This window comes from Dendrobates tinctorius, unplaced genomic scaffold (genome assembly GCF_039654945.1).
Source record: "Dendrobates tinctorius isolate UK_male_01 unplaced genomic scaffold, ASM3965494v1 ptg000251l, whole genome shotgun sequence".
Lineage (NCBI taxonomy): Eukaryota > Metazoa > Chordata > Amphibia > Anura > Dendrobatidae > Dendrobates > Dendrobates tinctorius.
Window position 1 is genome coordinate 10,109,734 of NW_027361918.1, and position 136,561 is coordinate 10,246,294.

The window sequence follows — 136,561 nt, forward strand, 5'->3', positions numbered from 1 at the left end:
TGTTACACGGTGTGTGACAGTGGAGGGCAGCAGTGATGTGTGTGATACACGGTGTATGCGATCATGGACGGTGTGTGTGACAGGAGGGCAGCAGTGATGTGTGTGATACACGGTGTATGCGATCATGGACGGTGTGTGTGACAGGAGGGCAGCAGTGATGTGTGTGATACACGGTGTGTGTGACAGGAGGGCAGCAGTGATGTGTGTTACACGGTGTGTGACAGCGGAGGGCGGCAGTGATGTGTGTGATACACGGTGTATGCGATCATGGACGGTGTGTGTGACATGCCTTGATAATCTCCTCAGAACCACAAGCCGCTGTGTACAGACATCAGTTCACCTGGAATCACAGACCACCAATGGTTAAAGCAGGGGGCTAAAGAGAAGACGGCGGGACGCTGGTGGAGATGACTCCTAACCTCCTGGATCAGGTGAGTACCGCAGTGTCCATAAAAGAGGCATACAAGAGGACGGCTCTGCTTTTATGTGTAGCATTCAGAGGTGACACGAGATTATGGCCACCATCACGGAGGCAGAACAGTCACTGATCGCGGAGGCGTCATACCAGCTGCCTGCACAAGGCCTCTGTAGTGTCCTACGTACATTCGTGGCACAGACAGGATGACGCCTCCATAGAGCGCCCCTCCCCCGCACAAATCAAAATCATTTCAGAAAATCCAGACACGGGTACGTGAAGGGTGGACAGTCCCGTGGCCGGCCGGATCTACCTGGATCCTGGCCACAGTGATCGCTTTTCTTCCAATACTCCCGAGTGTCGGCTGAGTCGCCACCACAGACGTGTGGAGGTAATAACAAATTATAACACAACGCGAAAACAAGCCTGAAATAAATAGGAAAAGGCGACATTCACATTTACAGATCCCGTCCTGGAATTACAAAGCCTGGAGGGGCCATTGGACCTGAGAAAGTTGGGTGACGAGCAGTGAGGCCGAGAGTCATCATCCCACTTTCCTGAACATATTGGACTTGATATGTATCAATACATTCAGGGGTCTGAGAAAGTGGCAGACATACTGAGTGTCCCCCAGCTTTCTCAATGACACATTTCACTTCAAATACAGCAGGACGCCCCTCCATCACCAAACAGGATCCTGGGAAAGATAAAGATGATCATTAGAGAACTTCTATTAGCAGCAGCCATGTTATTTCCTTAGCTCCAGATCACTGTATACATGGCTTTCAGGGGTCTGGGAAAGTAAGGCGACAGTAGCCACATTCCTAAGCCATGAGCTCTGGGAAGTCAGCTTTGCTGACTGGAGGGACAGGTGAGTTCTTCCCCAGTTTCTCGCTCCCCAGGGCTGAGTGCCTCCTTCCAGGAGATGTTCTGTGAGACCTCGACCTCATATAGTTTCCTCCAGAATGAGTCCAGCTTTCCGGCGTGGACCCTCTGGTGTCGCACCAGGGTAGAGTGCTGGGTAAAGCTTTTTCCGCACTGGGAGCAGATGTAGGGCCGGAAGCCAGTATGGATCTGCTGGTGGGCCTTCAGGTTGGAGATCTTGCTGAATCCCTTGTGGCATACGTCGCAGGTGTACGGTTTCTCCCCCGTGTGAATTTTCTGGTGGCCCGTTAGGTGGGAATGTTCGCTGAAGGACTTCCCGCACTCTGAGCACTTGTAGGGGCGCTCGCCCGTGTGCGTGCGGATGTGGTTGCTGAGGTGACCTTTCTGGCTGAATGTCTTTTCGCAGTGCGCACAATGGTAGGGTCGTGCCCCCGAGTGCTTGCGCCGGTGCCGCACCAGGCTGGAGTGCTGGCTGAAGCACAGGTCGCACTCCGGGCACTTGTAGGGTTTCTCCCCTGTGTGGATCCTCTGGTGGACGATGAGGTTGGAGTTCTCACTGAAGCTCTTCTCACACATGCCGCACTTGTAACGCTTCTCGCCAGAGTGAACGCGAAGGTGAACGGTGAGGTGGGAGTTCTCGCTGAAGCTTTTGCTGCACTCTGAGCACTTAAAGGGGCGCTCCCCGGTGTGGATCCGGCGATGCGCCTTTAAGTGGGAGTTCCTGGTGAAGCCCTTGCCACACTCAGTGCAGCGGTAACGCTTCTCCCCCATCAGCATCAGTCGCTGCTTGCTGTGGATGCTGTAGTTCTCGTAGAAGCCACGGTCGAACTCGCTGCGCGCCGGCCGCTCCCTCATCAGGAGGGCAGGGTGCGTCAGGCTGCTCAGATACTTCTCAAACTCCAGGGCTTTCTCTAGAGAGTATTCCTGGGGCCTGTTCAGAGTCGTGGCGGAGAAGAGAAAGGCGTCGTCACCATTGGGGCTGATCGAAGGGGTGGAGCAGAGCAGCTTTGTGGGGTCTCTGGGGGTCTGATCCTCAGTCAACCTGTCCCGGGTCAACCCTGGAGGCAAAAAAGGCAAAGGGGTATTACAAAAGGTAAAGCCTCTGACATCTTCATACTAAAAGCCCCTGCAGCTCTAAAGTATATACAGAACTGTGGCACTATTGTTCTGCTGCAGGCACATCCAGAGCTTCGCTCCTAATTACACACCAAGCAGCTTTTCCAGTCATACTCTAGTTACATCCAGAGCTGCAATCAAAATTCTGTTTTCTTTATGCAAACTGAAATTTCCCTTCCGTCCCTGCTGGTTGGAAAAAGTGTTGTGTGATGTCAGCTGCCACGAGTCACATGATTCTCCACCCCCCCCCCCCCCCCGACAAAGCTGATGTGTTACTGATGACGTCACTCACGCGGGGCAGGATCAGGAAGCTCCGTGTCATCTTGGGACAGGCGCCCGGTCTCTGGGTTCTGCGCTGCTGCGTCTATGTGCTGCTCATCCTCTACGTCCTCCTGTTTCACGACAGCCACGAGATCGTCAGGAGCCGGTGATGTGGCTGATAACAGAAAGCAGAAGACGGTTCATGCAAAGGACAAGTAAAGCGCTCAGGCACAAGCTACACACAGAGCAACTAGACCACAGTCCCGCACTACACACAGAGAGCAACTAGACCACAGTCCCGCACTACACACAGAGCAACTGGACCACAGTCCCGCACTACACACAGAGCAACTGGACCACAGTCCCGCACTACACACAGAGCAACTGGACCACAGTCCCGCACTACACACAGAGCAACTGGACCACAGTCCCGCACTACACACAGAGCAACTGGACCACAGTCCCGCACTACACACAGAGCAACTGGACCACAGTCCCGCACTACACACAGAGCAACTGGACCACAGTCCCGCACTACACACAGAGCAACTGGACCACAGTCCCGCACTACACACAGAGCAACTGGACCACAGTCCCGCACTACACACAGAGCAACTGGACCACAGTCCCGCACTACACACAGAGCAACTGGACCACAGTCCCGCACTACACACAGAGAGCAACTGGACCACAGTCCCGCACTACACACAGAGAGCAACTAGACCACAGTCCCGCACTACACACAGAGAGCAACTAGACCACAGTCCCGCACTACACACAGAGAGCAACTAGACCACAGTCCCGCACTACACACAGAGCAACTGGACCACAGTCCCGCACTACACACAGAGCAACTGGACCACAGTCCCGCACTACACACAGAGCAACTGGACCACAGTCCCGCACTACACACAGAGCAACTGGACCACAGTCCCGCACTACACACAGAGCAACTGGACCACAGTCCCGCACTACACACAGAGCAACTGGACCACAGTCCCGCACTACACACAGAGCAACTGGACCACAGTCCCGCACTACACACAGAGCAACTGGACCACAGTCCCGCACTACACACAGAGCAACTGGACCACAGTCCCGCACTACACACAGAGCAACTGGACCACAGTCCCGCACTACACACAGAGCAACTGGACCACAGTCCCGCACTACACAGAGAGCAACTGGACCACAGTCCCGCACTACACAGAGCAACTGGACCACAGTCCCGCACTACACACAGAGAGCAACTGGACCACAGTCCCGCACTACACACAGCAACTAGACCACAGTCCCGCACTACACACAGAGAGCAACTAGACCACAGTACCGCACTACACACAGAGAGCAACTAGACCACAGTCCCGCACTACACACAGAGAGCAACTAGACCACAGTCCCGCACTACACAAGAGAGCAACTGGACCACAGTCCCGCACTACACAGAGAGCAACTGGACCACAGTCCCGCACTACACAGAGAGCAACTGGACCACAGTCCCGCACTACACAGAGAGCAACTAGACCACAGTCCCGCACGCACACCGTAATAGTGTAAGGCATCATCAAACAACTCTGGGTCTGCCCTTGTGGAACTGCAATCAAGGAGTGATCGTTTGTGGGTGACCGCTGCTATGTAAGAATGTGGGGAAAGGGACCACCAACATATAGGGAGGGAATGGGTCACAAGAGACAGTATTGACAGCGACAGGAGAATCATGTAGGGAACTCATTCCCTGCGTGCTTCCATCAGGACAATGCAATGCGATCGAGTTCTGATGGTCTCTATGGAGACACCCGGCCGCAAGATGGTTGCGAGGTCCTTTGGGGTCATGCAGGTAAGGTGGTTTGTGAGAGCCTGCTGAGGAGCAGCATCTGATGCCTCCTTCCCTGCCTGTCCGATGCTTCTCGGATACTCCGCAGTGCAGCATCAGATCAGCGATCTGACACTATACAGTCATGTCCCAGCCTGGGACAATGTAAAAATCGTACGGAAATCAAGAAATAAGCTGCCTTACCAATTTTACCACACATGGAACGGTAAGAAAGAAAGAAAAAAAAAAAAAAAAAAAAAAAAGCAATTCCTGAATTGCTGGTTTTTGTTCATTCTGTCTCCCAAAATTGGAATAGAAGGCGATCAAAAAGCGGCATGTGCCCGAAAATGGTACTAATAAAAACGTCAGCTCGTCCCGCAAAAAAATAAGACCTCACATGACTGTTAGCCGAAATATGGAAAAATTATAGCTCTCAAAATGTGGTGATGCAAAAACTATTTTTTGCAATAAAAAGAGTCTTTTAGTGTGTGACAGCTGCCAAACATAAAAACCCGATATAAATCTGGTATCGCTGTAAACCCACCGACCAGAAAAATAAAGTCACCTAATCACTTATACCGCACAAGGAACACGTAAAACAAACAAACAATACAAATTCTTCACATGCTGTTGATTTTTTCATTCTGCCTCCCAAAGATCGCAGTGATGCTCAGCGTATATTTATCCTGCGCTCTATGCTGAGCACTTAGGCTAGTTTCACACAAGGGTTCGGCAAGGCTGCGTAGTTCCTCCGTGAAGCTCCGCCCACTGTCACACCTCTGTATGCAGCCTGCGTACTTATCTTTAACATCTTCTTGTGACGCCGTCCTCCTGCTTGCATTGTCACTGCCCGCTCCTGCGCAGGAATACTTCTCTGCCCTGTTGAGGGCAGAGCAAAGTACTGCAGTGCGCAGGTGCCAGGAAAGGGCAGAGAAGCCCAGCGCCTGCGCACTGCTGTACTTTGCTCTGCCCTCAACAGGGCAGGAAAGTATTCCTGCGCAGGAGCGGGGAGTGACAATGCAAGCAGGAGGACAGCGTCACAAGAAGATGGGAGGTGCCGGACCAGGACCTGCGACACCCATCGGACCGCCCCCGGGTGAGTATAATAAAACACTTCTCATCTTGCAGGTCGGATTGGGGGTTTATCTACAGCATTTTAGAATGTAAGATAAGCCCTGAAAGGCAGCGGCGCATCTTATTATAACAGCCAAAACAGGTGCACTAACTTCTGTTTAGCACTTGGGGGTTCAAGGTGCTCAATACACTTTTAGAAGTTCCATGGGGGTCTAGTTTCCAAAATAGGGTCACTTGTGGGGGTTTTCCACTGTTTAGGCACATCAGGGGCTTTGCAAACGCGACATGGTGTCCGCTATTTATGCCAGCAAATTTTACATTCAAAAAGTGAAATGACGCTCCGTCCCTTCCGAGCCCTGCCGTTCTCTCAAACAGTAGTATTCCCCGACATATTGGGTATCAGCGTACTCAGGAGAAGTTACAAAACAAAACGTATGGTCCATTTTCTCCTGCTACTATTTTGTGAAAGAAAAGTAAATTTTTTTTTTGTGCGTGTTTTCACATTCCAAAAATTCCTGTGAAGCCCCTGAAGGGTTAATAAACTTCTTGAATCTGGTTTTGAGCACCTTGAGGGGTGCAGTTTTTAGAATGGTGTCATCTTTGGGTATTTTCTGTCATATAGATTTCGAGTATCCGGGCATGTACACTTCAAAATAGCAGACCGTCAATCCAAAGAAACGTTTCAGGGTCCATCTAGTCCGCCCGGGAACCGCTAAAATTTTCACGGATTCGTGAAAAAAAACGGATCCAACGGACGACCGTCAGTCAACATCCACCACTAATGCAAGTCTATGAGGGAAAAAAGCGGATCCGCCAAAAAAAGGGGTGGATCCGTTTTTTTTTTCCACAAACTGGCGGATTTTGACTGACGTAAAAAAACGGAAGTGTGAAACACACCTTACCACTAACATATAAGTACAATATGTCATGAGAAAACAAATCTCAGAATCAATGGAATCCATGAAACCGTTCCAGAGTTATGATCTCGAAGTGAAAAGTGGTCAAAATTGTAAAAATTGGCCCGGTCAGGAAGGTGAACACAGACTTCAGGGTGAAGGGGTTAAAAGACTAATAGGACAATTATAGAGGACAAAGAAAAGGCTAAGATGTTATACAGGCATATCATCCGTGTTCACCAATGACCTGACCTCACCACCTGATAGAACTAGTTCTAACAGAAGAAAAAGTACGCCCGCCTCTGAGCAAAGTAAACAATGACAAATCCCCCGGCCCAGATGGCATTCATCACGGATACTCAGGGAGCTGAGATCAGTAATTGACAGACCGCTGTATCTCACATTCTTAGATTCTCTTGTAACAGGGGTGGTGCTATAGGACTGGAGGATGGCTCACGTGGTACTGCTATTTAAGAAAGGCAAGAAGGTGGGTCCAGGCAACTAATGTCCGGTAAGCCTGACATCAGTAGTGTGACATATATGAGGGCAGTATAAGAAATGACATGCAGAGATATATACAGAGGACAACTGACAACCAGCACGGATTCATGAAGGATAAGTCATGTCTGACAACGTGTTGTGTTTCTATGAGGTCAGCGGAGATCTGGATGCTGGTAATGCAGCTGATGTGATTTATCTTGACTTTATAAAGGCATCTGATCCTGTACCACATAACAGCCTTATAGTGAAGCTCCAGAAGCAAGAACTGGGAGAAACTATATGTAGATGGGTAAGGATCTGGCAAAATGACAGGAAACAAAGTCGTTATAAATGGTACGTTCTGTAAATGGGATATAGTCTGCAGTGGGAACCGCAGGGAATCTGTACCGGGAACAGTGGGGACCGCAGGGATCTCGTCATGACTGTTGTCAGGTATTCCGGGACCAAGGGCTCCATTCCCTGTTCCTACCGCTAGGGGCACCCCAGCTCACCCTGTTCCCCAGATTACTTCTGATGGTGAAGATGCTGGGGCCACGTACCTTGTCTTCATTCCTGAACCCACCCTCAGTCTGTTCCCTTCCCTCACCAAGGGAAGTGGGGAATACCAACCAGACTAACAAGGTAATATGAGCAGGGATAAAGGAAAATACCAATCATACAAATATACACACACACACACACAACAGAGGTAAATGCTGGGGAGTGGTGGATTGGGAAAAACCAGAAGTAGGAGGAGAAGGATGGGGATCAGCACACAAAACCGTGCAACAGTCTCAGATAAATCCAAACGCCTTCTCAAAACAACCATCACAAACCACCATCTCCTAAACCTTGCAGCATAATCTATCTCTGACAATGAGTGTAGGCAGGGCCCAGATTATATAGGAGATGGTAGTGGCTAACAGTGCACAGCTGAGAACCTTAATGAAGGAAAGCTTCCAGGAGTTCAAAACTGAGCAGATTAACCCCTGCACTGCTAGAAGAAACCAGCACCATTTAATATGAAGGTGAAGTGCTTCTAATCAGTGCAAGAGTAGGAGAAATAAGACGCTGTGGTCTTCTGACATCTCTGTAGTGGTAAACCCGTGACTAATCTGAATCGAGAGCAGTGGGGACGGCAAGGATCTGTACTGGGAGCAGTGGGGACGGCAAGGATCTGTACTGGGAGCAGTGGGGACGGCAAGGATCTGTACTGGGAGCAGTGGGGACCACAGGTATCGGTACAGGGACTGATTCTTTTTAATCTCTTTATTAATGACTGTGTGGATGGGTTTGAGAGTAAAGCGTCAGTCCTATTCTTTGCTAACGACACCAAACTATGTAGGATACTAAAATCTGACCCCAACATTACAATATGATCCAGATAAGATGCCTGTATGGGTGAACCCTGGCAAATGAGATTAATGTAGATAAGTGTAGAGTAATGCACCGAGAACGGAGTAATCCAACAGCTGCATATACATTAGACGGGAGAATACTCAGGACTACAGAACAGGAGAAGGACGAGGGATTCTCATTACAAGTAAGCTGAGCAGCAGTGCTCAATGTCAGGCAGCAGCCGCAAAAGCAAACAAGATTTTAGGGTGTATAAGAGATAAAATCCTGCGATCCCAATGTATTGTTACCCCTTCATAAATCACTGGTGAGGCCACATCTAGAATATGGGATCCAGTTTTTGGCTCCCTGTTTTAATAAGGATATTCAGAAGTTAGAGACAGTTCAAAGGCGGCAACTAGATTATTACACGGGACGGAGGCCTCACCTATATTACACAGGATGGAAGGCCTCTCCTATATTACAAGGGACGGAGGGCCTCTCCTATATTACACAGGATGGAGGCCTCTCCTATATTACACAGGATGGAAGGCCTCTCCTATATTACACAGGATGGAAGGCCTCTCCTATATTACACGGGACGGAGGGCCTCTCCTATATTACACGGGACGGAGGGCCTCTCATATATTACACGGGACGGAGGGCCTCTCCTATATTACACGGGACGGAGGGCCTCTCCTATATTACACGGGACGGAGGGCCTCTCCTATATTACACGGGACGGAGGGCCTCTCCTATATTACACGGGACGGAGGGCCTCTCCTATATTACAAGGGACGGAGGGCCTCTCCTATATTACACAGGATGGAGGCCTCGCCTATATTACACGGGATGGAAGGCATCTTCTATGATGAGATGTGGGAAAAGTTGGGCTTGTTTAGTTTAGAAATGAGATCTCTTCTGAGACTTTTTTTTAATGTATAACTATGTGTGGTCAGCACAATGGACGGCACAGGACGACTTCCTTCCAAAGACCATGCAGTCAGACTGTGAAGGCCGACCACAGGAGGTAGTAATGGCCGACACTATAACAGCCTTTATACGAGCACTAGAGGATTTCCACAGAACATTGTGGGTTATGAATAATTTAGAGACAACATGTATAATTGGTGTAGAAAGGTTGAACTCGATGGACCACCACGATGCAGGGAGGGAATGGGTCAGGTGACCACCATGAAGTAGGGAGAGAAGTAATAGGGGCAGAAGACCAGTTAGACACCAAAGGACTGGAGACCAGGGACACTGCTCACCTTGATCCCTGGAGTCCGTCTCGGAGTGATACACGTCATTCTCCTGTTTGACTTTCATCGGACGTTCCAGTTTTCGTGCTCGACTTCCTGCAAGATACCGTCGGGTCAGACGACACAACAGAACAGTCGCTGTGCCATCCTAAAGCTAGCTCCTCAAGCCCACATCACCCGCTGAGCCCGATTATGAGAAAACGGTCACACGAGCCGCACATATGGACCTGACCTCGGATAGGTTGTCCCCTTGACGCCTCTTTTCCCGGGACGATTTCCTCAAGGTCATGGCGTTGTATTTTTAACAGTATGTCCGGGATGAGGACGCCAGCACCTGTGAGTGCGACACGAGACATGAAGAGGTCACACAGCCGCGGCAGCCACGATGTCCACAATGTCTCCACCACCGAGCACTATACACTGACCGTGCGCCGATACGGCTCGCACTCACTTGTTGACGACTTGCCGCGCTCACGATCTCCGGACTTCTCGATCTTCACCAGCAGATTTGGGTTCAGGATCCTGTAACCTGGAAGCAGGAAGGAACATGAGGCTGCGGACGGAGCTCTGGATGTAACTAGAGTATAAGACGTGAGAATTCCATGCAGCCTTGGATGTGAATAATGACTGGACGCAGATCGGGATGTCACTAGAGTCTAAGCCACAATGCAGTCATCGATGGGACGGCAGAATAAGTCGTGAACGCAGCTGTGGGTGTAACCAGTGGGATCTACTTGCTACTCTAGATGGGACTTCTTCTCTCGTCACCTACAGAATGTCAGAAAAAGCTGGGACCATAGCTAGAACTGTCACTGGTGGAAACAACAGTCTGCAGCTCTGGATGTGACTGGAGTTCCAAAGTGGTAAATTCAACTTAACATGTGACAATAGGAAAAAAGCCGCGACCCTTCTACATGGAAGAGGCAGAACATGAGGCATGGACACAACCGGACTGAGAACCAATCGTCCATGAAAAGCATCACAGCAGCTTCAGATCACCGTGGGTTTTCCAAAAACTGATTGTGCTGTGTGAACTGGAGGCTAAAGTCATAAAAGATTAAATGCTCCTGTATATGCAGGGAATACGAAGGCGGACACGATCCGTGCAGGGCAAGAGACTGCGGACAACACGGACACCGCCGACACGTCTCATCTGTGCGCAGAATGCTCAGCGGTGAGGAATGTGTGTGGAAGTAACACGGGCATCACATATATATATATATATATATATATATATATATATATATATATATACACACCCCCCCTACTACAGTCATGGCCAAGTGTCTTACTGCTCTGTAACTATTTCAGTGATGCTATCACAATTCCCCGTTTTTTTTTTTTATACACCGGTTTATTTTCTTTTTACCTATTGGAAAAACACAAAAAAAGGCAAATTGGACATAATTTCACACAAAACCCCAAAAATTGGTGGGACAGAATTGTTGGCACCCTCCTTAATACTTGGTCGCCCCCTTTTGAATAAATAACTACAATCCATCGCTTCCCATTACCATCCACAAGCTTCTTGCTCCTCTCAGCCGGGATCTTGGACGTCTCTTCTTACAATCTGCTCCTGGCCTCGTATTTCGCCTTCTCACAACACCAATTTTAAGATCTCTCCACAGGTGATCACTGGGATTTAGAACCTGACTCAGTGCTGCCACTTCAGAGCTCTCCAGCGATTGTTTCCATCCATTTCTGGGGGCTTCTTGAAGTGTGTTTGGGGTCATTGTCCTGCTTGAAGACCCATGATCTGGGACACACTCAGCTTTCTGACACTGGTCACTACATTGTGATCCAAAATCCTTTGGTAATCTTCAGATTTCATGACGCCTTGCACATAGTGAAGGCACACAGTGCCAGAGACAGGAAAAAAAAAAAAAAAAACCCATTATATCTGTGTCACTCCATCATACCTGACCGTAGGTACTGTGTTCTTTTCTTTGTAGTACTCAGTCCATTTTCTCTAATCAGTAGAATGATGTGCTTCACCAAAAGGCTCCATCTTGGTCTCATCTGTCCACAAGACGCATTCCCTGAAGGATTTGGTCTTACCCACGTACATTTTGGCATATTGCAGTCAAGCTGTTTTTATCTCTGTGTCAGCAATGGGGTCCTCCGGGGTCTCCTGCCACAGAGTTTCATCTCATTCACATGTGGAGGGATAATTCGTGCAGACACTGAGGCACCCCGAGCTTGGATTTATCTGCACCTTGATTGGGGCTTAGCTACCGTCCTGCGTTACAGCCCATCATCAATTATGGACTGCAAACTTCTTGATTATGTTGCTCACTATGGACAAAGGAACATCAAGATCTCAGGAGATGGACTTGTAACCTTGAGATTGTTGATATTGTTCCAAGAATTGTGGTTCTCCAGTCCTCTTCTCCTCTTTCTGTTCTCCATGCCTAGTGTGGCACACACAGACACACAATACAAAGAGTGAGTCAAATTCTTGCTTTTTTTTTTTTTTTTATCTGGTTTCAGGTGTGATTTTCATATTGCTCACACCTGTTACTTGCCACAGGTGAGTGTGAATGAGCATCAAAGGCTGGAAACAAAGTTGTTTACCCAAAATTTTGGAAGGGTGCCAACAATTTTTTGTCCGGCTCATTTTTGGGGTTTTGTGTGAAATTTTGTCTAATTTGCCCTTTTTTTTCCCCTGTTTATTTTGCATTGTTCCAAAATACACAAAGGAAATAAACGCGAGCATAACAAAACACGGGGAATTGTGATAATGTTCTGGGAGAAATGCTGCATTTTCTGGAACAATTTCAAGGGTGACATCACTTTCAGCCAAGTGGGTGTGTGTATTTATAGGTGTATGTATATATATTATACACACAGTCGCTATTGGTCTAGGATCAGTTTTGTGGGTTTTTCCTCATTAGGATTTTACCAACATTTTTCTACTTTGACTGAGATCAGGAGGCTCAGACATAGGTATAAGGGGGGAGGGGGAAGGCATTCTTGGTTACACCATGGTGAAAGAGTATCCCAGACACTCAGTAGGTGACAGTCCATCACGCCTGTGAACTCCTTGTTGGATCCCTGCCTCAATCGCCGGAGGCCCTGAATCCTCCGTGCTCAGATCTTCAGGCAGTTGCCCGCGACACAGGGCAGAGCCGACTACTGCACCTTCCTTCTGGAGCTACTAAGAAATGAACTTAACCTGCAGCTGTTTACGTGACTGAAGAACAGACACTGTGTGTGCAGCTCTGGGTGTGACTAGAGGATAACACTTGAAGAAACAGGAGTAAAACAACAGGGACAGCAGGAGCTGTGCGGTCAAGGGGGTGCAGTGTGAAGGGTTAATACTAAAATCAGAGCTGAAGTTTCACTTCTCCATTTTTCCTGAAGGTTTCGTTTCTCTGTTTTTGTTGCTGTAAGATAAATTTTGTAATTGGGTAAAAGTTCAAACTGTCATGAAACCAGACTGTTCCCATCAGGTGCAAGATAAGGGAACCGGGGGTGTAGAACTCTGAAGAATATGAAGAATATGCCATTATACTACTTTCCATGCTGTTCGGATAGAGACATATATGAAGTTTCCGGTTTTCTTGCAATATTATTGGCTTATAAAGTGAAATGATGCTATTGGTAGTTGAGAACTTTGCATAATTAAGCAAAAGATTATAAAAGTAGTGACTAAAATAAAGGGGACTGGTGATCTGTCTCGATCCTCCCGTACAGAGACCCCAGTCTCCGTGTGGTCATTGGAGTTGCTAGCAACACTCTGTGGATTAATTAGGACATCACTGGCTCAACCATGAAGGGTTAATTTAGCCCTCCCTCAATAGCTCCCCCGACAGCAGTGCTCGGTAGCCTCCAAAGAGGGAGCTGTCGGCCTCACCCAGATCCTGCAGGACGCGGTGGATCTCCTTCATGGCGTTCCTGTACAGTTCTCGCTGCCACTCCTCCATCACGTCCCAATCCTCCTCCTCAAAGCAAGCGGCCACGTCGTGAAATGTCACAGTCACCTGAAGAGACCAGAAAAGATGAAACGCAGGTAGACGAGGAACCACAAGTCACAGAATACTCATCCTCCATTACCACCATGGCAGAGAGCGAGTCACATGTCCTCTTCTCCGGAAACGTCTCCATCATCGTCCGGAGTCATCTGTGAATAGATTAGAATGTCACCTCCTATAAGAAGCCGCCCCCCTCCCCCTGCAAAGGGCCGCCCCCCGGGGTCTCCCCCCTCCCCCTGCAAAGGGCCGCCCCCCGGGGTCTCCCCCCTCCCCCTGCAAAGGGCCGCCCCCCGGGGTCTCCCCCCTCCCCCTGCAAAGGGCTGCCCCCCGGGGTCTCCCCCCTGCAAAGGGCCACCCCCCGGGGTCTCCCCCCTGCAAAGGGCCACCCCCCGGGGTCTCCCCCCTGCAAAGGGCCACCCCCCGGGGTCTCCCCCCTACAAAGGGCCAACCCCCGGGGTCTCCCCCCTCCCCCTGCAAAGGGCCACCCCCTGGGGTCTCCCCTCTCCCCCTACAAAGGGCCACCCCCCGGGGTCTCCCCCCTCCCCCTGCAAAGGGCCGCCCCCCGGGGTCTCCCCCCTACAAAGGGCCACCCCCCGGGGTCTCCCCTCTCCCCCTACAAAGGGCCACCCCCCGGGGTCTCCCCTCTCCCCCTACAAAGGGCCACCCCCCGGGGTCTCCCCCCTACAAAGGGCCACCCCCCGGGGTCTCCCCTCTCCCCCTACAAAGGGCCACCCCCCGGGGTCTCCCCTCTCCCCCTACAAAGGGCCACCCCCCGGGGTCTCCCCCCTACAAAGGGCCACCCCCCGGGGTCTCCCCCCTCCCCCTGCAAAGGGCCACCCCCCGGGGTCTCCCCTCTCCCCCTACAAAGGGCCACCCCCCGGGGTCTCCCCTCTCCCCCTACAAAGGGCCACCCCCCGGGGTCTCCCCTCTCCCCCTACAAAGGGCCACCCCCCGGGGTCTCCCCCTGCAAAGGGCCACCCCCCGGGGTCTCCCCCCTCCCCCTGCAAAGGGCCACCCCCCGGGGTCTCCCCCTGCAAAGGGCCACCCCCCGGGGTCTCCCCCCTCCCCCTGCAAAGGGCCACCCCCCGGGGTCTCCCCCCTCCTCCTGCAAAGGGCCACCCCCCGGGGTCTCCTCTCTCTATACCGGGCCGCCCCCCGGGGTCTCCTCTCCCCATACCGGGCCGTCCCCCGGGGTCTCCTCTCTCTATACCGGGCCGCCCCCCGGGGTCTCCTCTCCCCATACCGGGCCGTCCCCCGGGGTCTCCTCTCTCTATACCGGGCCGCCCCCCGGGGTCTCCTCTCCCCATACCGGGCCGTCCCCCGGGTCTCCTCTCCCCTCCTCCGGTCTCCCCTCTGAGCTCTCATCCGGCCGCTTGGGCTCCAGCTCTTGTTCTCGTTCACATAAACTCGGAAGCGGAAATGCCAGATCACTCGGCGCCTGCGCACTGATGATAAGAAGCTGTTCGTAGATCACGTGACTGCCCTCAATGTCTGCAGGGTGTGGGGCGTGGTCTGTGTAAACCCCGCCCATACCTTATCCTGCCGGCAGCGGTTCAGTCCCCCGGGCGGCCGCCGCGTGTTGTCGGTGCAGTCTGTAGGGCAGTGTGTGCGCAGCCCGGCGCGCTGTCAGCAGGAGGGTGTATGAGGACAGCGCCCTCCTCAGGCCGTCACGGTGGATGGTTGTGTCAGGTGTGCAGTGTGAACAGCGCCTTATGCTGTCGAGACTTTCACACTTCGGTTATTCCGATATTTCGCCCTGTTTAACCCTTTCCCTGCAGCTTGTCACGATTCGTCCTGTCCTCGAGGCTCTGGCTCTACGCCGTGATCGTCGTCCGGACGGCGCCTCAGGTTCGCGCCTCACGTTTATGAGATTCCTCCGCAGCGTCGGCGCGCACGGATGACGCCTACGAGATTCCTCCGCAGCGTCGGCGCGCACGGATGACGCCTACGAGATTCCTCCGCAGCGTCGGCGCGCACGGATGACGCCTACGAGATTCCTCCGCAGCGTCGGCGCACACGGATGACGCCTACGAGATTCCTCCGCAGCGTCGGCGCGCACGGATGACGCCTACGAGATTCCTCCGCAGCGTCGGCGCGCACGGATGACGCCTACGAGATTCCTCCGCAGCGTCGGCGCGCACGGATGACGCCTACGAGATTCCTCCGCAGCGTCGGCGCGCACGGATGACGCCTACGAGATTCCTCCGCAGCGTCGGCGCGCACGGATGACGCCTACGAGATTCCTCCGCAGCGTCAGCGCGCACGGATGACGCCTACGAGATTCCTCCGCAGCGTTGGCGCGCATGGATGACACCTACGAGATTCCTCCGCATCAGCGCGCACGGATGACGCCTACGAGATTCCTCCGCAGCGTTGGCGCGCATGGATGACACCTACGAGATTCCTCCGCATCAGCGCGCACGGATGACGCCTACGAGATTCCTCCGCAGCGTTGGCGCGCACGGATGACACCTACGAGATTCCTCCGCATCAGCGCGCACGGATGACGCCTACGAGATTCCTCCGCAGCGTTGGCGCGCACGGATGACGCCAAGGTGCAGGAGCTCTAGGGGGAGGGAAGGCGCTCTCCCGGTGTACAGTGGCTCTAGGGGGAAGGGAGGGCGCTCTCCCGGTGTACAGTGGCTCTAGGGGGAAGGGAGGGCGCTCTCCCGGTGTACAGTGGCTCTAGGGGGAAGGGAGGGCGCTCTCCCGGTGTACAGTGGCTCTAGGGGGAGGGAAGGCGCTCTCCCGGTGTACAGTGGCTCTAGGGGAAGGGAGGGCGCTCTTCCGGTGTACAGTGGCTCTAGGGGAAGGGAGGGCGCTCTCCCGGTGTACAGTGGCTCTAGGGGGAAGGGAGGGCGCTCTCCCGGTGTACAGTGGCTCTAGGGGAAGGGAGGGCGCTCTCCCGGTGTACAGTGGCTCTAGAGGAAGGGAGGGCGCTCTCCCGGTGTACAGTGGCTCTAGGGGGAAGGGAGGGCGCTCTCCCGGTGTACAGTGGCTCTAGGGGAAGGGAGGGCGCTCTCCCGGTGTACAGTGGCTCTAGGGGAAGGGAGGGCGCTCTCCCGGTGTACAGTGGCTCTAGGGGAAGGGAGGGCGCTCTCCCGGTGTACAGTGGCTCTAGGGGAAGGGAGGGCGCTCTCCCGGTGTACAGTGGCTCTAGAGGAAGGGAGGGCGCTCTCCCGGTGTACAGTGGCTCTAGGGGAAGGGAGGGCGCTCTCCCGGTGTACAGTGGCTCTAGGGGAAGGGAGGGCGCTCTCCCGGTGTACAGTGGCTCTAGAGGAAGGGAGGGCGCTCTCCCGGTGTACAGTGGCTCTAGGGGAAGGGAGGGCGCTCTCCCGGTGTACAGTGGCTCTAGGGGAAGGGAGGGCGCTCTCCCGGTGTACAGTGGCTCTAGAGGAAGGGAGGGCGCTCTCCCGGTGTACAGTGGCTCTAGGGGCAGGGAGGGCGCTCTCCCGGTGTACAGTGGCTCTAGGGGAAGGGAGGGCGCTCTCCCGGTGTACAGTGGCTCTAGGGGGAAGGGAGGGCGCTCTCCCGGTGTACAGTGGCTCTAGGGGAAGGGAGGGCGCTCTTCCGGTGTATAGTGGCTCTAGGGGGAAGGGAGGGCGCTCTCCCGGTGTACAGTGGCTCTAGGGGGAAGGGAGGGCGCTCTCCCAGAGGGCCGCACTGTTCTCCTGCAGCCGGGGTCTAATCCCTCTAGGGACAGCGATGTCTGCACAACGCTGCAGAATATGATGGCGCTATAGAAGATGTACTATGTCATGTGTGACATCGGGCCTCAGAATTTCCTGTATATGACTGCAGAGTGTCACACAGGACACAGTGCAGTGTGCACAGACCCCAGGGGTTACTTTATTTACAGTGCCTTGCGAAAGTATTCAGCCCCCCTGGAACTTTTCATCCTTTTCCCACATATCGTGCTTCAAACATAAAGATACCAAATGTAAATTTTTGGTGAAGAATCAACAACAAGTGGGACACAATTGTGAAGTTGAATGAAATTTATTGGTTATTTTACATTTTTGTGGAAATTGAAAAACTGAAAAGTGGGGCGTGCAATATTATTCAGCCCCTATAACTTAATACTTTGTTGCGCCACCTTTTTGCTGTGATTACAGCTGCAGTCGCTTGGGGTTTGTCTCTATCAGTTTTGTACATCGAGAGACTGAAATTCTCGCCCACTCTTCCTTGGCAAACAGCTCGAGCTCAGTGAGGTTGGATGGAGATCGTTTGTGAACAGCAGTTTTCAGCTCTTTCCACAGATTCTCGGTTGGATTCAGGTCTGGACTGTGACTTGGCCATTGTAACACCTGGATACGTTTATTTGTGAACCATTCCATTGTAGATTTTGCTTTATGTTTGGGATCATTGTCTTGTTGGAAGACAAATCTCCGTCCCAGTCTCAGGTCTTTTGCAGACTCCAACAGGTTTTCTTCAAGAATGGTCCTGTATTTGGCTCCATCCATCTTCCCATCAATTTTAACCCTCTTCCCTGTTCCTGCTGAAGAAAAGCAGGTCCAAACCATGATGCTGCCGCCACCATGTTTGACAGTGGGGATGGTGTGTTCAGGGTGATGAGCTCTGTTGCCTTTACGCCAAACATATCGTTTGGCATTGTTGCCAAAAAGTTCGATTTTGGTTTCATCTGACCAGAGCACCTTCTTCCACATGTTTGGTGTCTCCCAGGTGGCTTGTTGCAAACTTTAAATTTCACATTTTTTCATGGATATGTTTGAGAAATGGCTTTCTTCTTGCCACTCTTCCATAAAGGCCAGATTTGTGCAGTGTACGACTGATTGTTGTCCTATGGACAGACTGTCCCACCTCAGCTGTAGATCTCTGCAGGTCATCCAGAGTGATCATGGGCCTATTGGCCTCATCTCTGATCAGTCTTCTCCTTGTTTGAGATGAAAGTTTAGAGGGACGGCCGGGTCTTGGTAGATTTGCAGTGGTATGATACTCCTTCCATTTCAATATGATCGCTTGCACAGTGCTCCTTGGGATGCTTAAAGTTTTGGAAATCATTTTGTATCCAAATCCGGCTTTAAACTTCTCCACAACAGTATCACGGACCTGCCTGTTGTGTTCCTTGGTCTTCATGATTCTCTCTGTGCTTCAGACAGAACCCTGAGACTATCACAGAGCAGGTGCATTTATACGGAGACTTGATTACACACAGGTGGATTATATTTATCATCATTAGTCATTTAGGACGACATTGGATCATTCAGAGATCCACAATGAACTTCTGGAGTGAGTTTGCTGCACTGAAAGTAAAGGGGCTGAATAATATTGCACGCCCCACTTTTCAGTTTTTGAATTTCCACAAAAATTTAAAATAACCAATAAATTTCATTCATCTTCACAATTGTGTTCCACTCGTTGTTGATTCTTCACCAAAAAATTACATTTGGTATCTTTATATTTGAAGCATGATATGTGGGAAAAGGCTGAAAAGTTCCAGGGGGCCGAATACTTTTGCAAGGCACTGTAATTTGAGCTTGAGACTTGATGGATGAACGTTTACAAGCCTAGATGGGTCCACCAGGGTCGGCTCCGCCGTTATTCTTGACACGTGGTAAAACAGGACCTCGGACAGCGTGACTGGCTCTCTGACCTGTCGGAAAGGCCGGTGGCCATGTGCAGCACGTGCGCTCCCTCACTGCTCGTGTTGGTGATGACGTGACCACAGCGTCTAAGGGAAAACGCCTGTGATCACTTTGTATTAGAAAAAAATCCTTTTTGCAAAAAAATAAATAATTTTAATATTTTTAGGCAAAAAAGATTAAGTCATTAAAAAATATAAACAATCATCAGCTTCACCAGAGGGGGTCAAACACCCCCACAATCATCTGGCTGCTAACATTAGGAGTCCGAGCAGCACAGCGCCACACACCGAGCAGTGGCCGTTCTCAGTACTGCAGCTCAGGAGATGTTCAGCTCACTAGGAGCAGCACTGACCGCAGCGTGTACATCCGGGGGGGGGGGGGGGGGGGGTCAGACGCTCACCGATTGTTGGGGGGGGGTCACCAATGTCGAACTTCTTCACGACTCGAAAGGCAGAATTGATGAACCCAATCTTTTGTGAGGCTGAGAAAGCCCGAAGTACCATCATCAGCTGGTGAGAAGAGGGCAGGGCTCAGCTGTGTCGGTGGTGCGTCCGCTCGTGGACCCGGTGGTTGGACCTCTGGTGGAAGCTCTTGTCGCAGTACTGGCACTTGTACGGCCTCTCCCCCGTGTGTGTCCTCTGATGATCTTTCATGTTGGACTTTTTCCGGAAAGCCTTCCCGCAGGTGGAGCACTGATGAGGTTTCACCCCTGTGTGGATTTTCTGGTGCCGGGCGAAGCTGGAGTTGTCCCGGAAGCTCTTGTCGCACTGGGGGCACTTGTACGGCCTCTCCCCCGTGTGCGTCCGCAGGTGGATCTTGAGGTGGAAGCCGCGGATGAAGCTCTTATCGCAGTGGGGGCACTTGTAGGGCCTCTCCCCCGTGTGTGACCTCATGTGCAGCTGGAAATTAGAGTTGGTGCAGTTCTTGCCACAAATGCCGCAGATAATGATCGCCTGACCACACTGCTGCAAACTGATGGGACTGTCCTCCACCACCAGGAGGGGGCGCTTGGGCTCACACACTGGGAAGAGTAGGGAATGAGGTGGCGCCTCGATCTCTTTGGGGTCAGGCTGCTCGTTTTGGAGAGATTTGTGTAACGTGGCCACAGATTTAATCTGCCGGGCGATCGCCTTCCTCGGAGTCCAATCCCCCCAGGTCTGCAAGGGTGTCAGGTCTCCGGTGCTCGTAGACGGTGGTCTGGAATTCGGCACGGTCCACTCACAGCCGGCTTCTGAAATGAAAAGAGAGAATCCTCAGCGGAAGGTCAGAAAGCGGCGGAATGCTCCACTCACATCCAAAGCTCCAATCACTCACTGCACGGCCAGAGGTGTCATCACTGCGACCCTGAACCAGCAGGGGGCGCAGTAAGAGGAGCTCAGGTGATGTCACCACTGGTTATTACATGATTAGACTCAGCATCAACACTGTCACACCAACAGCCCTCGCTGCCGCCATCTTACCGGACATCTGGAAAGCACAACCTCCGTCATCGGCCTCCTCCTTTACAATCCCGGAGAGGAGAGAGTCACGTACGAGACCTGGGGGCAGAGAGAGTGCAAACATGTGGACGGGGCAAGAAGGGACAATATGGATGTGTGAGGACTGGAGGCAGCTACCTGGGGAGCAGTCCTGCCGGGACGTGGCGAGCTCTCCGATGTCGTCTACAGCCTCGTCTTTCATAGGCAGTAAATCTGCACAACACAAAAAGGATGTGATACCCGCGCCAGAGGGCAAAGAGGCAGCAGCCGCCGCACGCCCAACTCACCAGGCTCAGCCTTTATGTCCCTCTGGTCAAGTTCCGCAGCCTCAGCCGCACAACCCAGGTAATTTATCCGCAGCACGATATCCGGCCCAAACCCTGCAACGTCCAAGAGAAGAAAACTGATGACCTCTGAGAGGAATGGCGTGTGCTCCAGCAAACAGAAATCCGGACAAAGACCCCATTACACAGAATGCAGTACACTCAGCGACCACATGGGGGCAGTACAGAGACTCCCTACTACACAGGGTGCAGTGCACACAGCGACCACATGGTGTCAGTACAGAGACTCCCTACTATACAGGGTGCAGTGCAAACAGTAACCACATGGTGTCAGTATAGAGACTCCCTACTATACAGGGTGCAGTGCAAACAGTAACCACATGGTGTCAGTACAGAGACCCCTTGTTACACGGGGTGCAGTGCACACAGCGACCACATGGTGTCAGTACAGAGACCCCTTATTACATGGGGTGCAGTGCACACAGCGACCAGATGGTGTCAGTACAGAGACCCCTTATTACACAGGGAGCAGTGCACACAGCGACCACATGGTGTCAGTATAGAGACTCCGTACTACACGGTGCAGACGCTCTATTATTACGAGTGCAATACACACAGTAACCACATGGTGTCAGTACAGAGACCCCATGTTACACAGGGTGCAGGACACCCAGCGACCACATGATGTCAGTAGGGTCTGGGAGTCTCCCTTCCCACAGGCAGTGATAGAAGCTGCCCCCTCATTTAGGATTTTGCAGCAGCTACCTTCCTGGGAGTGACCGCGCCTCTTGGATTCCTCTTCGCTGGTGATTCGGATCAGGACCCCCGAATTCTCAATACGATACCCTGTGAAGGGAAATGGCGCGATGAAAGGAAAATCTTGCAAAGTGCGTCCTCCAGCAGCTCACGTCAGCACTGGGAGAGAGGTGGTCTATGTGCGGCTCCATTTCAGTGCAGCTTATTAGGGGCACATTACAAATACATCAGAAATGTCCCAGAAGTGACCTGACGGGAAGAGCTACAACCGCACACTCACTGCACCAGCCTCTTTACTGTCCCACAAGCACGGTCACCATGCTCACATTGCATCAGGCGCCGGTTTGGGGGCTTTCAGCGCATGCGCCAACAGGGCTGTAGACTATAAGAGTGCCGGCAGAGCAAACGGGCCATGCATCATGTCTGGGCGCGTATGCCTACTGGAGGAGAAACCCAGACATAGTAGATGGGGCCACCAAGCCTGCAACTAAACGCAATGTGACAGCGCCCGTACAGCTACTGCTCCACGAACCCAGAGTCTCCTCCACTGTCCCAAACTTCTCATCTCCCTCTTACACCCCCGACCTCATCAGCAGACCAGCTCCGCAACCTCACGTGCCTCCTAACACACCGGACAGTCTCATTCTTCCTCCTTCTCCCACCACCTCTCTGTCTCCATCCTCCTCCGTCCCTCTCTCTCTCCTTCTCACTCTCACCTCCTCACTGCTGGCGATATATCTCCCAATTCGGAGCCTACAGCTGATACCCCCCAATATTTCTCGCACCTACTGGAAACTATCGGAATCTCTCCAACATAAAGCCCCTTCCCTTGACCCCGACTCTGCTGCTCCCTTTCTCCGGAGCGTTTCTGGGACGCCTGTTCCATCTGCAATAAGCGCCACATCATTAACGACTTCTTTATCGCTCGTAGCCTTCCTGGTCTCATCGAAACCTGGCTGACACCCCTGCTGCGCTGTGCTACAGGCCGGTGGCTTCCACTTCACCCACACTCCTTGCCCTGGTAACAGACACGGTGGAGGAGTGGGTCTTCTCCATTCTAACAACTGCACCTCCAACCCAATCCCTCCTCAACCCTATTTTTATGGACACTACCTGCTCTCCGTCCAAGCTCAGCGTGGCCATCATATTCTGGCCTCATCACTGTCCTCCTCACCTGCCCTCCATGTCCAGCAAGTAAGGCACTCCGGCACAAACCTCGCACACGGAGGCATCCACACGTTCTCTTCCATTCCACCGCTGTCCTCCACATCTTCACTCCATAACAAAGTGCCCCCGTTTTCTACAATGCAACACTGGCATTGGCTATTGTCTCAGTGGCCCCTCGCGTGCATGGCAGAGTGTGACGAGTCAACAGACAACCCTGGCACAACGGCCACACAAAAGCTCCGGCAAGTGTCCAGGGTTACAGTCTTACAGAGCAAAGGTGGAAGAAAACACATTCACAGAAGACTTCACTGCATTCATACACGCAACACTCGCATTCACGTCGTCCCTCACCTCCGCAGGCCTCCTTCACAAGCCTCGGGTATCTACTTTAGCCCACAACACAAAATAGGGATGAGCGGATGCCCCAACCCCATTAACAACAATGAAGACCCGAACGCTGGAACTGGGTGAGAGGAAAAAAATCTCTCTCCAAAGGACATCCGGGAAAAGTCTGTGTTCGGCTTCTAGCACCAGACACTAACTGTCCTGTATGAACACCAAATGTTTAAAGTGCCCCTGTCAGCAGGATGGAGCTGAGTAACTACAGACAGTGTCAGGTCAGCGCCGTTATACTGATTACACTGATACCTGTCAGCAGGATGGAGCTGAGTAACTACAGTGTCAGGTCAGCGCCGTTATACTGATTACACTGATACCTGTCAGCAGGATGGAGCTGAGTAACTACAGACAGTGTCAGGTCAGCGCCGTTATACTGATTACACTGATACCTGTCAGCAGGATGGAGCTGAGTAACTACAGACAGTGTCAGGTCAGCGCCGTTATACTGATTACACTGATACCTGTCAGCAGGATGGAGCTGAGTAACTACAGACAGTGTCAGGTCAGCGCCGTTATACTAATTACACTGATACCTGTCAGCAGGATTGTACTCAGTGACTACAGACAGTGTCAGGTCAACACCGTTATACTGATTACACTGATACCTGTCAGCAGGATGGTGCTGAATAACTATAGACAGTGTCAGGTCAGCGCCATTATACTGATAACTGTCAGCAGGATTGTGCTCAGTGACTACAGACAGTGTCAGGTCAGCACCGTTTTACTGATTACACTGATACCTGTCAGCAGGATTGTGCTCAGTGACTACAGACAGTGTCAGGTCAGCGCCATTATACTGATTACACTGATACCTGTCAGCAGGATGTTGCTCAGTGACTACAGACAGTGTCAGGTCAGCACCGTTATACTGATTACACTGATACCTGTCAGCAGGATTGTGCTCAGTGACTACAGACAGTGTCAGGTCAGCACCGTTATACTAATTACACTGATACCTGTCAGCAGGATTGTGCTCAGTGACTACAGACAGTGTCAGGTCAGTGCTGTTATACTGATTACACTGATACCTGTCAGCAGGATTGTGCTCAGTAACTACAGACAGTGTCAGGTTAGCGCCGTTATACTGATTACACTGATACCTGTCAGCAGGATTGTGCTCAGTGACTACAGACAGTGTCAGGTCAGCGCCGTTATACTGATTACACTGATACCTGTCAGCAGGATTGTGCTCAGTGACTACAGTGTCAGGTCAGCACCGTTATACTAATTACACTGATACCTGTCAGCAGGATTGTGCTCAGTGACTACAGACAGTGTCAGGTCAGCACCGTTATACTGATTACACTGAGTAAACTGATTAAATTTGCTGATGACACAAAGCTAGGAGGGATAGCTAATACTAGAGAAGAGAGAGAGGATTCAAAAAGATATAAATAAACTGGAGCAGTGGGCAGCAACTAACAGAATGGTTTTTAACAGGGAGAAATGCAAAGTACTACATCTGGGCAATAAAAATGAAAAAAGCATATACAGAATGGGAGGAATAGGGCTAAGTGACAGCACATGTGAAAAAGACTTGGGTATACTAATAGATCACAGACTGAATATGAGTCAACAGTGTGATGCAGCAGCAAAAAAGGCAAATGCAATTCTAGGATGTATTAACAGAAGCATACAGTCTAGATCACGTGAAGTCATTATTTCCCTCTACTCCTCTTTGGTCAGACCTCATCTGGAATATTGTGTCCAGTTTTGGGCACCACATTTTAAAAAAGACATCAACAAACTGGAGCAAGTTCAGAAAAGAGCGACCAGAATGGTGACCGGTCTGCAAACCCTGTCTTATGAGGAAAGGTTGCAGGATTTGGGAATGTTTAGTTTGCAAAAGAGAAGACTGAGAGGAGACTTAATAGCTGTCTACAAATATCTAAAGGGCTGTCACATTGTAGAAGGATCAACTTTATTCTCATTTGCACAAGGAAAGACTAGAAGCAATGGGATGAAACTGAATGGGAGGAGACACAGATTAGATATTAGAAAAAACTTTTTGACAGTTAGAGTGATCAACAAGTGGAACAGGCTGCCACGAGAAGTGGTGAGTTCTCCTTTAATGGAAGTCTTCAAACAGAGGCTGGACAGACATCTGACTGGGATGATTTAGCGAATCCTGCTTTGAGCAGGGGGTTGGACCAGATGGCCCAGGAGGTCCCTTCCAACTCTACGATTCTATGATACCTGTCAGCAGGATTGTGCTCAGTGACTACAGACAGTGTCAGGTCGGTGCCGTTACACTGATTACACTGATACCTGTCAGCAGGATGGTGCTGAGTAACTATAGACAGTGTCGGGTCAGCGCCGTTATACTGATTACACTGATACCTGTCAGCAGGATGGTGCTCAGTGACTACAGGCAGTGTCAGGTTGGTGCCGTTATACTGATTACACTGATACCTGTCAGCAGGATGGTGCTCAGTGACTACAGACAGTGTCAGGTCAGCGCCGTTATATTGATTACACTGATACCTGTCAGCAGGATTGTGCTCAGTGACTACAGACAGTGTCAGGTCAGCGCCATTATACTGATTACACTGATACCTGTCAGATACACTGTCTGTAGTCACTGAGCACAATCCTGATCACAAGGGCACTTTAAACAGTTATTCAACACCTCAGCTCATCAACCTTTCACTAACTTCTGGTACCATTCCTTCTGCCACAATCACATCTATCCTGAAGGAACCATCACTCGACCCGACCTCTACATCCAGACGTCATCCCATATCGACGCTCCCATTCGCCTTCAAAAACCTCGAACAACATGTCCATGCTGAACTTTCCTCCCACCTCTCATCTAACTGCCTCTTTGGCCTACAATCTGGCTTCCGTCCCCATCACTCCATCGAAACTGCCCTGACCAAAATTACTAAGGACTTACTTACCAAAGCTAACAGGCATTTCTCTATACTCCTCTTCCTTGACCTGTCCTCTCCCTTTGACACAGTTGACCAATGCCTCCAACTACAGATTCGCTCTCCCCTTTTCATCAAAGACCTCACCCTATCTTGGATCTCCTCATACCTCTCCATCTGCACATTCAGCGTCTCCCACTCCCACACTACCTCCTCAACCCACCCTCTCTCTGCTGGTGTGTCTCAAGGCTCTGTCCTTGGAGCCCTTCTCTTCTCAATCTATACCCTTGGCCAGGGACAACTCAAAGGCCCATGGCTTTCAGTATCATCTATATGCTGATGACACTCAGATCTACCTCTTTGGCCCAGAATCCCGGAGTGTCTAGCAGCCATATCCTCCTTCTCCTCCTCTCGCTTCCTCAAGCTCAATGTGGACAAATCTGAACTCATCATCTTTCCTCCATCTTACAAATCTTCCTTACCTGATCTATCACAGTAAATGATGCCATGTTTCCCATGTACCGGAAATACGCCGTCTCGAAGAAACCCTTGACTCTGCCCTGTCCTTCATATCACACATCCAAGCCCTTGCAATCTCCAACCCAAAAATATTTCCAGAATCCGTCCTTTCCTCAACCCTCAATCCACTAAAATGTTTTTTTGCACACCCTCATCATCTCCTGCCTCGCTACTGCAACATCCTCCTCTGTGGCCTCCCGGCTTACACTCTCGCACCTCTCCAGTCCATCCTTAACTCTGCTGCCCGACTAATCCACCTCTCTCCTCGCTACTCCTCCGCTTCTCCCTTCTGCAACGATCTTCACTAGCTCCCAATTCCCTCATCGTATCCAGGTCAAACTACTAACGCTGACCTACAAAGCCGTCCACAATCTGGCTCCCCGTCGGGAGCAGGGATGATGCTGCGATGTTGGGCTGTTTTATATGGGCTTTGAGGATAGGCGCAGTCAGGCGGCACTCACCGAGGTGGAGGAGCACATTGTGGATCTCGTGCATGGCGCTTCCATAAAGACGGCGCTGCCAGTCTGCCAGGATGTCCCACTGCTCCTCTGAGAACAAGGCGACCACTTCTGTGAATGAGATGGAGGACTGAGGAGGAAGAGTTAGCAATCAGTAACATATGGCGGTCACAACGAGCGTCCCCGGGCACCTTCATGTGCGTGAAGTAGGGGCGACTTACCCGCTGAGCTGCCTCCATTGTCTGCAGCTCTCTGTTGAGCAAAATGAGGTGTGCAGCACAAGACCAGAAAAGCTCCACCTGCTGGACACGGCCCGGACAGCTCCGCCCGCTGGACACGGCCTGTGAAGGTAGTAGACAGTGGTGCACACAGGTCCAGGATCCAAGTACAGAGACCACAAGCTCAGGAGCTTCTAAACAAAGAAGAAGCGTTTAGCGGAAAAATACTGTATTCATTGGTAAAGTCGCCATGGTCCAGTCACAAACCAGCAATTAGAATATTAACATGAGAGGCTGGCCTAGAAATCTGACCTCCAGGTTAAATCTATAAATTAGGCCTTTACCCATAGAAAGCTGTTCACAGACTGAGGGGCAGCCAAGCTGATGTGCTCCTTTTCATACTTCTCCCTCCCTCAGGGAGCAGAATACCAGACTGCAAAGTTATATATTTCTGTAAGTTTCTCCATTTTATTTTATCACTGTTTTGCATATTTGTAGGTCACTTTTTATTTCCATATTTTTATATCCCTTTTATTGTAAGCACTGTACCTTTTCTATTAAAGCTTAAAACTGTAATAAGTTTGAACCTTGTTGCTCTAAAGATCCCATAGCCTCAGCGTATGATCATGCTGATTGGCAGACAGTAGTAGTAGTATTTCCGGGACTCATTGCCCGTGTGTTCGGTGAGTGGCGGCAGTGTGGATGAGTGGGGTGTGTGGTCTGTGTCGGGGTGAGATTTATGTTTCCATTGCAGCATAGGACAGAGGTTGGGTGCTGGACTGAGTGAGAGGAGATAGATTAACCCTTGTAGGCACAACCCCAAGTCATGTGATGAGAGGCGAGTGCTTGACTCCCCCATACTACTTTCTTTCTTCCCATCTCCCTAGTAAGGAACTAGTCATCTCCCCCTCCATCCTCCCCAGCCATCTCACCTCCTCCTCAGAACTGTTCCTCCACATACAATCCTTTATCTCCAGGTACATGTGACCGCATCATGTCCTATCCTGCTCCCACCTGCTAACGCTCTGTCTGCCACTCCTCATTGCTGGCGACGTATCCCCAAATCCCGGCCCTTGTCAACACATCCCCACACTCATTTCTAACACCCTGCCACGATCCTCTACAAGTTTTCACAACCTTGATAACCTCATACCCATTCATCCAGCCCCCACTCCCCCGGTCCCCCTACCTGGAGCTCTATGGAACGCACGCTCTGTCTGCAACAAACTGTCCTATATCCATGACGTCTTTATCACCAACAAACTCTCCTTCTTTGGCATCACTGAAACCTGGCTCAGTCCCTCTGACACAGCGTCTCCAGCTGCGCTCTCCTATGTCGGATTCCATCTCTCTCGCACCCATCAGACCATCCTCATGCAGTCGGTTCCTAACCGTTTGGGCAGACACGTGCACATTTCTGGCCTGCTGGAGGTCATTTTGCAGAGCTCTGGCAGTGTTCCTCCTTGCACAAAGGCTGAGGTAGCGGTCCTGCTGCTGGGTTGTTGCCCTCCTACGACCCCCTCCACGTCTCCTGGTGTACTGGCCTGTCTCCTGGTAGCGCCTCCAGCCTCTGGACACTATGATGACAGACACAGCAAGCCTTCTTGCCACAGCTCGCATTGATGTGCCATCCTGGATGAGCTGCACTGCCTGAGCCACTTGTGTGGGTTGTAGAGTCCGTCTCATGCTACAAGTGTGAAACCACAACCAACATCCAAAAGTGACCAAAACAAAAGCCAGAAAGCATTGGTACTGGGATGTGGTCTGTGGTCCCCACCTGCAGAACCACTCCTTTATTGAGGGGGTCTTGATAATTGGCAATAATTTCCATCTGTCGTCTATTCCATCTGTACAGCAGCCGGTGACATTGATTGTCAGTCAGTGCGGCTTCCTACGTGGACAGTTTCATTTCACAGAAGTTTCATTTCCTTGGAGTTATATCCTCTTAAGTGTCCCCTTAGTTTTTTGAGCAGTGAAGAAATCGCCATGCATGTCGGCAACAAGGAGGGGCATAGGTATGGAAGCAGAAAGGTACGGCAAAGGAGACGAGCAAGGACGGGAAGGTCTCCGGGGTGACACACATCAGTAATCATAGAAAACCATCACATCACCAGAACACAGCGATCCCTCCCGCTCCCCCATTATGTCTGACACATCCCACATCACCACAGACGGCGCACTCACCCGATCCGCCCGCGCAGCTGCCGCCTCTCCCGCTTCTCTCCACAGTCGCCTCTAATTCGTTCTTAAGATCCAGATCCGGGACAGTAGCAGTGCGCAGGCGCAGTAGGCTCGGTCATCACGCGGTGCAGGTTGTCCTGGGAGCAGGCGGCGGCCATGTTACTGTAGCCTGAATCCCTTGTTTCTCCTCAGCCATGTCCAATGACGTCACATCCGGCCGGAGCTCCGCGCTGTAGACAGCAGTCAGCTCACCGTCCTCAGAAGTCCGCAATGACGTCACGCTACGTCATTACTGAGCCATGACGTCATGAGGCACCTGATAAAAACAAGGTGAGCAATGGTGACGACATACAGCAGCCGAGAATCCTCAATGCTGCAGAGCACAACTCTCATCATCCTCTATATGTGACTACTCCCCCATCATCCTCTATATGTGACTACTCCCCCATCATCCTCTATATGTGACTACTCCCCCATCATCCTCTATATGTGACTACTCCCCCATCATCCTCTATATGTGACTACTCCCCCATCATCCTCTATATGTGACTACTCCCCCATCATCCTCTATATGTGACTACTCCCCCATCATCCTGTATATGTGACTACTCCCCCATCATCCTCTATATGTGACTACTCCCCCATCATCCTCTATATGTGACTACTCCCCCATCATCCTCTATATGTGACTACTCCCCCATCATCCTCTATATGTGACTACTCCCCCATCATCCTGTATATGTGACTACTCCTCCATCATCCTCTATATGTGACTACTCCCCCATCATCCTCTATATGTGACTACTCCCCCATCATCCTGTATATGTGACTACTCCCCCATCATCCTCTATATGTGACTACTCCTCCATCATCCTCTATATGTGATTACTCCCCCATCATCCTCTATATGTGACTACTCCCCATCATCCTGTATATGTGACTACTCCCCCATCATCCTCTATATGTGACTACTCCCCCATCATCCTGTATATGTGACTATTCCCCCATCATCCTCTATATGTGACTACTCCCCCATCATCCTCTATATGTGACTACTCCCCCATCATCCTCTATATGTGACTACTCCCCCATCATCCTCTATATGTGACTACTCCTCCATCATCCTCTATATGTGACTACTCCCCATCATCCTCTATATGTGACTACTCCCCCATCATCCTGTATATGTGACTACTCCTCCATCATCCTCTATATGTGACTACTCCCCCATCATCCTGTATATGTGACTACTCCCCCATCATCCTCTATATGTGACTACTCCCCCATCATCCTGTATATGTGACTACTCCCCCATCATCCTCTATATGTGACTACTCCCCCATCATCCTCTATATGTGACTACTCCCCATCATCCTCTATATGTGACTACTCCCCCATCATCCTCTATATGTGACTACTCCTCCATCATCCTGTATATGTGACTACTACTCCATCATCCTCTATATGTGACTACTCCCCCATCATCCTGTATATGTGACTACTCCCCCATCATCCTCTATATGTGACTACTCCCCCATCATCCTGTATATGTGACTACTCCCCCATCATCCTCTATATGTGACTACTCCCCCATCATCCTCTATATGTGACTACTCCCCCATCATCCTCTATATGTGACTACTCCCCCATCATCCTCTATATGTGACTACTCCCCCATCATCCTGTATATGTGACTACTCCTCCATCATCCTCTATATGTGACTACTCCCCCATCATCCTGTATATGTGACTACTCCCCCATCATCCTCTATATGTGACTACTCCCCCATCATCCTGTATATGTGACTACTCCCCCATCATCCTCTATATGTGACTACTCCCCCATCATCCTCTATATGTGACTACTCCCCCATCATCCTGTATATGTGACTACTCCCCCATCATCCTCTATATGTGACTACTCCCCCATCATCCTCTATATGTGACTACTCCTCCATCATCCTCTATATGTGACTACTCCCCCATCATCCTGTATATGTGACTACTCCCCCATCATCCTCTATATGTGACTACTCCCCCATCATCCTGTATATGTGACTACTCCCCCATCATCCTCTATATGTGACTACTCCCCCATCATCCTCTATATGTGACTACTCCCCCATCATCCTCTATATGTGACTACTCCCCCATCATCCTCTATATGTGACTACTCCCCCATCATCCTCTATATGTGACTACTCCTCCATCATCCTCTATATGTGACTACTCCTCCATCATCCTCTATATGTGACTACTCCCCATCATCCTGTATATGTGACTACTCCCCCATCATCCTCTATATGTGACTACTCCCCCATCATCCTCTATATGTGACTACTCCCCCATCATCCTCTATATGTGACTACTCCCCCATCATCCTCTATATGTGACTACTCCCCCATCATCCTCTATATGTGACTACTCCTCCATCATCCTCTATATGTGACTACTCCCCCATCATCCTCTATATGTGACTACTCCCCCATCATCCTCTATATGTGACTACTCCTCCATCATCCTGTATATGTGACTACTCCCCCATCATCCTCTATATGTGACTACTCCCCCATCATCCTCTATATGTGACTACTCCTCCATCATCCTGTATATGTGACTACTCCCCCATCATCCTGTATATGTGACTACTCCCCCATCATCCTCTATATGTGACTACTCCCCCATCATCCTGTATATGTGACTACTCCCCCATCATCCTCTATATGTGACTACTCCCCCATCATCCTCTATATGTGACTACTCCTCCATCATCCTGTATATGTGACTACTCCCCCATCATCCTGTATATGTGACTACTCCCCCATCATCCTCTATATGTGACTACTCCTCCATCATCCTGTATATGTGACTACTCCCCCATCATCCTCTATATGTGACTACTCCCCCATCATCCTGTATATGTGACTACTCCCCCATCATCCTCTATATGTGACTACTCCTCCATCATCCTGTATATGTGACTACTCCCCCATCATCCTGTATATGTGACTACTCCCCCATCATCCCCTATATGTGACTACTCCTCCATCATCCTCTATATGTGACTACTCCCCATCATCCTCTATATGTGACTACTCCCCCATCATCCTGTATATGTGACTACTCCCCCATCATCCTGTATATGTGACTACTCCCCCATCATCCCCTATATGTGACTACTCCTCCATCATCCTCTATATGTGACTACTCCCCCATCATCCCCTATATGTGACTACTCCCCCATCATCCTCTATATGTGACTACTCCCCATCATCCTCTATATGTGACTACTCCCCCATCATCCTCTATATGTGACTACTCCCCCATCATCCTCTATATGTGACTACTCCCCATCATCCTGTATATGTGACTACTCCCCCATCATCCTCTATATGTGACTACTCCCCCATCATCCTCTATATGTGACTACTCCCTCATCATCCTCTATATGTGACTACTCCCCATCATCCTCTATATGTGACTACTCCCCCATCATCCTCTATATGTGACTACTCCCCCATCATCCTCTATATGTGACTACTCCCCATCATCCTCTATATGTGACTACTCCCCCATCATCCTCTATATGTGACTACTCCCCCATCATCCTCTATATGTGACTACTCCTCCATCATCCTCTATATGTGACTACTCCCCCATCATCCTCTATATGTGACTACTCCCCCATCATCCTCTATATGTGACTACTCCTCCATCATCCTCTATATGTGACTACTCCCCCATCATCCTCTATATGTGACTACTCCCCCATCATCCTCTATATGTGACTACTCCTCCATCATCCTCTATATGTGACTACTCCCCCATCATCCTCTATATGTGACTACTCCCCCATCATCCTCTATATGTGACTACTCCCCCATCATCCTCTATATGTGACTACTCCCCCATCATCCTCTATATGTGACTACTCCCCCATCATCCTCTATATGTGACTACTCCCCCATCATCCTCTATATGTGACTACTCCCCCATCATCCTCTATATGTGACTACTCCCCCATCATCCTCTATATGTGACTACTCCTCCATCATCCTCTATATGTGACTACTCCCCCATCATCCTCTATATGTGACTACTCCCCCATCATCCTCTATATGTGACTACTCCCCCATCACCCTCTATATGTGACTACTCCCCCCATCATCCTCTATATGTGACTACTCCCCCATCATCCTCTATATGTGACTACTCCCCCATCATCCTCTATATGTGACTACTCCCCCATCATCCTCTATATGTGACTACTCCCCCATCATCCTCTATATGTGACTACTCCCCCATCATCCTCTATATGTGACTACTCCCCCATCATCCTCTATATGTGACTACTCCCCCCATCATCCTCTATATGTGACTACTCCCCCATCATCCTGTATATGTGACTACTCCCCCATCATCCTCTATATGTGACTACTCCCCCCATCATCCTCTATATGTGACTACTCCCCCATCATCCTGTATATGTGACTACTCCCCCATCATCCTCTATATGTGACTACTCCCCCATCATCCTCTATATGTGACTACTCCCCCATCATCCTCTATATGTGACTACTCCCCCATCATCCTCTATATGTGACTACTCCCCCATCATCCTGTATATGTGACTACTCCCCCATCATCCCCTATATGTGACTACTCCTCCATCATCCTCTATATGTGACTACTCCCCCATCATCCTCTATATGTGACTACTCCCCCATCATCCTCTATATGTGACTACTCCCCCATCATCCTCTATATGTGACTACTCCCCCATCATCCTCTATATGTGACTACTCCACCATCATCCCCTATATGTGACTACTCCTCCATCATCCTATATATGTGACTACTCCCCCATCATCCCCTATATGTGACTACTCCTCCATCATCCTCTATATGTGACTACTCCCCCATCATCCCCTATATGTGACTACTCCTCCATCATCCTCTATATGTGACTACTCCCCCATCATCCTCTATATGTGACTACTCCCCCATCATCCTCTATATGTGACTACTCCCCCATCATCCTCTATATGTGACTACTCCCCCATCATCCTCTATATGTGACTACTCCCCCATCATCCCCTATATGTGACTACTCCTCCATCATCCTCTATATGTGACTACTCCTCCATCATTCTCTATATGTGACTACTCCCCCATCATCCCCTATATGTGACTACTCCTCCATCATCCTCTATATGTGACTACTCCCCCATCATCCTCTATATGTGACTACTCCTCCATCATCCTCTATATGTGACTACTCCCCCATCATCCTGTATATGTGACTACTCCCCCATCATCCTCTATATGTGACTACTCCCCCATCATCCTCTATATGTGACTACTCCCCCATCATCCTGTATATGTGACTACTCCCCCATCATCCCCTATATGTGACTACTCCTCCATCATCCTCTATATGTGACTACTCCCCCATCATCCTCTATATGTGACTACTCCCCCATCATCCTCTATATGTGACTACTCCCCCATCATCCTGTATATGTGACTACTCCCCCATCATCCCCTATATGTGACTACTCCCCCATCATCCTCTATATGTGACTACTCCCCCATCATCCTCTATATGTGACTACTCCCCCATCATCCTCTATATGTGACTACTCCCCCATCATCCTCTATATGTGACTACTCCCCCATCATCCTCTATGTGACTACTCCCCCATCATCCCCTATATGTGACTACTCCTCCATCATCCTCTATATGTGACTACTCCCCCATCATCCTCTATATGTGACTACTCCCCCATCATCCTCTATATGTGACTACTCCCCCATCATCCCCTATATGTGACTACTCCCCCATCATCCTCTATATGTGACTACTCCCCCTTCATCCTGTATATGTGACTACTCCCCCATCATCCTCTATATGTGACTACTCCCCCATCATCCTCTATATGTGACTACTCCCCCATCATCCTCTATATGTGACTACTCCCCCATCATCCTCTATATGTGACTACTCCTCCATCATCCTCTATATGTGACTACTCCCCCCATCATCCTGTATATGTGACTACTCCCCCATCATCCTCTATATGTGACTACTCCCCCATCATCCTCTATATGTGACTACTCCCCCATCATCCTCTATATGTGACTACTCCCCCATCATCCTCTATATGTGACTACTCCCCCATCATCCTATATATGTGACTACTCCCCCATCATCCTGTATATGTGACTACTCCCCCATCATCCTCTATATGTGACTACTCCTCCATCATCCTCTATATGTGACTACTCCCCCATCATCCTCTATATGTGACTACTCCTCCATCATCCCATATATGTGACTACTCCCCCATCATCCTCTATATGTGACTACTCCCCCATCATCCTGTATATGTGACTACTCCTCCATCATCCTCTATATGTGACTACTCCCCCATCATCCCCTATATGTGACTACTCCCCCATCATCCTATATATGTGACTACTCCCCCATCATCCTGTATATGTGACTACTCCCCCATCATCCTGTATATGTGACTACTCCCCCATCATCCTGTATATGTGACTACTCCCCCATCATCCTCTATATGTGACTACTCCCCCATCATCCTCTATATGTGACTACTCCTCCATCATCCTGTATATGTGACTACTCCCCCATCATCCTCTATATGTGACTACTCCCCCATCATCCTCTATATGTGACTACTCCCCCCATCATCCTCTATATGTGACTACTCCCCCATCATCCTGTATATGTGACTACTCCTCCATCATCCTCTGTATGTGACTACTCCCCATCATCCTCTATATGTGACTACTCCCCCCATCATCCTCTATATGTGACTACTCCCACATCATCCTCTATATGTGACTACTCCTCCATCAACCTCTATATGTGACTACTCCCCAATCATCCTCTATATGTGACTACTCCCCATCATCCTCTGTATGTGACTACTCCCCCATCATCCTGTATATGTGACTACTCCCCCATCATCCTCTATATGTGACTACTCCTCCATCATCCTCTATATGTGACTACTCCCCCATCATCCTCTATATGTGACTACTCCCCCATCATCCTCTATATGTGACTACTCCATCATCATCCTCTATATGTGACTACTCCCCCATCATCCTGTATATGTGACTACTCCCCCATCATCCTCTATATGTGACTACTCCTCCATCATCCTCTATATGTGACTACTCCCCCATCTTCCTCTATATGTGACTACTCCCCCATCAACCTGTATATGTGACTACTCCCCCATCATCCTCTATATGTGACTACTCCTCCATCATCCTCTGTATGTGACTACTCCCCATCATCCTCTGTATGTGACTACTCCCCCATCATCCTGTATATGTGACTACTCCCCCATCATCCTGTATATGTGACTACTCCTCCATCATCCTCTATATGTGACTACTCCCCCATCATCCTCTATATGTGACTACTCCTCCATCATCCTCTATATGTGACTACTCCCCCATCATCCTCTATATGTGACTACTCCCCCATCATCCTCTATATGTGACTACTCCATCATCATCCTCTATATGTGACTACTCCCCCATCATCCTGTATATGTGACTACTCCCCCATCATCCTCTATATGTGACTACTCCCCCATCATCCTCTATATGTGACTACTCCCCCATCATCCCGTATATGTGACTACTCCCCCATCATCCCCTATATGTGACTACTCCTCCATCATCCTCTATATGTGACTACTCCCCCATCATCCTCTATATGTGACTACTCCCCCATCATCCTCTATATGTGACTACTCCCCCATCATCCCCTATATGTGACTACTCCCCCATCATCCTCTATATGTGACTACTCCCCCATCATCCCCTATATGTGACTACTCCTCCATCATCCTCTATATGTGACTACTCCCCCATCATCCTCTATATGTGACTACTCCATCATCCTCTATATGTGACTACTCCCCCATCATCCTCTATATGTGACTACTCCATCATCATCCTCTATATGTGACTACTCCCCATCATCCTCTATATGTGACTACTCCCCCATCATCCCCTATATGTGACTACTCCTCCATCATCCTCTATATGTGACTACTCCCCCATCATCCTCTATATGTGACTACTCCTCCATCATCCTCTATATGTGACTACTCCCCCATCATCCTGTATATGTGACTACTCCCCCATCATCATCTATATGTGACTACTCCCCCATCATCCTCTATATGTGACTACTCCCCCATCATCCTGTATATGTGACTACTCCCCCATCATCCCCTATATGTGACTACTCCTCCATCATCCTCTATATGTGACTACTCCCCCATCATCCTCTATATGTGACTACTCCCCCATCATCCTCTATATGTGACTACTCCCCATCATCCTCTATATGTGACTACTCCCCCATCATCCTCTATATGTGACTACTCCCCCATCATCCCCTATATGTGACTACTCCTCCATCATCCTCTATATGTGACTACTCCCCCATCATACCCTATATGTGACTACTCCTCCATCATCCTCTATATGTGACTACTCCCCCATCATCCTCTATATGTGACTACTCCTCCATCATCCTCTATATGTGACTACTCCCCCATCATCCTCTATATGTGACTACTCCATCATCATCCTCTATATGTGACTACTCCCCATCATCCTCTATATGTGACTACTCCCCCATCATCCCCTATATGTGACTACTCCTCCATCATCCTCTATATGTGACTACTCCCCCATCATCCTCTATATGTGACTACTCCTCCATCATCCTCTATATGTGACTACTCCCCCATCATCCTGTATATGTGACTACTCCCCCATCATCCTCTATATGTGACTACTCCCCCATCATCCTCTATATGTGACTACTCCCCCATCATCCTGTATATGTGACTACTCCCCCATCATCCCCTATATGTGACTACTCCTCCATCATCCTCTATATGTGACTACTCCCCCATCATCCTCTATATGTGACTACTCCCCCATCATCCTCTATATGTGACTACTCCCCCATCATCCTCTATATGTGACTACTCCCCCATCATCCTCTATATGTGACTACTCCCCCATCATCCCCTATATGTGACTACTCCCCCATCATCCCCTATATGTGACTACTCCTCCATCATCCTCTATATGTGACTACTCCCCCATCATCCTCTATATGTGACTACTCCCCCATCATCCTGTATATGTGACTACTCCCCCATCATCCCCTATATGTGACTACTCCCCCATCATCCTCTATATGTGACTACTCCCCCATCATCCTGTATATGTGACTACTCCCCCATCATCCTCTATATGTGACTACTCCCCCATCATCCTCTATATGTGACTACTCCCCCATCATCCTCTATATGTGACTACTCCCCCATCATCCTCTATATGTGACTTCTCCTCCATCATCCTCTATATGTGACTACTCCCCCCATCATCCTGTATATGTGACTACTCCTCCATCATCCTCTATATGTGACTACTCCCCCATCATCCTGTATATGTGACTACTCCTCCATCATCCCCTATAAGTGACTACTCCCCCATCATCCTGTATATGTGACTACTCCCCCATCATCCTGTATATGTGACTACTCCCCCATCATCCTGTATATGTGACTACTCCCCCATCATCCTGTATATGTGACTACTCCCCCATCATCCTCTATATGTGACTACTCCCCCATCATCCTCTATATGTGACTACTCCTCCATCATCCTGTATATGTGACTACTCCCCCATCATCCTCTATATGTGACTACTCCCCCATCATCCTCTATATGTGACTACTCCCCCCATCATCCTCTATATGTGACTACTCCCCCATCATCCTGTATATGTGACTACTCCTCCATCATCCTCTGTATGTGACTACTCCCCATCATCCTCTATATGTGACTACTCCCCCCATCATCCTCTATATGTGACTACTCCCCCATCATCCTCTATATGTGACTACTCCTCCATCATCCTCTATATGTGACTACTCCCCAATCATCCTCTATATGTGACTACTCCCCATCATCCTCTGTATGTGACTACTCCCCCATCATCCTCTATATGTGACTACTCCTCCATCATCCTCTATATGTGACTACTCCCCCATCATCCTCTATATGTGACTACTCCTCCATCATCCTCTATATGTGACTACTCCCCCATCATCCTCTATATGTGACTACTCCTCCATCATCCTCTATATGTGACTACTCCCCCATCATCCTGTATATGTGACTACTCCCCAATCATCCTCTATATGTGACTACTCCCCATCATCCTCTATATGTGACTACTCCCCCATCATCCTCTATATGTGACTACTCCTCCATCATCCTCTATATGTGACTACTCCCCCATCATCCTGTATATGTGACTACTCCCCCATCATCCTCTATATGTGACTACTCCTCCATCATCCTCTATATGTGACTACTCCCCCATCATCCTCTATATGTGACTACTCCCCCATCATCCTCTATATGTGACTACTCCATCATCATCCTCTATATGTGACTAATCCCCCATCATCCTGTATATGTGACTACTCCCCCATCAGCCTCTATATGTGACTACTCCTCCATCATGCTCTATATGTGACTACTCCCCCATCATCCTCTATATGTGACTACTCCCCCATCATCCTGTATATGTGACTACTCCCCCATCATCCTCTGTATGTGACTACTCCTCCATCATCCTCTATATGTGACTACTCCCCCATCATCCTCTATATGTGACTACTCCCCCATCATCCTCTATATGTGACTACTCCCCCATCATCCCCTATATGTGACTACTCCTCCATCATCCTCTATATGTGACTACTCCTCCATCATCCCGTATATGTGACTACTCCCCCATCATCCTGTATATGTGACTACTCCCCCATCATCCTCTATATGTGACTACTCCCCCATCATCCTGTATATGTGACCACTCCCCCATCATCCTCTATATGTGACTACTCCCCCATCATCCTCTATATGTGACTACTCCCCCATCATCCTCTATATGTGACTACTCCCCCATCATCCTCTATATGTGACTACTCCCCCATCATCCTCTATATGTGCCTACTCCACCATCATCCTCTATATGTCACTACTCTCCCATCATCCTCTATATGTGACTACTCCCCCATCATCCTCTATATGTGACTACTCCCCATCATCCTGTATATGTGACTACTCCCCCATCATCCTGTATATGTGACTACTCCCCCATCATCCTCTATATGTGACTACTCCCCCATCATCCTCTATATGTGACTACTCCCCCATCATCCTCTATATGTGACTACTCCCCCATCATCCTCTATACGTGACTACTCCCCCATAATCCTCTATATGTGACTACTCCTCCATCATCCTGTATATGTGACTACTCCCCCATCATCCTCTATATGTGACTACTCCCCCATCATCCTCTATATGTGACTACTCCATCATCCTCTATATGTGACTACTCCCCCATCATCCTCTACATGTGACTAGTCCTCCATCATCCTCTATATGTGACTACTCCCCCATCATCCTCTACATGTGACTACTCCCCCATCATCCTCTATATGTGACTACTCCCCCATCATCCTCTACATTTGACTACTCCCCCATCATCCTCTATATGTGACTACTCCCCCATCATCCTCTATATGTGACTACTCCCCCATCATCCTCTATATGTGACTACTCCCCCATCATCCTCTATATGTGACTACTCCCCCATCATCCTCTATATGTGACTACTCCCCCATCATCCTCTATATGTGACTACTCCCCCATCATCCTCTACATGTGACTACTCCCCCATCATCCTCTACATGTGACTACTCCCCCATCATCCTCTACATGTGACTACTCCCCCATCATCCTCTACATGTGACCACTCCCCCATCATCCTCTACATGTGACCACTCCTCCATCATCCTGTATATGTGACTACTCCCCCATCATCCTCTATATGTGACTACTCCCCCATCATCCTCTATATGTGACTACTCCCCCATCATCCTGTATATGTGACTACTCCCCCATCATCCTGTATATGTGACTACTCCCCCATCATCCTCTATATGTGACTACTCCCCCATCATCCTCTATATGTGACTACTCCCCCATCATCCTCTATATGTGACTACTCCCCATCATCCTGTATATGTGACTACTCCCCAATCATCCTCTGTATGTGACTACTCCCCATCATCCTGTATATGTGACTACTCCCCCATCATCCTGTATATGTGACTACTCCCCCATCATCCTCTATGTGACTACTCCCCATCATCCTGTATATGTGACTACTCCCCCATCATCCTCTATATGTGACTACTCCCCCATCATCCTGTATATGTGACTACTCCCCCATCATCCTGTATATGTGACTACTCCCCGATCATCCTCTATATGTGACTACTCCCCCATCATCCTCTATATGTGACTACTCCCCCATCATCCTGTATATGTGACTACTCCCCCATCATCCTCTATATGTGACTACTCCCCCATCATCCTCTATATGTGACTACTCCCCCATCATCCTCTATATGTGACTAATACCCCATCATCCTCTATATGTGACTACTCCCCCATCATCCTCTATATGTGACTACTCCTCCATCATCCTCTATATGTGACTACTCCCCCATCATCCTCTATATGTCACTACTCCCCCATCATCCTCTATATGTGACTACTCCCCCATCATCCTCTATATGTGACTAATCCCCCATCATCCTCTATATGTGACTACTCCCCCATCATCCTCTATATGTGACTACTCCTCCATCATCCTCTATATGTGACTACTCCCCCATCATCCTCTATATGTGACTACTCCCCCATCATCCTCTATATGTGACTAATCCCCCATCATCCTCTATATGTGACTACTCCCCCATCATCCTCTATATGTGACTACTCCCCCATCATCCTCTATATGTCACTACTCCCCCATCATCCTCTATATGTGACTACTCCGCCATCATCCTCTATATGTGACTACTCCCCATCATCCTCTATATGTGACTACTCCCCCATCATCCTCTATGTGACTACTCCCTCATCATCCTCTATATGTGACTACTCCCCCATCATCCTGTATATGTGACCACTCCCCCATCATCCTGTATATGTGACTACTCCCCCATCATCCCCTATATGTGACTACTCCCCCATCATCCTGTATATGTGACTACTCCCCCATCATCCCCTATATGTGACTACTCCTCCATCATCCTCTATATGTGACTACTCCCCCATCATCCTGTATATGTGACTACTCCCCCATCATCCTCTATATGTGACTACTCCATCATCCTCTATATGTGACTACTCCTCCATCATCCTGTATATGTGACTACTCCCCCATCATCCTCTATATGTGACTACTCCCCCATCATCCTCTATATGTGACTACTCCCCCATCATCCTCTATATGTGACTACTCCCCCATCATCCTCTATATGTGACTACTCCCCCATCATCCTCTATATGTGACTACTCCCCATCATCCTCTATATGTGACTACTCCCCCATCATCCTCTATATGTGACTACTCCCCATCATCCTGTATATGTGACTACTCCCCCATCGTCCTCTATATGTGACTACTCCCCCATCGTCCTCTATATGTGACTCTTTCCCCATCATGCTGTATATGTGACTACTCCCCCATCGTCCTCTATATGTGACTCTTTCCCCATCATCCTCTATATGTGACTACTCCCCATCATCCTCTATTTGTGACTACTCCCCCATCATCCTCTATATGTGACTACTCCCCCATCGTCCTCTATATGTGACTAATCCCTCATCATCCTCTATATGTGACTATTCCCCCATCATCCTGTATATGTGACTACTCCCCCATCATCCTGTATATGTGACTACTCCCCCATCATCCTCTATATGTGACTACTCCCCATCATCCTGTATATGTGACTACTCCCCCAACATCCTGTATATGTGACTACTCCCCCATCATCCTCTATATGTGACTACTCCCCATCATCCTGTATATGTGACTACTCCCCATCATCCTGTATATGTGACTACTCCCCCATCATCCTCTATATGTGACTACTCCCCCATCATCCTCTATATGTGACTCCTCCCCATCATCCTGTATATGTGACTCCTCCCCATCATCCTGTATATGTGACTACTCCCCCATCATCCTCTATATGTGACTACTCCCCATCATCCTGTATATGTGACTACTCCCCCATCATCCTCTATATGTGACTACTCCCCCATCATCCTCTATATGTGACTACTCCCCATCATCCTGTATATGTGACTACTCCCCCATCATCCTGTATATGTGACTACTCCCCCATCATCCTCTATATGTGACTACTCCCCATCATCCTCTATATGTGACTACTCCCCATCATCCTGTATATGTGACTACTCCCCCATCGTCCTCTATATGTGACTACTCCCCCATCGTCCTCTATATGTGACTCTTTCCCCATCATACTGTATATGTGACTACTCCCCCATCGTCTTGTATATGTGACTACTCCCCCATCATCCTCTATATGTGACTACTCCCCATCATCCTGTATATGTGACTACTCCCCCATCATCCTCTATATGTGACTACTCCCCCATCATCCTCTATATGTGACTACCCCCCTATCGTCCTCTATATGTCACTACTCCCCCATCATCCTCTATATGTGACTATTCCCCCATCATCCTGTATATGTGACTACTCCCCCATCATCCTCTATATGTAACTGCTCCCCCATCATCCTCTATATGTGACTACTCCCCCATCAACCTCTATATGTGACTACTCCCCCATCATCCTCTATGTGACTACTCCCCCATCATCCTCTATATGTGACTGCTCCCCCATCATCCTCTATATGTGACTGCTCCCCCATCATCCTGTATATGTGACTACTCCCCCATCATCCTCTATATGTGACTGCTCCCCCATCATCCTGTATATGTGACTACTCCCCCATCAACCTCTATATGTGACTACCCCCCATCATCCTCTATATGTGACTACTCCCCCATCATCCTCTATATGTGACTACTCCCCCATCATACTCTATATGTGACTACTCCCCCATCATCCTGTATATGTGACTACTCCCCCATCATCCTCTATATGTGACTACTCCCCCATCATCCTCTATATGTGACTACTCCCCCATCATCCTCTATATGTCACTACTCCCCCATCATCCTCTATATGTCACTACTCCCCCATCATCCTCTATATGTGACTACTCCATCATCATCCTCTATATGTGACTACTCCCCCATCATCCTGTATATGTGACTACTCCCCCATCATCCTCTATATGTGACTACTCCTCCATCATGCTCTATATGTTACTACTCCCCCATCATCCTCTATATGTGACTACTCCCCCATCATCCTGTATATGTGACTACTCCCCCATCATCCTCTGTATGTGACTACTCCTCCATCATCCTCTGTATGTGACTACTCCCCCATCATCCTCTATATGTGACTACTCCCCCATCATCCTCTATATGTGACTACTCCCCCATCATCCCCTATATGTGACTACTCCTCCATCATCCTCTATATGTGACTACTCCTCCATCATCCTCTATATGTGACTACTCCCCCATCATCCTGTATATGTGACTACTCCCCCATCATCCTCTATATGTGACTACTCCCCCATCATCCTGTATATGTGACTACTCCCCCATCATCCTCTATATGTGACTACTCCCCCATCATCCTCTATATGTGACTACTCCCCCATCATCCTCTATATGTGACTACTCCCCCATCATCCTCTATATGTGACTACTCCCCCATCATCCTCTATATGTGACTACTCCCCCATCATCCTCTATATGTGCCTACTCCACCATCATCCTCTATATGTCACTACTCTCCCATCATCCTCTATATGTGACTACTCCCCCATCATCCTCTATATGTGACTACTCCCCATCATCCTGTATATATGACTACTCCCCCATCATCCTGTATATGTGACTACTCCCCCATCATCCTCTATATGTGACTACTCCCCCATCATCCTCTATATGTGACTACTCCCCCATCATCCTCTATATGTGACTACTCCCCCATCATCCTCTATATGTGACTACTCCTCCATCATCCTCTATATGTGACTACTCCCCCATCATCCTCTATATGTGACTACTCCCCATCATCCTGTATATGTGACTACTCCCCCATCATCCTCTATATGTGACTACTCCCCCATCATCCTCTATATGTGACTACTCCCCATCATCCCGTATATGTGACTACTCTCCCATCATCCTGTATATGTGACTACTCCCCCATCATCCTCTACATGTGACTACTCCCCCATCATCCTCTACATGTGACTACTCCCCCATCATCCTCTACATGTGACTACTCCCCCATCATCCTCTACATGTGACCACTCCCCCATCATCCTCTACATGTGACCACTCCTCCATCATCCTGTATATGTGACTACTCCCCCATCATCCTCTATATGTGACTACTCCCCCATCATCCTCTATATGTGACTACTCCCCCATCATCCTGTATATGTGACTACTCCCCCATCATCCTGTATATGTGACTACTCCCCCATCATCCTCTATATGTGACTACTCCCCCATCATCCTCTATATGTGACTACTCCCCCATCATCCTCTATATGTGACTACTCCCCCATCATCCTCTATATGTGACTACTCCCCCATCATCCTCTATATGTGACTACTCCCCCATCATCCTCTATATGTGACTACTCCCCCATCATCCTGTATATGTGACTACTCCCCCATCATCCTCTATATGTGACTACTCCCCCATCATCCTCTATATGTGACTACTCCCCCATCATCCTCTATATGTGACTACTCCCCATCATCCTGTATATGTGACTACTCCCCAATCATCCTCTATATGTGACTACTCCCCATCATCCTGTATATGTGACTACTCCCCCATCATCCTGTATATGTGACTACTCCCCCATCATCCTCTATGTGACTACTCCCCATCATCCTGTATATGTGACTACTCCCCCATCATCCTCTATATGTGACTACTCCCCCATCATCCTGTATATGTGACTACTCCCCCATCATCCTGTATATGTGACTACTCCCCCATCATCCTCTATATGTGACTACTCCCCCATCATCCTCTATATGTGACTACTCCCCATCATCCTGTATATGTGACTACTCCCCAATCATCCTCTATATGTGACTACTCCCCATCATCCTGTATATGTGACTACTCCCCCATCATCCTGTATATGTGACTACTCCCCCATCATCCTCTATGTGACTACTCCCCGATCATCCTCTATATGTGACTACTCCCCCATCATCCTCTATATGTGACTACTCCCCCATCATCCTGTATATGTGACTACTCCCCCATCATCCTCTATATGTGACTACTCCCCCATCATCCTCTATATGTGACTACTCCCCCATCATCCTCTATATGTGACTAATACCCCATCATCCTCTATATGTGACTACTCCCCCATCATCCTCTATATGTGACTACTCCTCCATCATCCTCTATATGTGACTACTCCCCCATCATCCTCTATATGTCACTACTCCCCCATCATCCTCTATATGTGACTACTCCCCCATCATCCTCTATATGTGACTAATCCCCCATCATCCTCTATATGTGACTACTCCCCCATCATCCTCTATATGTGACTACTCCTCCATCATCCTCTATATGTGACTACTCCCCCATCATCCTCTATATGTGACTACTCCCCCATCATCCTCTATATGTGACTAATCCCCCATCATCCTCTATATGTGACTACTCCCCCATCATCCTCTATATGTGACTACTCCCCCATCATCCTCTATATGTCACTACTCCCCCATCATCCTCTATATGTGACTACTCCGCCATCATCCTCTATATGTGACTACTCCCCATCATCCTCTATATGTGACTACTCCGCCATCATCCTCTATATGTGACTACTCCCCCATCATCCTCTTTATGTGACTACTCCTCCATCATCCTGTATATGTGACTACTTCCCCATCATCCTCTATATGTGACTACTCCTCCATCATCCTCTATATGTGACTACTCCCCCATCATCCTCTATATGTGACTACTCCCCCATCATCCTCTATATGTGACTACTCCTCCATCATCCTCTATATGTGACTACTCCTCCATCATCCTCTATATGTGACTACTCCCCATCATCCTCTATATGTGACTACTCCCCCATCATCCTCTATATGTGACTACTCCTCCATCATCCTCTATATGTGACTACTCCCCCATCATCCTCTATATGTGACTACTCCCCCATCATCCTCTATATGTGACTACTCCTCCATCATCCTCTATATGTGACTACTCCCCCATCATCCTCTATATGTGACTACTCCCCATCATCCTCTATATGTGACTACTCCGCCATCATCCTCGATATGTGACTACTCCCCCATCATCCTCTATATGTGACTACTCCCCCATCATCCTGTATATGTGACTACTCCCCCATCATCCTCTATATGTGACTACTCCCCCATCATCCTCTATATGTGACTACTCCCCCATCATCCTCTATATGTGACTACTCCCCCATCATACTCTATATGTGACTACTCCCCCATCATCCTGTATATGTGACTACTCCCCCATCATCCTCTATATGTGACTACTCCCCCATCATCCTCTATATGTGACTACTCCCCCATCATCCTCTATATGTGACTACTCCCCCATCATCCTCTATATGTCACTACTCCCCCATCATCCTCTATATGTCACTACTCCCCCATCATCCTCTATATGTGACTACTCCCCCATCATCCTCTATATGTGACTTCTCCCCCATCATCCTCTATATGTGACTACTCCCCCATCATCCTCTATATGTGACTACTCCCCATCATCCTCTATATGTCACTACTCCCCCATCATCCTCTATATGTGACTACTCCCCCATCATCCTCTATATGTGACTTCTCCCCCATCATCCTCTATATGTGACTACTCCCCATCATCCTCTATATGTGACTATTCCCCCATCATCCTCTATATGTGACTACTCCCCCATCATCCTCTATATGTGACTACTCCCCCATCATCCTCTATATGTGACTACTCCCCCATTATCCTGTATATGTGACTACTCCCCCATCATCCTCTATATGTGACTATTCCCCCATCATCCTCTATATGTGACTACTCCCCCATCATCCTGTATATGTGACTACTCCCCCATCATCCTCTATATGTGACTACTCCCCCATCATCCTGTATATGTGACTACTCCCCCATCATCCTCTATATGTGACTACTCCCCCATCATCCTGTATATGTGACTATTCCCCCATCATCCTCTATATGTGACTACTCCTCCATCATCCTCTATATGTGACTATTCCCCCATCATCCTCTATATGTGACTACTCCCCCATCATCCTGTATATGCGACTACTCCCCCATCATCCTCTATATGTGACTACTCCCCCATCATCCTGTATATGTGACTACTCCCCCATCATCCTGTATATGTGACTACTCCTCCATCATCCCGTATATGTGACTACTCCCCCATCATCCTGTATATGTGACTACTCCCCCATCATCCTCTATATGTGACTACTCCCCCATCATCCTCTATATGTGACTACTCCCCCATCATCCTCTATATGTGACTACTCCCCCATCATCCTGTATATGTGACTACTCCCCCATCATCCTCTACATGTGACTAGTCCTCCATCATCCTCTATATGTGACTACTCCCCCATCATCCTCTACATGTGACTACTCCCCCATCATCCTGTATATGTGACTACTCCCCCATCATCCTCTATATGTGACTACTCCCCCATCATCCTCTATATGTGACTACTCCCCCATCATCCTCTATATGTGACTACTCCCCCATCATACTCTATATGTGACTACTCCCCCATCATCCTGTATATGTGACTACTCCCCCATCATCCTCTATATGTGACTACTCCCCCATCATCCTCTATATGTGACTACTCCCCCATCATCCTCTATATGTGACTACTCCCCCATCATCCTCTATATGTCACTACTCCCCCATCATCCTCTATATGTCACTACTCCCCCATCATCCTCTATATGTGACTACTCCCCCATCATCCTCTATATGTGACTTCTCCCCCATCATCCTCTATATGTGACTACTCCCCCATCATCCTCTATATGTGACTACTCCCCATCATCCTCTATATGTCACTACTCCCCCATCATCCTCTATATGTGACTTCTCCCCCATCATCCTCTATATGTGACTACTCCCCCATCATCCTCTATATGTGACTATTCCCCCATCATCCTCTATATGTGACTACTCCTCCATCATCCTCTATATGTGACTATTCCCCCATCATCCTCTATATGTGACTACTCCCCCATCATCCTGTATATGTGACTACTCCCCCATCATCCTCTATGTGACTACTCCCCATCATCCTGTATATGTGACTACTCCCCCATCATCCTCTATATGTGACTACTCCCCCATCATCCTGTATATGTGACTACTCCCCCATCATCCTGTATATGTGACTACTCCCCGATCATCCTCTATATGTGACTACTCCGCCATCATCCTCTATATGTGACTACTCCCCATCATCCTCTATATGTGACTACTCCGCCATCATCCTCTATATGTGACTACTCCCCCATCATCCTCTTTATGTGACTACTCCTCCATCATCCTGTATATGTGACTACTTCCCCATCATCCTCTATATGTGACTACTCCTCCATCATCCTCTATATGTGACTACTCCCCCATCATCCTCTATATGTGACTACTCCCCCATCATCCTCTATATGTGACTACTCCTCCATCATCCTCTATATGTGACTACTCCCCCATCATCCTCTATATGTGACTACTCCTCCATCATCCTCTATATGTGACTACTCCCCCATCATCCTCTATATGTGACTACTCCCCCATCATCCTCTATATGTGACTACTCCGCCATCATCCTCGATATGTGACTACTCCCCCATCATCCTCTATATGTGACTACTCCCCCATCATCCTGTATATGTGACTACTCCCCCATCATCCTCTATATGTGACTACTCCCCCATCATCCTCTATATGTGACTACTCCCCCATCATCCTCTATATGTGACTACTCCCCCATCATACTCTATATGTGACTACTCCCCCATCATCCTCTATATGTGACTACTCCCCCATCATCCTCTATATGTGACTACTCCCCCATCATCCTCTATATGTGACTACTCCCCCATCATCCTCTATATGTGACTACTCCCCCATCATCCTCTATATGTCACTACTCCCCCATCATCCTCTATATGTCACTACTCCCCCATCATCCTCTATATGTGACTACTCCCCCATCATCCTCTATATGTGACTTCTCCCCCATCATCCTCTATATGTGACTACTCCCCCATCATCCTCTATATGTGACTACTCCCCATCATCCTCTATATGTCACTACTCCCCCATCATCCTCTATATGTGACTACTCCCCCATCATCCTCTATATGTGACTTCTCCCCCATCATCCTCTATATGTGACTACTCCCCATCATCCTCTATATGTGACTATTCCCCCATCATCCTCTATATGTGACTACTCCCCCATCATCCTCTATATGTGACTACTCCCCCATCATCCTCTATATGTGACTACTCCCCCATTATCCTGTATATGTGACTACTCCCCCATCATCCTCTATATGTGACTATTCCCCCATCATCCTCTATATGTGACTACTCCCCCATCATCCTGTATATGTGACTACTCCCCCATCATCCTCTATATGTGACTACTCCCCCATCATCCTGTATATGTGACTACTCCCCCATCATCCTCTATATGTGACTACTCCCCCATCATCCTGTATATGTGACTATTCCCCCATCATCCTCTATATGTGACTACTCCTCCATCATCCTCTATATGTGACTATTCCCCCATCATCCTGTATATGTGACTACTCCCCCATCATCCTCTATATGTGACTACTCCCCCATCATCCTGTATATGTGACTACTCCCCCATCATCCTGTATATGTGACTACTCCTCCATCATCCCGTATATGTGACTACTCCCCCATCATCCTGTATATGTGACTACTCCCCCATCATCCTCTATATGTGACTACTCCCCCATCATCCTCTATATGTGACTACTCCCCCATCATCCTCTATATGTGACTACTCCCCCATCATCCTGTATATGTGACTACTCCCCCATCATCCTCTACATGTGACTAGTCCTCCATCATCCTCTATATGTGACTACTCCCCCATCATCCTCTACATGTGACTACTCCCCCATCATCCTGTATATGTGACTACTCCCCCATCATCCTCTATATGTGACTACTCCCCCATCATCCTCTATATGTGACTACTCCCCCATCATCCTCTATATGTGACTACTCCCCCATCATACTCTATATGTGACTACTCCCCCATCATCCTGTATATGTGACTACTCCCCCATCATCCTCTATATGTGACTACTCCCCCATCATCCTCTATATGTGACTACTCCCCCATCATCCTCTATATGTGACTACTCCCCCATCATCCTCTATATGTCACTACTCCCCCATCATCCTCTATATGTCACTACTCCCCCATCATCCTCTATATGTGACTACTCCCCCATCATCCTCTATATGTGACTTCTCCCCCATCATCCTCTATATGTGACTACTCCCCCATCATCCTCTATATGTGACTACTCCCCATCATCCTCTATATGTCACTACTCCCCCATCATCCTCTATATGTGACTTCTCCCCCATCATCCTCTATATGTGACTACTCCCCCATCATCCTCTATATGTGACTACTCCCCCATCATCCTCTATATGTGACTACTCCCCATTATCCTGTATATGTGACTACTCCCCCATCATCCTCTATATGTGACTATTCCCCCATCATCCTCTATATGTGACTACTCCCCCATCATCCTGTATATGTGACTACTCCCCCATCATCCTCTATATGTGACTACTCCTCCATCATCCCGTATATGTGACTACTCCCCCATCATCCTGTATATGTGACTGCTCCCCCATCATCCTCTATATGTGACTACTCCCCCATCATCCTCTATATGTGACTACTCCCCCATCATCCTCTATATGTGACTACTCCCCCATCATCCTGTATATGTGACTACTCCCCCATCATCCTCTACATGTGACTAGTCCTCCATCATCCTCTATATGTGACTACTCCCCCATCATCCTCTACATGTGACTACTCCCCCATCATCCTCTATATGTGACTACTCCCCCATCATCCTCTATATGTGACTACTCCCCCATCATCCTCTATATGTGACTACTCCTCCATCATCCTCTATATGTGACTACTCCCCATCATCCTCTATATGTGACTACTCCCCCATCATCCTCTATGTGACTACTCCCTCATCATCCTCTATATGTGACTACTCCCCCATCATCCTGTATATGTGACTACTCCCCCATCATCCTGTATATGTGACTACTCCCCCATCATCCCCTATATGTGACTACTCCCCCATCATCCTGTATATGTGACTACTCCCCCATCATCCCCTATATGTGACTACTCCTCCATCATCCTCTATATGTGACTACTCCCCCATCATCCTGTATATGTGACTACTCCCCCATCATCCTCTATATGTGACTACTCCATCATCCTCTATATGTGACTACTCCTCCATCATCCTGTATATGTGACTACTCCCCCATCATCCTCTATATGTGACTACTCCCCCATCATCCTCTATATGTGACTACTCCCCCATCATCCTCTATATGTGACTACTCCCCCATCATCCTCTATATGTGACTACTCCCCCATCATCCTCTATATGTGACTACTCCCCCATCATCCTCTATATGTGACTACTCCCCCATCATCCTCTATATGTGACTACTCCCCCATCATCCTCTATATGTGACCACTCCCCCATCATCCTCTATATGTGACTACTCCCCATCATCCTGTATATGTGACTACTCCCCAATCATCCTCTATATGTGACTACTCCCCATCATCCTGTATATGTGACTACTCCCCCATCATCCTGTATATGTGACTACTCCCCCATCATCCTCTATATGTGACTACTCCCCATCATCCTGTATATGTGACTACTCCCCCATCGTCCTCTATATGTGACTACTCCCCCATCGTCCTCTATATGTGACTCTTTCCCCATCATACTGTATATGTGACTACTCCCCCATCGTCCTCTATATGTGACTCTTTCCCCATCATCCTCTATATGTGACTACTCCCCATCATCCTCTATATGTGACTACTCCCCCATCATCCTCTATATGTGACTACTCCCCCATCGTCCTCTATATGTGACTAATCCCTCATCATCCTCTATATGTGACTATTCCCCCATCATCCTCTATATGTGACTAATCCCTCATCATCCTGTATATGTGACTACTCCCCCATCATCCTGTATATGTGACTACTCCCCCATCATCCTCTATATGTGACTACTCCCCATCATCCTGTATATGTGACTACTCCCCCAACATCCTGTATATGTGACTACTCCCCCATCATCCTCTATATGTGACTACTCCCCATCATCCTGTATATGTGACTACTCCCCATCATCCTGTATATGTGACTACTCCCCCATCATCCTCTATATGTGACTACTCCCCCATCATCCTCTATATGTGACTCCTCCCCATCATCCTGTATATGTGACTACTCCCCATCATCCTGTATATGTGACTACTCCCCCATCATCCTCTATATGTGACTACTCCCCATCATCCTGTATATGTGACTACTCCCCCATCATCCTCTATATGTGACTACTCCCCCATCATCCTCTATATGTGACTACTCCCCATCATCCTGTATATGTGACTACTCCCCCATCATCCTGTATATGTGACTACTCCCCCATCATCCTCTATATGTGACTACTCCCCATCATCCTCTATATGTGACTACTCCCCATCATCCTGTATATGTGACTACTCCCCCATCGTCCTCTATATGTGACTACTCCCCCATCGTCCTCTATATGTGACTCTTTCCCCATCATACTGTATATGTGACTACTCCCCCATCGTCTTGTATATGTGACTACTCCCCCATCATCCTCTATATGTGACTACTCCCCATCATCCTGTATATGTGACTACTCCCCATCATCCTCTATATGTGACTACTCCCCCATCATCCTCTATATGTGACTACCCCCCTATCGTCCTCTATATGTCACTACTCCCCCATCATCCTCTATATGTGACTATTCCCCCATCATCCTGTATATGTGACTACTCCCCCATCATCCTCTATATGTAACTGCTCCCCCATCATCCTCTATATGTGACTACTCCCCCATCAACCTCTATATGTGACTACTCCCCCATCATCCTCTATGTGACTACTCCCCCATCATCCTCTATATGTGACTGCTCCCCCATCATCCTCTATATGTGACTGCTCCCCCATCATCCTGTATATGTGACTACTCCCCCATCATCCTCTATATGTGACTGCTCCCCCATCATCCTGTATATGTGACTACTCCCCCATCAACCTCTATATGTGACTACCCCCCATCATCCTCTATATGTGACTACTCCCCCATCATCCTCTATATGTGACTACTCCCCCATCATACTCTATATGTGACTACTCCCCCATCATCCTGTATATGTGACTACTCCCCCATCATCCTCTATATGTGACTACTCCCCCATCATCCTCTATATGTGACTACTCCCCCATCATCCTCTATATGTCACTACTCCCCCATCATCCTCTATATGTCACTACTCCCCCATCATCCTCTATATGTGACTACTCCCCCATCATCCTCTATATGTGACTTCTCCCCCATCATCCTCTATATGTGACTACTCCCCCATCATCCTCTATATGTGACTACTCCCCATCATCCTCTATATGTCACTACTCCCCCATCATCCTCTATATGTGACTACTCCCCCATCATCCTCTATATGTGACTTCTCCCCCATCATCCTCTATATGTGACTACTCCCCATCATCCTCTATATGTGACTATTCCCCCATCATCCTCTATATGTGACTACTCCCCCATCATCCTCTATATGTGACTACTCCCCCATCATCCTCTATATGTGACTACTCCCCCATTATCCTGTATATGTGACTACTCCCCCATCATCCTCTATATGTGACTATTCCCCCATCATCCTCTATATGTGACTACTCCCCCATCATCCTGTATATGTGACTTCTCCCCCATCATCCTCTATATGTGACTACTCCCCCATCATCCTGTATATGTGACTACTCCCCCATCATCCTCTATATGTGACTACTCCCCCATCATCCTGTATATGTGACTATTCCCCCATCATCCTCTATATGTGACTACTCCTCCATCATCCTCTATATGTGACTATTCCCCCATCATCCTCTATATGTGACTACTCCCCCATCATCCTGTATATGTGACTACTCCCCCATCATCCTCTATATGTGACTACTCCCCCATCATCCTGTATATGTGACTACTCCCCCATCATCCTGTATATGTGACTACTCCTCCATCATCCCGTATATGTGACTACTCCCCCATCATCCTGTATATGTGACTACTCCCCCATCATCCTCTATATGTGACTACTCCCCCATCATCCTCTATATGTGACTACTCCCCCATCATCCTCTATATGTGACTACTCCCCCATCATCCTGTATATGTGACTACTCCCCCATCATCCTCTACATGTGACTAGTCCTCCATCATCCTCTATATGTGACTACTCCCCCATCATCCTCTACATGTGACTACTCCCCCATCATCCTGTATATGTGACTACTCCCCCATCATCCTCTATATGTGACTACTCCCCCATCATCCTCTATATGTGACTACTCCCCCATCATCCTCTATATGTGACTACTCCCCCATCATACTCTATATGTGACTACTCCCCCATCATCCTGTATATGTGACTACTCCCCCATCATCCTGTATATGTGACTACTCCCCCATCATCCTCTATATGTGACTACTCCCCCATCATCCTCTATATGTGACTACTCCCCCATCATCCTCTATATGTCACTACTCCCCCATCATCCTCTATATGTCACTACTCCCCCATCATCCTCTATATGTCACTACTCCCCCATCATCCTCTATCTGTGACTTCTCCCCCATCATCCTCTATATGTGACTACTCCCCCATCATCCTCTATATGTGACTACTCCCCATCATCCTCTATATGTCACTACTCCCCCATCATCCTCTATATGTGACTACTCCCCCATCATCCTCTATATGTGACTTCTCCCCCATCATCCTCTATATGTGACTACTCCCCCATCATCCTCTATATGTGACTATTCCCCCATCATCCTCTATATGTGACTACTCCCCCATCATCCTCTATATGTGACTACTCCCCCATCATCCTCTATATGTGACTACTCCCCCATTATCCTGTATATGTGACTACTCCCCCATCATCCTCTATATGTGACTATTCCCCCATCATCCTCTATATGTGACTACTCCCCCATCATCCTGTATATGTGACTACTCCCCCATCATCCTCTATATGTGACTACTCCCCCATCATCCTGTATATGTGACTACTCCCCCATCATCCTCTATATGTGACTACTCCCCCATCATCCTGTATATGTGACTATTCCCCCATCATCCTCTATATGTGACTACTCCTCCATCATCCTCTATATGTGACTATTCCCCCATCATCCTCTATATGTGACTACTCCCCCATCATCCTGTATATGTGACTACTCCCCCATCATCCTCTATATGTGACTACTCCCCCATCATCCTGTATATGTGACTACTCCCCCATCATCCTGTATATGTGACTACTCCTCCATCATCCCGTATATGTGACTACTCCCCCATCATCCTGTATATGTGACTACTCCCCCATCATCCTCTATATGTGACTACTCCCCCATCATCCTCTATATGTGACTACTCCCCCATCATCCTCTATATGTGACTACTCCCCATCATCCTGTATATGTGACTACTCCCCCATCATCCTCTACATGTGACTAGTCCTCCATCATCCTCTATATGTGACTACTCCCCCATCATCCTCTACATGTGACTACTCCCCCATCATCCTCTATATGTGACTACTCCCCCATCATCCTCTATATGTGACTACTCCCCCATCATCCTCTATATGTGACTACTCCTGCATCATCCTCTATATGTGACTACTCCCCATCATCCTCTATATGTGACTACTCCCCCATCATCCTCTATGTGACTACTCCCTCATCATCCTCTATATGTGACTACTCCCCCATCATCCTCTATATGTGACTACTCCCCCATCATCCTGTATATGTGACTACTCCCCCATCATCCCCTATATGTGACTACTCCCCCATCATCCTGTATATGTGACTACTCCCCCATCATCCCCTATATGTGACTACTCCTCCATCATCCTCTATATGTGACTACTCCCCCATCATCCTGTATATGTGACTACTCCCCCATCATCCTCTATATGTGACTACTCCATCATCCTCTATATGTGACTACTCCTCCATCATCCTGTATATGTGACTACTCCCCCATCATCCTCTATATGTGACTACTCCCCCATCATCCTCTATATGTGACTACTCCCCCATCATCCTCTATATGTGACTACTCCCCCATCATCCTCTATATGTGACTACTCCCCCATCATCCTCTATATGTGACTACTCCCCCATCATCCTCTATATGTGACTACTCCCCCATCATCCTCTATATGTGACTACTCCCCCATCATCCTCTATATGTGACTACTCCCCCATCATCCTCTATATGTGACTACTCCCCCATCATCCTCTATATGTGACTACTCCCCATCATCCTGTATATGTGACTACTCCCCAATCATCCTCTATATGTGACTACTCCCCATCATCCTGTATATGTGACTACTCCCCCATCATCCTGTATATGTGACTACTCCCCCATCATCCTCTATATGTGACTACTCCCCATCATCCTCTATATGTGACTACTCCCCATCATCCTGTATATGTGACTACTCCCCCATCGTCCTCTATATGTGACTACTCCCCCATCGTCCTCTATATGTGACTCTTTCCCCATCATACTGTATATGTGACTACTCCCCCATCGTCCTCTATATGTGACTCTTTCCCCATCATCCTCTATATGTGACTACTCCCCATCATCCTCTATATGTGACTACTCCCCCATCATCCTCTATATGTGACTACTCCCCCATCGTCCTCTATATGTGACTAATCCCTCATCATCCTCTATATGTGACTATTCCCCCATCATCCTGTATATGTGACTACTCCCCCATCATCCTGTATATGTGACTACTCCCCCATCATCCTCTATATGTGACTACTCCCCATCATCCTGTATATGTGACTACTCCCCCAACATCCTGTATATGTGACTACTCCCCCATCATCCTCTATATGTGACTACTCCCCATCATCCTGTATATGTGACTACTCCCCATCATCCTCTATATGTCACTACTCCCCCATCATCCTCTATATGTGACTACTCCCCCATCATCCTCTATATGTGACTACTCCCCCATCATCCTCTATATGTGACTACTCCCCCATCATCCTCTATATGTGACTCCTCCCCATCATCCTGTATATGTGACTACTCCCCATCATCCTGTATATGTGACTACTCCCCCATCATCCTCTATATGTGACTACTCCCCATCATCCTGTATATGTGACTACTCCCCCATCATCCTCTATATGTGACTACTCCCCCATCATCCTCTATATGTGACTACTCCCCATCATCCTGTATATGTGACTACTCCCCCATCATCCTGTATATGTGACTACTCCCCCATCATCCTCTATATGTGACGACTCCCCATCATCCTGTATATGTGACTACTCCCCCATCGTCCTCTATATGTGACTACTCCCCCATCGTCCTCTATATGTGACTCTTTCCCCATCATACTGTATATGTGACTACTCCCCCATCGTCTTGTATATGTGACTACTCCCCCATCATCCTCTATATGTGACTACTCCCCATCATCCTGTATATGTGACTACTCCCCCATCATCCTCTATATGTGACTACTCCCCCATCATCCTCTATATGTGACTACCCCCCTATCGTCCTCTATATGTCACTACTCCCCCATCATCCTCTATATGTGACTATTCCCCCATCATCCTGTATATGTGACTACTCCCCCATCATCCTCTATATGTAACTGCTCCCCCATCATCCTCTATATGTGACTACTCCCCCATCAACCTCTATATGTGACTACTCCCCCATCATCCTCTATGTGACTACTCCCCCATCATCCTCTATATGTGACTGCTCCCCCATCATCCTCTATATGTGACTGCTCCCCCATCATCCTGTATATGTGACTACTCCCCCATCATCCTCTATATGTGACTGCTCCCCCATCATCCTGTATATGTGACTACTCCCCCATCAACCTCTATATGTGACTACCCCCCATCATCCTCTATATGTGACTACTCCCCCATCATCCTCTATATGTGACTACTCCTCCATCATCCTGTGTATGTGACTACTCCCCCATCATCCTCTATATGTGACTACTCCCCCATCATCCTCTATATGTGACTACTCCCCCATCATCCTCTATATGTGACTACTCCTCCATCATCCTGTGTATGTGACTACTCCCCCATCATCCTCTATAAGTGACTACTCCCCCATCATCCTCTATATGTGACTACTCCCCCATCATCCTCTATATGTGACTACTCCCCCCATCATCCTCTATATGTGACTACTCCCCCATTATCCTGTAAATGTGACTACTCCCCCATCATCCTCTATATGTGACTACTCCCCCATCATCCTGTATATGTGACTACTCCCCCATCATCCTCTATATACAGTTGTGTGAAAAATTGTTTGCCCCCTTCCTGATTTCCTTTTCTTTTCCATGTTTCTCACAGTTAAATGTTTCGATCACCAAACAGATGTAATTATTACACGCAGATAACACAGGTAACCACACAATGCAGTTTATAAATGAAGATCTTTATTATATAGGATAAAAGAAATCCAAACCATCAGTGTCCTGTGTGAGAAAGTGATTGCCCCCTTCAAAACATAAATTATTTGTGGTTTAGCACATCTTTGGAAGCTGAGTTCACATTCCTTATCCACACCCAGGCCTGATTACTGCCACACCTGTCCTCAGTCAAGAAATCACTTAAATAGGACCTGCCTTACAAAGTGAAGTAGACCAAAAAAATCGTCTAAAGCTAGAATCATACCGCTATCCAAAGAAATTCTGGAACAAATGAGAAACATAGTAATTGAAATCTATCAGTCTCACTACATGCACTACCGACCCCATTCCCTCACATCTCCTCCAGTCTTTCTCTCCAGTCGTCACAACTCACCAATCTACAATCTTTAATCTCTCCCTCTCCTCGGGCATTTTCCCATCCTCCTTCAAATCATTACTAAAGAAACCCGCTCTCGACCCATCCTGCACAAACAACTACAGACCAGTCTCCAATATCCCCTTCATCTCTAAACTTTTGGAGCGCCTAGTTTACTCCCGCCTTACCCGTTACCTCTCCACTCACTCCCTCCTAGACCCTTCAGAGTCCGGCTTCCGCCCCCTACATTCGACTGAAACTGCACTCAAAATTACCAATGACCTTCTGACAGCAAAATGTGATGGTGACCACTCTCTGCTCATTCTTCTTGACCTATCTGCAGCTTTCGATACTGTTGACCACCATCTCCTACTCCATAGGCTCCAGTCACTGGGCATTAAGAGTACTGCTCTCTCCTGGTTCTCTTCCTATCTTTCTGACCGCTCCTTCAGTGTTTTGTTCTCTGGCTCCACGTCATCTCCTTCCTCTCGCTGTCGGGGTACCTCAGGGCTCAGTCCTTGGCCCCCTTCTCTTCTCTCTCTACACGGCCCCAATTGGACGGACCATCAGCAGATTTGGCTTTCAGTGCCATCTATATGCTGATGACACACAACTATATACGTCATCCCCCGACCTTACCCCCGCTGTACTACAGAACGCCAGTGACTGTCTGTCCGCAGTCTCCAATATCATGTCCGCTCTCTATCTGAAACTCAACCTCTCCAAAACTGAACAACTTCTGCTCCCGCCGTCTACTAACCTCCCTAAATCTGACATTTCCCTCTCCATGGGTGTTACCACAATAATACCCCCGCAGCAGGCGCGCTGTCTGGGTGTTATGTTTGACACCAACCTCTCCTTCACATCCCATATACAATGTCTTCCCCGCTCTTGCCGCTTACACCTAAAGAACATCTCTAGAATCCTCCCTTTTCTCACCATGAAAACATCAAAATCCCTCACTGAAGCATTGATCCACTCCCGCCTGGATTACTGCAACGTTCTATTAATTGGCCTCCCCGGCACTCGACTATCCCCTCTCCAGTCCATACTTAATGCAGCAGCCAGGGTCATCCATCTGACTAATCGGTACTCAGACGCGTCCGGTCTTCGCCAGTCCTTACATTGGCTGCCCATTCATTATAGGATCCAATTCAAAGTACTTGTTCTCACCCACAAAGCTCTCCACGGTGCGGCACCCCCCCTACATCTCCTCCCTCCTTTCTGTCCATCGGCCTAACCGACCGCTGTGCTGTGGAAACGACTTTCGACTAACCTCTGCACTAATCCGTAACTCCCACTCCCGACTCCAAGACTTCTCCCGCACTGCGCCAATCCTCTGGAATGCTCTACCCCAAGAAATTAGGACCATCCACAATTTACATAGTTTCAGGCGCTCCCTCAAAACACATTTGTTCAGAGCGGCCTATCACGTTCACTAATCACAGTCATTCTATGTGTAAGTGTGCGTGCGTAGCCCATTCACTATCTCCATCCATCCCTCACTCCCTCAAGATGGCTGGACCTTCATTGTAAATACACAATTGTAAATACACACCTGTCCTCTGTATCTCCCTCACCTCATTGTAGATTGTAAGCTCTCACCAGCAGGGGCGACTTATTTTACTTTAATTATTGTATTGTTAACGTTGTTACTTATGTTTTGTGTTTTGAAACTGTTAAACTGTAAAGCGCTGTGGAATATGTTGGCGCTATATAAATAAAGATTATTATTATCAGTCTGGAAAAGATTATAAAGCCAATTCTAAAGCTTTTCTCTTTCCCCCATGACTGCACCACGAAGGGAGGGATCCGCCCTCAGGGACAGGAAACCTACAGATGAAAAAGGCGGTACCTCTCTCCCACATCAGTTGGTTTCCTGTCCCTGATGGGGAACCTACAGCACGTACCTGCAGATCGACGTGAGATACATGAGACCGCACCAGTGCGGTAACAGGCAGTGGGGCTCTCTGCCTCGGCTGGGTCGAGGCCATGTGCTGGCTTCCCCCTAAGCATCACCACCGGGGTCGGCGGCCCTTGAGGGTGAGTGGGGAGAGTCAGTGGAGATGGGAAAAGGCCTGCCGATCCAAAAAAAAGAGAAAAAAAAAAAAGGTGCTGCCTCCTCCAGTACAGTGGCTGCGTTCACTGAAGGAGAGCCTCCCGCCGAGCGCCGGGCCTTGGAGCGGCCAGTGGAGGGTGGCGGCGGCCACCGGGAACTGCTGGATACAGGGCCTCTGCAGGCGCCGAGCGCCGGGTCTCAGAGTGGCTAGCGGAGGGTGGCAGGGGCCACTGGGAGCTGCGGGATACAGGGCCTCTGCAGGCGACGGCGGGGAGGGCGCAGGACACTGGCATTGGGCGCACGCGCGAACACAGCTCCCTTAAGAAACGGAGGCACAGTGCAGTGCTGGGAAATTCGGAGTGCGCATTCGTGGGCGGCCTCTTCCGGCGGGGGCGCAGGGCACCAATGGGAAAGGGGAAGCATGCGGCGCCGCGCTCTAACGAAAAAAAAAAGGGGGGGGCCATATTTAAAACCCCATTTAAAGGGGAGAGGAGCAATCACCATGAGTGACAAGCAGAAGGAGAAGGAGACGCGGTGGCGGTCCCCTAAGCAGGGGCAGCGGCAAACGCAAGAGCAGCGCCAGCATTCACAGCGCCAGCGCACCTCTTCCCAGAGTGGTCATTCAGGATCTCGGCAGAGCCAAAGCTCCACCATGGCGGCACAGCCAGAAGTGGATTCAGCGGTGGAAATAATCCCTACGCCCGAGACGGTATCTCTCGTTCCACACGGAGGGTGAGTGATCTCCGTGAAAGTCTGCTCGCTAATGTGCGACTATTAATTTCTTTCAGGGGCGTAAATGCACAGCCAAATCCAAACACACAGTATGTGCTATATGCACGGAGGAGTTGCCCCCTACGTGGGAGATAAAGCTCTGTGCGGCGTGCATAGAACAGACAATGCAGGAGGAATCCCTGAGGTTTGCTTCAGACCTCAAAACACTGATAAGGACCCAGGTCGAAGACGCCCTTAAGGGCGTTAGAACCTCAAAGAAAAACCGTAGATCCAGGCATAGATCTCCAGAGCCCAGAGTTAGCGAGTCAGGAAGTGGAAGTGAACTATCTGACTCAAGTAATTCATCATCCTCCCAGTCCTCTTCATCATCCTCAGAAGGGGGACGCAGCTGCTTCCCTATTGAAGAAACGGACGCCCTGGTAAAAGCCGTGAGGACAACTATGGGGGTGGTAGACGAACGCCCTAAGAAAACGGCCCAAGATTTAATGTTCAGTGGGCTAGACCAAAAAAACGGAGGGCTTTTTCGGTAAATGAGAAAATCCACTCTCTAATTAAACGAGAATTGAAAAAGCCAGACAAGAAAGCCCTCCTAACACCCAAGAGAAAATACCCCTTTGACGACCCGGCCTGCTCTCTATGGAGTAAAGCACCTAAATTAGACATAGCTGTTGCAAAAGCTTCTAAAAAATTTGCCCTGCCCTTCGAAGACATGGGTACCCTGAAGGACCCAATGGATAAAAAAAGCAGAAACTTTTTTAAAAAATGCTTGGGAAGCGGCAGTAGGTGGACTAAAGCCAGTCATAGCAGCCACGTGCACAGCACGCGCCCTAATGGTCTGGTTGGACCACTTAGATTTCCAAATAAAGGAAAAAGTTCCAAGAGAAACAATACAAAGATCAGTTTCTGTAATGAAGGGAGCAGCGGCTTTCCTGGCGGATGCGTCAGTAGACTCGACTAGGTTGGCAGCCAGAGCAGCCTCCTTCTCAAATGCAGCGAGATGCGCCTTATGGCTGAAATGCTGGCCGGGAGACTTACAGACTAAATTGTGCGCAATCCCGTGTGAGGGAGAGTTCTTATTTGGCCCAACGCTAGACGACATCTTGGACAAGGCAGGAGACAAGAAAAAATCCTTTCCCAGGTTTCCTAGTCAGTCATACAAATGGCCTTTTTGGAACAGAAGATTTATGCGACGAAGGCCCCCAAAAGGGAACAAAGAAGGATGGGAGGATAAAAGAAATAAAAACAAAGGCTTTAAGTTTAACAAGCCCCCCGACAACAAAAAGCCACAATGAAGGTGCTCCCCGAGTCGGGGGAAGATTGTCCCACTTTCTCCAGGCCTAGGAAAAAATATCCGCGAGTTCGTGGATATAAGAAATAACGAATCTAAGGGAGAAGGAGGTACTACAAGAAGTCCCCTACCAGGACAGAGGCAAAGGCTTCTACTCCCCTCTCTTTCTCCGCAAAAAGCCAGACGGATCATACAGGGCAGTCATAAACCTAAAAAGACTGAACAAGTTCCTGGAGATTCAGCATTTCAAAATGGAGGCAATAAAATGTTGTGTAAAAATGCTTCCCCCATCGTGCTTCAAGACCATATTAGAGTTGAGAGACGCATATTACCATGTACCTATTCACAGAGACCACAGGAAATACCTCAGGGTGGCGGTGACAATCCAGGGGGAGATAAAACATTATCAGTTCAGAGCTCTCCCCTTCGGGCTAGCTATTGCTCCAAGGGTATTTACAAAGATAATGGCCCACATAAGTGAGCAAAATATCCTGATGGTCCCGTACCTGGACGATCTCTTAGTAGTAGGCGTCTCCTTTCAACACTGCAAACAACAATTGGACATGGTCATGAGATCTCTACTGAGTCTAGGATGGATGCTGAATTTGCCCAAATCCAGACTTGTACCAAGTCAGGTGCAGGAGTACTTGGGGATAGTACTGGACTCAATCAAACAGAAATGTTATCTTCCGCAGATGAAGATTCAAAACATGACACTGATGGTGTCACAAATGATAGCTTCCCCATTCACTATCCTGAGAAAAGCAATGTCTATTGGGGTCAATGACAGCCTGCATGCCAGCAGTACAGTGGGTACAAAGCCACACTCGAGACTTACAGTGGGAAATATTAGACGCAGACGTTTCCCTACACGGGAATTTAGACAGGCAATTAGACATCTCACCAAACACAATACACTCCTTAACATGGTGGACAGATCCAGCCAATCTAACCAATGGGGTTCCTTGGGCGTTACCAGCGACAAAGATCCTAACTACGGACGCAAGTCCCTGGGGGTGGGGTGCACATCTAGGCAGCCAGGTGGCGCAAGGCCCCTGGACTCAGGGAAGAGAGTCAGCTTCCTCAAACATGAAGGAGTTGCTGGCAGTAAAGCTAGCTCTTGTTCATTTTCTGGATTCACTTTGCTCCCAACACATAAGGGTCATCTCAGACAACCAAGTAGTGGTAGCATATCTAAACCACCAGGGGGGCACCAGATCTCGCGCGCTGATGGAGGTAACAAAATCCATCTTTCACCTAGCAGAACACAATCTAGAATCCCTGACAGCCCTCCACATAAAAGGTTCAGAAAACCGAAAAGCTGACTTCTTAAGCAGAGCACGCCTAAAACAGAGGGAGTGGGAACTAAGCCAGTTAGTCTTCAACCAGATTGTGAAGCTCTGGGGCCGGCCAGAAATAAACTTATTTGCGAACAGTCAGAACCGGAAGTTGGGAACCTTCTGCTCGATCGATCCCCAGGGGGGCCAGTAGCTCTAGACACCTTCACGATACCCTGGGATTATCATCTGGATTACGCTTTCCCACCAATATCTCTCATCCCCTTAGTACTGAGGAAAATACAGGGGAGACAAAGCGACGGTAGTGGTAATAGCGCCCTTCTGGCTCCGGAGAATATGGTTCCCCTGGCTGAGAAGAACATCCGTTACAGGCCCCTGGGTTCTACCAAAAACTTCAGACCTTCTATCCCAGGGACCAGTGTATCACCCCCATATAAAAAACTTACACATGACTGCTTGGCTTTTGAGAGGGAACTCCTGAGCAATAGGGGCTTCTCGTCAAACTTGGTAACCACGCTACTACAAAGTAGAAAGCCAATAACCACTAAAGCATACGGGAAAGTATGGAAAAAATTCATGTCAGTATCAGTTTCTGACCCAACGGGAGAAATCCCAATAGACAAAATTCTGGAATTCTTACAGAAGGGGTTGGAAAAGGTGTTGGCTACCAGCACCTTGAAAGTACAGGTGGCGGCCTTAGGAACTTTGTATAACCATGACTTAGCCAGAAATCAGTGGGTTAGGAGATTCATGAGAGCCTCAAGTAGATCCAGGTCGATCCCTCTACACACCCCCCTGGGATCTAAACCTAGTGTTAAACGCACTGACCAAAACTCCCTTTGAACCCCTAGCGGAGGCTCCCTTAAAAATATTGTCCCTTAAGTCCTCCCCCTTGTAGCCTTAACTTCTGCCCATCACGTTATTGATATGCAAGCTTTATCTGCCACTCACCCTTCACTCAAGTACTGGATGATAGGCCGGGTCGATTTTGAGAATTACCCTATCTCCCCAAGGTTCCGTCACAGTTTCAGAGGACCCAGGAGATCTCCTTACCCTCCTTCTATCCCAATACCAAAAACAAAACAGAAGAGGTATTACACACTTTAGATGTAAAAAGGTGCCTTGTCCAATACTTGTTAACCACAAGGGAGTTTAGGAAGGATAGGGCTCTGTTTGTCTGCTTTCAGGGTCCACGGAAGGGTCAAAAAGCATCGAAGGCCACACTGGCGAGATGGATATGAGAGGCCATCACCCTATCCTACTCCTCTTGCGGGGAGGCCATCCCGGAGGACGTAAGGGCCTATTCAACCAGGGCAGTGGCGTCATCCTGGGCGGAGAAAGCCGGTGCTTCAATAGACCAGGTATGTAGAGCAGCCACTTGGTCTTCCACCTCTACATTTTCAGACATTACCGTCTAGACTTGACCTCCTCTTCAGACCTCACCTTTGGGAAAAGGGTTCTGGAGGCGGTGGTCCCTCTCTAGATGTACAATCTTTGTAATTCTCTCCGTGGTGCCGTCATGGGGGAAAGAGAAAATCGTAGTTACTTACCGATAACGATATTTCTGTGATCCCATGACGGCACCCGTACATCCCCTCCCTTTCACACACAGGTGTGCACATTAGAGTGAGTTAATTAGCTTTAGTACTTAGCCACGCAGTGCCTCTATTAAGCTTAATTTGATTAATTTTGGATTTTTATAACCATTTGAGTTGCAGCTGAAAGTTCTGTGTAATGCTCTGTAAACCAACTGATGTGGGAGAGAGGTACCGCCTTTTTCATCTGTAGGTTTCCTGTCCCTGAGGGCGGATCCCTCCCTCCGTGGTGCTGTCATGGGATCAGAGAAATACCATTATCGGTAAGTAACTACGATTTTTGACTCCAGTGAACCACAGTGAGAGCCATTCGTGACGACTCAAAAACTTTTTCTTAATTATGCAAGACGTAAATTGTGTCGGTTGTGACACTGCAAACCGGTGTCATATGTGAGGGTCACTGTGTCAGCAAGGATGCGCACAGGTATAGCTGTGATTGCAATGCAAAAGTAAGTGTTGGTCTTGGGCAAGCTATTTTTCCAAGGAAGATTTAAGAAAACCTGCTATGGGCTTTTATTTTTTTAAATGGACTACAAGATGATAATGGGGCGCTCCATTTCCTTCCCGGCCGGGTTTTTATGTGACCTACGGCCACAGGTTCTTTGTAACAAAAACCCTGCAACAGAGTGTTGGGTGTGTCAGTTTGGTTTTGCAAGCATGTAGAGGAGAAGGCTCTGGAAAGCTCCACCAGTGTGAAGCAACACAGCCAAGCAGAGCCAAAAGGCCTCAGGGTACACGACGGTGCAGCTATTATTTCCACAGCGCTTTCCGTTATCTTCCTAAGCTTGTCATTACCTCCTCGCTGTGGGGGCCGCCAAAAGTGGGGAGCCACTGGTGGGAGTATGCAACACTGGAAGGAGCTCTAATCCCGGCGAGTCAGTGGAAGGGATAGACCCTGTAATTTGCACCATCTTGAGAATTTGCTCGGACTGTTCTGTTTGCTATTGTGTGTTGGTGGTTCAATAAATTATTGCCACACACTTTTACCCTCACCTTGTGTTGTCTGAGTAGTGTTCTGCCTGCGGGGAAAGAGAGCGGGCTTTCAGTGGTAGAAGCCCTGGTCAATGCAGTCTTTCTAAGGACAGCCGGGCCAGCGGGCGAGAAAACCCAGATCCCCATGTCTCCACACCATTATCCACAAATTGCGAAAACATGGAACAGTGGTGAATCTTCTTAGGTGTGGCCAGACAAAATTACCCCAAAAGCGCAGCGACGACTCATCCGAGAGGTCACAAAAGACCCCACAACATCCAAAGAACTGCAGGTCTCACTTGCCTCAGTTAAGGTCAGTGTTCATGACTCCACCATAAGAAAGTGACTGAGAAAAAATGTTCTGCATGACAGAGTTCCAAGACGAAAACCACTACTGAGCAATAAGAACATAAAGGCTTGTCTTAGTTTTCCCAGAAAACATCTTGATGGATAAACAACATTTTTTAGAAAATACTCTGTGGACTGATGAGACAAAAGTTGAACCTTTTGAAAGGGGTATGTCCCATTACATCTGGAGTAGAAGTAACCCAGCATTTCAGAAAAGGAATATCATACCAACAGTAAAATATAGTGGTGGTAGTGTAATGGTCTGGGGCTGTTGTGCTGCTTCTGGAACTGGAAGACTTGCTGTGGTAAATGGAACCATGAATTCTGCTGTCTAGCAAAAATCCTGAAGGAGACTGTCCAGCCATCTGTTTCTGACATCAAGCTAAAGCGCACTTGTGTTATGCAGCAGATACAATAATGAAGCCATTTAGATAGAACATAAAATATATTGGAATACAACTTTAGAACAAAAAAACTTTTGCATATTTACAGTTTATTATACACTATGCAGTAAGTGGTAAAAAACAGTTTTCAACAAAACCGTACTGAATAGCATTTGTGCAGTCTATGAATTTGTTGTGAGAAATAGTATCGCCTCCATCAGATCCTCCTTCATAGATGACCTCACATCTGACCTCATTATTTTAAGGCCAGAGAACAACCTCTCTACACTAACTTGGGTTGGTGGTAAAGCCGTAACCACATGGGAACATCTCTAAAAATGTCAGGGTGTGAAGGAATTGTCTCGCGCACAGTCAGTTTTGATGAACGATTGAACTCTTCTTCTTTGAGAGCAAGTGACAAATGTTGCTGAAATCTTGTCAATCTGTTTTCTATGGGAGTGGAATCTTTTTTCCCTGCGGCAACGCTTTGCCTGGTCCATGTCTTCCAAATACTTGTCGAAATTAAGCTCCTCATCTGATAAGAATGAAGGAACGGCAGCAGCAGCGCTGGCAGGACCCGAGTCCTCCTGCTCTTGGCCGCCCTGTAGGCCACTCATCCTAACTGCTACCTCAATCAGAGCTTCTTTTCCTTTAGTAAGCTGTTGATCATCCAGCAGTATACGATGACTCGGGTCCACATAAACAGCTGCCACAAGAAATTTATTTTCTAATAGCAGTGTCTCTCTCCATTTAATTGAAGCCGCAATGCCATCTGCGATTAAACCTCCTCTTTGTGACAGGCAAAATAGCAAGTTCTTCCACTCCCTTATGAAAATGCCAGGAGATAAATCCTCAGCTGGTATCTTTTTAGTCACTGTAAATGGGTGATTAATCAATTCCTTCAATTCAGCCACCTGTGTCCATTGACATTATTTAGGGTTACCTGAGGGTTCGCCATATCTACAAGGAAGGGGTTCAGCTCAAGCAATCGCTCAATCATTAAATAGGTGCTGCCCCACTGAGTGGCTTGATCCACAATTGCCCCTTTTCCAGCACGTCTTTTCAAGATGGAATCAATTTTAGGGGTTCTGGCAGCAATAGCCAATTTGCTCACTTTGCTAATCAGAGTTGCAGCATGTCCCTCTTGCAGACTATCTCTAATTGCCAGCTGCAGTGTGTGCACAACACAGCACATGTGATGAACATGAAAGAGGTGTGAAGCAGCTTCAACAAGATCATCTAATTGTAAAGAATCATTTTGCTGTTCTTCTGTAGTAATATCTGTTTGTTCCTCCGTTATGGGAACAGGACTGTGGCCTTCCATCTCCAACATACTGAATGTGAAATGTTCTTCTAGCTGCTGTTCACCTTCATTATTCTCATTCATCAGTGTAATTGTACTTATGATGTTTGACGCATTATGAGTTACAATAGCAAAAACCTGTTCTTTTTTTTTTAATTCATAATCTTGCAGAACTTTTTCCACTAAGGTCTGGAGAAACTGGCTGCTGTGATGAGCTTTCATATCTTTTACTGCCAGCGTCTTAGTAACAATTTTTTTGTTGTCACAAACATATCGAACGTTCATAGCAAAATAGTTCACTCTGTGACGTGTGCAGGCATCCATTTTAAGAAATACAAAGCGTCTCTTGAGAGTCTTTTTAAGATCTTCCTTTTGGTTAAGGGCTTCTTCAATCACTAATTTTCTAATACTTTCTCTTTCCAGAGAAACACCAAGTTTGCAGCCATTTCTCCATTAAGAGCTGTAAAAGCTGGTCGTGCAAATAGTGATAATGGCACACCGTCCTTCACAACAAGCTGTATGAGCTGTCTTTTAAACACATCTGCTGTCATTGCTGCAGTAACTTTGTCACTTACAAAATATCTTGTAACTGACGTTTGCGCCGCTCTTTCCTCCTCCTTTGCCTGGCGGGAAGTGCTGGGCTCTGGGTTCTTGGTGCTGCTGTGATCTTTTTCAGTCACAGCTTTGTAAACTTCTGGGTGGCAGCGTTGTAAATGTCTTTTTAGATTGGAAGCTCTTGAAGGAGCATTTTTATCACTGCCTGAGTATGCGCTGACTTTGGCATCACAGCATTTGTTTTCATCTGGGTCACATACACTGACACACAAAATGTTTATTATCTTGAGTCACTGTGAAATGCTCAAATACAGCTGACTTCATAAGATTCTTAGACATTTTGTAATTATGTAAATTTGCTCTCCAAATAATTTTGTCCTGTAAAAAAAATAAAGTATATTGTAATTCTTGCAAGAATAGAATCATGTACTGTGTGATTTGGGATAGAAATAAAACAATCTTTGCATAAATCAATAGGACAGATGATAAGTATAAAGTTTGTAAAATGTGTTGTTAAATAGCTTTACTGTGAACTTTCAATGTCAGGCTTGTCTCAGGGTACAGCTCACTAAATGCTTCATATCATATTTCTTCACAGTCTATGAAAAGGGGAGGAGGGAGGGAGCATGTTTGTGCTGAATCATATTCCAGAACAGATACACACACAAATATATGTCCTCATCGATCCTGTTACTGTATTTATGAATTTAAGATGTTAAAAACATTTTTTCCCCTTATATTCTATGTCTAGTGTATATAAGTCATCAGGGCAGCTAATTTCTCCAAACATGAGCTAAGAGGAAAAACAAACTAAAACATCAAACATGCAGAGACAACATATACTGGACTATTGATTTATGCAGTTTATTGAAAGTTTAGATATGCTTTAAGAAGTACTTACCTTCTTTAACCCCTTCACCCCCAAGGGTGGTTTGCACGTTCATGACCGGGCCAATTTTTACAATTCTGACCACTGTACCTTTATGAGGTCATAACTCTGGAACGCTTCCATGGATCCCGGTGATTCTGACATTTTCTCGTGACATATTGTACTTCATGTTAGTGGTAACATTTCATTCAAATAACTTGCGTTTATTTGTGAAAAAAATGGAAATTTGGCAAAAATTTTGAAAATTTCGCAATTTTCCAACTTTGAATTTTTATGCCCTTAAATCACAGAGATACGGCACACAAAAAACTTGATAAGTAACATTTCCCACATGTTTACTTTACATCAGCACAATTTTGGAACCAAAATTTTTTTTTGTTAGGAAGTTATAAGGGTTAAAAGTTGACCAGCGATTTCTCATTTTTACAACACCATTTTATTTTTAGGACCACATCACATTTGAAGCCACTTTGAGGGGTCTATATGATAGAAAATACCCAAAAGTGACACCATTCTAAATACTGAACCCCTTAAGGTGCTCAAAACCACATTCAAGAAGTTTATTAACCCATTAGGTGCATCACAGGAATTTTTTTCGAATATTTAAAAAGAAATGAACATCTAACTTTTTTTCACAAAAAAATACTTCAGGTTCAATTTTTTTTATTTTACCAAGGGTAACAGGAGAAATTGGACTGCAAAAGTTATTGTGCAATTTGTCCTGAGTACGCTGATACCTGATTTGTGGGGGGGAACGACTGTTTCGGCGCATGGCAGAGCTCAGAATGGAAGGAGCGCCGTTTGACTTTTTCAATGCAAAATTGGCTGGAATTGAGATCGGACATCATGTCACGTTTGGAGAGTCCCTGATGTACCTAAACAGTGACCCCATTTTGGAAACTAGACCCCCCCAAGGAACTTATCTAGATATGTGATGAGAACTTTGAACCCACAAGGGCTTTACAGAAGTTTATAACGTACAGCGGTACAATTAGAAAATCATATTTTTTCCACAAAAATGATCTTTTCACCCCAATTTTTATTTTCCCAAGGGTAACAGGACCCTAAAAGTTATTGTGCAATTTGTCCTGAGTACGCTGATACCCCACATGTGGGGGTAAACCACTATTTGGGCGCATGGCAGAGCTCGGAAGGGAAGCAGTGCCATTTGACGTTTTTGGCTGGAATTGAGATCGGACACCATGTCGCGTTTGGAAAACCCCTGATGTACCAAAACAGTGGAAACCCCCCACAAATGACACCATTTTGGAAACTAGACCCCCTAAGGAACTTATCTAGATGTGTGGTGAGAACTTTGAACCCCCATGGGCTTCACAGAAGTTTATAACATAAAGCCATACAATTAAAAAATCATATTTTTCCCACAAAAATGATCTTTTCACCCTCAATTCTTATTTTTCCAAGGGTAACAGGACCCTAAAAGTTATTGTGCAATTTGTCCTGAGTACGCTGATACCCCACATGTGGGGGTAAACCACTATTTGGGCGCATGGCAGAGCTCGGAAGGGAAGCAGCGCCATTTGACGTTTTTGGCTGGAATTGAGATCGGACACCATGTCGCGTTTGGAAAACCCCTGATGTACCAAAACAGTGGAAATCCCCCACAAATGACACCATTTTGGAAACTAGACCCCCTAAGGAACTTATCTAGATGTGTGGTGAGAACTTTGAACCCCTATGGGCTTCACAGAAGTTTATAACATAAAGCCATACAATTAAAAAATCATATTTTTTCCACAAAAATGATCTTTTCACCCTCAATTCTTATTTTTCCAAGGGTAACAGGACACTAAAAGTTATTGTGCAATTTGTCCTGAGTACGCTGATACCCCACATGTGGGGGTAAACCACTATTTGGGCGCATGGCAGAGCTCGGAAGGGAAGCAGCGCCATTTGACGTTTTTGGCTGGAATTGAGATCGGACACCATGTCGCGTTTGGAAAACCCCTGATGTACCAAAACAGTGGAAATCCCCCACAAATGACACCATTTTGGAAACTAGACCCCCTAAGGAACTTATCTAGATGTGTGGTGAGCACTTTGAACCCCCCAGTGCTTCACAGAAGTTTATAACGCCCAGGCGTGAAAATAAAAAATTCGTATTTTTTCCACAAACATGATCTTTTAGTCACCATTTTTTTATTTTCCCAAGGGTACCAGGAGAAATTGGACCCCAAAAGTTGTTGTCCAATTTGTCCTGAGTATGCTGATACCCCATATGTGGGAGAAAACTACTGTATGGGCACACGTCGGGGCTCGGAAGGGAAGTAGTGACGTTTTGGAATGCAGACTTTGATGGAATGGTCTGCGGGTGTCATGTTGCCTTTGGAGAGCCCCTAATGTACCTAAACAGTGGAAACCCCCCACAAATGACCCCATTTTGAAAACTAGACCCACTAAGGAACGTATCTAGATGTGAGGTGAGCACTTTGAACCCCCAAGGGCTTCACTGAAGTTTATAATTCCAGGGCATGAAAATAAAAAAATCGTATTTTTTCCAGAAACATGATCAATTAGTCCCCAATTTTTTCATTTTCCCAAGGGTAACAGGAGAAATTGGACCCCCAAAAGTTGTTGTCCAATTTGGCCTGAGTACGCTGACACCCCATATGTGGGAGAAAACTACTGTATGGACACACGTCGGGGCTCGGAAGGGAAGCAGTGACGTTTTGGAATGCAGACTTTGATGGAATGGTCTGCGGGTGTCATGTGCGTTTGGAGAGCCCCTGATGTACCTAAACTATTGAAACTCCCCACAAGTGACCCCATTTTGGACACTAGACCCCCCACGGAACTTATCTAGATGTGTGGTGAGCACTTTGAACCCCCAAGTGCTTCACAGAAGTTTATAACACTCGGACGTGAAAATAAAAAAATCATTTTTTTCCACAAAAATGATATTTTTGCCCCCAATTTTTTATTTTCCTAAGGGTAACAGGAGAAATTGGACCCCATAAATTGTTTTGCAATTTGTCCTGAGTAGGATGATACCCTACATGTGGGGGTAAACCACTATTTGGGCGCATGGCAGAGCTCGGAAGGGAAGCAGTGCCATTTGACGTTTTTGGCTGGAATTGAGATCGGACACCATGTCGAGTTTGGAAAACCCCTGATGTACCAAAACAGTGGAAACCCCCCACAAATGACACCATTTTGGAAACTAGACCCCCTAAGGAACTTATCTAGATGTGTGGTGAGAACTTTGAACCCCCATGGGCTTCACAGAAGTTTATAACATAAAGCCATACAATTAAAAAATCATATTTTTCCCACAAAAATGATCTTTTCACCCTCAATTCTTATTTTTCCAAGGGTAACAGGACCCTAAAAGTTATTGTGCAATTTGTCCTGAGTACGCTGATACCCCACATGTGGGGGTAAACCACTATTTGGGCGCATGGCAGAGCTCGGAAGGGAAGCAGCGCCATTTGACGTTTTTGGCTGGAATTAAGATCGGACACCATGTCGCGTTTGGAAAACCCCTGATGTACCAAAACAGTGGAAATCCCCCACAAATGACACCATTTTGGAAACTAGACCCCCTAAGGAACTTATCTAGATGTGTGGTGAGAACTTTGAACCCCCATGGGCTTCACAGAAGTTTATAACATAAAGCCATACAATTAAAAAATCATATTTTTTCCACAAAAATGATCTTTTCACCCTCAATTCTTATTTTTCCAAGGGTAACAGGACACTAAAAGCTATTGTGCAATTTGTCCTGAGTACGCTGATACCCCACATGTGGGGGTAAACCACTATTTGGGCGCATGGCAGAGCTCGGAAGGGAAGCAGCGCCATTTGACGTTTTTGGCTGGAATTGAGATCGGACACCATGTCGCGTTTGGAAAACCCCTGATGTACCAAAACAGTGGAAATCCCCCACAAATGACACCATTTTGGAAACTAGACCCCCTAAGGAACTTATCTAGATGTGTGGTGAGAACTTTGAACCCCCATGGGCTTCACAGAAGTTTATAACATAAAGCCATACAATTAAAAAATCATATTTTTTCCACAAAAATGATCTTTTCACCCTCAATTCTTATTTTTCCAAGGGTAACAGGACCCTAAAAGTTATTGTGCAATTTGTCCTGAGTACGCTGATACCCCACATGTGGGGGTAAACCACTATTTGGGCGCATGGCAGAGCTCGGAAGGGAAGCAGCGCCATTTGACGTTTTTGGCTGGAATTGAGATCGGACACCATGTCGCGTTTGGAAAACCCCTGATGTACCAAAACAGTGGAAATCCCCCACAAATGACACCATTTTGGAAACTAGACCCCCTAAGGAACTTATCTAGATGTGTGGTGAGCACTTTGAACCCCCCAGTGCTTCACAGAAGTTTATAACGCCCAGGCGTGAAAATAAAAAATTCGTATTTTTTCCACAAACATGATCTTTTAGTCACCATTTTTTTATTTTCCCAAGGGTACCAGGAGAAATTGGACCCCAAAAGTTGTTGTCCAATTTGTCCTGAGTATGCTGATACCCCATATGTGGGAGAAAACTACTGTATGGGCACACGTCGGGGCTCGGAAGGGAAGTAGTGACGTTTTGGAATGCAGACTTTGATGGAATGGTCTGCGGGTGTCATGTTGCCTTTGGAGAGCCCCTAATGTACCTAAACAGTGGAAACCCCCCACAAATGACCCCATTTTGAAAACTAGACCCACTAAGGAACGTATCTAGATGTGAGGTGAGCACTTTGAACCCCCAAGGGCTTCACTGAAGTTTATAATTCCAGGGCATGAAAATAAAAAAATCGTATTTTTTCCAGAAACATGATCAATTAGTCCCCAATTTTTTCATTTTCCCAAGGGTAACAGGAGAAATTGGACCCCCAAAAGTTGTTGTCCAATTTGGCCTGAGTATGCTGACACCCCATATGTGGGAGAAAACTACTGTATGGACACACGTCGGGGCTCGGAAGGGAAGCAGTGACGTTTTGGAATGCAGACTTTGATGGAATGGTCTGCGGGTGTCATGTGCGTTTGGAGAGCCCCTGATGTACCTAAACTATTGAAACTCCCCACAAGTGACCCCATTTTGGACACTAGACCCCCCACGGAACTTATCTAGATGTGTGGTGAGCACTTTGAACCCCCAAGTGCTTCACAGAAGTTTATAACACTCGGACGTGAAAATAAAAAAATCATTTTTTTCCACAAAAATGATATTTTTGCCCCCAATTTTTTATTTTCCTAAGGGTAACAGGAGAAATTGGACCCCATAAATTGTTTTGCAATTTGTCCTGAGTAGGATGATACCCTACATGTGGGGGTAAACCACTATTTGGGCGCATGGCAGAGCTCGGAAGGGAAGCAGTGCCATTTGACGTTTTTGGCTGGAATTGAGATCGGACACCATGTCGAGTTTGGAAAACCCCTGATGTACCAAAACAGTGGAAACCCCCCACAAATGACACCATTTTGGAAACTAGACCCCCTAAGGAACTTATCTAGATGTGTGGTGAGAACTTTGAACCCCCATGGGCTTCACAGAAGTTTATAACATAAAGCCATACAATTAAAAAATCATATTTTTCCCACAAAAATGATCTTTTCACCCTCAATTCTTATTTTTCCAAGGGTAACAGGACCCTAAAAGTTATTGTGCAATTTGTCCTGAGTACGCTGATACCCCACATGTGGGGGTAAACCACTATTTGGGCGCATGGCAGAGCTCGGAAGGGAAGCAGCGCCATTTGACGTTTTTGGCTGGAATTAAGATCGGACACCATGTCGCGTTTGGAAAACCCCTGATGTACCAAAACAGTGGAAATCCCCCACAAATGACACCATTTTGGAAACTAGACCCCCTAAGGAACTTATCTAGATGTGTGGTGAGAACTTTGAACCCCCATGGGCTTCACAGAAGTTTATAACATAAAGCCATACAATTAAAAAATCATATTTTTTCCACAAAAATGATCTTTTCACCCTCAATTCTTATTTTTCCAAGGGTAACAGGACACTAAAAGCTATTGTGCAATTTGTCCTGAGTACGCTGATACCCCACATGTGGGGGTAAACCACTATTTGGGCGCATGGCAGAGCTCGGAAGGGAAGCAGCGCCATTTGACGTTTTTGGCTGGAATTGAGATCGGACACCATGTCGCGTTTGGAAAACCCCTGATGTACCAAAACAGTGGAAATCCCCCACAAATGACACCATTTTGGAAACTAGACCCCCTAAGGAACTTATCTAGATGTGTGGTGAGAACTTTGAACCCCCATGGGCTTCACAGAAGTTTATAACATAAAGCCATACAATTAAAAAATCATATTTTTTCCACAAAAATGATCTTTTCACCCTCAATTCTTATTTTTCCAAGGGTAACAGGACCCTAAAAGTTATTGTGCAATTTGTCCTGAGTACGCTGATACCCCACATGTGGGGGTAAACCACTATTTGGGCGCATGGCAGAGCTCGGAAGGGAAGCAGCGCCATTTGACGTTTTTGGCTGGAATTGAGATCGGACACCATGTCGCGTTTGGAAAACCCCTGATGTACCAAAACAGTGGAAATCCCCCACAAATGACACCATTTTGGAAACTAGACCCCCTAAGGAACTTATCTAGATGTGTGGTGAGCACTTTGAACCCCCCAGTGCTTCACAGAAGTTTATAATGCCCGGGCGTGAAAATAAATAATTCGTATTTTTTCCACAAACATGATCTTTTAGTCACCATTTTTTTATTTTCCCAAGGGTACCAGGAGAAATTGGACCCCAAAAGTTGTTGTCCAATTTGTCCTGAGTACGCTGACGCCCCATATGTGGGAGAAAATTACTGTATGGGCACACGTCGGAGCTCGGAAGGGAAGTAGTGACGTTTTGGAATGCAGACTTTGATGGAATGGTCTGCGGGTGTCATGTTGCCTTTGGAGAGCCCCTAATGTACCTAAACAGTGGAAACCCCCCACAAATGACCCCATTTTGAAAACTAGACCCACTAAGGAACTTATCTAGATGTGAGGTGAGCACTTTGAACCCCCAAGGGCTTCACTGAAGTTTATAATTCCAGGGCATGAAAATAAAAAAATCGTATTTTTTCCAGAAACATGATCAATTAGTCCCCAATTTTTTCATTTTCCCAAGGGTAACAGGAGAAATTGGACCCCCAAAAGTTGTTGTCCAATTTGGCCTGAGTACGCTGACACCCCATATGTGGGAGAAAACTACTGTATGGACACATGTCGGGGCTCGGAAGGGAAGCAGTGACGTTTTGGAATGCAGACTTTGATGGAATGGTCTGCGGGTGTCATGTGCGTTTGGAGAGCCCCTGATGTACCTAAACTATTGAAACTCCCCACAAGTGACCCCATTTTGGACACTAGTCCCCCCACGGAACTTATCTAGATGTGTGGTGAGCACTTTGAACCCCCAAGTGCTTCACAGAAGTTTATAACACTCGGACGTGAAAATAAAAAAATCATTTTTTTCCACAAAAATGATATTTTTGCCCCCAATTTTTTATTTTCCTAAGGGTAACAGGAGAAATTGGACCCCATAAATTGTTTTGCAATTTGTCCTGAGTAGGATGATACCCTACATGTGGGGGTAAAACACTGTTTGGGCACATGGCAGAGCTTGGAAGGGAAGGAGCACCATTTGACTTTTTCAACTCAGAATTGGCTGGAATTGAGATCAGACGCCATGTTGCATTTGGAGAGCCCCTGATGTGCCCAAACAGTGGAAACCCCCAATTATAACTCCAACCCGAACCCCTAACCCTAATCTGAGCCCTAACCCTAGCCCTAGCCCTAAGGCTGTGTGCACACGCTGCGGATTTTGCTGCGGTTCCGCAGCGGTTTTGGCTGCTGCGGACCCGCAGCAGTTTCTGCTGCGGTGTACAGTACCATGATTCCCTATGGGAATCAAAAACCGCAGTGCAGACGGTGCGGAATTTTCCGCGCGGATTATCTGCGGTTTTCAATCCGCAGAAAGAATCCGCACCTAATCCGCAGCGTGTGCACACAGCCTTACCCTAACGGGAAAATGGAGATAAATACTTTTTTTTTTAGTTTTATTATTTTTCCCTAACTAAGGGGGTGATAACGGGGGGTTTGACTTACTATTTATGGCGGTTTTTATGTTTGGCGGCTGTCACACGCTAAAAGACGCTTTTTATTGTAAAATAGTTTTTGCATCACCACATATTGTGAGCTATAATTTTTCCGTATTTTGACCCACCGAGTCATGTGAGGTCTTGTTTTTTGCGGGACGAGTTGACGTTTTTATTGGTACCATTTTCGGGCATGTGACATTTTTTGATCGCTTTTTATTCCTATTTTTGGGACGCAGAATGAACAAAAACCAGCGTTTCATGAATTTCTTTTGGGGGGGTGCGCTTACACCGTTCCGCGTGCGGCAAAATTGATAAAGCGGTTTTATTCTTCGGGTCGGTACGGTTACAGCGATACCTCATTTAGGTCGTTTTTTTATGTTTTTGTCGGTTTTATGCAATGAAAACTATTTTATATAAAAAATAATTATTTTTGCATCGCTTTATTCTGCGAGCTATAACTTTTTTATTTTTTCGCTGATGATGCTGTGTGGCAGCTCGTTTTTTGCGGGACAAGATGACGTTTTCAGCGGTACCATGGATATTTATATGCGTCTTTTTGATCGCGCGTTATTACACTTTTTGTTTGGCGGTATGATAATAAATCATTATTTTTTGCTTCGTTTTTTATTTTTATTTTTTAAGGAGTTCGCTCAAAGGGTTAACTAATGGGACAGTTTTATAGGACGGGTCATTACGGATGTGGCGATACCTAATATGTGTACTTTTATTGTTTTTTTTTATTATTATTTCCAAAAAATGGATTTATTGAGGGAATTTTTTTTTTTTTTTTTCTAATTTATTTGGCGATTTTTTTTAATTTATTTTTACATTTTTTTTTAATTTTTTTTTTACTTTATTACATAGTCCCAGGTGGGACATCACTGTCCTGTGACAGATCGCTGATCTGTCACATCACAGATCACTGTGACAGATCAGCAATCTGTCACAGGCATTGAAGAAGACTTCCTCTTGCCTGCGCTTTGCAGGCACTGAGGAAGCCAGCTTCCTCAGGTCCCCGAAGGCCCCCGTCGCCATCTTGGATCCGGGGGCCTGGAGGATAGGAGCCCCCCGCAGCAGCGCTGCACATTGCGCTGCCGTGGGGGGCTCAGGGAAGCACGGAGGGAGCCCCCTCCCTGCCGATAATCAGCTGACACCCGGCCGCGATCAGCGGCGCTCACCACGTAGGCGCCGCTGATCGCGGTAGACGTACTATCCCGTCCACGGTCATACGGGCCCGGGTACCGTGGACGGGATAGTACGTCTCATGTCAGGAAGGGGTTAATCCCGCTTTCCTGTTCACTCCAGAAGTTCTGAGATGAATGCAGGCATTCCTTCCCTGTGTGTTTGTTATTTTTTCCCTTATCTGTAGAGGAGGAGCTTCACTACTTATCATGAACATAAACTGCAGCACAGATTCATCTCAGCTAAAAGTCTAGACCTTAGATCAGGAATAGGACAGACATTTATAGGACATTTCATAACTTTCCCAAATTCTTATGAAAAAAAATATTCCCCACAAACTGCTTTGAACTACTGTACCCAATTTATTATATATTTTAGGAGTCGGAGTCAGTCCATTTCATACAGACTCCAACTCTGACTCCACAGCCCTGGGCGGCCCAACAAGTTTTTTGGTTTAGGGGGCAATCACTTTTTTACACAGTGCCCTATAGGTTTGGATTTCTTTTTCCCCTTTTAATAAAGACCTTCATTTATAAACTGCATTTTGTGATTACTTCTGTTATCTTTGTCTAATATTTGGTGATCGGAAACATTTAAGTGTGACAAACATGCAAAAAAATAGGAAATCAGGAAGGGAGTGAACACTTTTTCACACAACAGAATGTGACTACTCCCCCATCATCCTGTGACTAGGCCCCCCCATCATTCTGTGTATATATACTCCCCCATCATCCTGTGTATATGTAACTACTCCACCCATCATCCTGTATAAGTGACTACTCCCCCATCATCATGTGTACATAACTACTCCCTCTTCTTCCTGTGAACATGACTCATCCCCCATCGTCCCATGTACATGACTCCTCCTTCATCGTGCTCCCTGGCTGCCCTCCCGTGGGGGTCACTGTGTCTTGCTCTCCCGCAGGGTCCCCGCTCTCAGGGGGTGATGGAGCCGGCGGAGGTCTGTGATCTGGTAAGTGTCTCCTCCTACAATGCAGCGCTGCACAGTGATGATGAGCGGGGGCAGCACTGACCTCCCGCAGCTCAGGATGTGATCAGATAAGTAGTAGGCTATGGTGTATTTGCCGCTCCCGTGCTGTACCTGCCCCCGTCACTCACTGCCCCTTCCCTCTACAGGGGCAGGTCACATTCGAGGACGTGGCGGTACACTTCTCGGAAGCAGAGTGGCGGTGGCTGCACGACTGGGAGAAGGACCTGTACCGGAGCGTGATGAAGGAGAACTATGAGACCGTTACCTCGCTGGGAGGCACCTGGCATACGGAGAGCTGCGTACCAGGTACGTGCGGCTAACGGCTCATTGGTCAGATCGCATGGAGATGGAGCTCCAGGCTGTGGCAATATAAGGGGTGGATGACACGACTACTCATTTCAGGGCTCCCGGCACAAGTGTGTGACGTCCTGCTGGTCCGAGGAGCAAGGAGACCCCCGACATCTGTGAAGGAAGAGAGGGGTAAGTGGGAGGGTCCTGTGATGGGGACGTTTACGTATCATCCCCTCCCCCACTGTCACTGCGGGCCCTCACCTGTGGGACTCCTCCTTTTCATGCGAATGCATTCTTATCAAAGCCTCATTATTTCCATGATCTCTTCTGTGTATCACGTGGCGCTCACTGATATCTCTTCTTTCAGATCGTACAGATTTGGACACGTCTTCTATCCGGACGGTGATTATAAAGGAGGAATCTGTGTCTGCTCCGTGCATCAGCCACAAATTGCTCAGGAGGAGGAGAAGGAGACAAGGCGCCTCCGGCCCGAGGCTGGTGAAGGAGGAGGAGCAGGATGCGGACTGGCTGCCCGTCCCCTCATCCCTGAGTCGCGGCCTCAACGCCTCCTCCCAGAACAAGATCTTCCTAAAGCGGAAGTCGGCATCTGTGCTGCTGGACTGTTACCGGAAGCAGCGCCAGCCAAACTCTGCCTTCCCCTGTAGCGTCTGTAAGAAAACCTTCCCCAGCCGTTACCGTCTCCGCATTCACTCCCGAGTTCACACCGGGGAGAAGCCGTATATCTGCCGGGACTGCGGTAAGGGATTCTCCCGCTCGGACTATATGAAGTTGCACCGCCGGCTGCACACTGAGGAGAATCCATACAAGTGTCCCGAATGTGGCAAGGGCTTCTCTGACAAAGTCACCCGGAGGAAGCACCTGAGGGTCCAGCATAACCGTCTGGATCGAAGATTGAAGGAAGTGAGACGTCTCCTCCAGCAGGACACCACCGGCCGCCCCGCTGATTTACCACCCAAGAAGCTGCATATATGTGACGTGTGCGAGAAAGGCTTCAGTAAATCCTACAATCTGAAGGTCCACCAGAGAATTCACACCGGGGAGAAACCATATCAGTGTCCCAAGTGCGACAAGAGCTTCTCACAGAACATCCGGCTGAAAATCCACAAAACCACACATGAGGAGTGGGCGCACGAAGCTGGACGCTTTCGGAGAGCCAAACCGACTGCTCCTCCGGAAAGGATCCACAAGTGTCATGTCTGCGAGAAGAGCTTCGGTAAGTCCTACACCCTCAAAGTTCATCTGAGAATCCACACGGGGGAGAAGCCGTATCAGTGCGAGGAGTGCCACAAGTGCTTCTCTAAGAACAACCTCCTCACTGTCCACAAGAGAATCCACAGCGGAGAGAGGCCCTACCAGTGCATGGAATGTCCTAAGAGCTTCAGCGTCATCTCCCACCTCCGTGTCCACAGGAGGACCCACACTGGAGAGCGGCCGTACCAGTGCACTGAGTGCACCAAAAGCTTCAGCGACTATTCCTCCATGGTGCGGCACCTCAGGGTGCACTCTGGTGCCAAGCCATACCTGTGCACCATCTGCAGCAAGAGTTTCCGTGAGAAGTCCCACCTGACCGTCCACAAGCGCACGCACACGGGCGAGCGGCCATACAAATGCGATGAGTGCGACCGAGCCTTCAGTGACTGCTCCTCTTTCGTTGAGCACCGGCGAAATCACAGCGGTGCGCGGCCTTACAAGTGTGAGGTGTGTGACAAGAGCTTCACCAAGGCCTACACCCTGAAGATCCACAACCGCGTCCACACCGGCGAGCGACCCTACAAGTGTAACCAATGTCTTCGGAGCTACAGTATCAAGTATCACCTGAAGGTGCACGAGAAAACTCACAACATGGGCCCCCGTGTTCGCACTGCCCCCGTTAGGCCCAGAACTATATTAGTAGAGTAGTCAGGATGGCGGCTGCGTTCCCGCCTCTGCGCGTTTTACGGTTTTTATTTTGCATGTTCATAATTGTCAGAAACTTCTTATTTATTTTTAATAAATAGCTTCAGCTCTGAAATCACGCCCCGTGTGAGCCGCCGACATGGTGCCGCTGGATGCCGCAGGAGAAGTGGAGTGGGGTGTACCCACTAAGAAAGCTGATCATAGGCCGGGATTACTCACAGGATCAGACACAGGTCACACCGCACACCGTCTGGGGGAGAATGAGTTTGTCATCCTGGTCCTAAAATGTCAGGTGGCAGGGTCTTGTCAACCTTGGTCCCTTTCTTCTAGTTGCCGGAGGGGGGTATCCCCTTAGAGGCCATCCTTTTAATAGCTCTGCTGCAGAATTCCTTAAAATCATGTCACCTGCACCCCCATCCCCATTGGTTCATTCCTCTCCTGAATTACTCTGTGCTGCCGGAAGAGCCTATATCTACTATGTAATTACAGATGTGACCATATTAGATGATGTGCGCACATATCTCCTGAAATACTCTGTGCTTCTGGTGACCTCTACTTCTTCCACTAAGTAGATTCAGATGTCTCCCCCTAGAACTTTCATGTCAATCTCTGGCTCATGGTAATTACAGTGCCTTGCGAAAGTATTCGGCCCCCTGGAACTTTTCAACCTTTTCCCACATATCGTGCTTCAAACATAAAGATACCAAATGTAAATTTTTGGTGAAGAATCAACAACAAGTGGGACACAATTGTGAAGTTGAACGAAATTTATTGGTTATTTTACATTTTTGTGGAAATTCAAAAACTGAAAAGTGGGACGTGCAATATTATTCAGCCCCTGTAACTTAATACTTTGTTGCGCCACCTTTTGCTGCGATTACAGCTGCAGTCGCTTGGGGTTTGTCTCTATCAGTTTTGTACATCGAGAGACTGAAATTCTCGCCCATTCTTCCTTGGCAAACAGCTCGAGCTCAGTGAGGTTGGATGGAGATGGTTTGTGAACAGCAGTTTTCAGCTCTTTCCACAGATTCTCGATTGGATTCAGGTCTGGACTCTGACTTGGCCATTCTATCACCTGGAGACGTTTATTTGTGAACCATTCCATTGTAGATTTTGCTTCATGTTTGGGATCATTGTCTTGTTGGAAGACAAATCTCCGTCCCAGTCTCAGGTCTTTTTCAGACTCCAACAGGTTTTCTTCAAGAATGGTCCTGTATTTGGCTCCATCCATCGTCCCATCAATTTTAACCATCTTCCCTGTCCCTGCTGAAGAAAAGCAGGCCCAAACCATGATGCTGCCACCACCATGTTTGACAGTGGGGATGGTGTGTTCGCGGTGGCATTATTGCCAAAAAATTTGATTTTGGCTTCATCTGACCAGAGCACCTTCTTCCACATGTTTGGTGTCTACCAGGTGGCTTGTTGCAAACTTTAAACAACACTTTTTATGGATATGTTTGAGAAATGGCTTTCTTCTTGCCACTCTTCCATAAAGGCCAGATTTGTGCAGTGTACGACTGATTGTTGTCCTATGGACAGACTGTCCCACCTCAGCTGTAGATCTCTGCAGGTCATCCAGAGTGATCATGGGCCTCTTGGCTGCATCTCTGATCAGTCTTCTCCTTGTTTGAGATGAAAGTTTAGAGGGACAGCCGGTTCTTGGTAGATTTGCAGCGGTATGATACTCCTTCCATTTCAATATGATCACTTGCACAGTGCTCCTTGGGATGCTTAAAGTTTTGGAAATCATTTTGTTTCCAAATCCGGCTTTAAACTTCTCCACAACAGTATCACGGACCTGCCTGTTGTGTTCCTTGGTCTTCATGATGCTTTCTGTGCTTCAGACAGAACCCTGAGACTATCACAGAGCAGGTGCATTTATACGGAGACTTGATTACACACAGGTGGATTATATTGATCATCATTAGTCATTTAGGACGACATTGGATCATTCAGAGATCCACAATGAACTTCTGGAGTGAGTTTGCTGCACTGAAAGTAAAGGGGCTGAATAATATTGCACGCCCCACTTTTCAGTTTTTGAATTTCCACAAAAATTTAAAATAACCAATAAATTCACAATTGTGTCCCACTTGTTGTTGATTCTTCACCAAAAATTTACATTTGGTATCTTTATGTTTGAAGCATGATATGTGGGAAAAGGTTGAAAAGTTATAGGGGGGCCGAATACTTTTGCAAGGCACTGTATATTTGACCCACAACTTTATACTGTATGGGCCACTATGTGGGCCTTTTACTGTACGGAACACTATATGGTGCCCATTATTCTGTATGGAGCAGTATGTGGTCATCATACGTCCTCATACAGCACCATCCTCATACCCCAGCATCATCACACCACACCATCCTCACACTGCACCGTCCTCATACAGCACCGTCCTCATACAGCATTGTCCTCATACAGTACCGTCCTCATACTGCACCATCCTCACACCGCATCATTCTCACACCGCACAGTCCTCATACAGTATTGTCCTCATACCGAACCATCCTCATACTGCACCGTCCTGTCAGGAACACCGCACTGAACTTGCTCAGAGCCAGTGCGCGTATCCTGAGTAAAGCGAACTGTGCTCAAAGCTACCTGTGGAGCGGGCAGCAGCCGGTAGATGCGTACTTCAGAGCCGCAGGACCTACAGCACGAGACTGCTAGGGGCGTGGCCTAAACTCCACAGAGCTAGGAGCTGCAAGAAAACTCCTAGCAGGGTAAGGCTGGTTTCACATTAGCGTTGAAACAACGCTGCGCACTGCGTCGGTAAGCCCCGCCCCGATCCGGCTCCCTGCCCTCCCCATCCGGGATCACCGCCTACTTTCGCATTTGCACGCATGTGATCGGCGCACCCTATCTTTATCATAGGGTGCGCAGATCATGTGCTGCCAGTGTGAAAGTAGCGTGCTGCGCACTTTTGACGGTGCGCCGTGCGCGCCGAAATGCAACATGCTGCATTTCGGCGCACCGTCAAAAGTGCGCAGCACGCTACTTTCACACTGGCAGCACATGATCTGCGCACCCTATGCTAAAGATAGGGTGCGCCGATCACATGCGTGCAAATGCGAAAGTAGGCGGTGATCCCAGATGGGGAGGGCAGGGAGCCGGGGCGGGGCTTACCGACGCAGTGCGCAGCGTTGTTTCAACGCTAATGTGAAACCAGCCTAACTGCGAGACAAAGTTACCAAGGGGCATAGACAGGGAGGATAGTCAGGACGTAGCCAATGAGTCACACACAGAGAGCTGCAAAGGTACAAGAGGGGCGAGCAGAGAGTAGTCAGGTCACAGGCAATGAGTCATACACAGAGATAATAATGCAGTACAAAATCAACAGGCAAACTCATAACGGGAAACAGAACCGGATCAGAACCATATAAACAAGCTATAACAACAAACAGGCACACAGGGGTCACCACACTAGGCCAAAGGCAGAAGTATAACTGGCAGGGATTGAAGCTTCCCAGGGGTTTAAGAAGCTCTCCCAGAACCAGAAAGAGGCCACAATCATTAACCCCAGGTGTGCAGGTCAAAACCTGCACCGAGCTCCAGACATTAACCCCCGGTGTGCAGCTCAAAAACCTGCACTGGGATCATGACAGTACCCCCCTCTCAACGGGGGGCCTCTGGACCCCCAGGCTTCCCCGGGTACTTGGCATGGAAAGCCCGAACCAGGCGATCTGCATGTACCGAGCGAGCAGGGACCCATAAGCGCTCCTCTGGTCCATATCCCTTCCAGTGGACCAAGTACTGCAAAGAGTGGCGCACCCGCCGAGAGTCCACAATATGTCCGACCTCATACTCCAATTGACCCTCCACCAGCACTGGAGGAACAACAGGCTTGGAGTTCTCTTTGACAGATCCTGCGGGTTTCAACAGAGATTTATGGAACACAGATATTTTTAAGGAGGCGGGGAGACGCAACCTATATGCCACTGGGTTGACTATCTCCATAATCTCGTATGTATCAATGAACTTTGGTCCCAACTTAGCTGATGGTACCTTTAAGTTGATGTTACGTGTGGAGAGCCAAACCTCTCCCACCTGAAACATGTCTCCCGAGGCTCTCTTTTTGTCCGCAAAATATTTGTATCTCCCCTGGGCCCGAGAGATATTACGCCGGACTTCAGTCCAGAGGTTTTTTAACCGTTGAACGGACCCCTCTGCCCCTGGACAACGGGAATCCACCCGAGAAAACTCCCCAAAATGCGGATTAAACCCATAGTTAATCAGGAATGGGGACATGTTGGTGGACTGACTCACCCGGTTGTCAAAAGCGAATTCAGCCCACGGTAACGCATCACACCAATCCTCCTGTCTGGCGTAGGTCAGACACCTGAGAATTTGTTCCAGGGATTGATTGGTGCGTTCTGTCTGACCATTACTCTCCGGGTGATATGCCGACGAGAAGGAGAGTGAGATGCCCAATTTCATACAAAACGCCCTCCAAAATTTGGCCACAAACTGCACACCTCTCACAGACTCAACATTCAGGGGTACCCCATGCAATCGGACCACATGCTGCACAGACAACCTTGACAATGTTTCTGCTGAAGGTAATGCTGCCAAGGGAATGAAATGGGCCTGTGTAGAAAACCTATCCACCACCACCCAGATCACGGTATTGCCCCTGGAAGGTGGAAGGCCGGTAATAAAATCCATGGAAAGATGAGTCCATGGCCTATCAGGAACCGGTAAAGGTATGAGTTCCCCAGCCGGTCGGTTATGCGAGCTTTTGGAACAGGCACACATGCCACAAGCAGAAACAAATTCCTTGACATCGGACCTTAATGAAGGCCACCAAAAACCCCTGGCTACTGCCTCTCTAGTGGCCGTGATACCTGGATGAGCACTCAGCCTAGACTCATAAAACTCCTGCAGAAGTCTAGGCCGCCATGAATCTGGAACAAACAGTTTATCCCCTGGCCTGGTTGCCGGAGCTAGGGCCTGAGCCCTTAGAATTTCTTGTTCCAACTCAGTTGAGACCCCCACCATTACCACCCCTGGGGGAAGAATGGAGGACGGCGGCTCAGGGGGAGACACTAGATCAAAACTTCTGGACAGGGCATCCGCTTTAACATTTTTGGACCCCGGTCGAAAAGTAATGGAGAACTGAAATCATGAAAAAAAAAGTGACCAACGGGCTTGTCTAGGAATAAGCCTCTTAGCAGATTCAAGGTATGCCAAATTTTTGTGATCCGTGACAACCGTGATAGGGTGAGCCGCCCCTTCCAAAAAGTGCCTCCATTCCTCAAACGCCAGCTTGACCGCAAGAAGTTCCCTATTGCCTACATCATAGTTTTTCTCAGCTGAAGAGAACTTCTTGGAGAAGAAGGCACAGGGTTTGAGATTGGTAAGGGTGGCTGGACCCTGGGACAGCACAGCCCCCACCCCCACTTCAGAAGCATCCACCTCCACAATGAATGGTTTGGACGGGTCAGGTTGTACCAACACCGGGGCAGACATGAAACATTTCTTAATCGCTGAGAAGGATTCCTTAGCGAGTACCGACCAATTTTTTACATCAGCGCCCTTCTGGGTAAGATCCGTGAGTGGTTTAACCACTTGTGAGAAACCTTTAATGAATCTCCGGTAATAGTTCACAAATCCTAAGAAGCGCTGGAGCCCTTTGAGATCTCGAGACTGAACCCAGTCAGCGATCACCAGCACCTTAGGATCCATACGAAACCCCTCACAGGACACAATCAACCCCAGATGTGCAGGTCAAAACCTGCACCGAGCTCCAGACATTAACCCCAGGTGTGCAGCTCAATAACCTGCACTGGGATCATGACACGTCCTCACAACGCACCATCCTCACCGCATCGTCCTCATACAGTATCGTTCTCATACCGCACAGTCCTCATACAGTATCGTCCTCATACCGCACTGTCCTCATACCCCACCGTCCTCATACTGCATCATCCTCATACTGCACCGTCCTCACAATGCACCATCCTCACCGCACCGTCCTCACACCGCACAGTCCTCATACAGTATCGTTCTCATACTGCACCATCCTCACACCGCACCATCCTCATACCACAACATTCTCATACAGTATCGTCCTCATACCAAACTATTTTGATACCCCACCATCCTCCTACTGCCCCATACTAGAACGTCCTGACATTGCACTATACCGTACCATCCTAATATGGGAAACCTCTGCCATTCTCATACCACTCTTCTTGACTGTCCTATCCTGGACTGTCCTCTTACCACACCATCCCGGACCGTCCTGATACAACATCGTCCTAATGTCACATTGCATTGTCCTGATACTGCACTGACCACCGTCCCAGATCTGGTCCTTCATATGATTCAGATGTTGATAATGTGAAAGTTATTCATGATGATGATGTCTCTCATTGTACAGGAGAACTCGGCTATATCACGCTGCCGGGTGATCCTGCTGAGGATCCCCTCAAATGAGTGATGTCAAATATATCAGCCAGAAAGATCGCAGAGATCCCACCTCTGCCACAAGTTTGTCAAGCAACGCAACTCCGCTGCCTCCAATCATCATGACACACAATTGACTGACTAATGATGGATGAGACTGCAGCTGTTTCCACTACTAGGCTGGTTATTGGGGAACTCACAGTGAGTGTATGGTATATACACCTACAACTCCAACACATGTAATATATACATATATATACCCCCCGGTACGGACACTGCCTTCTCCGCAATAACAAAAGGAACTACTAGCTGCCACCACCAATCGTTTATACAGGCTGATTGGACACCCGTTACAGGTAGTGTATTGCTTCAGGGGTGCGGTTTACATAGCAAGAGGAAACAAAAACATTACATTTTATATTTAATCAGGAAAGGTAGGCAGTGTTTATAAAAAATATTCAAAAATGTTACAAAATGGGAACAACACAATATGGTATATATAATTACATATAATTATAATAAAAAGGATTGACGAAGAAAAATTACTAAACCGGATGTAACGGTGTCACGGGGTCCTTCTCTGGTATCACAGAATCAACAGAGCAAGCGAAGAGTGAACAATTCCAAGACCTTTATTCAGGCAAAAATACGAAAAGGTCCATATTCAGTCCACCACACAAAGGATAAGATAGTCCAGAATAAAAATGCAGTCCAGTAACAGGTTAAAATGTCCAGGGAAATGAGATTCCAAAACTCTAGCACCAGAGGATAAAATGGGTCCTTCTCTCTCTGAAGTGCTGTCTGAACATGATCCTGTTCACTCCGAAACTGGCTTGCCCAGCTCCTGTTCTCCCCCGACCCCCTTCCTTGTCCAGGGAAAGTCAAACAAGTTTAGGCGGTTTCCAGGCCCCCCAGAGGAGGACAAAGGGCCTTAGGGATTAATGCACTACAGGGGGTCATCAAGAGACAGATACAGTGAGGCTGTAGACTTACAATGTAATAAGAAAAACACTATGAAAATAACTGGAATTGTTAAAAATAGGAATATACAAAAAATGATATCCACATAACATATCACACCATCACAACCTCCCCCCCCCCCATAATAAGTGAGCACGCCATGAGGTCTACACAGTCTTACTACAAGGCACGTCACTCCGAGTTTGAGGACGGGGTGCACAGAAAAAGGGTACCAATCCCAATACAATATAAGAAAAATACGAGATCTGGCACTCCCTATTGCAGAGAAAAGAATTTTTGTTTTATTCACAGCTTTAGTTTTCCACAAGACAATTATTGTGTAACGTTTCGGTCCTTAAAATGGACCTTCTTCAGACTAGATGTCACATAACAGAAAAAAAATAAAAAAAACAAAATATTATCAATACTTGAAGAATATAACACAAGTCATCAAAAAAGGCTGGTTTCCCTAATGAGACGGGAACCAACTAGATCACACAGTGCTACATAGAATGACAAGTTGCTCTCAAATGAGTCTAACATACTTTAACCATAGCATACAAGAAAATATCATAACTAATCACCGTAGAAAACTAGATACAGGAATACTAAAACAGTACATTTAGATTAATACAGCATACAAGACACGAGTTGAGAGTTTTATGCAAAAATAAAAAATATAAAATATACTGGAGCAGCCATGACATGGGTAGGTATAGTGTTAATAGTCAATGATTGAATAATATTTTCATGATATCAATAATTTCAATATGAATACCATATTAAATAATAAATTATCATTCTCTATACAGAATGGACCTCACAAATTTGCAAAGCATAATCATAACAGAATAGAGAAGGAACCAAGATTTAGAAGGGGTATGCAAGTACTTAATGTACAATACTAGAAAGGTTCATCAGAAAAATAAAAAATGTGTATAAAAAAATATATTAAATAATATTGCAAAAAAATAATAATGGCACAAAAGCCTCATCTTGGGAGTGGGCCGGAATAGCAGGGAGCAAATGTGAAGGGGCTGATCTGTTAAAATAAAAAACAGACCGTTGCCTAGGACCCATAATAAGCTATAGAGAGATAAATGGCAATACACAGTGCTCCCATGGAATACCCGCCATCTCACCAAGTGGAGCTGTGAAGAGACATCAAATGAAAGTCGGCGCTATCCGGTGTATGTCATTTCAGTATGAAAAGGAGCGCTGATAACAACCGCCTACAGCCGGCAATAAATACCCCACCAGAGTGCGTCCAGCATAGCACCTGTGTGAGGGCTGGCAAGGAGAAGACCGGAAGAAAGCTGAGTGAGCCGCTCCGTGGAGCGCAAAACGGAAGTGCATCATCCAAGATGGCTGCGGACCGGAAGTAGTCCGTGAAACGCTTAGTGTCACTCAGTGAAACTGCGTTCGCATAGATCACGGTGTCCGCCCAGCGCTGAGTGGCGTGAGGAATTAAAAGGATATATGTGTAGTTTCATTAGTGAATCCCAGGGTGTCCAGACATATTTAAGCGGCGTGATCGATTCGTGAGAATGCACTAAGAAAAATAATAGAAAATATAGACAAGATAAAAAGTAAATATAAATCTACCTTATAAAAAGAAGGTAAAACCCAACACCAAAAAAGTTTACACAATAAAAAATACGATGAATAAATTTGACGTATTTGTCATTAAATTTTGTCATGAATATGACACCAGCAAAAAAATTTTATTGAAAAAAGATAGAAAAAAATAAAAAATAAAAATATATGAAAATTACTTAGTACTTGGTTAACCATACCCCTTCTCTGGAACCATTTCTAGCGTGGTTGTTGTGGCTGTAAAGAATAGAAAAGATATCATAAAATAAGAATAAGCAAACTAGCATAAGCCCATAACATCGTATTCTCTATTTAACCCTTTAGGTTCCATAGTTTGCAGAGAATGAATCCAAAATGCCTCCCTAAGTTTTAAACTCTTAACCTGATTACCACCCCTCCTATGTGTCGGGACCTGTTCGAGTACTAGGTACCTCAATTGAGCTATAGTATGCCCCATAGCATGAAAATGAAAAGGAATAGGTAGATGGTGTCGCCCACATCGAATGTCAGACTTATGATGCGATATCCTATCCTTTATGCTCTGCGTCGTCTCCCCCACATATAACTTGCCACATGGACATTTTATTGCATATACAACAAATTTAGAATCACAGGTGTAGAATCCCTTAATAGGGATTTCAGCACCAGTTTGTGGATGGGAAATGAAGGGACCTTTCAGAACATTAGTGCACTGAGCACATTGCAAACAGGGAAAAGTGCCTTTTCTCTGTGTCTGGAGAAAACTCTGTCTGGAAACTTTGGTAGAAGAGCCCATATCTGCTCGAACAATTTTATCCTTCAGGTTATGAGGTCTCCTAAAACACGGGAGAAAAGGAACTTGAAATTCGGGAACGTCTGGGAAACTATTCCCAAGTATAGACCAGTGTTTACGAATTTTCTTATGGAGTCCGTACATAAATGGGTGAAACGTGTGGACGAGGGGAATCCTAGAACCCTTCATGGACTTGCTATGGGAACGTTCGTCATCTCGACATTTTTTAAGTAAATGATGGGGATAACCCCTTTCTACGAACTTCCCTTCCATATAATCTAGTTGTACAGAACATTGCTGGGGGTCACTAACGATCCTTCTAACTCTATCAAATTGTGAAATTGGAATGGACTTCTTAACCGCCCTTGGGTGACAGCTTCTATATGCCAATAGGTTATTACGATCTGTGGCCTTCGTAAATAGATCAAAAGACAGATTACCAGAGGAATCCTGTTTGACTTTAGTATCCAAAAAACTAATCTCAGTTGTGTGATAATTCAAGGTAAAAGTCAATTCAGGCCAAACGTCTTTAAGATAGATGTGAAATTCCTCTAATGAGTTCAATGAGCCATTCCAGAGGCAGAATACATCATCGATGTATCTACGCCACATTAGACAATGAGATTGATATTCTCTATGTACATATATATGCTCAGATTCAAAAAGAGCCATGAAACAGTTGGCATAAGGAGGGGCCATGTGTGATCCCATGGCTGTACCTTGTATTTGAAGAAAAAAAGAGTCCTCAAAAAGAAATAAATTCTCCGTTAATACCAATTTTAATAAATCCATCAGGAAATTAATAGCATTCAGTTCTATTTGAGACTCTTCCAACATGAGTCTAGTTGCCCTCATGCCCTTTTCATGCTGTATTGAGGTATACAAACTATTAACATCGAAGGTCACAAGTAAAGTACCATCAGGTAGTGGACCAATCCCATGAATGGTATCCAAAAAGGCCCCTGTGTCCAATAAGAAAGAAGTGTTCTTAACAAGTGGAGTGAGTACTTTCTCCAACAGTTGAGATAATGGGGATAATATGGAATCGGTCGATGCAACTATTGGTCTACCCGGGGGGTTGTTAAGCCGTTTGTGTATCTTTGGTAGTGTGTAAAAAACGGGAATAATCGGATCCACTTTAGTTAAAAATTCTTTCGTTTTCTTATCTATTATGCCCTCCCTCAATGCACACATCAAAATACCCTCAATTTTTTCCCGAACAGATACAGTGGGATTATGGGGTAGAGGTAAATAGACTTCCCTGTTCATGAGTTGTGACAGAATTTCATTATGGTAGGCCAAGCGATCCATAACAACAACAGCCCCACCTTTATCAGCTGGTTTTATGATTATCTCACGATCATCAATTAGAGTTCGTAAGGCATCACGTTCCGTCTGACTCAGATTAGTACGATATTTTAACTCACCTCTGGTAATCTGTCTCGTATATAGAGAAACTTCCTTATCTATCAAGGAAATAAAGGTTTCGATTGGTGGAATATTTTTAGGTGGACTGAAGGTACTTTGTAACCTAAGGCCCAAATCGGCAATATTAACCGGTGTTTTAACCTGTTCAACTGTCCTTGAGGAAATAGGAGCCTGCATACTAAAGTAATCCTTTGATCTAAGGTTCCTATAGAACCTCTGTAGATCAAGATCTAACTGAAAAGTGTTGAATTTGCATGTAGGACAGAATGATAACCCTTTTTGTAACAGACCTATTTGTGAGGGATCAAGAGACTTTGACGAAATGTTAACAACCAAATTTACTAGATTACCTGTGTTCTCGTATTCATTGCGTGACGATTGGTGTCTGTGGCATTGGCCCCCCCCTCCTCGTCCTCTCCTTAGATTGTATCCCTTGTCTTGGCCTAAAAAAGAAGACCTGCCAGAATTTGTTCTCTCGTTGTCCGAACTTGAGGCTGAGGAGCCATCTGTGAATCTGTAATTGCGATAATTTGGACGAGAGGAGCCCATGGAGCCCTGCCATCTATAAACTCTCTTCTGCAGGTAATCCTGTGTGTCTCGAATAAACTTTTGGCTCTTACGTTTCTCAGTCTCTTGTCTAAAGGTGTTTAAACTCTCCTTAGAGCGGTTATTGATAGTCTCGAACTCTTCGTTAGATAATGTCTCCTTCAGTTGTCTTTCAATATTCACAACCTTCTCTTGTCCAATCTTTATATCCTTAATCAGATGTTCAAGAGTCAATGCCATCAAATCCAATGAACATTTATTTAAGATCTTCTCAAATCTTTCACAAAACTCAGTATTATTCTGAAACAGAGTAGGTCGCAGTGATACCCTGAGGCCTCTTGGAATCCTCTGCGTTCGGATATATTCAGCTATAGTAGCACTATGTAACTCTAAACCTATAAGATGTCTGGATTCTCTTTCCAGATCTCGTGTCTTGTATTCACTACCAGGAATTTGCAAAAACTCACTTGATGTAGTAACTTGTGAAACTATGTCTGCCACTTCTGTCTCATTAAATGAGAAACTATTGGCGCACATTTCCCAAAAAGATAATTCCTCTTCAAGAAACCAATAATATCGGGTGCTCGTGCATACGGTCAGAAACAGTCTTACTACAAGGCATGTCACTCCGAGTTTGAGGACGGGGTGCACAGAAAAAGGGTACCAATCCCAATACAATATAAGAAAAATACGAGATCTGGCACTCCCAATTGCAGAGAAAAGAATTTTTGTTTTATTCACAGCTTTAGTTTTCCACAAGACAATTATTGTGTAACGTTTCGGTCCTTAAAATGGACCTTCTTCAGACTAGATGTCACATAACAGAAAAAAAATAAAAAAACAAAATATTATCAATACTTGAAGAATATAACACAAGTCATCAAAAAAGGCTGGTTTCCCTAATGAGACGGGAACCAACTAGATCACACAGTGCTACATAGAATGACAAGGAATCTTGGTTCCTTCTCTATTCTGTTATGATTATGCTTTGCAAATTTGTGAGGTCCATTCTGTATAGAGAATGATAATTTATTATTTAATATGGTATTCATATTGAAATTATTGATATCATGAAAATATTATTCAATCATTGACTATTAATACTATACCTACCCATGTCATGGTTGCTCCAGTATATTTTATATTTTTTATTTTTGCATAAAACTCTCAACTCGTGTCTTGTACGCTGTATTAATCTAACTGTACTGTTTTAGTATTCCTGTATCTAGTTTTCTACTGTGATTAAGTAGTTATGATATTTTCTTGTATGCTATGGTTAAAGTATGTTAGACTCATTTGAGAGCAACTTGTCATTCTATGTAGCACTGTGTAATCTAGTTGGTTCCCGTCTCATTAGGGAAACCAGCCTTTTTTGATGACTTGTGTTATATTCTTCAAGTATTGATAATATTTTGTTTTTTTATTTTTTTTCTGTTATGTGACATCTAGTCTGAAGAAGGTCCATTTTAAGGACCGAAACGTTACACAATAATTGTCTTGTGGAAAACTAAAGCTGTGAATAAAACAAAAATTCTTTTCTCTGCAATTGGGAGTGCCAGATCTCGTATTTTTCTTATGAGGTCTACACAGACCTCTGGCCTGCTCACTTTAGTCCACATTGCTCAGTTATTTATAATTCCTTGTACAGTGGCAGGGGTAGGTCGGCCTGGGGAGCCTATGGTTCTTCTTGTCGAGACAATCCATCAGCGTTCTGGTGTTGGCTTCCCCGCTTGGATGGAGAAGCTGTAGGGTTATAAGGACAAGCTCCACCGCAGCAATCTTCCATTGTCCCCTGATACGCGGTTCAGCCATGTGAGGGGGTTGTGGTCTGTAACAATCGTAAAGTCTCTGCCATACAAGTAGGGCTGCAATTTTTTTAGCGCCCATACGATGGCAAGGCACTCCTTTTCAATAGTGGCATAGGCAACTTCCCGATCCAGTAGTTTCTGACTGGTAAAAGCAACAGGATGTTCTTCTCCGGCGGCGTTCACTTGGCTAAGTACTGCCCCAATCCCAAAGGTGGATGCATCTGTCTGCACGAGGAACCTGCGTTTATAATCCGGGGCAGCCAAGACAGGAGCAGTGACGAGGGCAGTCTTTAACGCTGAAAAGGCATCCTCGCATGCCGTCGTCCACGTCACATTCCTAGGCATGTTCTTGTGGGTCAGGTCGGTTAGGGGCTTGGCCAAGGTGCTGAAGTTAGAAACAAATTTGCGATAGTATCCAGCAGTTCCTAAAAATGCAAGTACCTGCTTTTTAGTCTGGGGTCTACACCAGTTGCTAATGGCTTTCACCTTGGCAGGCTCAGGCCTTAGTGTCCCACCCCCTACTCTATGCCCGAGGTACTGCACCTCAGCCATCCCTATTTAGCACTTATCAGGGCGAATGGTCAGTCCTGCAGTAAGGATGCAGTCCAGCACTATGCCCAAGTGTTTAACCCCTTACCTACAATTGACGTAATATTCCGTCCATGTGACCATGGACCTAATTACCATGGACGGAATATTACGTCATCTCGATCAGCGGCGCCCACGTGGTGAGCGCCGCTGATCGCGGCCGAGTGTCAGCTAATTATCATAGCTGACACCCGGCACAATGTGTCAGGGGCGGTCACGGACCGCCCCCGACACGTTAACCCCTTGCACACCGCGATCAAACACGATCGCGGTGTACCGGGGGTTAAAGGGAAGCATCGGCAGGGAGGGGGCTCCCTCCGTGCTTCCCTGAGCCCCCCACGGCAGCGCAATGTGCAGCGCTGCTGCGGGGGGCTCTTTCCCTACAGGCCCCCGGATCCAAGATGGCGACGGGGGCTGCAGGGAGCTGACTTCCTCACTGCCTGCAAAGCGCAGGCATGAGGAAGTCTGCAGCAGTGCCTGTGACAGATCGCTGATCTGTCACAGTGATCTGTGATGTGACAGATCAGCGATCTGTCACAGGACAGTGATGTCCCACCTGGGACAAGGTAATAAAGTAAAAAAAAAAAAAAAAAAGTGTTAAAAATAATTTAAAAAAAATCGCTAAATAAATTAGTAAAAAAAAAAAAAAATATTCCCCAATAAATCCATTTTTTCAAAATAAAAAAACCAAAAACAATAAAAGGACACATATTTGGTATCGCCGCGTCCGTAATGACCTGCCCTATAAAACTGTCCCATTAGTTAACCCCTTTAGCGAACCCCTTAAAAAATAAAAATAAAAAACGAAGCAAAAAATAATGATTTATTATCATACCACCGAACAAAAAGTGCAATAACGCGCGATCAAAAAGACGCATATAAATATCCATGGTACCGCTGAAAACGTCATCTTGTCCCGCAAAAAACGAGCTGCAACACAGCATCATCTGCAAAAAATAAAAAAGTTATAGCTCGCAGAATAAAGCGATACAAAAATAATTATTTTTTATATAAAATTGTTTTCATTGCAAAAAACCGACAAAACATAAAAAAAGACCTAAATGAGGTATCGCTGTAATCATACTGACCCGAAGAATAAAACCGCTTTATCAATTTTACCGCACGCGGAACGGTGTGAACGCACCCCCCAAAAGAAATTCATGAAACGCTGGTTTTTGTTCATTCTGCGTCCCAAAAATCGGAATAAAAAGCGATCAAAAAATGTCACGTGCCCGAAAATGGTACCAATAAAAACGTCAACTCGTCCCGCAAAAAATAAGACCTCACATGACTCGGTGGGTCAAAATACGGAAAAATTATAGCTCTCAATATGTGGTGATGCAAAAACTATTTTTACAATAAAAAGCGTCTTTTAGCGTGCGACAGCCGCCAAACATAAAACCCGCTATAAATAGTAAATCAAACCCCCCGTTATCACCCCCTTAGTTAGGGAAAAATAATAAAACTAAAAGAAAATGTATTTATTTCCATTTTCCCGCTAGGGTTAGGTTAGGGTTAGGGCTAGGGTTAGGGTTAGGGCTAGGGTTAGGGCTAGGGCTCAGATTAGGGTTAGGGGTGTGTTGAGGTTAGGGTTGGAGTTATAATTGGGGGTTTCCACTGTTTGGGCACATCAGGTGCTCTCCAAAGGCAACATGGCGTCTGATCTCAATTCCAGCCAATTCTGCGTTGAAAAAGTCAAATGGTGCTCCATCCCTTCCAAGCTCTGCCATGCGCCCAAACAGTGTTTTACCCCCACATGTAGGGTATCAGCCTACTCAGGACAAATTACAAAACAACTTTTGGGGTCCAATTTCTCCTGTTACCCTTAGGAAAATAAAAAATTGGGGGCAAAAATATAATTTTGCGGAAAAAAATGTTTTTTTTATTTTCACGCCCAGGCGTTATAAACTTCTGTGAAGCACTTGGGGGTTCAAAGTGCTCTCCACACATCTAGATAAGCTCCGTGGGGGGTCTAGTTTCCAAAATGGGGTCACTTGTGGGGAGTTTCAATAGTTTAGGTACATCAGGGGCTCTCCAAACGCACATGACACCCGCATACCAATCCATCAAAGTCTGCATTCCAAAACGTCACTACTTCCCTTCCGAGCCCCGACGTGTGCCCATACAGTAGTTTTCTCCCACATATGAGGTATCAGCGTACTCAGGACAAATTGGACAACAACTTTTGGGGTCCAATTTCTCCTGTTACCCTTGGGAAAATAAAAAAAATGGGGACTAAAGGATGATGTTTGTTGAAAAAATACGATATTTTTATTTTCACGCCCGGTCGTTATAAACTTCTGTGAAGCACTGGGGGTTCAAAGTGCTCACCACACATCTAGATAAGTTCATTAGGGGGTCTAGTTTCCAAAATGGGGTCACTTGTGGGGGGTTTCCACTGTTTAGGTACATCAGGGGCTCTCCAAACGCACATGACACCCGCAGACCAATCCATCAAAGTCTGCATTCCAAAACGTCACTACTTCCCTTCCGAGCCCCGACGTGTGCCCATACAGTAGTTTTCTCCCACATATGAGGTATCAGCGTACTCAGGACAAATTGGACAACAACTTTTGGGGTCCAATTTCTCCTGTTACCCTTGGGAAAATAAAAAAAATGGGGACTAAAGGATGATGTTTGTTGAAAAAATACGATATTTTTATTTTCACGCCCGGTCGTTATAAACTTCTGTGAAGCACTGGGGGTTCAAAGTGCTCACCACACATCTAGATAAGTTCATTAGGGGGTCTAGTTTCCAAAATGGGGTCACTTGTGGGGGGTTTCCACTGTTTAGGTACATCAGGGGCTCTCCAAACGCACATGACACCCGCAGACCAATCCATCAAAGTCTGCATTCCAAAACGTCACTACTTCCCTTCCGAGCCCCGATGTGTGCCCATACAGTAGTTTTCTCCCACATATGAGGTATCAGCGTACTCAGGACAAATTGGACAACAACTTTTGGGGTCCAATTTCTCCTGTTACCCTTGGGAAAATAAAAAAATGGGGACTAAAAGATCATGTTTGTGGAAAAAATACGATTTTTTTATTTTCACGCCCGGACGTTATAAACTTCAGTGAAGCACTGGGGGGGTTCAAAGTGCTCACCACACATCTAGATAAGTTCCTTGGGGGGTCTAGTTTCCAAAATGGTGTCATTTGTGGGGGGTTTCTACTGTTTTGGTACATCAGGGGCTTTCCTAACGCGACATGGTGTCCGATCTCAATTCCAGCCAAAAACGTCAAATGGCGCTGCTTCCCTTCCGAGCTCTGCCATGTGCCCAAATAGTGGTTTACACCCACATGTGGGGTATCAGCGTACTCAGGATAAATTGCACAATATCTTTTAGGGTCCTGTTACTTTTGGAAAATTAAGAATTGAGGGTGAAAAGATCATTTTTGTGGAAAAAATATGATTTTTTAATTGTACTGCTGTACGTTATAAACTTCTGTGAAGCCCTTGGGGGTTCAAAGTTCTCACCACACATCTAGATAAGTTCCTTGGGGGGTCTAGATTCCAAAATGGTGTCATTTGTGGGGGGTTTCCACTGTTTTGGTACATCAGGGGTTTTCCAATCGCGACATGGTGTCCAATCTCAATTCTAGCCAAAAACGTCAAATGGCGCTGCTTCCCTTCCGAGCTCTGCTATGCGCCCAAATAGTCATTTACACCCACATATGGGGTATCAGCGTACTCAGGACAAATTGCACAATAACTTTTAGGGTCCTGTTACCCTTGGAAAAATAAAAATTGGGGGTGAAAAGATCATTTTTGTGGAAAAAATATTTTTTAATTGTACCGCTGTACGTTATAAACTTCTGTGAAGCCCTTGTGGGTTCAAAGTTCTCACCACATATCTAGATAAGTTCCTTGGGGGGTCTAGTTTCCAAAATGGGGTCACTTGGGGGGTTTCCACTGTTTAGGTACATCAGGGGCTCTCCAAACGCGACATGGCGTCCGATCTGAATTCCAGCCAATTTTGCATTGAAAAAGTCAAACGGCGCTCCTTCCATTCTGAGCTCTGCCATGCGCCGAAACAGTGGTTCCCCCCCACATATCAGGTATCAGCGTACTCAGGACAAATTGCACAATAACTTTTGCAGTCCAATTTCTCCTGTTACCCTTGGTAAAATAAAGAAAATTGAACCTGAAGTATTTTTTTTGTGAAAAAAAGTTAAATGTTCATTTTTTTTTTAATATTCAAAAAATTCCTGTGACGCACCTAAAGGGTTAATAAACTTCTTGAATGTGGTTTTAAGCACCTTAAGGGGTGCAGTTTTTAGAATGGTGTCACTTTTGGGTATTTTCTATAATATAGACCCCTCAAAGTGGCTTCAAATGTGAAGTGGTCCCTAAAAATAAAATGGTGTTGCAAAAATGAGAAATCGCTGGTCAATTTTTAACCCTTATAACTTCCTAACAAAAAAAAATTTTGGTTCCAAAATTGTGCTGATGTAAAGTAAACATGTGGGAAATGTTATGTATTAAGTTTTTTGTGTGCCGTATCGCTGTGATTTAAGGGCATAAAAATTCAAAGTTGGAAGATTGCGAAATTTTCAAAATTTTCGCCAAATTTCCGTTTTTTTCACAAATAAACGCAAGTTATTTGAATGCAATTTTACCACTAACATGAAGTACAATATGTCACGAGAAAACATTGTCAGAATCACCGGGATCCATGAAAGCGTTCCAGAGTTATGACCTCATAAAGGTACAGTGGTCAGAATTGTAAAAATTGGCCCGGGAGTTAACGTGCAAACCACCCTTGGTAGTGAAGGGGTTAAGATGTTCCAGGTTGTGCTAAAAATGGAGATGTCGTCTAAGTAAGCACAGGCAAAGTCCTGACATTGTTGTAACAGTCGATCCACCAGTCTCTGGAACGTAGCGGGGGCAGTTTTCATCCCAAAGGGCATTCCCAGGAACTCATAAAGCCCAAATGGAGTAATGAAGGCTGAGCGCTCCAGAGCGTCCTCCGTTAGGGGTATCTGCCAGTACCCCTTGCTCAAGTCTAACGTGGTCACAAATTGGGCACTGGCCAGACGATCCAATAGATCATCCATCCTGGGCATGGGATAAGCATCACTCTTGGTGGCATCATTTAGTCGTCTGTAATCAACGCAGAATCGTGTTGTACCATCCTTCTTGGGGACCAGGAAGACAGGAGAGGCCCAAGAACTGTGAGATGGCTGAATAACTCCCAGTTGTTTCATCTCCTCCAGTTCGTTCTTTATCATGCCTTGAACAGCCTCTGGAACCCGGTAGGCAGCCTGCTTGATAGGGCGTTGTCCGGGGGTTGCCACATGGTGGCTGGTGAGAGTAGTCTTCCTCGGCTTTGAGGAGAAAGCAGCAGCCCACGGCCTCAGTACGGCGACAATATCGTCCTTTTGTATATCCAATAATTGGAGCCCAGGGGCACTTGTTTCAGTGATCCTCCCGCTTGGGCAACCTGGAGGAGATCAGGGAGATACTCATCGTCGGCGGTATCACTAGGGGGGTGGCAGACAGCAAGAACAGGCAGAGATCGGTCGTGGTAGTCTTTCAGCATGTTAATGTGGACGGTTTTCTGTCGTCGACCACTAGAGTCCAGGGCAATAACATAGTGTCATTAATTTTCTTGATAACCTGATAAGGGCCTTCCCACACTGATTGAAACTTGTTTGTAGGGGAAGCAGTAATCATGAGTACTTGCTGTCCTTCCATAAATTCCCGGTTCCTGGCATTACGGTCATACCAGGTTTTTTGTCTGGACTGGGCCATTCGCTGATGTTCTTTAGCGAAGGTAGCTAGCTGGGCGAGACGGTCTCTGAGCTCTAGAACATAGGGAACGATGGGCATTCCTGTATCTGAGATGTCTCCCTCCAAATGTTCTTTCAGAAGAGTGAGAGGCCCACGGACCTTCCAGCTAAACAGTAGTTCGAAGGGAGAGAACCCTGTGGACTCTTGGGGAACCTCCCGATAGGCGAAGAGGAGATGTGGCAGCTACTTTTCTGTTGTGAGTTCATTTTCCCCTTCACCATTGAGGTCTGATGAACTCCCTCTTCTGGTGAAGGAAGGTAGTGAGGCTGATTACAAAGCACCTGAGCAGAATGATGATGACTGGGTGACGGGAATTGCTGACTGGATATAAGGCAGCCGACGCCCTTCTGCCTTGCGGGTGATTTCTATGAGGGATTCTTGGAGACCAGTCTGATTCTTGCTCCTCAAAAGCTAAGTTTTCTGCTCTGCTTTTTGCATTTGTGTTTTGATTTTGTTTTGCCTTGTTTTTCTGGATTTCTGCCTTTCCCTGCTGGTTGAGCTGAATTCCTTTTTGCTCTGTCTTCAGAAAATACCTGAGCACTGATATAGTCTTTTTGAAGCCTAGCGTCTTCAGGGCTTTTTTCCCTATCAGTCTGTTGGCTCTCGTTTTGAGAGGGTTTTGGCGGATTGCAGACAGCAGCTTTTCTATCCTGTCCTATTTAGTTAGGCTGAGCAAATGATGGGGCCCAAGCTATCTTTCTATCTGTGTGAGTGTTTTTTCATCTTGCTTCACCGTCATTATATGTTGGGGGCTGCCTATTGCTTTGGGGTCTGCTCTGGGGCAGTTTAGATTTCCCTTTCTGTCTTTAGGCTATGTAGTTCTCCGGCTGTGATCGAGGGGTCTAGGGCACCGTAGGAACCCCCCACGGCTACTGCTAGTTGTTGTTGTTAGGTTAAGGGGTCTGCAATCCGATAGCCGCCAACTTCTCTGGTTTTCTGGACTTAGCTAGTATTTCTGTTTTTGCCTCCTACGGTGACTCATTCATAACAGAATCACCCGCTATACCGCAGATCCTAGGGTACTCAATAGCAGGAAAAAATTGTAAAAAAAAAAAAAAAAAGTGTGTATATTTTTTCCTATATATCTCTGAGGCCGTAGGGGGAATTTTTTTTTTCTCTCAATGGAGATAAAGCTATTGTCTGATCGTGTGGAGCAGCTCGCTGCGGAAGTGCGTGGAATTTCCACCTACCTTGCTCATTCACATGCTGCTGAACCAAAGATCCCTACTCCTGATGTGTTTTTTGGGGATCGGTCTAAATTTTTGAATTTCAAAAATAATTGTAAATTATTTTTTGCCTTGAAGCCTAACTTGTCAGGGAGCTCCGCACAGCAGGTTAAAATTGTCATCTCTTTGCTGCGTGGCAATCCCCAGGATTGGGCGTTTTCTTTGAAACCAGATGTTCCTATTATGACTAATGTGATCGCATTTTTTTCAGGCCTTGGGGTTGTTGTATGACGAACCTAATGCTATTGATCAGGCTGAAAAGACCCTGTTGGCATTGAGCCAGGGTCGAGATTCTGCAGAATTGTACTGTCAAAAATTCCGAAAGTGGGCGGTCCTTACTACCTGGAATGATAATGCCTTGACAGCTCTCTTTCGGAAGGGTTTGTCAGAAGCCGTAAAAGATACTATGGTGGGATTTCCTGTTCCCTCTGGTCTTGACGATTCTATGTCATTAGCCATTCAGGTTGATTGGCGTTTACGTGAACGCAGGACTGCACGAGAGGTGTTGCCACCTGTTGAACAATTGTCTGAACCTATGCAATGTGATAGTTTTGACCAGGGTGCAACGTCAGGAGTTCAGAAGGCATAATAAGCTGTGTTTTTTTTGTGGAGATGCCTCGCATATTATTTCTGTCTGTCCTAAATGAGAGAAACGTTTTGCACACATGTTTTCTGTGGGTGGTGTTCAACCTAAGTTTCTTCTGGCAATTACTCTGATCTGCTCCCTGTCCACATTTTCCCGCAATGGCTTTTGTGGATTCGTGAGCAGCCCTGAACCTAATGGACTTGGATTTTGCTAAACGTTGTGGATTTCCGATGACACCTCTGCGGACGCCTATCCCTTTGAGGGGGATTGATGCTACTCCTTTGGCGAAAAATAAACCTCAGTTTTGGACCCAGGTGGTAATGCGGGTCGCCCCAGACCATCAAGAAAATTGCAGATTTCTGGTGTTGCATAATTTGCATGATACCATTGTTCTGGGGTTTCCCTGGTTGCAAATTCATAATCCAGTTCTGGATTGGAAATCTGTGTCTGTGGTGAGTTGGGGTTGTCGGTGTGCCCTTAGTGACGCTCCTGTTTTCTCCACCTCTCCTCAGTCGCATGATGTTCCTGACTATTTGGCGGACTTTTATGATGTATTTAGTGAGAATGAGTCTGCGTCTTTGCCTCCTCATAGGAGTTATGACTGTGCAATTGAGCTGAGCCCGGGGTGTAAATTTCCCAAGGGTCGGCTCTTCAATTTATCTGTACCCGAGCATGAGGCTATGCGATCCTATATTAAGAAGGCGTTGGAGAAGGGTCATATTAGACCATCCTCTTCACCCTTAGGTGCCGTTTTTTTTTTCGTTGCCAAAAAATATGGTTCATTAAGGCTTTGTATTGATTATCGTGCCCTCAACAAAATTACTATTAAATATCAGTATCCGTTACCCCTGATTTCGGATCTATTCTCCAGAGTTAAAGGTGCTTGCTGGTTTACCGAGCTTGACCTCAGGGGGGCGTATAATCTTATCCGCATTAAGCATGGGGATGAAGGGAAGACGGCATTTAATACTCCGGAGGGACATTTTGAGTACCTGGTGATGCCTTTTGGGCTCACTAATGCCCCTTCTGTCTTCCAGTGCTTCATGAATGACATTTTACGAGACTTTGTGGATAAATTTTTGATTATCTATCTGGATGATATTTTGATCTTCTCCAAGGATTGGGATTCTCATGTGGAACATGTTCGGACTGTGTTCCGGATCTTGAGGGAGAATTCCCTGTATGTCAAAGGATTGAAATGCCTTTTTGGGGTATAGAGGATTTCATTTTTGGGATTTATTTTGTCTCCGTCAACTATTGAAATGGACCCGGCCAAGGTACAGGCCATTTATGATTGGGTTCAGCCCACTTCTTTGAAGGCCCTCCAGAAGTTTTTGGGTTTTGCTAATTTTTATCGGAAATTTATAGCAAAATTTTCTAGTATTGCCAAGCCATTGACTGATCTGACTAAGAAGGGTGCTGATGTGTTGAATTGGTCTCCGGAGGCTGTTTCTTCCTTTCAGGAGCTGAAGCGAAGATTCACTTCTGCCCCTGTTTTGTGGCAACCTGATATCTCACTCCCATTCCAGGTAGAGGTGGACGCTTCTGAGATTGGTGCAGGAGCTGTTTTGTCCCAAAAGGATCCTGTAACATCTAAAATGAATCCCTGTGCTTTCTTTTCCTGAACGTTCTCTCCATCTGATCGTAACTATGATGTGGGGAATCGGGAACTGTTAGCCATGAAATGGGCATTTGAGGAGTGGAGACATTGGTTGGAGGGAGCTAAACACCAAGTCGTGGTCCTCACTGACCACAAAAATTTGATTTACCTAGAGTCGGCCAAACGCTTGAACCCTAGACAGGCTAGGTGGGCCTTGTTTTTTTACACATTTTGATTTTGTGGTCTCTTTTCTTCCTGGCACTAAGAATGTCAAGGCAGATGCCCTCTCTAGGAGCTTCTTTGCTGATTCTCCTGTGGTGACCAAGTCTGCTACCATCTTAGGCGAAGGGATAGTTCTTTCTGCCATCTCGCCCGATTTGAGACATGCTCTGGAAGAGTTCCAGGAGGACAAATCTGAGCGTAGTCCCAGTGGAAAGTTGTATGTTCCTGACCAGTGGAAGAAGAGAGTGATGTCTGAAGTTCATTGCTCTGCATTGGCTGGTCATCCAGGTATTTTTGGTACTAGAGATCTGGTGAGTCGGTCTTTTTGGTGGCCCGCCTTGTCTCGTGATGTCAGGAATTTTGTGCAGTCCTGTGGGACTTGCTCCCGGTCTGAACCTTGTTCTCGCTCTAGTGGGCTGTTGATGCCTTTGCCGGTCCCCAGGAGGCCATGGACCCATATTTCAATGGATTTCATCTCTGATATGCCTCTCTCTCAGAGAATGACTGTTATTTGGGTGATTTGTGATAGGTTCTCTAAGATGGTTCATCTTGTACCACTCCTTAAGTTGCCATCTTCCTCTGAGTTGGTGCCCCTGTTTTTGCAACAGGTGGTTCGCTTGCACGGGATTCCTGAGAACATTGTATCTGACAGAGGAGTTCAGTTTGTGTCTAGATTTTGGAGGACTTTCTGTTCCAAGCTGGGAATTCAGTTGTCCTTCTCCTCTGCTTTTCACCCTCAGACCAATGGGCAGACGGAGAGAACAAACCAGACCTTGGAGTCGTATTTGAGATGTTTTATTTCCGCTGATCAGGATTAGAGTTGAGCGAAACGGGTCGAACAATTTCAAAAGTCGCCGACTTTTGGCAAAGTCGGGTTTCATGAAACGAAACCCGACCCTAGGATGAGGTCGGCCACGAGGTCGGCGACTTACGCGCCAAAGTCGCGTTTCAAAAGTTTGTTTAGCGCTCTTTTTCAGCCAATCAGGATCCACGGACACTGTGGGCAACGTGATGACATAGGCAGGGGTCGCCACCATCTTTCAGAAGGGCATGCAAGTGATTGGCTTGCTTTGGTGGGCGTCACAGGGGTTATAAAAGGGCGTGCACGCCGACCGCCATCTTACTTCTGCCGATCTTAGCATAGGTAGAGGTTGCTGATTCTGTAGGGAAAGCGTTAGGCAGGGAAGAAGACAAAAAAACTGCTTCTGCTGCTAGCGATTTTGCCTGTGCAACACACCAGTCACTGTGTGTGCAGTGCAAGGGGAGGCTATATTGTGGTGGATCAGAGGTGTTGGTTGTTAGGCTGCCTTCTAAGGCTTCCTGACAGCTGCATTGCTGTTTCCCCACTGCTCTGCAAACTGCTTTTTTAAAAGCAATCCCAATTTTTTTTTGTCCTGCTAAGGTACTGAGCGTGCATTTATTCACACCATACAGCGGTGTACGCTCCTCACACAGTACCGTGTAACAGCTGTTATCACAGCCACAGTGAAGCTATCTGTGTGTCACTGTGGAGGACTTGTTCCGTTCTTACAGACCTACACTCTAGGGAGATTCCTATTCTGCCCAATTCTACAATTCACTTTTTTCACACCTGTGCCATCGAGCCTGTGACATAGCGCTCTGATATTCAGTGGGCCTCACACAATCCAAAAGTGTCCAGTGTCCACAAGTGTCTGCAGAAATTCAAAATCTCCCTTATCCTGTAGTCACTTTTTTCACACCTGCTGCATCGAGCCTGTGACATAGCACTGTGATATTCATTGGGCCTCACACAATCCAAGTGTCCAGTGTCTGCAGAAATTCAAAATCTCCCTTATCCTGTAGTCACTTTTTTCACACCTGCTGCATCGAGCCTGTGACATAGCGCTCTGATATTCATTGGGCCTCACACAATCCAAAAGTGTCCAGTGTCTGCAGAAATTCAAAATCTCCCTTATCCTGTAGTCACTTTTTTCACACCTGCTGCATCGAGCCTGTGACATAGCGCTCTGATATTCATTGGGCCTCACACAATTCAAAAGTGTCCAGTGTCCACAAGTGTCTGCAGAAATTCAAAATCTCCCTTATCCTGTAGTCACTTTTTTCACACCTGTGCCATCGAGCCTGTGACATAGCACTGTGATATTCAGTGGGCCTCACACAATCCAAGTGTCCAGTGTCCACAAGTGTCTGCAGAAATTCAAAATCTCCCTTATCCTGTAGTCACTTTTTTCACACCTGTGTCATCGAGCCTGTGACATAGAACTGTGATATTCAGTGGGCCTCACACAATCCAAGTGTCCAGTGTCCACAAGTGTCTGCAGAAATTCAAAATCTCCCTTATCCTGTAGTCACTTTTTTCACACCTGTGCCATCGAGCCTGTGACATAGCGCTGTGATATTCAGTGGGCCTCACACAATCCAAGTGTCCAGTGTCCACAAGTGTCTGCAGAAATTCAAAATCTCCCTTATCCTGTAGTCACTTTTTTCACACCTGTGCCATCGAGCCTGTGACATAGCGCTGTGATATTCAGTGGGCCTCACACAATCCAAGTGTCCAGTGTCCACAAGTGTCTGCAGAAATTCAAAATCTCCCTTATCCTGTAGTCACTTTTTTCACACCTGCTGCATCGAGCCTGTGACATAGCGCTGTGATATTCAGTGGGCCTCACACAATCCAAGTGTCCAGTGTCCACAAGTGTCTGCAGAAATTCAAAATCTCCCTTATCCTGTAGTCACTTTTTTCACACCTGTGCCATCGAGCCTGTGACATAGCGCTGTGATATTCAGTGGGCCTCACACAATCCAAGTGTCCAGTGTCCACAAGTGTCTGCAGAAATTCAAAATCTCCCTTATCCTGTAGTCACTTTTTTCACACCTGTGCCATCGAGCCTGTGACATAGCACTGTGATATTCAGTGGGCCTCACACAATCCAAGTGTCCAGTGTCCACAAGTGTCTGCAGAAATTCAAAATCTCACAGAAATTCAAAATCTCCCTTATCCTGTAGTCACTTTTTTCACACCTGTGCCATCGAGCCTGTGACATAGCACTGTGATATTCAGTGGGCCTCACACAATCCAAGTGTCCAGTGTCCACAAGTGTCTGCAGAAATTCAAAATCTCCCTTATCCTGTAGTCACTTTTTTCACACCTGCTGCATCGAGCCTGTGACATAGCGCTGTGATATTCAGTGGGCCTCACACAATCCAAGTGTCCAGTGTCCACAAGTGTCTGCAGAAATTCAAAATCTCCCAGAAATTCAAAATCTCCCTTATCCTGTAGTCACTTTTTTCACACCTGTGCCATCGAGCCTGTGACATAGTGCTGTGATATTCAGTGGGCCTCACACAATCCAAGTGTCCAGTGTCCACAAGTGTCTGCAGAAAATCTAAATCTCCCTTATCCTGTAGTCACTTTTTTCACACCTGTGCCATCGAGCCTGTGACATAGCGCTGTGATATTCAGTGGGCCTCACACAATCCAAGTGTCCAGTGTCCACAAGTGTCTGCAGAAATTCAAAATCTCCCTTATCCTATAGTCACTTTTTTCACACCTGCTGCATCGAGCCTGTGACATAGCGCTGTGATATTCAGTGGGCCTCACACAATCCAAGTGTCCAGTGTCCACAAGTGTCTGCAGAAATTCAAAATCTCCCTTATCCTGTAGTCACTTTTTTCACACCTGTGCCATTGAGCCTGTGACATAGCACTGTGATATTCAGTGGGCCTCACACAATCCAAGTGTCCAGTGTCCACAAGTGTCTGCAGAAATTCAAAATCTCACAGAAATTCAAAATCTCCCTTATCCTGTAGTCACTTTTTTCACACCTGTGCCATTGAGCCTGTGACATAGCACTGTGATATTCAGTGGGCCTCACACAATCCAAGTGTCCAGTGTCCACAAGTGTCTGCAGAAATTCAAAATCTCCCTTATCCTGTAGTCACTTTTTTCACACCTGTGCCATCGAGCCTGTGACATAGCGCTGTGATATTCAGTGGGCCTCACACAATCCAAGTGTCCAGTGTCCACAAGTGTCTGCAGAAATTCAAAATCTCCCTTATCCTGTAGTCACTTTTTTCACACCTGTGCCATCGAGCCTGTGACATAGCGCTGTGATATTCAGTGGGCCTCACACAATCCAAGTGTCCAGTGTCCACAAGTGTCTGCAGAAATTCAAAATCTCCCTTATCCTGTAGTCACTTTTTTCACACCTGCTGCATCGAGCCTGTGACATAGCGCTGTGATATTCAGTGGGCCTCACACAATCCAAGTGTCCAGTGTCCACAAGTGTCTGCAGAAATTCAAAATCTCCCTTATCCTGTAGTCACTTTTTTCACACCTGTGCCATCGAGCCTGTGACATAGCGCTGTGATATTCAGTGGGCCTCACACAATCCAAGTGTCCAGTGTCCACAAGTGTCTGCAGAAATTCAAAATCTCCCTTATCCTGTAGTCACTTTTTTCACACCTGTGCCATCGAGCCTGTGACATAGCACTGTGATATTCAGTGGGCCTCACACAATCCAAGTGTCCAGTGTCCACAAGTGTCTGCAGAAATTCAAAATCTCACAGAAATTCAAAATCTCCCTTATCCTGTAGTCACTTTTTTCACACCTGTGCCATCGAGCCTGTGACATAGCACTGTGATATTCAGTGGGCCTCACACAATCCAAGTGTCCAGTGTCCACAAGTGTCTGCAGAAATTCAAAATCTCCCTTATCCTGTAGTCACTTTTTTCACACCTGCTGCATCGAGCCTGTCACATAGCGCTGTGATATTCAGTGGGCCTCACACAATCCAAGTGTCCAGTGTCCACAAGTGTCTGCAGAAATTCAAAATCTCCCAGAAATTCAAAATCTCCCTTATCCTGTAGTCACTTTTTTCACACCTGTACCATCGAGCCTGTGACATAGCGCTGTGATATTCAGTGGGCCTCACACAATCCAAGTGTCCAGTGTCCACAAGTGTCTGCAGAAAATCTAAATCTCCCTTATCCTGTAGTCACTTTTTTCACACCTGTGCCATCGAGCCTGTGACATAGCGCTGTGATATTCAGTGGGCCTCACACAATCCAAGTGTCCAGTGTCCACAAGTGTCTGCAGAAATTCAAAATCTCCCTTATCCTATAGTCACTTTTTTCACACCTGCTGCATCGAGCCTGTGACATAGCGCTGTGATATTCAGTGGGCCTCACACAATCCAAGTGTCCAGTGTCCACAAGTGTCTGCAGAAATTCAAAATCTCCCTTATCCTGTAGTCACTTTTTTCACACCTGTGCCATTGAGCCTGTGACATAGCACTGTGATATTCAGTGGGCCTCACACAATCCAAGTGTCCAGTGTCCACAAGTGTCTGCAGAAATTCAAAATCTCACAGAAATTCAAAATCTCCCTTATCCTGTAGTCACTTTTTTCACACCTGTACCATCGAGCCTGTGACATAGCACTGTGATATTCAGTGGGCCTTACACAATCCAAGTGTCCAGTGTCCACAAGTGTCTGCAGAATTTCAAAATCTCCCTTATCCTGTAGTCACTTTTTTCACACCTGCTGCATCGAGCCTGTGACATAGCGCTGTGATATTCAGTGGGCCTCACACAATCCAAGTGTCCAGTGTCCACAAGTGTCTGCTGAAATTCAAAATCTCCCTTAACCTGTAGTCACTTTTTTCACACCTGTGCCATTGTGCCTGTGACATAGCACTGTGATATTCAGTGGGCCTCACACAATCCAAGTGTCCAGTGTCCACAAGTGTCTGCAGAAATTCAAAATCTCCCAGAAATTCAAAATCTCCCTTATCCTGTAGTCACTTTTTTCACACCTGTGCCATCGAGCCTGTGACATAGCACTGTGATATTCAGTGGGCCTCACACAATCCAAGTGTCCAGTGTCCACAAGTGTCTGCAGAAATTCAAAATCTCCCTTATCCTGTAGTCACTTTTTTCACACCTGCTGCATCGAGCCTGTGACATAGCGCTGTGATATTCAGTGGGCCTCACACAATCCAAGTGTCCGGTGTCCACAAGTGTCTGCAGAAATTCAAAATCTCCTTTATCCTGTAGTCACTTTTTTCACACCTGCTGCATAGAGCCTGTGACATAGCGCTGTGATATTCAGTGGGCCTCACACAATCCAAGTGTCCAGTGTCCACAAGTGTCTGCAGAAATTCAAAATCTCCCAGAAATTCAAAATCTCCCTTATCCTGTAGTCACTTTTTTCACACCTGTGCCATCGAGCCTGTGACATAGCGCTCTGATATTCAGTGGGCCTCACACAATCCAAAAGTGTCCAGTGTCCACTAGTGTGTGCAGAAAATCTAAATCTCCCCTGTCCTATATACACCTTGTACCTTGTTTTACATTACTATATAGTTTGTTGGATTTTGTCTACATTTCTACCAAAAATGAGGAAGGCTGGTGGAAGAGGCCGTGGAATTGGGCGGGGGTTGGCAGCTGGTAATGATGGTGTTGGTGGTGGATCTGATGGTAGTGGCAAGAGCAAAATAGGACCGAATGCAGGAGGTGTTGAGCCTGCGTCATCGTCTGGCTCCATAAGGCTTCGAAGGCTTAGTTTTCTAGGAGTTGGCAAACCGCTTTTAACGCCAGAGCATCAGGAAAAAGTTTTTTCTTACATTGCTGACTCAGCCTCCAGCTCTATCGCCTCCTCTTCTGAAGTTGTAAAAAGTAAAAGCACTGAGTCGTCATTGGAGGCTCATGTTCATGAACCACACCTTTCCTTGTGTCCTTCACCCCTACCAAGATTGAAGGATGACGCAGGCCATACTACTGATTACTCCATGGAGCTGTTTTCAAATACCATGCCTGGGTTATCAAGTCAAATGGTGAATTACCCAGGCCAAGATGAATCTGACATGGAGTGCACTGATGCACAGCCGCTGATAGATGATTCTGCTGGTACATTCACTCAGAGCACTACATTGTCCTCGCAGTGTACAGAGCCTGATTCTGACCCTGATGAGACTCAGGTGCCCCTTCCCGCACACTATACCACCATACACGGTGACACAGAGGAAGGTGCACATGACATTGAAGAGGAGGTGAAGGATGACCCAGTTGTTGACCCAGATTGGCATCCATTGGGGGAAGAGGGTGCTGCTTCCAATAGCTCAGATGAGGAGCATCCACAGCAGACATCAACATCGCAACAGCTATTATCTGGCAGGCCCGGAGCACTCCAAAGACAGGTTCCAAAAATCAAAAGAGTTGCTGGACAGCTTGTCCAGAGGGTCAAAACATCACAGCGTGCTAGGCCGCAAAATGTCTGCCAAAGTAGGAAGAGTGCAGTGTGGCACTTTTTTGAACAAAATCCTCATGATCAGGCCAAGGTTATCTGTAAGAAGTGTGCAAAGACCTTTAGCCAAGGGAAAAATCTGAAAAATTTGAATACCAGTTGCATGCTTAGACATTTAACCAGCATGCACTTGCAAGCGTGGACACAACACCAAACCTCAAGTGCCACATGTGCAACTGATCACAAAGAAGGTAGTCAGCAACGCTACATTGTTTCCCCACTGTAAGCCCACCGGTTAGCACAGCAGTGGAATCCCACTGTTATATCAACGAAATACTGAATCTAGGCCATCAGAAAGAACACCAACTCCATCACCATCATCAACCCTCTCTCAGTCCGCCCTGTCCACCGCTACTTCTACCATATGCAGCTCTCAAGTCCAGCTCACCCTCCCAGACACTATGAGTAGGTCAAGAAAGTACTCAGTCTCTCATCCGCGTACACTGGGTTTGAACGCCCACATTGCCAAACTAATCTCGTTTGAGATGATGCCCTATCGGTTGGTGGAAAGCGCAGCTTTCCGCGAACTCATGGCCTATGCAGTACCACGCTATCACCTACCCAGTCGCCACTTCTTCTCTCGCAAAGCCATCCCAGCCCTCCACCATTATGTGAAAGACCGCATTGTCCATGCACTCAAGCAGTGAGTGGAAAGGTGCACCTCACAACTGATGCATGGTCCAGTCGGCATGGCCAGGGCCGTTACGTGTCCATCACTGCGCACTGGGTTAATGTGGTGGATGCAGGGTCCACAGGGGACAGCGGTGGTGGGACAGTGCTGCCTAGCCCACGGTATAGGAAACAGTTGGCTGTAGGCGTTCCACCCTCCTCCTCCTCCTCCAGAAGCGAAAGCTCGTCCACAGAGCGCAGTCGTACGAGCACTCCATCTGCAGCTGCCACTGTTGCACACGAGGTGTCCCCCTATTGAGCAGCTAGTGGAAAGCGTCAGCAGGCTGTGTTGCAGATGATGTGTTTGGGCGACAGACACACCGCCGAGGTGCTGGCCGAGTACTTGAAGCGACAAACTGAGTCATGGCTGGGCAGTGTACATCTTGAGGCAGGCAAGGTAGTTAGTGATAACGGCCATAATTTTGTGGCAGCCATAGCCCTTTCAAAACTCAGCCACATACCTTGCTTGGCTCACACCTTGAACCTGGTGGTGCAGTGCTTCCTCAAAAATTATCCGGAGTTAACAGCCCTGCTCCATAAGGTGCGAAGACAGTGCGCGCACATCCGCCGGTCGCCTGTACACTCCGTTCGTATGCAGAAGCTGCAGCGATTGCTCCACCTTCCCAACCACCGCCTCATTATCGACATTGCAACAAGGTGGAACTCCACCCTGCACATGGTGGAGCGGCTGTGTGAGCAGAGGCAGGCCATAATGCATTTGTGGGAGGATACACGGCCAGGCACTTTGAGAGCAGACATGTGGTTGACAGGTGTGCAGTGGTCGAAGCTGAAAGACCTCTGTAAAGTCCTTCAGTGTTTTGAGGAATGCACACGGCTGGAAGCGCAGACAACGCCATCCTAAGCATGAGCATCCCACTTATGCGTCTGCTCATGCAAACTTTGACGCACCTTAAGGAGCAGGCGTCTGCAGCCAATGTTGACGAGGAGGAAGAGGTGGAGGGAATCCTTGATGACATTCAGCCATTGTCTGCTCAGGGACCTCTCCTGGACGAGTTGGAGGAAGAAGAGGAGGAGGAGGATGATGATGGGGATGATTACTTAGGGGAGGAGGATGCATCTCGTGGGGCAAGTGAAAATGTTGGCGTGGCAAGGTCTGGTACAAGGTTTGTGCGTGACTGGAGGGATGTGGATTTGCCAGAAAGTGCTCCTCCAACCAGCACTCGCAGTGCATCATTGACACCGGGAACATTGGCCCACATGTCAGATTATGCCTTGCGGATCCTAAAAAGGGACCCCCGCAGTGCCAAAATGATGAACGATGACGACTACTGGTTGGCCAGCATCCTGGATCCACGCTATAAAGGCAAATTACAAAACATCATGCCACAGGAGAACCTTGACCTAATATTGGCTAATAAACAAGCTACTCTGGTAAATCGGTTGCTTGAGGCATTCCCAGCACACATCAGCGGTGATGGTTCTCACACGAGCCGTACGGGCCGGGGGCAGCTTGGCAGAGGTGTTCATGGTGCACACAGCAGAAGTGGCGTTGGAGACAGGGGTTTCATGACAATGTTGTGGACTGATTTTTCAAGTCCCGCTCACACAACTGGTAATACTGCATCGATGGAAAGTGACAGGAGACAGCAGTTGTCAACTATGGTTACAAACTACTTTTCCTCCCATATCGATGGTCTCCCACACAGGTCATTCCCCTTTGACTATTGGGCTGCTAAACTGGACACCTGGCCTGAATTGGCACAATATGCCTTACAGGAGCTCGCTTGCCCAGCTGCAAGTGTGCTATCTGAAAGAGTCTTCAGTGCAGCTGGATCAATCCTGACAGAAAAAAGGACCCGTCTGTCAACCCAAAATGTGGATGATCTAACCTTCATTAAAATGAACCATGCATGGGTTTCCAAGGATTTTGTCCCACCTTCCCCTGATGACACATAGGGTGACAGAAAAATGGCTTGCTTTGGTCCACCTCTTCCTGGGACTTGACCTATTTCGCCTTTTGCATCAGCTGAATGTCCAACATCAGCATATGCCACTTTCTAAAACTCCCTAACTGTGCTGCCTCCCCCCCCCCCATGGCCGGGGTCACCACCTAGCGCACGACACCGTGCGAGTGCCGTTGCCCTGGACAGGTGGGTAGGCCGACTCTTGGGTGCGGGCACTGGCACAGGGTCCCTCATAGTGCAATCAAGTGTCTCTGACGGTGGTGGTGCACACCCGCCGTCAGACACACCGCCGTACTATGAGGGGCCCAGTGCCAATACCAATGCCCATGAGTGGGCCCCCCTTGCTTTGGCAGGGCCCCAGCATTTGCAATCTTTACCTCTCCCTGCTCCTCCGCTGTGTAGTCTGGGCCGTCAAATCCACACTGTGCCTGACACCGTCTGAGCCTGCCTCCTGATGTATAGACATATATTTTGAATGTGTACGCTATCCATACATGTTATCCGGGGATACGGTACCCTTTCTCACCTTTGTGCAATCACTTACAAGCCATACTGGGCCTAACACCGTCTGAGTCTGCCTCCTGATGTATAGACATATATTTTGAATGTGTACGCTATCCATACATGTTATCCGGGGATACGGTACCCTTTCTCACCTTTGTGCAATCACTTACAAGCCATACTGGGCCTGACACCGTCTGAGCCTGCCTCCTGATGTATAGACATATATTTTGAATGTGTACGCTATCCATACATGTTATCCGGGGATACGGTACCCTTTCTCACCTTTGTGCAATCACTTGCAAGCCATACTGGGCCTTACACCGTCTGAGCCTGCCTCCTGATGTATAGACATATCTTTTGAATGTGTACGCTATCCATACATGTTATCCGGGGATACGGTACCCTTTCTCACCTTTGTGCTATCACTTGCAAGCCATACTGGGCCTAACACCGTCTGAGCCTGCCTCCTGATGTATAGACATATATTTGAATGTGTACGCTATCCACACATGTTATCCGGGGATACGGTACCCTTTCTCACCTTTGTGCAAACACGTGTAACCCATACTGGGCGTGAGAACGGCTGGCGAGCTGTTAAGCAAGCTACAGCACCTGTGGTTTGCACACGTAAGTTTTTCATTTTTTTCAGGAATGACGGTTAGGTCTAATTCCGGAACTGCGGTTGACCTGCACTTACTGGGAAATCATCGTTCGCGAGTAATAATTGTAATCAATGATCCCCATCACTAACGTTGTTCAGCGGGTTATCTGCACCTGTAAGCGACAAACGCTGGCCTTTTCAGTGTAGCGCACATGCAGCCACGGACATGTAAGGGCATGACACACCAGTTATTGGCCAATCTCATGTGCCAGAGCCTCACGTGTCCCTCTAGTAAGCCAGACTCGAACCGCGGGGCATGATGGAGTCTCGTTCGTTAACGGAATTAAGCTTGCAATGTGTGCATCTGTTCTGTAGCTGGCATGGTTGAGGTTGCCCGTGTTGAGTCAAATTACGCCGTAGGCTCCACTCCTGGTGGTGCCCTTCTGGACATTCCTTTAAGGTTCAGCTTTGCAACCATACTGCCCACGTAAAACAAACACTTTGCCTTCATGAACGCTGTTTGGAGGGTCATGACTCGTGGGAATAACGCCGCCCAATCAGTTAACCTGCTAGAGAGATCCTTCGTTGCTCCCAAGCATGACATCACATACCCTAGGAGGAAGGTAATGCCACTGTGGCGACCGTACTCCTGGGGGCGACACAAGTGCACTGATGCCCAGCCACTGCTCGATGAATCTGCTGGTACATTGACCCAGACCACTACATTCCCCTCGCACGCTACACAGCCTGAATCTGACCCTGATGAAACTCTGGTTACCCTTCCCATATACAGTTCCATCTTACACTGTGACAAAGAGGAAGCTGCAGATGAAAGTGCTGGTTCGGCCCACCCGCCATCAGACACACCACCGTACTATCAGGGGCCCTGTGCCAGTGCCGTCGCCAACGAGTGGGCCCCCCCTGCTTGCTCAGGATCACAGCACTTGCAAGGTTGAAATACTGTGCAGTGAGATGGAAGATGGGGACGACGAGGAGTCCAGACTAGTACAGGGATTCCCTAGCGAGGAGACTTATTTGATTGTTTTCAATGTTGGGACAGCAATTTTTGGGGAGCACTATACTCTGGAGAATGATAGATGGGGCCCACCATACACTGGAACATTCCAAAGGTGGACATCAGACACTGGAGCAGCATTTACAGGGCCCATTATACACTAGAGCATTAGAAATGGGGCCCATTATGTTTGGAGCATTATTTGGGCCCATAAGACAGTGGAGCTTCATCCATGGGGACCAACATATACTGTAGCATTATGTGGAGCTCATCATATACTGTTTCAAACATTATATGGGACCAATGATTCTGTATGGAGAAATAGATGGGCCTCGTCATGAGATGTAAAAAGTGAAGTATTTTTCATTGTACTATACCGCTATTTCTCTGCCGTATCGGAGCATGATGAGTTGTGGTATTATGTGTTAAAGGGGCGCTCTTTCGCCCAGGGCACATGAAAACCTGGAGCCAGCCCTACCCCCCCACAACTTTAGCCAAATAGCCCCCATTTTTCAGTGCGTAACTTGTATTATGAAGTTAATTAAGGTTGACCAGCTTAAGTAAGAAGAATTGATGCTTTTGGCATTCAAATGAGCACTGTAGGTGTGTTTCCTGTCCTCCTCTCACTGCCGACTTTTATTCCCCATTGACTTACATTGGGTTTCGTGTTTCGGGACGACCCCGACTTTTCCCTATAATCGGCCGATCTTGCTTGACCCGACTTTTGGAAAAGTCGGGTTTCACGAAACGAAACTCGACCATAAAAAAACAAAAGTCGCTCAACTGTAATCAGGATGATTGGGTTTCATTTTTGCCCTTGGCCGAATTTGCTTTAAATAATAGAGCTAGTTCTGCCACTTTGATGTCACCTTTTTTTTGTAACTTTGGGTTTCATCCTCGATTTTCTTCAGGGCAGGTGGAGCCTTCTGCCTGCCCAGGTGTTGACACTGTGGTGGAGAGAATGCACCAGATCTGGGACCAAGTGGTGGATAAGTTATCTCTCTCCCAGGAAAAGGCCCAGCGGTTTGCCAACCGACATAGGACCATTGGTCCCCAGTTTAAGGTTGGTGATATGGTTTGGATATCATCAAAAAATATTGCTATGAAGGTGGCTTCTCCTAAGTTTAAGCCTAGATTTGTTGGACCTTACAAGATTTTGGAGATTATTAATCCGGTCTCTTTTCGTTTGGCTCTTCCTGTCACATTTAAAATTCATAATGTGTTTCATAAGTCCTTGTTGAAGAGGTTTGTTGAACCAGTGGTTCCTGGGGTGGCACCTCCGGACCCTGTATTAGTTGAAGGTAACATGGAATATGAGGTAGAGAAGATACTGGATTCCCGTCTGGCTAGACGGAGACTCCAGTATTTGGTTAAGTGGAAGGGTTATGGTCAGGAGGATAATTCCTGGGTCTCTGCCTCTGATATTCATGCCAAAAGATTGGTGCGTGCCTTTCATCAGGCTCACCCTGATCGCCCTGGTGGCTTGGATGAAGGTTCGGTGACCCCTCCTCAAGGGGGAGGTACTATTGTGAGTTCATTTTCCCATTCACCATTGAGGTCTGATGAACTCCCTCTTCTGGTGAAGGAAGGTAGTGAGGCTGATTACAAAGCACCTGAGCAGAATGATGATGACTCGGTGACTGGAATTGCTGACTGGATATAAGGCAGCCGACGCCCTTCTGCCTTGCGGGTGATTTCTCTGAGGGATTCTTGGAGACCAGTCTGATTCCTGCTCCTCAAAAGCTAAGTTTTCTGCTCTGCTGTTTGCATTTGTGTTTTGGTTTTGTTTTGCCTTGTTTTTCTGGATTTATGCCTTTCCCTGCTGGGTGAGCTGAATTCCTTTTTGCTCTATCTTCAGAAAATACCTGAGTACTGATATAGTATTTTTGAAGCCTAGCGTCTTCAGGGCTTTTTTCTCTATCAGTCTGTTGGCTCTTGTTTTGAGAGGGTTTTGGCGGATTGCAGACAGCAGCTTTTCTATCCTGTCCTATTTAGTTAGCTTGGGCCCCATCATTTGCTCAGCCTGTCTTTCTATCTGTGTGAGTGTTTTTTTATCTTCACCATCATTGTATATTGGGGGCTGCCTATTGCTTTGGGGTCTGCTCTGGGGCAGTTTAGATTTCCCTTTCTGTCTTTAGGCTATGTAGTTCTCCGGCTGTGATCGAGGGGTCTAGGGCACGGTAGGAACCCCCCATGGCTACTGCTAGTTGTTGTTGTTAGGTTCAGGGGTCTGCAATCCGATAGCTGCCAACTTCTCTGGTTTTCTGGACTTAGCTAGTATTTCTGTTTTTGCCTCCTACGGTGACTCATTCATAACACTTTTCCCAGTCTTTCTCAACGTCAACAAAAGCCCTCAGCATATTTTTTAGGGTTCCATTAAAGCGTTCACATAGTCCGTTGGTCTGCGGGTGGTATGGGGTGGTGCGAATGGCTCGAACACCACAGGTATGCCATAGGGACTGGACCAGATCTGACATGAACTGAGTGCCTTGATCCAACAATATTTCACTAGGAAACCCTACCCGGGTAAAGATGGTAACAAGGGCCTTGGCTACCTTTACTGCTGTAATACTGGACAGGGCCACAGCTTCAGGATACCTAGTGGCATAGTCCACCACGGTCAGGATATATTTTTTGCCTGACCTGCTGGGGTGGGCCAGAGGACCTATGATGTCGACGGCTACACATTGAAATGGTTCCTCAATTATGGGCAGAGATTGCAGGGGTATCTTATGTCGAGCTCCTGGATGCCGCATTCGCTGGCACACATCGCAGGTTCGGCAATAATGTGCTACCGACTGCGAGACGCCCGGACAGTAAAAACTTTGGGTGAGTCTCTTTTCAGTCCTTTTTCTCCCTTGATGCCCAGCCAAGGGGATGTCATGGGCCAGTTGAACTAGCTGTGCCCTGTACTTCTGAGGGACAATGAGTTGCCTGGTCATTGCGTCAGGGTTGCCCTGGTCACTGCCCTTTGTTACACGATAATACAGTCCGCTTTCTCGAGTGAAGCCATCCCCATTATCTCCCAAGTGCCCAGTTTCTGCCTTTCGCCTAAGGGCTGCTAAGGTAGTGTCACCCTCTATTTCTCTCCTAAACTCCTCTCTGTCCCAAGACTCTCCCAATGTAGTAGCAGCGAAAGTATTGCTTACCGACTCTGATGCGGTTCGTGGTGGTTGCTCCCCGGTGGGGTCCGGATGACGTAGTGCTTGAAGGGCCTGTAGTCGGGTGACTGTTCCCACAAATTGGCACTGTAACTGTCCAATGTCGTTCCCAAGGAGGATATCTGCAGGAAGTCCTCCCATAACTCCAATCCAACACAGTTTTTCTCCACAACCATAATCCAAACACACAGAAGCTCGCTGTATATATTTGCGGGCACCCCCCGCCAGGACAATGGGAATTCCCGGACCCTGGTAAATTGCCTCGGGTCGAACCACACGGGGATCAGCGATAGTCAAGAATGCCCCCGTGTCTCTAAATCCTGATACTTTGCATCCATCAATAAAGACATCCTGCAGGTGGCGTTGCTGTTGCTCTGAGTAGCTAAAGGACAGAGGCCGAAGTCCGTACACTCCAGGAGAGGTATCTATTGTGCCGTGGTCCACTCTGGTGAGGGTGGTGGTAGCTCTTCCTCAGGTGTGGTGGAGTGTACAAGATGCACTGGACGAGGTGGGGCTGCATGGGGCTCCCTCCGAATCCTGGAGGGACAGCCAGACTGCAAATGTCCAGGTTGCCCACACCCATAACACCTCCTATCTGTGATACCCCCAGGTCATGGTCGGAACTGTTGGGGCCTAGTATTGTGAGGCGTGATTGTCATCGGTTTGCGACTAGGTGGAAGGGCAGATATAATTGGAGGGGGACGGGGAGCGGGAGCAGGCCGCGGTTCATTGTCCAGAAGCCTCCTCCATTGCGGCCGGATAGTAAGGGCTTCATCGGCCAGGGCTGCAGCTCTATCCACGGTACATGGCGTGCGCTCCCGGACCCATTCCCGTACCTCTGCAGGGCACTTGGCAAGAAATTGTTCTATAAGGAACGCCTGTATAACATCTTCCACAGTAAAGGCGTTTTCTGCTTCCAGCCATCTCCGACATGCCTCGGACATCTTATGTGCATACATCCTAAACGATCCCCCCGTGGTGCATGGGAGGTCTCGGAACTTGGCCCTATATGAGTCAGGGGTGATAGCATGGTAATCCAGGATAGTCCGGTTTACAATGTTATAATCCCGATTCCGCAGTGCATCAATGGTTCGGTAAGCCTCCGCCATGCTTCCGTTCAGGAGCCCCACTAACAAACGCATCCAGCTAGAGTGGGGCACCTCCATCACAGCACACTGCTGCTCAAAGTCTTTGAAGAACCCCTCCACATCTCCAGAAGCCTCATCAAATGGCTTAAACTCTGTCCGGGTGATCCGTACAGGCTCCCGGATTGTTGGGGTTACACTCCACATTGTGTTACTCCCTCTTTCAAGCTCCATTGCTTCCTGTCTCCGCTGTGCCCGGCGGGCAGCCTCCTCCTTGTACTCCTGAGAGACGCCGGGGCCCAGAACCGCCATCTCTTCTTCGTACCACACCAACCACTGGCTTTTTTGGAAGGGGATCCCTGTCTCCAGTGCTCGTCCTTCAGACATCTGGGAGGAGGTGGCCGGGCTAGCGCCCACCAGTAGATCAATTAAGGCCTCTCTAGTCAGTCCCTGGTAGTCCAGGCCCAGGTCTCTGGCTCTCTCCTGTAAACTGCATACAGTCCAATTTCTGTACTCACTCTGTGGGTGGTTCTCCATTGGGTTGCGCTCTGTTGATCCTACCGCTGCCACCAGTTGTCACGGGGTCCTTCTCTGGTATCACACAATCAACAGAGCAAGCGAATAGAGAACAATTCCAAGACCTTTATTCAGGCAAAAATACGAAAAGGTCCATATTCAGTCCACCACACAAAGGATAAGATAGTCAAGAATAAGAATGCAGTCCAGTAACAGGATAAAATGTCCAGGGAAATGAGATTCCAAAACTCTAGCACCAGAGGATAAAATGGGTCCTTCTCTCTCTGAAGTGCTGTCTGAACACGATCCTGTCCACTCCGGAACTGACTTGCCCAGCTCCTGTTCTCCCCCGACCCCCTTCCTTGTCCAGGGAAAGTCAAACAAGTTGAGGCGGTTTCCAGGCCCCCCAGAGGAGAACAAAGGGCCTTAGGGATTAATGCACTACAGGGGGTCATCAAGAGACAGATACAGTGAGGCTGTAGACTTACAATGTAATAAGAAAAACACTATGAAAATAACTGGAATTGTTAAAAATAGGAATATACAAAAAATGACATCCACATAACATATCACACCATCACAACCGGATATCACCAAATTACAGGATATCTTCGCCCCTGTAGGTTACAGGCGGGAAATATTGCCGTCCATCATCCATGAGACCGTTATTAAGCTGAAGATGTAAGAATAGCCTTACAGTGATGTGAGTGAATGCATTATGTTCGTTCCTTCGCCACAATGCCAAAAATATATCTCCCATAAATATGGGATTCATGCAAATTCCAATATTTATTAATGACCACTGGCTCTACCTGGTTTGCCATCAGTGCTTTGATCAGAACAAACTCTTTCTTTTGGAAGTGTACTTGCGCTTCTGTGCAAACTAATCTCAGCTTTGGTGTCTTCTTACCAGCAAAACTCACTGCCGAGAAAGCCTACATAGCAGCTGTCACCCGCAGTCAGAGTGCCCAGAACGCAGGTAACGTACTGCCTTCTAGACCCTCATCATCCATTGGGGTAACAGAACCAGTTACGGACACAGAGCAGGTACCAGAGAGGTCCAGTGAGGTTGGTGCCTTAATGTCACTTCTAGCTGCCTCTAACCACTAATTCCAGGCGGCCCTGTGCAAAGATGCCAGTCTAGAGGTATTGTGGCACCTAGCAGAGAATACCATCTCCGAGTCCGATAATGAAAGGAGTCTGGAACAAGGTGACCACGACCGACAGTCATCATAAAAGAGCGCGGCCGACAGTCATCATAAAAGAGTGCAGCAGACAGAATAATCATAAAAGAGCGCGGCCGACAGAATCATCATAAAACGGCACAGGCGACAGAATCATAAAAGAGCGCAGCCGACAGAATCATCATAAAAGAGCGCGGCCGACAGAATCATCATAAAAAAGCGCGGCCGACAGAATCATCATAAAAGAGCGCGGCCGACAGAATCATTATAAATGCACTCTGTTATGATGACTGTCGGTTGCGCTCTGTTATGATGATTGTGTCAGTTGCGCTCTTTTACGATAACTCTGTCGGTTGCGCTCTTTCATGATGACTAAAGGTAGTTCTCTCTTATGTAGTGCATATGTGTGCACGCTGTGCAGTGATCCAAGCAAGTTCAAGACAAAACGTGTTTAATGTCCAAAAACTCACACAGTGCACAGCATGCTGTATCCTCCGGATCGCAGCTGGGAAACAAAAAACAGTCCGAGACCGGTTGCCTTGAGCGGCTGCACTGCCGGTGTTAGGTTCCTGCTTCTACACAGCAGGCATCCAGAGCCTTGCACTTGGTGGTCTCCCATTCTCCTTCGGCCACAGAGGACCCTGATCAGCAGACTCGTCGTTCCCAGCGCTCTGCTCAGGCCAGCACTGTGGGCTTGCTGGCTGCTTCCACCTGTGGTCCACATATAGCAACGCAGGCTGGCCAGCAGCGAGTCTCTCCAGGGGCTAAGTCCTCCTTTCGGTCCACTGAGCATGCCCGTGGAGTGATCTCCCATTGGAGACCGAAGGTCACGTGCTCAGGTCCTTCTCCAGTTCGGATTGGTCCATCAGAAAGGCCAGGAAGGTCCCGGAAGCACACGGCTATAAAAGATTTGCATGGCCGCTCGGCCATGCGCTAGTATAGACTGCATTATCAGACTATGAGGAGTAAGTGTTGTATGCATGTATGAATGTCTCTGGTGAGTGACTCATTAAGAAACCCCTACCCTTGGTACGCATGTGTTGTGCAGCCTAGCCTGTTAAGCGCCCAGGCTTATGTGTAGGTAGGACAGAGTCTGAGACAGGTATCAGTCTCCACCAGTGGCTCGGCACGCCTCAGTGCACGTGCTCTACACTCCGTAGTCAGCATCTATAGCGGCGTCTGCAGTTGCGACGCCGCGCGCTCAGAAGGTCTAGAGGGACTCTGACCCCGTGTCCTTGGGCAGAGTTCTGTGACTGCTTTCTGTGTGCTCCTTGGCCGGGCTCTGTGAGCTAAACAGGCTCTGGCATTTATGTTCAGCGGTAGTGCGGCTCTGTGAGTTAACAGAGTTCGCTTGTGTTCACACTGGGTGACCTTTTCTCACTGTTTTATACTCCCGCCATTACGTAGCAGCAGTGTACCACCTCTGCACGGTGGACCCCGAGCGAACGCCCCTACTATTTTATAACTTGGTGCGTTCCGCCAGCCCTAACAGCCGGTTACGCAGGGGTGCCAGACCCTTTGGCTCCGCTTGGCCCTGTGTTGCCTCATACAGGGAGTGCTCTGCAGACCAACTGCTCTAATTGCAAGACGAAAACTGACACCCCCAAACTCTTCCTGCAGGGTTATTTTATCCTTCACTCCAGTCTGTGACCATAGGCCACTTATAAGATCTGGGCTGGAGGAAACGGACCGGACACCACTACCTTCCTGTAGTCGGTTTCAAAAATAAAAGTCCATACTGTGCTTTCCTGAACAAACTCTTTGGTCCAAATAACTTGACCAAGTTCAAACTTACTTTTTTTCTGCCTTGTGACTCACAGGCACACTGCTGTGACCAAAAGACACTTCAGCGGATCTAATATGCTTCTAAGCGACCCACATAGCGACCCTCACATATGAGTCACTGCCTCACATACCCCCCCGTTCAAACTTGTGGGGTTGAACATGTTTCACCATACAGGGGGGCCCGTGACAGGGCATTCGCATTTCCCTGTGATTATCCTACCCGATGTTCCACTGAAAAACTAAAGTTTTGTAGGGGCAGGAACCATCTGGTGACTCGGGCATTCCTCTCTTTTGCGTTTCTCATCCAAACAAGGGGTGAATAGTCCGTTACCAAACCAAACTGATGCCTGGGCAAATAGTAGCATAGGGACTCCAAGTAGGTGACTGGATGCTCATGCCCGGTCACATCTTGCGACAGTACAGCTCCTAGACCTACCTCCGAGACATCGGTTTGTACAATAAAGATCTTCTTGAAGTCAGGGCTGATGAGAACCTGCTGTCCACACAATGCTGACTTCAGGGACTGGAATGTTTCCTCCACCTGAGGATTCCAACGGACCATCACTGTCTTCTTACCTTTTAACAGGTCTGTTAGGGGTGCTGATATCCCCGCAAAATTGGGTATAAACCAGCGGTAGTAAGCAATAATGCCAAGGAATGCCCTCATCTGTTTGGTACTTAAGGGCTTGGGCCAGTTTTGGATGGCCTCTATCTTGTTTACTTGGGGTTTGATCACCCCGCGGCCGATTAAGTAACCTAAGTACCAAGCTTTCGTTAGCCCTATCGCACATTTCTTTGGGCTTGCTGTTAACCCCACGATTCTGAGCGACTTCAGCACGGCTTGTACCTGGGACTGGTGGGTCTCCCAGTTGGTACTAAAGATGACTGTCATCTAAATAGGCCGATGCGTATTTCTGATGCGGTTCTAACACTATGTCCATCAGCCTCTGGAATGTGGCCAGAGCCCCATGTAACCCAAAGGGCAAGACGACATAGTGAAACAGACCCTCTGGCGTGATAAATGCAGTCTTCTCTTTAGCCGATTCTGTCAGGGCGACCTGCCAGTATCCTTTGGTGAGATCGAGCATCGTGAAGTACTGGGCCTTCCCCAGTCTTTCAATTAGCTCGTCCGCCCGAGGCATTGGATAGAGGTCAAATTTTGACACCTCATTTAACTTCCTGAAATCATTACAGAAGCGTAACGACCCGTCCAGTTTAGGTATTAACACAATGGGGCTAGCATACTCACTCTGGGACTCTTCCATGACTCCCAATTGAAGCATTTGCTTCACTTCAGCTGCTATTGCTTGTTTCCAGGCTTCTGGCACTCGGTATGGTATCATCCGTACCTTACCTGGGGCTCGGTAACAATGTCATGCTGAATCACCGAGGTTCGCCCCCGACAGCTCTGAGAATGCATCCGTATTCTGCTGCACCAAAGCTCGAGCCTCTTGTTGCTGCTGTTTTGTGAGGGCATCATTTACTTTTACCTCACACCCAGCTGTGTCCTTCGCCAGTGCTAGAGCGACCCCCGTTTGTATGACTGGAGTCGCCTCTGTGACCAAACATTCTCGGTACTTCCAGGCCTTTATCAGGTTTACATGGTACAGTTGCTCAGGTTTCCTTTTCCCGGATTGGTACACTTTACAATTCACGGCGGAAAGCGGATCCGATGCTAACTGATGGGAACGGATGCCACCAGACCGTTTTTTTGACGGATCCGTTGAATGAAGAATTTTAAAGGAACCGCAGCCCGGGGAGGAGCGAGAGAGAGAGAATATTTTTTCCGTCCGCCAGAAAGGATTTCAGGGTTAAATTTCCGGCTGACTTCCTTCCTCCGGGCATGCGCAATGTAAAATGCGGATCCTGCAGCAAAAAAAACGTTGCATGGTCCGTCCAGGCATGTCGGCGGACGCAAAAAATTTGGCGGATCCGCAAAAAAACGTATCCAACGGATGGCCATCCGTCAAGATCCGCCGGTAATGTAACTCAATGGGGAAAAAAAAGGATCCGCCAAAAAAAAATGGCGGGTCCGTTTTTTTAAAAAACGGCGGATTTTGACTGATGGTCAAAAACGGAAGTGTGAAACAGGCCTTAGCCATGAGTTTACTCTTGGCGGGGGGGACTAATACCAACACCTGGTCTCCTTCTTTAAAGGTCCTGACAGTGTAAAGGTTCGTCGGATACAGTGAACAGCAGGAGACAGAGAAGGGGTTAACAAAGTGTTCTTGAGCAATTAACGGATATGATTACAAGGAAACCTTCCGCGAAGGGAGGTGCTGAGAAAGACAGTAAAATGTACAATATAGCTCAGCAAAAGAGTAAAATTGAAGATAAAGACTTATCGGTTGAAGATCTAATTGGGGAACGATTGGAACAGTTCCCGACGGCGTCGCAGTCCGTAAACAAAGTCTTTGGCTCTGTGGCGTAAGTACGAGATGCCCCATCTCCGGACAGTGCAGAAGTATCCCGATCCGCTAGTCTTGGGGTCGTTGTACTTGGGTCCGTTGAACTTGGGGTAAAGTTCCTGCTGTGCGTTGTTGTAGCGTGACGCAACACGCCGGGAGCATGATGTGGTAGAGGCCACAGGGTTGACAAGGCCTTGTACAGAATCACAAATTCCAGGAAAGGTCAGTAAGTCTGCTGCACTTCCTGATATGAGTCTCATTCGTAGGGAGGCACTAGGTACAGTATATGAGAGGGGAACAGTCGATAAAGGGCTGGCATTAGTGGCGGTAGTTAAGGAGAGGTAGTCAACCTTCATTCTGCTCTGAAGTTGCCTTCCCGCCAAGTCTCTCATCTTTCCGCTCTCTGCTCCTTTTAAGTCCCCCACACACCCTTCAGTCAGGTGCTCGAGCTCCTCCCGCCCAGTCTTGCCAGGCACATCAGGCAAGTCATCCCCCTGCAACAGCGGTGATGGCCCCGATAGTTCAGGCTCCAAAGCGCATTTCTGTCCGATGACGTTATTCCTGTTCACCCCCTTACACTCTCCCTTTCAGTTGCCATTCCACGGGCGAAACATCAGGAGCTTCTTATGTTTGTGTTGGCCTTTTTCAGCAACTTGCTGCCAAATGAACTGATCCTGGTTGTATCGGTTGGGGAACTGTCCAGCCGTTGTACGTTCAGAGCGCCGTAGATTGGAAGAAGTAGTGGAGTCCTCAAGTGCAGCTGTAGTTGGATGTTCCGATGTGGGGTAAGCCAGATTAGTGCCCGCCGTGATATCCTCTTCTGAGACCCCAGGGCCCTGACTTTTGGACAAATATTCAAGCTGTTGTTTCGTGTCCTCCTCCTTTTCATCCTCCTCCATTGCGGGAGAGACCATCTTACGAACCTTTGGCATTTCTTCTTCCAGCACAGAATCTTTGGCGAGGCATGGCCGGAGCATACTTCTGTGTACCACCCAGGTAGGGGTATCCCCCTCTCCTTCTGGCTGAATTTCATAGACGGGTCCTTTTATGCCGACCCAACGCTTTACTCGGTATGGCCACCTGTCACATCGGTTCTCTAGTTTGTCCCTTGGGCATTTGTCCCTTACTAACACCCGGTCCCTGACCAAAAGATCTGTCCCTCGCTGAGGAATTCTCTCAGGGTGTTCCAGATTCTGAAGTCAAGTTTCCACCAGCCGATGTAGAGTCTGCAGGCGATGTTCTCGAACCCAAATAGACAACCCCGTTCGTGGGTAGTCTTCCCCTGGGTCCAATTCCAGCTCCATGACTTCTTTCCCCTCATGGCCAAACAACCAAGTATGGCATGAAACAGGTGGTCTGATGTACTCGATTGTTATAAATCCATACGAGCTCAGATACGTACTCAGGCCACCGGGCCTTTCGATCTTCCTCCAAGGTTCTCAGCATTTGTATTAGGGTACGGTTGAATCGTTCGCAGGCCCCATTTCCTTGGGGATGATACACTGTAGTGTGAGAACGGTCGAACTGATAGATCTGTTGTAATTCATCCATGACTCTCCCTAAGAAGCAGGCTCCCTGATCAGAGTGGATCCGCTGTGGGCATCCGTAGAGCTGAACAAAGTTTTTGCAGATTGCATGTGCCGCTGATTCTGCCATTTGATCTTTTCCTGGATACATTTCGTAAGGTTTTCGATGAGCCGGGTCGGTTAGCCTCTCTCACTGAGTCACTCTTTAACTTACACCAGGGCTCTCTCACGGTCGGACAGTACGCTATTCGCTTTCGCACTATTTCCTCCGAGCTCGGCTGGAATAAAGCAGCTGTGGTGGGGGCATTCTGGCACGATCTTTCTAGTAAAATAAAGGATGAACTCGCAGGTCGAGATACCCCGTCCACCTTAGAGGATCTTATCTCGCTGGCTACCCGCATTGACCTGCGCTTCCTGGAGCGCGCTCGGGAGTCAGCGAGAGACAGGCGCTCCTCCAGGTCAGTTTCTCCTTTCACTCAGTCTGCCAGCTCCCGTTCAGTCGGATCTTCTTCCCTCTCTTCGGGTGAGCCCATGCAGATAGATCATCTAAGGTTGGCCGAGTTACGTCAGAGAGAGAGACAGGCACAAGGTCTGTGCCTCTATTGCGGTCATTCGTCACACTATATCCGCACCTGTCCTAAGAGACAAGGAAACGACCTAGGTCAGGTAAGAGAGGCCTTCCTAGGTGATGATGATTCCTCTCAACCCCTTATGATTTCTGTGCTTTTGGTTTCAGGAGGGAGGCGTGGTTCCGAGGTGGCCTACGTGGATTCGGGCTCAGCGGGTAACTTCATTCGGCCGGAAGAGGTAGACAAATACCAAATTCCTGTAGTCACTCTATCTAACCCAATTCAGATTGCCACCGTGGATGGTAAACCGCTACAGGTGACCGTCACCTTGGTCACTGAAGAGGTGGAGTTGCAAATCGGAGCCTTACATCGAGAGAAGATAGCCTTTTACGTTTTACCTAAGCTCTCTCACGCCATTCTACTCGGTCTTCCATGGTTAAGGACTCATCAGCCTGTTCTCGACTGGTCTTCTGGGGAGCTACTCCGCTGGGGGCACCCGTGCCAAGCTCGCTGTCTGACTCCTGTCCGCCTGGCGGCCGCTCCACGGTCACCTCCAGACCTCCCGGGTCTTCCTCCAGCTTACAGCTCCTACGCCAATGTTTTTGATAAGAAGGAAGCGGAGGTCCTCCCTCCACACCGGCCGTTTGACTGCCCAATTTAACTTGTTTCCGGTTCAACCCCCCCAAGGGGCAGAATCTACCCTCTGTCTCCCGCAGAGACCACCGCCATGTCCGAGTACGTCCGAGAGAACCTCGCCAAAGGCTTTATACGGAAATCCTCTTCGCCCGCGGGAGCCGGGTTCTTCTTCGTCAAAAAGAAGGACGGAACTCTACGGCCTTGCATTGACTATAGGGGCTTGAATGAGATTACCATCAAGAACAGGTACCCTCTTCCACTCATTCCGGAACTGTTTGACCGTCTCAGAGGGGCTCGGGTCTTTAGCAAGCTGGACCTCAGAGGAGCCTACAATCTGGTCCGTATCCGTGCAGGTGACGAGTGGAAGACCGCTTTCAACACTCGAGATGGCCATTACGAGTACCTGGTCATGCCCTTCGGTCTTTGCAATGCTCCTGCAGTCTTTCAAGAGTTCGTCAATGAGATCTTCCGGGATCTCTTGTACTCCTGTGTGGTCGTGTACTTAGACGACATCCTCGTCTTCTCACCGGACCTCTCGTCCCACAGAAAGTGTGTCCGCCTGGTGCTTCAGCGCCTTCGGGAGAACCGTCTGTATGCGAAGATCGAGAAATGTCTCTTCGAACAGACCTCTCTGCCATTCCTGGGTTACATTATCTCCGATGCTGGTCTAAGGATGGATCCCGAGAAGTTGTCTGCCATCCTCAAATGGCCTCGCCCCGTCGGATTGAAGGCGATACAACGATTCCTCGGGTTCGCCAACTATTACCGGCAATTTGTCTCCCACTTCTCCGCGATCACAAAACCCATTTCTGTGCTCACCCGTAAAGGGTCTACTTCCAAGGATTGGTCTCCTGAGGCAGAGGAGGCCTTTCTGACCCTAAAACGGGCTTTCTCCACGCTCCAAGCTCATGAACGTTTCCCTCGACTTCTCCTCGGCCTACCATCCACAGTCCAACGTAGAGCGTACCAACCAGACGCTTACGGGATACTTACGTCACTTCTCTAACGCCCACCAGAACGATTGGGTCAACTTACTCCCCTGGGCAGAGTTCGCTTATAACAACCATGCTGGTGAGTCTTCGGCCAAGTCTTCGTTTTTCATTGTTTTTGGCAGACATCCTGGTGTTCCTCTTCCGATAACCCCTGCCTCTGAGGTACCCGCGGCCAATGCCTTGTCCTCGGAATTTTCTAAGATCTGGGCTGAGACCAACACATCGCTCAAGAGATCCGCTGATCAGATGAAGAACTATGCAGACAAAAAGAGGTTGGATTCTCCTCCGTATCATGTTGGCGACAAGGTCTGGCTCTCCTTCAAATTCGTCCGATTAAAACTGCCCTCCTACAAGTTGGGTCCACGCTACATCGGTCCTTTTGAAATTCTGGGACGTATTAACGAAGTCGCCTACAAATTGAGGTTGCCTGCTTCGCTCCGGATCCCGAACACCTTTCACGTCTCTCTCCTGAAGCCTGTGGTGCTGAATCGTTTCCATTCCTCGCTTGATCTTGGTCCTCAGCCGGTGAGTGCCGACGACGTTTTTGAAGTGCAGGACATCCTTGCTGTGAAAAGGGTTAGAGGTAGGACTTTCTTTCTCGTTGATTTGAAGGGCTTTGGTCCTGAGGAGAGATCCTGGGAGCCTCGGGAGAATATTAATGCTCCCCGTATCCTCAAGAGGTTTCTTGTTAACCTCCGGGGGGGGGCGGCTTAGGGGAGGGGGTACTGTTACACCGCTCCGCCATACTCACCCGGCCTCCGCTCCCACGCCGCAGCCTCTCTCCACCCGACGGGCGCAGCGGTCACATGAGACAGGCCCGCGACCGATGCCTTCCCTGCATGCTATGCGCATGCGCCGTAGGCCGCGGCCGCGCCTCCTTCCTGCTTCTTATGCTCCGGCTGTGCCCTTTCCCGGAAGCACCTTTGGACCAATGGCTGACCAGATGGGGCCATATCAGGCCACTTCCCCCTGAGGGAGGCGCCTGATCGTTGTGTTTCCTGACACTCCGGCCTCGCTCCATCGTGCACACTCTGCTCCTGCAGTTCCTGTCTCGGCTGCTCCTCACAGCAGCTTCTCAGTCCTGCTACCCGTGTTCCTGGTTACCTACTCCAGTCCTGCCTTCAGTGTTCCTGTCGTCCTACTCCAGTCCTGCCTTCAGTGTTCCTGTCGTCCTACTCCAGTCCTGCCTTCAGTGTTCCTGTCGTCCTACTCCAGTCCTGCCTTCAGTGTTCCTGTCGTCCTACTCCAGTCCTGCCTTCAGTGCTTCTGCCGTCCAGAGGGTCCACTCTCGGAGTTTCCCGCTCCAGACCACCCGCGCTAACACTGTAGTTGTCCGGGTTGCATTCGGAATCATGATGGGACCGACTAGCGTAGGTGATCACTCTCTCTTTTCCGTTCTGCACCTGTGGCAACACAGCCCCCAACCCTTGTAAGCTTCCGTCAGTGTGGAGAATGAACGGTACAGAAAAGTCCACATAGACCAGCACTGGTGCCTCAGTCAGCACCCTCTTCAGGTCCCAGAAGGCTTTTTCTTGTTCCTCTTCCCAGTGGATGGACCGGCCTTTTGTATTCGGGGTACTTCTTTCAAGATCTCCAGCAGGGGCTGCACCACACGGACAAAGTTCTTCTCAAACCTTCGGTAGTACCCGTCAGTCCTAGGAACGCTCGGACGTCCTTCACGGTCTCAGGGGTAGGCCAGTCCTGGATCACCCTGATCTTCTCCCAGGACAGCTCCACTCCATCCGCTGAGACGACATGACCTAGATACTCGATTTGAGTCCGAAACAAGTGACACTTCTGGGGTTTCACCTTCAGTCCGTACTTTCACAGGTGGCTCAACATTTGCTCTAGCCTTCGTAGATGATCTTCAAATGAGGGAGCATACACTATGATGTCATCCAAGTATATGAGCGTGGCCTCAAAGTTCAGGTCCCCCAAGCACCTCTCCATCAAATGCTGGATAGTACCCGGAGCATCCTGTTGAATTCAAAGAGTCCCATGTGTAAGATAAAAGCTGTCTTCACCCGGTCCTTCTCCGACATGGGCAACTGCCAGTATCCACTAGCGAGAGCCAACGTAGAGAAGAATTTGGCTTTTCCCAAAGCAGACAATGACTCTTCGATCTGAGGCAGAGGGTATGAGTCCCGCACGATGCAGGCGTTAAGCTACGCAGAACCTCAATGTCCCATCCTTCTTTCGTACTAGCACGATGGGGGCCGCCCACGGACTTTGACTCTCCCTGATGATGCCTGCCTGTAGCATATGACCGAGCATCTGTCGTATTTCCTGATATAACTGAGGAGGAATCTGCCGGTAACGCTCTCTGATGGGCGCTGTGC

At 47.5% G+C, this 136,561-nt stretch overlaps 3 protein-coding genes across 7 annotated transcripts; 1 reads left to right on the forward strand and 2 right to left on the reverse strand.

Annotated features, from left to right (window-relative positions):
* Positions 1-465: 465 nt before the first annotated feature.
* LOC141065388 (uncharacterized) lies at positions 466-15,494 on the reverse strand. Of its 2 annotated transcripts, none has more exons than XM_073557855.1 (8): positions 14,821-15,494; positions 13,594-13,660; positions 13,394-13,520; positions 9,989-10,066; positions 9,770-9,871; positions 9,547-9,633; positions 2,709-2,852; positions 466-2,358 (listed from the first exon to the last, which is right to left on the reverse strand). In XM_073557855.1, the coding sequence occupies exons 2-8, from the start codon at positions 13,645-13,647 to the stop codon at positions 1,262-1,264; spliced, it is 1,689 nt and encodes a 562-aa protein (XP_073413956.1). In that variant the 5' UTR covers positions 13,648-13,660; positions 14,821-15,494; the 3' UTR covers positions 466-1,261. The 2 variants fall into 2 exon arrangements, with proteins under 2 accessions (XP_073413956.1, XP_073413957.1); XM_073557856.1 differs by lacking the exon at positions 14,821-15,494 and adding an exon at positions 14,689-14,724.
* A 3,753-nt stretch (positions 15,495-19,247) lies between these two features.
* On the reverse strand, positions 19,248-29,597 carry LOC141065390 (uncharacterized). Its single transcript, XM_073557860.1, has 8 exons — positions 29,451-29,597; positions 27,270-27,460; positions 27,052-27,178; positions 21,645-21,725; positions 20,883-20,975; positions 20,734-20,808; positions 20,578-20,655; positions 19,248-20,348 (listed from the first exon to the last, which is right to left on the reverse strand). Exons 2-8 carry the CDS (start codon positions 27,285-27,287, stop codon positions 19,648-19,650), a joined length of 1,173 nt encoding a protein of 390 aa, XP_073413961.1. The 5' UTR covers positions 27,288-27,460; positions 29,451-29,597; the 3' UTR covers positions 19,248-19,647.
* Positions 29,598-29,634: 37 nt separating this feature from the next.
* Positions 29,635-84,931, forward strand: LOC141065385 (uncharacterized). Of its 4 annotated transcripts, none has more exons than XM_073557848.1 (5): positions 29,651-29,777; positions 60,484-60,535; positions 82,755-82,914; positions 83,011-83,088; positions 83,267-84,931. In XM_073557848.1, exons 2-5 carry the CDS (start codon positions 60,488-60,490, stop codon positions 84,817-84,819), a joined length of 1,839 nt encoding a protein of 612 aa, XP_073413949.1. In that variant the 5' UTR covers positions 29,651-29,777; positions 60,484-60,487; the 3' UTR covers positions 84,820-84,931. The 4 variants fall into 4 exon arrangements, with proteins under 4 accessions (XP_073413951.1, XP_073413949.1, XP_073413950.1 ...); XM_073557849.1 differs by lacking the exon at positions 60,484-60,535 and adding an exon at positions 82,543-82,590; XM_073557850.1 differs by lacking the exon at positions 60,484-60,535 and having other exon boundaries at positions 29,635-29,777.
* The last annotated feature ends 51,630 nt before the right edge of the window (positions 84,932-136,561 follow it).

Coding starts and splice junctions, on each gene's coding strand:
- LOC141065388 (XM_073557855.1), bottom strand. CDS start 13,647: ATGATGGAGACGTTTCCGGAGAAGAGGACATGTGACTCGCTCTCTGCC. Junction 9,634..9,769: donor AAGGGGACAACCTATCCGAG/GTCAGGTCCATA, acceptor GGTATCTTGCAG/GAAGTCGAGCACGAAAACTG. Junction 2,853..9,546: donor GACGGACTCCAGGGATCAAG/GTGAGCAGTGTC, acceptor TTCTGTTATCAG/CCACATCACCGGCTCCTGAC.
- LOC141065390 (XM_073557860.1), bottom strand. Junction 20,976..21,644: donor GCGCGGTCACTCCCAGGAAG/GTAGCTGCTGCA, acceptor TGGACGTTGCAG/GGTTTGGGCCGGATATCGTG. Junction 20,809..20,882: donor GGACATAAAGGCTGAGCCTG/GTGAGTTGGGCG, acceptor TGTGTTGTGCAG/ATTTACTGCCTATGAAAGAC.
- LOC141065385 (XM_073557847.1), top strand. CDS start 82,468: ATGTACATGACTCCTCCTTCATCGTGCTCCCTGGCTGCCCTCCCGTGG. Junction 82,591..82,754: donor CGGCGGAGGTCTGTGATCTG/GTAAGTGTCTCC, acceptor TTCCCTCTACAG/GGGCAGGTCACATTCGAGGA. Junction 82,915..83,010: donor TACGGAGAGCTGCGTACCAG/GTACGTGCGGCT, acceptor TACTCATTTCAG/GGCTCCCGGCACAAGTGTGT.